The sequence below is a fragment of the Plecotus auritus genome, assembly GCF_963455305.1.
Source record: "Plecotus auritus genome assembly, chromosome: 12".
NCBI lineage: Eukaryota > Metazoa > Chordata > Mammalia > Chiroptera > Vespertilionidae > Plecotus > Plecotus auritus.
Window position 1 is genome coordinate 4215946 of NC_137778.1, and position 141579 is coordinate 4357524.

At 58.6% G+C, this 141579-nt stretch overlaps 1 protein-coding gene across 1 annotated transcript; it reads right to left on the reverse strand.

Annotated features, from left to right (window-relative positions):
• Window positions 1-5597: 5597 nt before the first annotated feature.
• DPT (dermatopontin) lies at window positions 5598-106606 on the reverse strand. The gene is made up of 4 exons (XM_080648425.1): window positions 106290-106606; window positions 20295-20420; window positions 8802-8909; window positions 5598-6791 (listed from the first exon to the last, which is right to left on the reverse strand). The coding sequence occupies exons 1-4, from the start codon at window positions 106592-106594 to the stop codon at window positions 6725-6727; spliced, it is 606 nt and encodes a 201-aa protein (XP_080504551.1). The 5' UTR covers window positions 106595-106606; the 3' UTR covers window positions 5598-6724.
• Window positions 106607-141579: the final 34973 nt, after the last annotated feature.

The following is a 141579-nucleotide window of genomic DNA, read 5'->3' on the forward strand; positions in this document are numbered from 1 at the left end:
ACAGCCACCCCCCTGCCTGGGCATCGCTCGCTGCCCCAGGTCGTAAGCTGTCTTCCTTCATGTATTAAACTTTCTGGATTTTACTTTTTGTCTCCGTATCTGGGACAAAAATCCCGCCCCCCCCCCCCCCCCCCCCCCCCCCCCCCCGGCGAGGAAAAGAGTATGTTGTGTGCTTCTTGGCCTCCTTCAGTTTGTGCAAGAACTAAGTAGGGGGTTAATGACACCTTGTTGGGTGACAGTCAGCATTATGTGCAGAGGCACAGCCATGGAGATTCGGGGTTAGAACAAGCAGAGGTGCATCCCCCCGCCGCCCACCCCCTCCACTTGCCCACCTCTTCTCGGTTTCCTGCCCCATGCGATGCCTGTGGGTTTTTCATCTGTGCACGCGGAGCGCCAAGAGCTGCCTCCCTCTGCGTGTCTGTGGGGAAACCCTCCACCCGCTGTGCTCCTTGATGCTGAGCCCTCAGCCCCTTCCCCCCGGAAGCCCCGGGCAGAGCAACCTGCCCGACATGGCACTGTCCGGGCGAGGGACAGGCAGCGTGACTCAGAGCATGTGTGATTTCCAAGAACATGTTTCTGAGGAGTAATGGCTAATGAGCTCACTTCTGCGTCTGCCAATAAAAGGGGCCCAGGGAGTCAGCCACGTCAGCCGAGTCCACGGTCACAGAGAGTCCATGAGAGTCCGCCAGGCACTGCGTGTCAGGACACACCCAGCTCCGAACAGCGGCCTCGCTGTCCTGCCCGCCAGCACCAGCTGACCCACGAGCAAACTCTCTGTGGGCGTGACAAGGGAAACGGGCATAGAGTCTGCTCAGGAAGCCACATCCGTGCCAGGGCTTGTCTTGGCGCTCTTCATTATTCACCATGAAGTATTTGTTGTGCAGGGGATACAGCCAACAAACCACTGCCCCATACCCACACCCGGGTGGCATGCTGGTAAAACACAACAGCGTCCAAATGCGCACAGGATTACACATGCCCACCCAGTGCCTAGTCCTGGGCTGCTGCTCAGATGTTGGTTTGCTCACAGTCCAGAGGCCATAAAAACACCCAAATTGGCATTCAGGTACCAAGTATGGTGACATACACTTTCTGAGCATGTAAGTGGCAATTGTGACTAGGTGAGTGTGCTTTCCAACTCACCCATCATTAGTGAGTAGCTCTGTTTATTATTATTATTATTATTACTAGAGGCCCGATGCACGAATATTCGTGCAAGAACAGGCCTTCCTTCCCCTGGCTGCCTGCACTTCCTTCGCTCTGGCCGGAGCAGCCTTTCTGCTTTCCCATGCTGCCCAGAGGCCCAGAGCTGCTGGGGTGGAGCGGAACGCCTGTGTTGTTGCCTTGGTGATGATGCAAGCTTCCTGCCCCCGGCCACTCGGCGCCTGTGTATGCAAATCAACCCACCATCTTTATTGGGTTAATTTGCATACTCACTCCTGATTGGCTGGTAGGTGTCGCAAAGGTACGGTCAATTAGCATGTTACTCTTTTATTAGGTAGATTATTATTATTATTATTATTATTATTACTAGAGGCCCAGTGCACGAAAGGTGCACGGGTGGGTTCCCTTGGACTGGCTGGTGATTGGGGCCGATTGGGGCTAGCTGGCTTGGGGGAGGGACTGCAAGAGGTTGGCTGTGGTAGTGCACTGACCACCAGGGGGCAGTTCCTGCTCTGAGCGTCTGCCCCCTGGTGGTCAGTGCACATCATAGCAACTGGTTGACTGGTCGTAATGATTGCTTAGGCTATTATATATATATAGATTATTATTATTATTGTTATTATTATTGAGCAGCCCTTTATAGGATGAAGTAAACGATGCCCTACCTAATGGTGCTGGAAAAGGAGAGAGAAAATGGCAATAACTCACAAAAGCCACTGCCTCGTTATGACACAGGCCTCTTAACACAACTTCGCAATTTTCAAAGCACTCTTACACATTTTTTACATTAATTGTTTAGAGTTTTGATGGGTCTTTCCAATATAAATTGAAAACCAATGAAAATTCCCGATTAATTTTTTAAAATTTATTGATTTGAGAGAGAGAGAGAGATATCGATTTGCTGTTCCACTATTCGTGCATCCATTGGTTGATTCCTGTATGTGCCCTGCCCGGAGAGCAAACCCGCAGCCTTGGTGTATCAGGATGACCTCTAACCCCCGCACGGAGCTACCCTGCTTGGGCCCAGATCAACTTGTCAACAAGCCTTGGGTGCCCACTGACTCCCTGCAAGGCACAGGAATCTACCATGAGCCAGAGGCAGGACCCTCCCTCGGGAGAGTGGGACGCAGGCAGAGTCCTGAGGGGGTGCGGGAAGGGCCCGGAGCCAGCTTAGAGATGTAGTTCCCCAGGGAAGCTGGTCCCTGCTTGGCCTGAAGGACAAGTAAGCGGGGGGTGAGTGGAGGAGGAGGCTGGGAGGCTCATTGGCCTCTGGCGGAGCGAACATCTGTCCCACCATCTCTGGGGATGGAGAGGGTGGGAAAGGGTGGGCAGGGCTGCATGTTAAATTATAGCCACCAGGTGGCCGGGGAGAGGAAGGGACTGGGGATAGCACCTCCTTCTCCCCACGAGGCCGCCACATGCTCACCTCTCAGCTGGAGTGAGGGTCCGGGTGGAACTGCTCGCTTGGAGCTGGTGACCGTATAAGCTCGAAATCACTTTTCTGTTTCGATTATAAACACTGTCAAGGGCAATTGTCTTTAAACGATAAGGAAGGAAGCCCTAGCCGGGTTTGCTTAGTGGATAGAGCTTCAGCCTGTGGACTGAAGAGTCCTGGGTTTGATTCCAGTCAAGGCCACCCACGTACCTGGTTGCAAGCTCCTCACTGGCCCGGGCCCTGGTCTGGGCTCGTGCTGGAGGCAACCAATTGATGTTTCCCCGTCTCTTGCCACTCTCTCTAAAAATCAGTGGAAAATATCCTGAGGTGAGGATTTAAAAAAAATAAAATATGAAAGGTAGGGGAGGGTGAAAAGTATAAAAAAGAACAAAATAATTAACAGGAATGCCACAATCCAGAGAACGTCATAATTAGCACTCCAGGCATCGGAGGAGGAGAAAGTCATGATGAGAGAGTTCCAGGCTCAGCAAGCTCAGCAGCATTAATAAATAGTCTTAGAATTAATAGGGTTCCAGCTTTTAGGAGAAAATGGATATCCCAGTCTGTGAAAAGTGGAAAGTCCCGTGCAAATCTGAGCTATGTGTAAATGTTTTATGATTATTCTTCCTTAAGAGGACGTTTGCAGTGGTTGTGTGCGCTTATCTTGCTGTATAAAGGAATGGATTACAAGTTAATGGAGGTCCTGGAACTGTTCTGCAAGGGGTTTTCCTTGCCTCTGGGTCCCCGAATGGTAACCAGGCTCAGGTACCACCCCTGAGCAGAGCGGCAGAATTTAACAGAATGAAAGAGAAGTGGCTAAATTAATCTGGTCCCGGGAGAGCGGTGCCGTTGACACCATGGCCTCGGAGTGCTGGTCACCTTCACGCACACACCTGCTCGGGCACGGCTGCCTGGCCCTCAGGAAGAGGGGCGCAGATCTGGGAGGGTGAGAAGGGGGTCAGAGACAGGCAGCCCCTGCTGCATGGCGACAGGAAAGACTGTGGAAGGAGGAAATGTCTGCACGGAAGGTTCTCTTTCTGAGTTAATACAGTCACTGAGGCTTTTGTGAGAACATATTCTTCTAAGGAAACTAAAAGAAGTTGGCTTTCATGTCTGGGCCAAAGCCATTGGCCATAAAGACGATATGTGTTGAAGAGCCCGGATGGAGAAGGGACTTCCCGGGCCCTGGTGTTGGGGTGAGGGCAGGGGTGGGGGGAGTCCTATTGTCCCTCAGGGCCGAGCATCGCCTGGGCTTCTGCAGGGCCCTCGTCTTCATTGTCTACCTTCTCACGTCTCCCTGTGAGACTGTGAGCCCCGGGAGGGGGGACTCACGTCTCTTCTTCCCATTCCATGTGGCGGCCACCGTGGGAGTTGTTGGGAAGCGGATTCCTGTCCCTCCCAGGCAGGTGAGGAGACAGTGGCCGGGGATCTGGCCGGTGACACAGCCGCCCTCGGTCAGAGCAGGGGTGGGCCCAGGCTCTCGACTCTCCCCGGTGCGTCCTCTGGAAGACACCTCAGCAAAGCCCCGTGTAAGTAATTAGGTGGATGGCAGCGCTCACAGGGTCCTAGGGCAGCTAGGAACCAACGACAACCGAGGCCAAGGTCCCGGAAAATGCGGAGGTGGCTAGTCCCAGGCGGGAGCGCGTTGGCGGAAGGATTGGAGCGATGGAAGCACAGGGAGGGAGTGTGCGGTCCGACGGCCTGGGCCGGCGCCCTGGGCCGACTTAGCTCTCCCCGTCTGAGTGACATACGACAGAAAGCCCGAGTTCCTCGGGTGTGAACCAAGCGCATCCTGTCTGCACTGCCGCTGTCCTGGGTCCACGTGCACAGGAACGTTCTCCGAGTGGAAACCTCCCCATTCGCTCTGCTTGGCACAGGCTCTGACTGGGTCGCTCTACTGTTCCCTCTGGAGCTGGGCTGCGGGCGGGCTCCGGGGCTGCTGGTCCCAGCTCCCCCCACCCCCACGCCCCCCTTCACATCACAGCTGCAGGTCAGCCAGCTGCCTTGCTGTCCCCTTCCATCTGAGCTCGCCCCACACCCAGCGCAGTCCCCGACCCAGGGCTGCAATCACTCAAATATTAATGGCTCCCCTTGTGAGAAATAACACGGCGAGGCTTGTTGTCAAGTAAGACTGTGGTGGTGGGTGGCGGGGCGGGGGAACAATGGGGTGGAGACCACACAGCAGCACCGTCGGCTGAGAAAGGACCTCGAGTTAAGGCCGAGGAGGCCATCCTAGTCCTGCCTTCCCCTTCCCATGCCGGGACCTCCCGGCCAGGCAGCCCCCGGGCCAGACCCACCTTCTTGGCTGTTTGGTGGGTGCCTAGCTCGCGGGCTGGCCTCACCTGCTCTCCTGGCTCCGCCTGGCTGCCTGCTCTCCTGGTCCACAGGGCAGCTCAGATCTGAAAACAAAAGGCAAACTGTGTCTAAAGGAAAGAGGGGCTTCTGTGGTTAAAAACGCATGTGATACAGTCTTTTTTAAAATCCTCACTGGGGGCTTTTTTTTTTTTTTTTTTTTGAGAGAGAGAGATAAAGAGAGAGAGAGAGAGAGAGAGAGAGAGAGAGAGAGAGAGAGAGAGAAAGAGAAAGGGAAAGAGAGAAAGGGAGAGAGAAACATTGATTGGCTGCCTCCTGGACCCACCCTGACCAGGGACTGAACCCGCCACCTGTTGCTGTGTGGGACAGCACTCCAAACGACTAACTTGCTGGCCAGGGCTGCCTGTGGCACACTGAGGGGAGGGGCTGAGGGGGCTGAGGACAAGACAGGCTCGAGGCAGAGGCAGAGGCAGAGGCAGAGAACTGCGGTTCCACCCTGTGTCCCATCGTCGATGGACGCGCTCAGCACGTTTCCAGACAGGCCCCAGCCACTGCTGTCACTGACCTCGTGGTCTCCCCATGCCCGCCCAGTGCGCGGCACAGTCCCCGACGCAGAGCTGTACTCTCTGAAAGGATGGCTGGGTAGCTGGAGAGGGAGGGGGAGCAAACGCTGGCCCTTCCCATTGCAAAGGAACACTCGTATTTTTATTCCTTTTATCATGAAGAGAGTACAAAGGCTGGGGACAGACACATCACGGGAGGGGGAGATGGTGCCGCCTCTGCCAAGGACACCCCTAAACCAACACTGGAGGGGACTGGGCCCTCAGGGCAGCCTCTCCCATCCAGAAAATCGGGGCCAGTCCGGTGAGCTGGTCAGGAGCCTCCCAGGAGTCCTGGCCGTGCCTCCAGGTGCCAGCGACTCAAAGCCGGTCCCATTTCCCAAAGCAACCTGCGCCCTCTCCACGCCCCCCTGCCCCCCACCCCCCCATCCTAACCGGAGTCCAGCCTCGGGCCTTCCTCTTCTTCCCCTTTTTGTCTGACGAAAGACTGATTCCCAGGCTCCTGGCACTTCTGGGTGTGCTGACAGCCTCCTTCCACTCCAGGAAATCTCCAGTCCTGTCTTTCAGCTCCAACCCAACCCTCCTGTTCCCAATTCCCTTCCCAGTCCTCTCACCCTGAGCACAGAGTGATGCCCTGAACTTCCAGGTGAGCGTGTCCCTCAAGGGGAGGTCTGTCTTCCCAGAGGACCTGGCTTCCCACCTGCAGAGACCCCTCCCTGCCACCTTCCTCCGCCTGCCCTGCGCTCAGCTCCCAGGGACTCTCAGCCCGGGGGCTCCAGGGACCAGGCTCCTGCTCAGGCTGTGCACGCACACTGTAGGTGCTCAGGCTGTGAGCACACACACAGCAGGTGCTCGGGTTGTGCGTGCACACAGTAGGTACTCAGGCCATGAGCATGCACACAGTAGGTGGTCAGGCCATGAGCATGCACACAGTAGGTGCTCGGGTTGTGCGTGCACACAGTAGGTGCTCCGGCTGTGAGCATGCATACCATACATGTGGCCTTCAGGAAAGCCATCGTCAGTCCTATAAAACAGTCGCATGTTGAGAGTGAGAAACGTGGCTTCATTGTGGGTGTGGTTATAAGTGTGATAGTTGTCAGAAAGGCTTAGCAAGCTGGCATCGCAGCCGCTGACCAGCTCAGGGGGGAGGAAGAGTGGCAGGAACCTCCTGGGATCCAACTGGAGTTAACACAGGTGGACACCCTCGGGCCTCCGGCCTCTCCCCTTCAGCCCGATCTGGTTCGTGGCAAATCTAAACATTTGCGAATTCACAGTCATAGTCGGTCATGCGGCACATTATGAACTTCCACTGGCGGTCCCTGTGGAGAGAGAGAGGACGGCGGTGAGAAAGGACTCCGTGGGAAGGGCCCCTGTGAGGGGAAGCCGTGAGCCCCACGGAGCAGTTAGGACCGAAGGGACCTCCCTGCTCCCTCAGAGGACAGGTCTGGAAGTCTCCAGAAGACTGGAGAGGGGGCGCGGCCTGTGAGGTCAGGAGTCCTGGGCACTTCCTCACCCAGCCCCGGTGGCTCCTGGAGGACTGACTAGGGGGCTGGCTATGTGGAGGCCTGGTCAGCTCCCACTGCTCCATCCCTAACAGCTTGGAGCACAGCATGTAGTAACACTGCCCGCATTTCACCTTAAAGAATCGTCTCCTAATGGGTGATCCACCTGCTCGTTTGTTCTTTCTTTGACTGAGTTCTGACCCTGTTGCACGCTCCTTCGGGAAACACGACTGCCGGGAGTGACGGCGAAGAACCCACTCTAACCCCAGAAAGGGAAAGGCAGAGGCTGCCCTTCTGGCCAGCAGGAATCGATCCCCTGTTTGCTTAGAGGGCGGGCTTGGGTGTGAGAGCTCAGAGCCTTGCTCAGCCTTGACCAGCGCGGAGTGGAGGAAGTGGGCATTTCAGTTGCCCAATCCATTTCTGTTGTAGCAATGTTAGATGGTACTCCTCCTTCACTGTGATTCTCCCGAATTCTTACCCAGGGATGCAGAACTAATCCTCTTGTGGACGTGGAGACGTCATTAAAAACATTGAGCACCCAGCTCTCCTGTTACCCAGTTGCCTTTTGAGGCTACACAGCCGGTTGAACGTCACCAGCTTCTGGGGTCTTTGAGTTCTGAGATCTTTCCTTCTCTTAGGCGAGCGCATTCGAGAGTGTGTGCATGTGCATGCGTGTGTGTGCCTGTGCCTGTGCGTGCGTGTGCGTGTGCGTGCCTGTGTGTGTGTGTGAGGTGTGACATCATTTAGCTGTTTCTCCTCCCTGCTGAAGCAACTTTTGTTCTAAGTACTATCTTCCCTGTTCATTTTTTAATTTGCTGGTTCTAGAAAATAGGTAACTTAACTAGTTAAAATGTATCTAAAATAAAAATGATCCCGATTGAGAACTGAGGGTTCTCTTATGAGTAACATGAACGTCTTTGTTCAGGAAGCCTCCCTCTTTAGAGCTAATTAACATTTGTGTTTTACACTGTGGACCTTATTAAATAAATGAACTTCAGTTAGGTGGGATGTCATTTCATTTACAAACATAGATATACACCAAGGTAAGGCACACCCAAATCCGTCACCGTCCACAATTTACTGAGTTGACATAAGTTCTGATCTCTTTGCAAAGCGTGCATTGGTAACGTTTCAGGAGCTCATTTGCGGGGCGAACTGATTCTCACCTGCCTACCAGTAGGTCACATCTACCTCTTAATACCTGCATTTACCCACACACCCCTCTCTCCACATTAGTAGGGAGGAGAATTCTTATTTTCTGCTTTTGTGTTGCCTTGATGTGTTTAGGTGGGACTGAAGAACTGACTGAGAGAAAGAGGATGAAAAAGTTAGTGACTTTGGGTTATTAAAACTTCCCTCTTTCATTTCTAAATACGGCTGCTAGGTTGGTGTGCTTCTCTCCAGCCCCTCCCCTCTGTCTCCCCACAGCCCCAAGGGGTCCTGTGGAGAACGGGCGCTAAGAGGGCCCAGCCTGGCAGCGGGTATCCCTTCAACCATGGCTGCCCTCTCCTGCTGACATTTGGCAAGGAGAAGTGCTTTTTGAAATGGAGTGAAGGGAAGAGCTTAGAGCATCATGGGCTACTAAGGAGAGGACGTCCCGCCCCGGAGCAGGCTGGACCCCTTGTGGCCGGGTGAGCGGCTCTGCTCAAAACGCATTTGTGAGAATAGGTCAGTGCCCAGCGCCTCCCATCGTCCAGCCAGTCTCTCCTGGACCCGGACCAAGTGGGAGACCACAACACTGAGAGCCCCAGCGCGGACGTCCTGCAGCCAGGGCCCTGGCACGGGGCTCGTGCTGCCCCTCGAACCCCTGGCCCGGGGGAAGCTCACCTTTCCACGGCGGAGAAGGTGGTGGTCGCTCCGCGCATGTAGTAATCGTAGCTGTAGGACACCATGTCCATGTCCTCGCCGTAGTGGCCGGGGTACTCTGTCGTCATCCTGTGCGGGAGGAGCGGGAGGTGAGAGGGGAAGTAAGACTCGTCTTACTGCGGGGCGATGGGGCAGGCTGTGCGAAGGGAGGCCTTTGCCCTGGAGCCCAGCCGGAGGTGGATGGGTGGCTGAGCAAACCGGCCCAGGCTGTGAGCAAGGAGGAACCACCTCCACTCTCACCCTCCTTCTTCCTGCCATGACAGACGCTGAGAAAGATGTCGATACCGCCCCAGGCCTTACAGAAATATTAATATCAATATTAGTTCATCCCATTCAAGTCAACCAGAACCATGTTTTCAAACCGGATAGTGACTCATTAGGGATCATGAAATCAATGTAACTGGTTATTGCCAAATTTCCTTTACAAAAGGAGAAATAGAATAGGAAACATCAGTGAATTCATTGCACACACGAAGGGTAAGTTCTTGGGTATATGTGTAAAAACTTTGTTTCACATGTATGTATGTTATGATGTATGTGTTGTGTGGTAGTTTAAATGTGTGCATGTGTGTGTTTTATGATGTATGTGTTGTGTGGTAGTTTAAACGTGTGCGTGTGTGTGTTTATGATGTATGTATGGTGTGGTAGTTTAAACGTGTGTGTGTGTGTGTGTTTTATGATGTATGTGTTGTGTGGTAGTTTAAACATATGCATGTGTGTGTTTTATGATGTATGTGTTGTATGGTAGTTTAAATGTGTGCATGTGTGTGTTTTATGATGTATGTGTTGTGTAGTAGTTTAAATGTATGTGTGTGTGTTTTATGATGTATGTGTTGTGTGGTAGTTTAAACGTGTGCATGTGTGTGTTTTATGATGTATGTGTTGTGTGGTAGTTTAAACGTGTGCATGTGTGTGTTTTATGATGTATGTATGGTGTGGTAGTTTAAACGTGTGCGTGTGTGTTTATGATGTATGTGTTGTGTGGTAGTTTAAACGTGTGCGTGTGTGTTTATGATGTATGTGTGGTGTGGCAGTTTATCTGTATCTTTTACTGTGAGTCACAGTGAAAAGGTGCTTGAAAGAATGAAGGGAAGGGAAGCTCCGGGTGGCGGTTGCCGTGGCCACGGCTGCTCTGGTGCACGGAGTAGCCGCTGAGCCGATGCACGGCTTTGGGAGGTCACTTCACCTCTGCTTCCTGGTCTGTGGGAGCGTGACAGCTCCCTGACAGGTCCGTCGGTGGGAGGAAGACAAGTGTGTGTGGGAGGTGGTGCGTGGGAGGGGCTGATGCCAGCAGTTCTGTGTCTTCTCCTTCCTCCTCCAAGATTAAGTCAACCCCGGCCTCTCGGTGACCTGGGTTCGCTGGGTCCACCCTGGGATGACTCTCGGATCTAGCTCCCGTAAGGGCTTCGCCACTGGGGATCCGCAGGACCCTAATATTCTTCCAGTAGGAAATGGCCCCCAAAGTCTCGTCTGCACCCCCACGGTCAGTGCTCATCGGGTCTGGGTTCACCAGGTCTTGTATGTTGACGATAGAAAGTTCTTCTGCTACGTAGACTTCATATTGCAAGGACTGTCACCACATCTTGGAAAGATGGATTGACAAGCTGAAGGTCTGGTAGGAGGCTCTCAGGGCTTAGAGGCAGCGAGACCCATGGTTAGTCAGGGTGAGCCGGAGTGAGCCCACAGCCCGCTCCCGGGCCCATGTCCTTCCTTTCCCGCACTGAGCCGCCGTCCTTGGGCACGGATTCTCCTCTCAGGGAATCACTGTGCTCTGTCAGGATGCCAGGCCCAGCTCAGTGTGGGTTACATGTGCTTCCGCTTATGTGTGCTTGCGGGGAGCAAGGCTCTGCCAAGTCAGAAATCTGCTCTGTGCCTCCACAGAGCCCCAGGGCAAGGACTTCCCCTTCCTAATGAAACGTTCAACGACCTGTCAGTGGACCTAACAGGGCCTCGCTTGGGCCCCATTGGTTTGTGACCCCCGAAGGTTTGGACAAATGCTAACCTTGGCCCAACGAAACGGGATTTTGTTGCGAATGTGAATAATGCACATTCGGGTGGAGAGAGGTGGGGTAGGAGGCGTTTTCCTCACTTCCTGGGACATGATGACATCTTTTCCAGAGCTCTGAAGCACTCCTTGGACACAATGTGTAAAGGCTAATTGCTAGGTATTTATTTCTTCATGTGCTGAGGCAGACTCTATTGTGGCTCAATCCAATTGCCAAAACTACCTATTTAGCTAATAGTCAGGATAGGATTTTTCTTTTTTTAATTTTTTACTGATCTGCCTTCAGATTAGTCAGAGAGTTAAATACATTTGGAATAAAGTGGGAGAGAGAGGCTTGCATTTAAAAAAATGATGACTTTTTAAGCTTCCAAGGAGAAAGTTACCCAATTCTCTCTCTCTCTCTCTCCCCCCTCCCTCCCTTCCTTTCTTCCTTCTTCCCCTCCCTCCCTCCCTCCCTCCCTCCCTCCCTCCCTCCCTTCCTTCCTTCCTTCCTTCCTTCCTTTTCATTAATCCTTACCTGAGGATATTTTCCCATTGATTTTTTAGACAGAGTGGAGGGGATGGGAGAGACAGAGGAAGAGGAACATCGATGTGAAAGTGACACATTGATTGTGTCTCCCATATGCCACCCAACTAGGGCTGGGGATCGAGCCTGCAGCTGAGGTACATGCCCTTGAGAGGAATCGAACCTGGGACCCTTCAGTCCACAGGCCGGCTCAAACTGGCTAGGGCTAACCAATGCTCTCTTTAACAAGCATCTCTATTGCTTTGTTTTTGGTAGTGACCATACACAGGGCCCTTTGTAACTGGACAGTTTGTCTGGGAGGCCTCCCGGGGTGGGGGTTGGGGGGGGTGGGAGGGCTGCTATCTGGTGAGGCTCTAGAACAACCTGGAGAAGCTGTGCTGTGTGCTCATTGGTCCATCTCCATCTCGGTCCCAGCCAGGTTTTCATTTTACTTGATTTTTCGTTTGTTGTTTTGTTTTATTTTTGTTATAAAACTGTGAGATTTCCCTAGCCGGTTTAGCTCAGTGGATAGAGCGTCAGCCTGCAGACTGAAGGGTCCCGGGTTTGATTCTGGTCCAGGGCATGTACCTCGGTTGCAGGCTGATCCCTGGCCCTGGTTGAGGTGTGTGTGGGAGGCAACCAATTGATGTCTCTCTCTCTCACATCAATGTTTCTCTCTCTCTCGCCCTCCCTTCTCTCTCTAAAAATCAATGGGAAAAAAATATATCCATGGGTGAGGATTCACAAAAAATACACACAGGAAAACCCTGTGAGATCAGGTTTAGTCTATTTACAGAGACTTAAGGGGCAGGGGAAGGAGTGTGGACAGTGATGGAAATTACCCCTAGGTGATCACGTGTTCCTACAATTTCTCACCTCCCAACGCTGTTTGCCGTCTGCAGGCAAGACGGGAACAGCTCCTCAGAGAGAAGGAGAGTTGGTTGATTCTTGCATGTGCCCTGACGGGGTTGAACCCACAACCTTGGCGTATGGGAACGACATTCTAACCCACTGCGCTGCCCGCCAGGGCCTCTCAGCCCCGACCCTTACAGCCCTGGGATGAGCCACAGCCACAGCCGGAGTCGTGCCTGATGTGGACCAGTGCGGCCCGCACGCTGAGCTGTGGGACAGGACGTATCGCAGAGCCAAGAGTGTGGCCACGCTCGTGTCAAAGGGCGCGTGGAGATGCGATTCACTGAGATAAGTACGCCGGGCTTATGTGCCACAGGTTTGGCTGAGGACTGATGAGAGTTTTAACAAAGGGGAGGGTTGGAGCCTGTTTCTCAACAGAAAGCGACTCAGTGTAAGGTTTCATCAAACTCCACCTCGGCTCTTGGTGGCTGAGCGGCCGAACCTTGAGGGAGGCTCCGCAGCAGCGCGTCTGTGTGCCCCACGCCTGCCCGCGGCACTCAGGACGACGGGCGCATTTGGACCCCCGGCCACGCGGCCCACGGTCACCGTGGGCTCACCCAGGCCCCGCGCCAGCCATGGCCACACCCTCCGCTGACCCCGTGGCGGGAAACTGGAGCACATACATCACCGACCCCACGGACCCCGCTGCTCACACGTTAACAAGCCAGAACGGGGTGCCCGGGGAGCCGCCCTGCAGCTCCTACAGAACTAGAGTGAGCCGAGAGCTCCCAGCCTGCGTCAGGCTCGGCCTGCTCAGCAGCGGAGCGGGGCTGCCTCGGGGGCACCCCGTTCCCCCCACTTCCCAGTCGGCACCGTATATCAGACGTCCCATTCTGAAGTCGATGACTTGCCGGCACCATCTCGTTCGCTTTGGGCTAAAAACCCAGCATCCTGTGTGGCACCTGGCTTCGTGCTGCTGACCAATAAGAGAGCTCCGGGCGGGGCATCTGGGTGCACGGGCTGGCCATGGGGGGGGCGGGGCGGGCAGCTCTGTGGAATCGAGGTGTTGAGGGTGGCCTGCATTCTCCACCCAGCCACAGAGAGGATGTCCCTTTCTGAGAGGCAGATCGCCGAGAAGCTTCTGCACAAACCACGCCGTTTGTGATCCTTACGCACCTGCTCTCCCAGGTAAGCTACAGGGCATGTGCATGCTTCCGGTTAGACTGCAGGCACTGCATCGCAGCTGTTGGAGTTATCCTTGCAACGATGAGACACTAACCCCCAGATGCAGTGACACACAGAGGAGAGCCCCCTCAAAGGGACAGCCAGCTTGGCTTCCCCCCAGAGAGCTGGGGGAAGCTGCCAAATGGGACTGAATGGCCAGCATTTGCCGCCACCGAAGTGCCCTTCCCTGGGGAGAGGCCCTGCTCCCGGGGCGTGAGAAAGCACGTCTGTGTTCACGTCTTCCTGGTGCGGCCTTCTGGAGATTTAAATTTCAGGAAGCTCAGCTCTGTATCCCAACGCAGGGAGCACAGCTCCAGAGACATCGTGGCTCACGTTGGCAGAGGAAAGTCCCTGAGTCTTTTCCAAATTGCAGTCTTGGCACGGAGCGCCTTGCTCACCGCCCACGCCCACGCCGTCAGCAAGCACAGTTGTTTGGACTCAGCGTGGCTTTCATCAGTCACATCCATCTTGGTCTCCCTGGTTTTGACCTTGGCGGGGACAACGCCCCTCCATCTCCCCTCCAGCTAATATAACTGCTCTCCTCCCTGTTTTCACACGAGATGCTGGCTGTGTTGTCACCCACCACTTCCTCTAGGTTGGTCTTATTTCCCCATCGAGATTGGGAGGGCTCAGTGCTGTGCAAAGAGCGTAGGGTTTGGAGGCAGCTGGGCCTGTTTGAACTGAGTTGGGAACCTCGAACAAGTCATAGCTTCTGCACGCACCTCCCTCTGTATCCTGCATCATTCTATACGATGCTCGTAACAGTGTCAGCATTTCTGCGTGTGAGAAGTGAATGAGCTAACATGAGCATGGGGTAGATGCTCAATAAATAGAAGTTATTATCATCTTTATTGGGAACTGACTCAAAGTCTATGAATTGTAGTTATTTTGTATCCATTCACTGGCTGACACGGTGAATTAAGGAATGGTAGAATGCGTGATCGCCTCTAGAATCCAGTCAAGGGGATACGAGAGGACCAAGGTTGGTGTGAAGCAACGGATTTGGTCTGTAACTGCGGTTTGCTTTGTTCTCAGAGGCTGGGAGGGCCTGGCCTCGCGTTAGACAATACCTACTAGACAACCGGCCACATTTCTGAAATGTCTGCTCTGCAGAGCTGAGTGTAGGGAGGGAGGCATCACTGATACGCAGCCAATTGCTTCGTAAATAACAAATATGGCACAATTAACGGGACAGCCACTCAGATCAATGAAAGGGTCGACTGGTTCCGCTCAAGCTCAGGGGTGCTGTTGCCATTCCCCACCCCCCCCCAAAAAAAATGAGTATCTACACTCAATGCAAACTGCTGGCAAATGTAGCATCCAATCCTGTTTTCTCAAAGCGTGGGCCTCTCATCTCCAAACTAACAGCCTCCAGCTCGTTCAGAGGACCCAGCGTGGCAGCAGGCTTCCCAGCAGCCTCTGGGAGAGTGCCGCAGCAGGCACCTGAGCGGGGAGAAACAGCAGCCACCAGGTGCCGGCAGGTGGCTCTCCTCCCTGCCAGGGTTCCCCGGGGAAAGGCTGTGCAAACACCGCCCGTCTGTGTTAAAGCCTGAGTGATGGACGGGCAGTTAGACATCAGCTTTGATCCGGGGCTTTGGGGTGGAGAGAGAAGAAGGATGTTCTGGTTTTGCTGTTGTGCCGGGGAGCTGAGCGATCCGGGAACCACGCAAATCCACTCTCTGGCTCGTGATTCAGCGCAAGGGAGAGAGGAGCTGGGCGTGGAGAAAGCGGCATTCGAGAGTCTGAGAATCTCAGGTGGAGGGAGAAACGGAAGTCCGCTGTGTTGATTCTGAGGACGGGCATTACTTTTTGGGTCACAACATGTTATCTAATGAACCATATGAAAGGCCTTGGATCTGAAAAAGCCTTTAGGATAGAAAATGGATGCTCAGCCCCAGCCAGTTTGGCTCAGTGGCTAGAGCATCGGCCTGTGGACTGAAGGGTCCCAGGTTCGATTCCGGTCAAGAGTGCATGCCAGGGTTGCGGCTCAATCCTCAGTGTAGGGAGTGCAGGAGGCAGCTGATTCTCCCTCATCATTGCTGTTTCTCTCTCTCTCCCTCTCCCTTCCTCTTTGAAATCAATAAAAATATATTAAAAAAGAAAAAAAAAAAACAACGCTCAGTGTGAAACAGTGAGTTCCTGGCCCCCGAGGGCTCTGCCTGGACAACCTTGGCGTGCTGGTGGGGGTGGGGGTGAGGGTGGGGGTGGGGGTGAGGGTGTCCGGCGCGCGCACATGGTGGCTGGTGCTGCATGGAGATTGGAAGTGGTTACACGTGATCTCCGAAGGTTGCGGCTTCCTCAGCTGCAACATGTGTTTGTGGTTTGCAGATGACTGGCTGGGCTAAGAATTCGAATTCTCATGCATAAACACTACGTGTAAAATTGACACGTGTCCAACCCGGTGGGGCTGCTGGTGATGGCGTGTCCGCATCTATCAGGAATTCGCCTTCTTGCCAGAGTGCAGCAAGGCTGCCACATCTGGAGAAACGGCACCCACCGAAGTGAGAACAGCACCCGGTCCCACCAAGCCAATGAACGCGCTCCTGTGGGAGCTGGCGGCTGGCTCATCTGCAGAGGGGAGCTGTTGCTGACCCCCGAATGCCCCCAGTGCAGACACAGGCTCACCCAGCCGGCTCCCAGCACTGTGGGCTCCGCGCTGTGAGGAGCTTTTCAGGGGGAAGAGAAAAGCGTCCCAGCTCCCTGGGAGGTCATCACAGCCAGTGAACAGGGCGAAGGGGGACTTTCACACGGAGGCTCATGGCAGCTACCACCCTGGGAATGTGGGAAAACAGTTTGCACTCAGGAGGGTCGTCAGGGAGGTCAAAGAAAATAGAGCTTGTGAAAGAAATCCTTTTCAGTACAAAGCAACCGCATCAGTGTCAGGGTCACCATGGTTACTGTTCCTAGGAAACTGCCACCGCGCTTACTCACTGCCAACATTTATGAGGGGGCTACCGTGTGCCAGGCAGCACGCCGAGGTGCTGAAGAAACAAGGCCTAACTGACGCCCTGGGGGCCTCGTTCGTTAGGAAGACGCGTAACGCCAGGACTCAGGCCGTCTGAAGAGGCCGATGAGATGTCTAGACACCCAGGGGGGCGGTGGGTCAGGCGCTGTGCACGGGGTGCTGCTGCAACCCGTTCCGCTGCTCCTCCAAGCTGCCCTTCGACAAAGCACCATTCTCTTCGGTAACCATGGTAGCGTCCATCTAACACCGCACACCCAGGAAAAGAGGCAGCGGGTGGAGCCGTCCTGGGGGGCACGCGCTGCAAAGGGGCTTTCATGCCTTTCTAAGTAGTTCTGCCCGCCCTCCCCGCGCCCCCTCCCCCCCACCCCGCCCCGGCACCAGCCCATCCTTTGATTCTTGACCATTTTGGGCCTGCCTGGGCGGTGGGGCAGGGTGACCAAGGTTGGGTGGGGGTGAGGATGGGGGTGGGCAGACCATGGCAGACCAAAGGCCAGTATTGTCACCTGAGCCCCGAGGGTCTCAGGAACTTCAGAAAAGTTGCCTGTGAGCGCAGGGCTGTTTCCGCACACAGAGCTCCATGTTCATTCCGTCCTTAGTCCTTAGCATCTTGCTTGGTGGGCTGCCCGTGGGGGAACCTGACAAGTGGTTTCTAAAGGATGGTTGGGGACCAGCCCAGGGATGCTGAAGCCTGGGGCATCATGAGAAAGTCGTGGAATGTGGAGCCAAAGACCTGGGAGTCTTTTAGGCTCAGATCCAAACCAACAGGAGAAGCTCGAGGCAGCGGTGCCGGGGGTGGGGGTGGGGGTGGGGACACGGAGCAGAAGCCACAGAATACAGCGCTCTGGGGGCGTGACAGCTCCCCTTCTCCCTCCCTCGCCTCCATTCACCCCCACACCAGTGCTTGACAACTGTCCTAACACCATGAGCCTCAGTGCCCTGCCCGCCCCATCACCGAAGCCTTGGCCTGAATCCACGCCGTGAATCCACCTGGCCAGGAGCCGGCGGCCAGCCAGTGACAGTGCGACGCCCAGGGGGCCGCTCTCCCCTGGGTCTGGGCAGAGGCCTCAGGCCTCGCAGGCATGACCCTGCAGCTGCCCCAGCCCCCTCCTCTACCTGCGAGCGGTGTCAGGACACCCCACCACACTGTCCAGTGGACGGTTCCTCATTCCTCTGTATAACCAGCTCGTCACCGGCTCTGCTTCCTGCAAGGTCATCTGACTCCTCAAAGGCCTGTTAGTAGGTGAGGAGCAGGGTCTCGCAGCAGCTGGGAGGGAGGGGCCTCGGCCGTCAGACAGGCCAGCGCTGTGCCCCTTAGCCAGGGGCCTCAGCCATCAGACAGGCCAGCGCTGTGCCCCTTAGCCAGGGGCCTCGGCCGTCAGACAGGTCAGTGCTGTGCCCCCTTAGCCAGGGGCCTCGGCCGTCAGACAGGTCAGTGCTGCGCCCCCTTAGCCAGGGGCCTCAGCCGTCAGACAGGCCAGTGCTGTGCCCCCTTAGCCAGGGGCCTCGGCCGTCAGACAGGTCAGTGCTGTGCCCCTTAGCCAGGGGCCTCGGCCGTCAGACAGGCCAGTGCTGTGCCCCCTTAGCCAGGGGCCTCGGCCGTCAGACAGGCCAGCGCTGTGCCCCCTTAGCCAGGGGCAGCACCAGGCAGATGGGCTCTCATTTCATCCCCACAACAAAACTGGGAGCAGGCTGAAGTCACTCATCCATTCACTCACAGATGCTGCGTGCCTACTATGTGCCTGCACCACTTGGGGACTCTGCTTGTGCGACTAGGGCTAAGAGGGGAGGGGGAGGCAGACTTGGTAAGTAAATGATGCATTTCGGGGCCTCTTCACCTTATTCTGCACCCCCTCCCCTCCGCCTCCCCCAAAGCACCGGCTCCAACATCCATCCAATGCTTACCAAGCAGACACTGCGTTCTGGGCGCTGATTAGGCACTGCGGACGTGATCAAGTCCTGTGCCCTCCCAACACACCCAGTGCAGGTGGGCAGGGCCTGCACACGCCCATCTGAGGGAGTGGACTCAGCGTGGAGGCCCAGGCACCCACCAGGGGCAGCGGGCAGGCCCCACCCCAGCCCTCCCGCCGCCCCGGGGTGTCCCCGCCTTGCTCCAGGCTGACTTCTCTTTCACCCCTGTCCTCCCAGAACGGGGGCGGCCCAGGGTGCCCAACCCCGTGGATCCGTTTGGAGCCACGAAGGGGGCGTCTTCCTAAGGTGGAAATGGATGCACTGACTGGGTGCTCCTCTGTCTTACTCTTCCAGACAACTTGTTTACATGCGAACTGTGTTTGGTGCCTGGTAACAAAGGGAGGCTGGCCTCACTGTGGGAGGCCGGCTGCTAGCCTAGCCCTGGGACAGGGCAGGGAAGAGAAGGTTCCGGAAGGCCTAGCCACTGAGGTCACAGGCTCCTCCTCCTCCTCCTCCTTAGGACCTTCATCCTGACTTACAGACAGACTGGGCGTCTGGCTTGCCCTGGCAAAGGTGCCTTTGGGGTTGCGACATTTTAGGGCGCAATACAACCTCCAGGGTCTCTAGTCCCGGGGTGTCAGCGTGGGCCCGAGCGTGCCCTGAAACTCTGTGAGTGAGTGTGAGCGTGCTGCGGTGCATTCCCTTTCTCCTGAAGGCAGGGTCTGTGGCGCTCTTCAGATTCTTTCCGCCAGAGAGGGGGCCGCCACTTTAAGTGATGGACTTGAGGCCCCTTAGAAAGGAAAGTGACTTCCTGGAGACGAGCTAGGTACGAGGGGAGAGGAGGAGGAAGGGGAAGGAGGGGAGGGAGAGGGGGGGTCCAGGCTCGGTGGCGCCCCTGCCACTGTACCCACCTCGGGAAATCCCTGTCTCGGATGCAGGACATCTGTCTTTGATTGGCAGTTCCAGCTACACCCCAGCCTCGCCTGCTCTGTGGGCCCATGGAAGCACCTGGGAGAGCTGGAGGCGGCCCCTCCATCATCCAGCCACTCCATCACCCAGCACTGACTCAGCGGCCATGGGCTCTGAACTTACCAGAAACATGCTCAGCTTTGGGGACTGCCTGTGTCCAGGACAGTGTGCCCCTGGGACCCTGGAGCGAGGCAGTCTGGTCTCAGAGAACACGCACAGCTCACGAGGCCGCCCTTGGAGGCATCACCGCAGAGAGATAGAGCATGGTGAGAGCCACCTGCCACGCTGACCCGCGACTCCCCTGGTCCCAGGCCGACAGCACACTGGAGACCTTGGGGCAAGTGTGCTGTCAACACCCAGGGTCGCTTATCAGGGAAATTACATGCATACTCCTTCTCCCTGGCAGCGTGGCGCTGGCATGGGACATTGGCCTCAGCCCAGGGAGCGAGGAAGGAACAAAGCCTCAGACTGGAATTGCAGATTGATCTAGAAAACAAAGCCTCTTTTCTGGTGTCTGTAATTATGTATGATGCTTGCAGATCGGACCTGTGATCGGCGGGGAAAGCTCGACTCTCGGTCCGGTCCACAGCCTCTGAGTGATGGGAAGTCGGTGTGATGGAAGGAGAGGCACTGGGGCAGAGGTCATGCCCCTCCCACCCCCCTCCAGAGGCCCCAGGCAGCAGCCAGGTGACTTCCTTGCTCTATTGTTCTGTTCGTTTCTTTTTCTACCAAAAGAGGGTTGTAGGAGCATGGGGTGGATGACCTGTGAGGCCCCTCCCAGTGTGAATGTTCTTCCAGCCTTTTCATTGGTTGGTTGGCTGATTGGTTCACTCATTCACTCACCCATCCATCCATCCATCCATCCATCCATCCATCCATCCATCCATCCATCCTATATGCTAGCTGCTGCATTTGCAGTCTGTTGTGAGGGCTTATCTGAAGGCAGAGACCTGGAGCAGAGCACCGCCCCACCCCACGCTCCCCCAGCCCAGGAGTCAGGAGGGGCTGTGTTGGGACCCAGCTCACCAGCAGGAATAGGGGCACCTCTTGCTATAGCGACAGCAGTAGAACTGCCACTCCCGATCCAGCACCGACTCGAAGTAACGGCTCTGGAAGCCGGCCACCAGCCCATTGTTGGAGCAAGTCTGGTACCTGGAGAGAAGGAAAAACCCAGTGAACCAGCGACAGTGACACGCCAGCGGCCCCTTCCAGGCCCGGCTCCCACCGAGGCCGAGCCAGCCGCTCTCTCACTGACCTGGATCCCTAACAATTTATTCCATTTTTATGCAAATAATAAAGACTTTGCTGTATTCATAGAAATGACATATGCTCACCATTAAGATTCAAATGATTCAGATTCTTTCAGCTGAAGGAAATTGGGGGAACTCTGCTCCTGAGAGCCCTCAATGAATACACTGTTAGGTGGAAGAATGCCTAGATGGGTGGATGTAGAGGCATCTATAATCTATAAATGCAAGATTGTCTTATTATTCGTGCCATTTAAAGTAAAAGATCATAAACTTCATTTTGCTTGAATGTAAAATAAAAAGAAGACAGAGAAAGGCAGTGAATGGTGACCTTCACATGACCTTTTCTTCTGCTCAAGAGCAGAGCCTGGAGCACAGGGTGCCCCTTCCCTGGCCCCGAGCAGCAGGCTAAGCCGGCAGGGCAGACAGCACTGGGCAGGGGCGGCCCATGGGGAGCTGGGAACACACTCCAGGGCTCTCACTTACCCAGGAGTCTCCTCGCTACCGACTGAAGCCTGAGTCCTCACAGAAGGTCACCCTGCTCCCTGTCCACAGCCTCCCTGCGGCCCATGCATTCTCACCTCGCTGCCCGGGCGGGGCGCTGCAGGTCTAGGACTCGGCCCCAGGGTTCTTCACAGCCCCTTCCTGACTCAGCGCAGGCTCACTTCTTCCTTCCTTCCGTCTCCCAAGCTGCCTCTCCTCTCCTGCCCAAGTCCCACTGCCACCTGGATGCTGGCCGCTCTTTCCATGGGAAGAGGGTGCTGCTCTCAGAGCCTCGGGGACCGCCCCCCCCCCCCCCCCCCCCCCCCCGCGCCTGAGGTCTCAGCCCTTCCAGGTGAACAGGACTTCAGCGCCTCTGAGCCCAGCGCTTCCTGCCCACCTGGCCACCGGTGTGTCGTGGCCTGGCTGACCACTGCTGGAATGCAACCCTGTTTCCCAAGTAAAGTTCAGTTTCCAGAAAATACTGCACTTAAAGAAGTAAGAGGTGCCTGTGCTGATGGGTGGGAGGCGCCTTGCGGACACACAAATGTGTGTAAAACCACCGACAAAACTAGACATTGAATATATTTCCTGTCTCTGGCCAGAAAGCATCTGTCCTTTTCCTTTACTTATTGTTCATCTATTCATTCATACACCTATACCTTCAAATATGCACTTAATCCTTCTGCCTTCACTCTTCAGCACACTCATCCCGCTGCTCTCTAGCGATCGCTGTGCTTTCGTGCTGAGAGAAGAAGTGAAGGATGGGCCTGGTCCTCAGTCACCCGTGCACATGAGCCTGAGACATCAGGGGAGCTCAGCTCTAGATCAATATCGCAAATCAGGGTGTGCATCGAGGCCCCTGCCCTCCGATGGTCTAGTCTCATTTGTGCTACCATCGCTCACATCCCCTCAGGAGTATATCCACCTGCTCAGAAAGGGCTGTGAGGGTCTGGACAGTGGGGCAGTGGTCTGTTCTGCCCCCGTTCCAGCAGCGAGTGAGCGGGAGGCCAGTACACAGCTCTCAGAATGTCTGACCAGAGAAGGTGCACAAACTGGTGCTCTCCGCGACCTCCTTCCCCGTCCTTGCAGTCCCCCCATCCCTGCAGTCCCCCCATCCCTGCAGTCCCCATCCCTGCAGTCCCCCCATCCCCTCAGTCCCCATCCCTGCAGTCCCCATCCCAGCAGTCCCCATCCCCGCAGTCCCCATCCCGGCAGTCCCCATCTCCTCAGTCCCCATCCCCGCAGTCCCCATCCCCTCAGTCCCCATCCCTGCAGTCCCCATCTCCTCAGTCCCCATCCCTGCAGTCCCCATCCCCTCAGTCCCCATCCCCTCAGTCCCCATCCCCTCAGTCCCCATCCCCTCAGTCCCCATCCCCGCAGTCCCCCCATCCCCGCAGTCCCCCCATCCCCGCAGTCCCCATCCCTGCAGTCCCCATCCCCGCAGACCCCATCCCCTTAGTCGCCATCCTATCTGTCCCCATCCCCTCAGTCCCCATCCCTGCAGTCCCCATCCCTGCAGTCCCCATCCCTTCAGTCCCCATCCCTGCAGTCCCCATCCACGCAGACCCAATCCCCTCAGTCCCCATCCCCTCAGTCCCCATCCCTGCAGTCCCCATCCCTGCAGTCCCCATCCCCGCAGACCCCATACCCTCAGTCCCCATCCCTGCAGTCCCCATCCCCTAAGTCCCCATCCCTGCAGTCCCCATCCCCTCAGTCTCCATCCCTGCAGTCCCCTTCCCTGCAGTCTCCATCCTTGCAGTCCCCATCCCCTCAGTCCCCATCCCCACAGTCCCCATCCCCTCAGTCCCCATCCCCTCAGTCCCTATCCCTGCAGTCCCCATCCCCTCAGTCCCCATCCCCGCAGTCCCCATCCACGCAGACCCATCCCTGCAGTCCCCATCCCCTCAGTCCCCATCCCTGCAGTCCCCATCCCCTCAGTCCCCATCCCTGCAGTCCCCATCCCTGCAGTCCCCATCCCCGCAGACCCCATCCCCTCAGTCCCCATTCCTGCAGTCCCCATCCCCTCATTCCCCATCCCTGCAGCCCCCATCCCCTCAGTCTCCATCCCTGCAGTCCCTATCCCTGCAGTCTCCATCCCTGCAGTCCCCATCCCCTCAGTCCCCATCCCTGCAGTCCCCATCCCTGCAGTCCCCATCCCCGCAGACCCCATCCCCTTAGTCGCCATCCTATCTGTCCCCATCCCCTCAGTCCCCATCCCTGCAGTCCCCATCCCTGCAGTCCCCATCCCTTCAGTCCCCATCCCTGCAGTCCCCATCCCCGCAGACCCAATCCCCTCAGTCCCCATCCCCTCAGTCCCCATCCCCTCAGTCCCCATCCCTGCAGTCCCCATCCCTGCAGTCCCCATCCCCGCAGACCCCATCCCCTCAGTCCCCATCCCTGCAGTCCCCATCCCCTCAGTTCCCATCCCTGCAGTCCCCATCCCCTCAGTCTCCATCCCTGCAGTCCCCTTCCCTGCAGTCTCCATCCCTGCAGTCCCCATCCCCTCAGTCCCCATCCCCGCAGTCCCCATCCCCTCAGTACCCATCCCCTCAGTCCAAATCCCTGCAGTCCCCATCCCCTCAGTCCCCATCCCTGAGGTCCCCATCCCCTCAGTCCCCATCCCTGAGGTCCCCATCCCCTCAGTTCCCATCCCCTCAGTCCCCATCCCCGCAGTCCCCATCCCCGCAGTCCCCATCTCCTCAGTCCCCATCCCCGCAATCCCCATCCCCGCAGTCCCCATCCCCTCAGTCCCCATCCCTGCAGTCCCCATCCCCTCATTCCCCATCCCTGAGGTCCCCATCCCCTCAGTTCCCATCCCCTCAGTCCCCATCCCCTCAGTCCACATCCCCGCAGTCTCCATCCCCTCAGTCCCCATCCCCTCAGTCCACATCCCCGCAGTCTCCATCCCCTCAGTCCCCATCCCCGCAGTCCCCATCCCTGCAGTCCCCATCCCGTCAGTCCCCATCCCTGCAGTCCCCATCCCTGAATTCCCCCATCCCTCAGTCCCCATTCGCTCAGTCAATAACCTCAGTCCCCATCCCCTCAATCCCCATACCTGCAGTACCCATCGCCTCAGTCCCTATCCCTGCAGTCCCCATCCCTGCAGTCCCCATCCCGTCAGTCCCCATCCCTGCAGTCCCCATCCCTGAATTCCCCCATCCCTCAGTCCCCATCCGCTCAGTCAATAACCTCAGTCCCCATCCCCTCAATCCCCATACCTGCAGTATCCATCGCCTCAGTCCCTATCCCTGCAGTCCCCATCCACGCAGTCCCCATAACTGCAGTCCCCATCCCCTCAGTCCCCATCCTCACAGTCCCCATCCCTGCAGTCCCCCCATCCCCGCAGTCCCCATCCCCTCAGTCCCCTTCCCTGCAGTCTCCATCCCTGCAGTCCCCATCCCCTCAGTCCCCATCCCCTCAGTACCCATCCCTGCAGTCCCCCCATCCCCACAGTCCCCATCCCCGCAGTTCCCATCCCCTAAGTCCCATCCCTGCAGTCCCCATCCCTGCAGTCCCCATCTCCGCAGTCCCCATCCCCTCAGTCCCCATCCCCTCAGTCCCCATCCCCTCAGTCCCCATACCTGCAGTCCCCATCCCCTCTGTCCCCATCCCTGCAGTCCCCATTCCTGCAGTACCCATCCCTGAAGTCCCCCATCCCCTCAGTCCCCATCCCCTCAGTCCCCATCACCTCAGTCCCCATCCCCTAAATCCCCATACCTGCAGTCCCCATCGCCTCAGTCCCTATCCCTCAGTCCCCATCCCTGCAGTCCCCATCCCTGCAGTCTCAATCCCTGCAGTCCCCATCCCCTCAGTCCCCATCCCTGCAGTCCCCATCCCCTCAGTCCCCATCCCTGCAGTCCCTATCCCCTCAGTCTCCATCCCTGCAGTCCCCTTCCCTGCAGTCTCCATCCCTGCAGTCCCCATCCCCTCAGTCCCCATCCCCGCAGTCCCCATCCCCTCAGTCCCCATCCCCTCAGTCCATATCCCTGCAGTCCCCATCCCCTCAATCCCCATCCCCGCAGTCCCCATCCACACAGTCCCCATCCCTGCAGTCCCCATCCCCTCAGTCCCCATCCCTGCAGTCCCCATCCCCTCAGTCCCCATCCCTGCAGTCCCCATCCCTGCAGTCCCCATCCCCGCAGACCCCATCTCCTCAGTCCCCATTCCTGCAGTCCCCATCCCCTAATTCCCCATCCCTGCAGCCCCCATCCCCTCAGTCTCCATCCCTGCAGTCCCCATCCCTGCAGTCTCCATCCCTGCAGTCCCCATCCCCTCAGACCCCATCCCTGCAGTCTCCATCCCCTCAGTCCCCATCCCCTCAGTCCCCATCCCTGCAGTCCCCATCTCCTCAGTCTCCATCCCCTCAAACTCCATCCCTGCAGTCCCCATCCCCTCAGTCCCCACCCCTGCAGTCCCCATCCCCTCAGTCCCCATCCCTGAGGTCCCCATCCCCTCAGTTCCCATCCCCTCAGTCCCCATCCCCGCAGTCCCCACCCCCTCAGTCCCCATCCCTGCAGTCCCCATCCCTGCAGTCCCCATCCCCGCAGACCCCATCCCCTTAGTCGCCATCCTCTCAGTCCCCATCCCCTCAGTCCCCATCCCCTCAGTACCCATCCCTGTAGTCCCCATCCCACAGTCCAACCCCTCAGTCCCCATCCCATCAGTCCCCATCCCCTCAGTCCCCATCCCATCAGTCCCCATCCCCTCAGTCCCCATCCCATCAGTCCCCATCCCTGCAGTCCCCATCCCCTCAGTCCCCATCCCCTCAGTCCCCATCCCTGCAGTCCCCATCCCTGCAGTCCCCATTCCCGCAGACCCCATCCCCTTAGTCGCCATCCTCTCAGTCCCCATCCCCTCAGTCCCCATCCCCTCAGTCCCCATCCCCTCAGTACCCATCGCCTCAGTCCTCATCCCTGTAGTCCCCATCCCACAGTCCATCCCCTCAGTCCCCATCCCTGCAGTCCCCATCCCCTCAGTCCCCATCCCATCAGTCCCCATCCCCTCAGTCCCCATCCCATCAGTCACCATCCCCTCAGTCCCCATCCCCTTAGTCCCCATCCCCTCAGTCCCCATCCCTGCAGTCCCCATCCCTTCAGTCCCCATCCTGGCAGACCCCATCCGCTCAGGCCCCATCCCTGCAGTCCCCATCCCCTCAGTCCCCATCCCCTCAGTCCCCATCCCTGCAGTCCCCATCCCTGCAGTCCCCATCCCCGCAGACTCCATCCCCTTAGTCGCCATCCTCTCAGTCCCCATCCCCTCAGTCCCCATCCCCTTAGTCCCTATCCCTGCAGTCCCCATCACCTCAGTCCCCATCCCCACAGTCCCCATCTACGCAGTCCCCATCCCTGCAGTCCCCATCCCCTCAGTCCCAATCCCCACAGTCCCCATACCTGCAGTCCCCCCAACCCGCAGTCCCCATCCCCCCAGTCCCCATCCCTACAGTCCCCATCCCCACAGTCCCCATCCCCTCAGCCCATCCCTGCAGTCCCCATCCCCGCAGTCCCCATCCCCTCAGTCCCCATCCCTGCAGTCCCCATCCCTGCAGTCCCCATCCCCTCAGTCCCCATCCCTGCAGTCCCCATCCCTGCAGTCCCCATCCCCGCAGAGCCCATCCCCTCAGTCCCCATCCCCTCAGTCCCCATCCCCTCAGTCCCCATCCCCTCAGTCCCCATCCCTGCAGTCCCCATCCCCGCAGTCCCCACCCCCTCAGTCCCCATCCCTGCAGTCCCCATCCCTGCAGTCCCCATCCCCGCAGACCCCATCCCTTTAGTCGCCATCCTCTCAGTCCCCATCCCCTCAGTCCCCATCCCCTCAGTACCCATCCCTGTAGTCCCCATCCCTGCAGTCTCCATCCCCTCAGTCCCCATCCCATCAGTCCCCATCCCCTCAGTCCCCATCCCATCAGTCCCCATCCCCTCAGTCCCCATCCCATCAGTCCCCATCCCCTCAGTCCCCATCCCTGCAGTCCCCATCCCTGCAGTCCCCCCATCCCTTCAGTCCCCATCCCTGCAGTCACCATCCCCTCATTCCCCATCCCCTCAGTCCCCATACCCGCAGACCCCATCCCCGCAGTCCCCATCCCTGCAGTCCCCATCCCCTCATCCCCATCCCCTCAGTCCCCATCCCTGCAGTCCCCATCCCCTCAGTCCCCATCCCCTCAGTCCCCATCCCTTCAGTCCCTATCCCTGCAGTCCCCATCCCCGCAGTCCCCATCCCCTCAGTCCTCATCCCCTCAGTCCCCATCCCTGCAGTCCCCATCCCCTCAGTACCCATCCCTGCAGTCCCCATCCCCTCAGTCCCCATCCCCTCAGTCCCCATCCCTGCAGTCCCCATCCCCTCAGTCCCCATCCCTGCAGTCCCCATCACCGCAGTCCCCATCCCTGCAGTCCCCATCACCTCAGTCCCCATCCCTGCACTCCAAATTCCCGCAGTCCCCATCCCCTCAGTCCCATCCCCTCAGTCCCCATCCCTGCAGTCCCCATCCCCTCAGTCCCCATCCCCGCAGTCCCCATCCCCTCAGTCCCCATCTCCTCAGTCCCCATCCCTGCAGTCCCCATCCCCTCAGTCCCCATCCCTGCAGTCCCCATCCCCTCAGTCCCCATCCCTGCAGTCCCCATCCCCTCAGTCCCCATCCCCTCAGTCCCCATCCCCTCAGTCCCCATTCCTGCAGTCCCTATCCCTGCAGTCCCCCATCCCCTCAGGCCCCATCCCCTCAGTCCCCACCTTCAGTCCCCATCCCCTCAGTCCCCATCCCTGCAGTCCCCATCCCTGCAGTCCCCCATCCCCTCAGTCCCCATCCCCTCAGTCTTCATCCCTGCAGTCCCCATCCCCTCAATCCCCTTCCCCGCAGTCCCCATCCCCTCAGTCCCCATCTCCTCAGTCCCCATCCCTGCAGTCCCCATCCCTGCAGTCCCCAATCCCCTCAGTCCCCATCCCCTCAGTCCCCATCCCCTCAATCCCCATCCATGCAGTCCCCATCCCCTCAGTCCCCATCCCCTCAATCCCCATCCCTGCAGTCCCCATCCCCTCAGTCCCCATCCCTGAAGTCTCCCATCCCCTCAGTCCCCATCCCCTCAGTCCCCATCCCCTCAGTCCCCATCCCCTCAAACCCCATCCCTGTAGTCCCCATCCTCTCAGTCCCCATCCCTGCAGTCCCCATCCCCTCAGTCCCCATTCCCTCAGTCCCCATCCCCTCAGTCCCCATCCCTGCAGTCTCCATCCCTGCAGTCCCCATCCCCTCATTCCCCATCCCTGCAGTCCCCATCCCCTCAGTCCCCATCCCTCCAGTCCCCATCCCTGCAGTCCCCATCCCTGCAGTCCCCATCCCTGAAGTCTTCCATCCCCTCAGTCACCATCCCCTCAGTCCCCATCCCCTCAGTCCCCATCCACTCAATCCCCATCCCTGCAGTCCCCATCCCCTCAGTCCCCATCCGTGCAGTCCCAATCCCCTCAGTCCCCATCCCCTCAGTCACCATCCCCTCAGTCCCCATCCCCTCAGTCCCCATCCCCTCAATCCCCATCCCTGCAGTCCCAATCCCCTCAGTCCCCATCCCTGCAGTCCCAATCCCCTCAGTCCCCATCCTTGAGGTCCCCATCCCCTCAGTTCCCATCCCCTCAGTCCCCATCCCAGCAGTCCCCATCCCCGCAGTCCCCATCCCCTCAGTCCCCATCCCCGCAGTCCCCATCCCCGCAGTCCCCATCCCCTCAGTCCCCATCCCCGCAGTCCCCATCCCCGCAGTCCCCATCCCTGCAGTCCCCATCCCCTCAGTCTCCTTCCCTGCAGTCCCCATCCCCTCAGTCCCCATCCCCTCAGTCCCCATCCCCTCAAACCCCATCCCTGTAGTCCCCATCCTCTCAGTCCCCATCCCTGCAGTCCCCATCCCCTCAGTCCCCATTCCCTCAGTCCCCATCCCCTCAGTCCCTATCCCTGCAGTCCCCATCCCCTCAGTCCCCATCCCTGCAGTCCCCATCCCCTCAGTCCCCATCCCTGCAGTCCCCATCCCCTCATTCCCCATCACTGCAGTCCCCATCCCCTCAGTCCCCATCCCTCCAGTCCCCATCCCTGCAGTCCCCATCCCTGCAGTCCCCATCCCTGAAGTCTTCCATCCCCTCAGTCACCATCCCCTCAGTCCCCATCCCCTCAGTCCCCATCCACTCAATCCCCATCCCTGCAGTCCCCATCCCCTCAGTCCCCATCCGTGCAGTCCCAATCCCCTCAGTCCCCATCCCCTCAGTCACCATCCCCTCAGTCCCCATCCCCTCAGTCCCCATCCCCTCAATCCCCATCCCTGCAGTCCCAATCCCCTCAGTCCCCATCCCTGCAGTCCCAATCCCCTCAGTCCCCATCCTTGAGGTCCCCATCCCCTCAGTTCCCATCCCCTCAGTCCCCATCCCCGCAGTCCCCATCCCCGCAGTCCCCATCCCCTCAGTCCCCATCCCTGCAGTCCCCATCCAGCAGTCCCCATCCCGTCAGTCCCCATCCACGCAGTCCCCATCCCCGCAGTCCCCATCCCTGCAGTCCCCATCCCTGCAGTGTCCAACCCTGCAGTCCCCATCCCTTCAGTCCCCATCCCCACAGTCCCCATCCCCTCCGTCCCCATACGCTCAGTCCCTATCCCTGCAGACCCCATCCCTGCAGTCCCCATCCCCTCAGTCCCCATCCCTGCAGTCCCCATCCCCTCAGTCCCCATCCCTGCAGTCCCCATCCCCTCAGTCCCCATCCCTGCAGTCCCCATCCCTGCAGTCCCCATCCCCGCAGACCCCATCCCCTCAGTCCCCATCCCTGCAGTCCCCAACCCCTCATTCCCCATCCCTGCAACCCCCATCCCCTCAGTCTCCATCCCTGCAGTCTCCATCCCTGCAGTCCCCATCCCCAAAGTCCCCATCCTTGCAGTCCCCATCCCTGCAGTCCCCATCCCCTCAGTCCCCATCCCTCAGTCCCCATCCCTGCAGTCTCCATCCCCTCAGTCCCCATCCCCTCAGTCCCCATCCCTGCAGTCTCCATCTACTCAGTCTCCATCCCTGCAGTCCCCATCCCCTCAGTCCCCATCCCCTCAGTCCCCATCCCTGCAGTCCCCATCCCCGCAGTCCCCATCCCCTCAATCCCCATCCCTGCAGTCCCCATCCCCTCAGTCCCCATCCCTGCAGTCCCCATCCCCTCAGTCCCCATCCCTTCAGTCCCTATCCCTGTAGTCCCCATTACGCAGTCCATCCCCTCATTCCCCATCCCTGCAGTCCCCATCCCCTCAGTCCCCATTCCCTTAGTCCCCATCCCCTCAGTCCCCATCCCTGCAGTCCCCATCCCTGCAGTCCCCATCCCCGCAGACCCCATCCCCTCAGGCCCCATCCCTGCAGTCCCCATCCCCTCAGTTCCCATACCCTCAGTCGCCATCCCTGTAGTCCCCATCCCTGCAGTCCCCATCCCCGCAGATCCCATCCCCTTAGTCGCCATCCTCTCAGTCCCCATCTCCTCAGTCCCCATCCCTGCAGTCCCCATCCCTGCAGTCCCCATCACTTCAGTCCCCATCCCCTCAGTCCCCATCCCCTCAGTCCCCATCCCCTCAGTCCCCATCCCTGTAGTCCCCATCCCGCAGTCCCCATCCCCTCAGTCCCCATCCCTGTAGTCTCTATCCCCTCAGTCCCCATCCACTGAGTCCCCATCCCCGCAGACCCCATCCCTGCAGTCCCCATCCCCTCAGTCCCCATCCCTGCAGTCCCCATCCCCTCAGTCCCCATCCCTGCAGTCCCCATCCCCTCATTCCCCATCCCTACAGCCCCCATCCCCTCAGTCTCCATCCCTGCAGTCCCCATTCCTGCAGTCCCCATCCCCTCAGTCCCCATCCCTGCAGTCTCCATCCCCTCAGTCCCCATCCCCTCAGTCCCCATCCCTGCAGTCCCCATCTCCTCAGTCTCCATCCCCTCAATCCCCATCCCTGCAGTCCCCATCCCCTCAGTCCCCATCCCTGCAGTCCCCATCCCTGAGGTCCCCATCCCCTCAGTTCCCATCCCCTCAGTACCCATCCCCGCAGTCCCCATCCCCGCAGTCCCCATCCCCTCATTCCCCATCCCCGCAGTCCCCATCAACGCAGTCCCCATCCCCTCAGTCCCCATCCCCGCAGTCCCCATCCCCGTAGTCCCCATCCCTGCAGTCCCCATTCCCTCAGTCTCCTTCTTTGCAATCCCCATCCCTGCAGTCTCCATCCCTGCAGTCCCCATCTCCTCAGTCCCCATCCCCACAGTCCCCATCCCCGCAGTCCCCATCCCTGCAGTCCCCATCCCCTCAGTCCCCATCACCTCAGTCCCCATCCCCTAAATCCCCATACCTGCAGTCCCCATCGCCTCAGTCCCTATCCCTCAGTCCCCATCCCTGCAGTCCCCATCCCTGCAGTCTCAATCCCTGCAGTCCCCATCCCCTCAGTCACAATCCCTGCAGTCCCCATCCCCTCAGTCCCCATCCCTGTAGTCCCTATCCCCTCAGTCTCCATCCCTGCAGTCCCCTTCCCTGCAGTCTCCATCCCTGCAGTCCCCATCCCCTCAGTCACAATCCCTGCAGTCCCCATCCCCTCAATCCCCATCCCCGCAGTCCCCATCCACGCAATCCCCATCCCTGCAATCCCCATCCCCTCAGTCCCCATCCCTGCAGTCCCCATCCCTGCAGTCCCCATCCCCGCAGACCCCATCTCCTCAGTCCCCATTCCTGCAGTCCCCATCCCCTCATTCCCCATCCCTGCATCCCCCATCCCCTCAGTCTCCATCCCTGCAGTCCCCATCCCTGCAGTCTCCATCCCTGCAGTCCCCATCCCCTCAGACCCCATCCCTGCAGTCTCCATCCCCTCAGTCCCCATCCCCTCAGTCCCCAACCCTGCAGTCCCCATCTCCTCAGTCTCCATCCCCTCAAACCCCATCCCTGCAGTCCCCATCCCACAGTCCATCCCCTCAGTCCCCATCCCTGCAGTCCCCATCCCCTCAGTCCCCATCCCACCAGTCCCCATCCCCTAAGTCCCCATCCCATCAGTCACCATCCCCTCAGTCCCCATCCCCTTAGTCCCCATCCCCTCAGTCCCCATCCCTGCAGTCCCCATCCCTTCAGTCCCCATCCTGGCAGACCCCATCCGCTCAGGCCCCATCCCTGCAGTCCCCATTCCTGCAGTCCCCATCCCCTCATTCCCCATCCCTGCAGCCCCCATCCCCTCAGTCTCCATCCCTGCAGTCCCCATCCCCTCAGACCCCATCCCTGCAGTCTCCATCCCCTCATTCCCCATCCCCTCAGTTCCCAACCCTGCAGTCCCCATCTCCTCAGTCTCCATCCCCTCAAACCACATCCCTGCAGTCCCCATCCCCTCAGTCCCCATCCCTGCAGTCCCCATCCCCTCAGTCCCCATCCCTGAGGTCCCCATCCCCTCAGTTCCCATCCACTCAGTCCCCATCCCCGCAGTCCCGATCCCCTCAGTCCCCATACCTGCAGTCCCCATCCCTGCAGTCCCCATCCCCGCAGACCCCATCCCCTTAGTCGCCATCCTCTCAGTCCCCATCCCCTCAGTCCCCATCCCCTCAGTCCCCATCCCCTCAGTACCCATCCCCTCAGTCCCCATCCCTGTAGTCCCCATCCCCTCAGTCCCCATCCCTGCAGTCCCCATCCCCTCAGTCCCCATCCCATCAGTCCCCATCCCCTCAGTCCCCATCCCATCAGTCCCCATCCCCTCAGTCCCCATCCCTGCAGTCCCCATCCCTGCAGTCCCCATTCCCGCAGACCCCATCCCCTTAGTCGCCATCCTCTCAGTCCCCATCCCCTCAGTCCCCATCCCCTCAGTCCCCATCCCCTCAGTACCCATCCCTGTCGTCCCCATCCCCTCAGTCCCCATCCCTGCAGTCCCCATCCCCTCAGTCCCCATCCCATCAATCCCCATCCCCTCAGTCCCCATCCCATCAGTCACCATCCCCTCAGTCCCCATCCCCTTAGTCCCCATCCCCTCAGTCCCCATCCCTGCAGTCCCCATCCCTTCAGTCCCCATCCTGGCAGACCCCATCCGCTCAGGCCCCATCCCTGCAGTCCCCATCCCCTCAGTCCCCATCCCCTCAGTCCCCATCCCTGCAGTCCCCATCACTGCAGTCCCCATCCCCGCAGACCCCATCCCCTTAGTCGCCATCCTCTCAGTCCCCATCCCCTCAGTCCCCATCCCCTCAGTCCCTATCCCTGCAGTCCCCATCACCTCAGTCCCCATCCCCACAGTCCCCATCCACGCAGTCCCCATCCCTGCAGTCCCCATCCCCTCAGTCCCCATCCCCACAGTCCCCATCCCTGCAGTCCCCCCAACCCGCAGACCCCATCCCCTCAGTCCCCATCCTTACAGTCCCCATCCCCACAGTCCCCATCCCCTCAGCCCATCCCTGCAGTCCCCATCCCCGCAGTCCCCATCCCCTCAGTCCCCATCCCTGCAGTCCCCATCCCTGCAGTCCCCATCCCCGCAGTCCCCATCCCCTCAGTCTCCATCCCTGCAGTCCCCATCCCTGCAGTCTCCATCCCTGCAGTCCCCATCCCCTCAGACCCCATCCCTGCAGTCTCCATCCCCTCAGTCCCCATCCCCTCAGTCCCCAACCCTGCAGTCCCCATCTCCTCAGTCTCCATCCCCTCAAACCCCATCCCTGCAGTCCCCATCCCACAGTCCATCCCCTCAGTCCCCATCCCTGCAGTCCCCATCCCCTCAGTCCCCATCCCACCAGTCCCCATCCCCTAAGTCCCCATCCCATCAGTCACCATCCCCTCAGTCCCCATCCCCTTAGTCCCCATCCCCTCAGTCCCCATCCCTGCAGTCCCCATCCCTTCAGTCCCCATCCTGGCAGACCCCATCCGCTCAGGCCCCATCCCTGCAGTCCCCATTCCTGCAGTCCCCATCCCCTCATTCCCCATCCCTGCAGCCCCCATCCCCTCAGTCTCCATCCCTGCAGTCCCCATCCCCTCAGACCCCATCCCTGCAGTCTCCATCCCCTCATTCCCCATCCCCTCAGTTCCCAACCCTGCAGTCCCCATCTCCTCAGTCTCCATCCCCTCAAACCACATCCCTGCAGTCCCCATCCCCTCAGTCCCCATCCCTGCAGTCCCCATCCCCTCAGTCCCCATCCCTGAGGTCCCCATCCCCTCAGTTCCCATCCACTCAGTCCCCATCCCCGCAGTCCCGATCCCCTCAGTCCCCATACCTGCAGTCCCCATCCCTGCAGTCCCCATCCCCGCAGACCCCATCCCCTTAGTCGCCATCCTCTCAGTCCCCATCCCCTCAGTCCCCATCCCCTCAGTCCCCATCCCCTCAGTACCCATCCCCTCAGTCCCCATCCCTGTAGTCCCCATCCCCTCAGTCCCCATCCCTGCAGTCCCCATCCCCTCAGTCCCCATCCCATCAGTCCCCATCCCCTCAGTCCCCATCCCATCAGTCCCCATCCCCTCAGTCCCCATCCCTGCAGTCCCCATCCCTGCAGTCCCCATTCCCGCAGACCCCATCCCCTTAGTCGCCATCCTCTCAGTCCCCATCCCCTCAGTCCCCATCCCCTCAGTCCCCATCCCCTCAGTACCCATCCCTGTCGTCCCCATCCCCTCAGTCCCCATCCCTGCAGTCCCCATCCCCTCAGTCCCCATCCCATCAATCCCCATCCCCTCAGTCCCCATCCCATCAGTCACCATCCCCTCAGTCCCCATCCCCTTAGTCCCCATCCCCTCAGTCCCCATCCCTGCAGTCCCCATCCCTTCAGTCCCCATCCTGGCAGACCCCATCCGCTCAGGCCCCATCCCTGCAGTCCCCATCCCCTCAGTCCCCATCCCCTCAGTCCCCATCCCTGCAGTCCCCATCACTGCAGTCCCCATCCCCGCAGACCCCATCCCCTTAGTCGCCATCCTCTCAGTCCCCATCCCCTCAGTCCCCATCCCCTCAGTCCCTATCCCTGCAGTCCCCATCACCTCAGTCCCCATCCCCACAGTCCCCATCCACGCAGTCCCCATCCCTGCAGTCCCCATCCCCTCAGTCCCCATCCCCACAGTCCCCATCCCTGCAGTCCCCCCAACCCGCAGACCCCATCCCCTCAGTCCCCATCCTTACAGTCCCCATCCCCACAGTCCCCATCCCCTCAGCCCATCCCTGCAGTCCCCATCCCCGCAGTCCCCATCCCCTCAGTCCCCATCCCTGCAGTCCCGCTCCCTGCAGTCCCCATCCCCTCAGTCCCCATCCCTGCAGTCCCCATCCCCTCAGTCCCCATCCCGGCAGTCCCCATCCCTGCAGTCCCCATCCCCGCAGAGCCCATCCCCTCAGTCCCCATCCCCTCAGTCCCCATCCCCTCAGTCCCCATCCCGGCAGTCCCCATCCCTGCAGTCCCCATCCCCGCAGAGCCCATCCCCTCAGTCCCCATCCCCTCAGACCCCATCCCTGCAGTCTCCATCCCCTCAGTCCCCATCCCCTCAGTCCCCAACCCTGCAGTCCCCATCTCCTCAGTCTCCATCCCCTCAAACCCCATCCCTGCAGTCCCCATCCCACAGTCCATCCCCTCAGTCCCCATCCCTGCAGTCCCCATCCCCTCAGTCCCCATCCCACCAGTCCCCATCCCCTAAGTCCCCATCCCATCAGTCACCATCCCCTCAGTCCCCATCCCCTTAGTCCCCATCCCCTCAGTCCCCATCCCTGCAGTCCCCATCCCTTCAGTCCCCATCCTGGCAGACCCCATCCGCTCAGGCCCCATCCCTGCAGTCCCCATTCCTGCAGTCCCCATCCCCTCATTCCCCATCCCTGCAGCCCCCATCCCCTCAGTCTCCATCCCTGCAGTCCCCATCCCTGCAGTCTCCATCCCTGCAGTCCCCATCCCCTCAGACCCCATCCCTGCAGTCTCCATCCCCTCATTCCCCATCCCCTCAGTTCCCAACCCTGCAGTCCCCATCTCCTCAGTCTCCATCCCCTCAAACCACATCCCTGCAGTCCCCATCCCCTCAGTCCCCATCCCTGCAGTCCCCATCCCCTCAGTCCCCATCCCTGAGGTCCCCATCCCCTCAGTTCCCATCCACTCAGTCCCCATCCCCGCAGTCCCGATCCCCTCAGTCCCCATACCTGCAGTCCCCATCCCTGCAGTCCCCATCCCCGCAGACCCCATCCCCTTAGTCGCCATCCTCTCAGTCCCCATCCCCTCAGTCCCCATCCCCTCAGTCCCCATCCCCTCAGTACCCATCCCCTCAGTCCCCATCCCTGTAGTCCCCATCCCCTCAGTCCCCATCCCTGCAGTCCCCATCCCCTCAGTCCCCATCCCATCAGTCCCCATCCCCTCAGTCCCCATCCCATCAGTCCCCATCCCCTCAGTCCCCATCCCTGCAGTCCCCATCCCTGCAGTCCCCATTCCCGCAGACCCCATCCCCTTAGTCGCCATCCTCTCAGTCCCCATCCCCTCAGTCCCCATCCCCTCAGTCCCCATCCCCTCAGTACCCATCCCTGTCGTCCCCATCCCCTCAGTCCCCATCCCTGCAGTCCCCATCCCCTCAGTCCCCATCCCATCAATCCCCATCCCCTCAGTCCCCATCCCATCAGTCACCATCCCCTCAGTCCCCATCCCCTTAGTCCCCATCCCCTCAGTCCCCATCCCTGCAGTCCCCATCCCTTCAGTCCCCATCCTGGCAGACCCCATCCGCTCAGGCCCCATCCCTGCAGTCCCCATCCCCTCAGTCCCCATCCCCTCAGTCCCCATCCCTGCAGTCCCCATCACTGCAGTCCCCATCCCCGCAGACCCCATCCCCTTAGTCGCCATCCTCTCAGTCCCCATCCCCTCAGTCCCCATCCCCTCAGTCCCTATCCCTGCAGTCCCCATCACCTCAGTCCCCATCCCCACAGTCCCCATCCACGCAGTCCCCATCCCTGCAGTCCCCATCCCCTCAGTCCCCATCCCCACAGTCCCCATCCCTGCAGTCCCCCCAACCCGCAGACCCCATCCCCTCAGTCCCCATCCTTACAGTCCCCATCCCCACAGTCCCCATCCCCTCAGCCCATCCCTGCAGTCCCCATCCCCGCAGTCCCCATCCCCTCAGTCCCCATCCCTGCAGTCCCGCTCCCTGCAGTCCCCATCCCCTCAGTCCCCATCCCTGCAGTCCCCATCCCCTCAGTCCCCATCCCGGCAGTCCCCATCCCTGCAGTCCCCATCCCCGCAGAGCCCATCCCCTCAGTCCCCATCCCCTCAGTCCCCATCCCCTCAGTCCCCATCCCCTCAGTCCCATTCCCTGCAGTCCCCATTCCTGCAGTCCCCATCCCCGCAGAACCCATCCCCTCAGTCCACATCCCAGCAGTCCCCATCCCCGCAGACCCCATCCCCTCAGTCCCCATCCCCGCATACCCCATCCCCTCTGTCCCCATCCCCTTAGTCCATCACCTCAGTCCCCATCCCCTCAATCTCCATACCTGCAGTCCCCATCGCCTCAGTCCCTATCCCCTCAGTCCCCATCCCCTCAGTCCCCATTCCTGCAGTCCCCATCCCCGCAGTCCCCATCCCTGCTATCCCCATCCCCTCATTTCCCATCCCTGCAGTCCCCATCCCCTCAGTCCCCATCCCCTCAGTCCCCATCCCCTCAGTCCCCATTCCTGCAGGCCCTATCCCCACAGTCCCCATCCCTGCTATCCCCATCCCCTCAGTCCCCATCCCTGCAGTCCCCATCCCCTCAGTCCCCATCCCTGCAGTCCCCATCACTGCAGTCCCCATCCCCGCAGACCCCATCCCCTTAGTCGCCATCCTCTCAGTCCCCATCCCCTCAGTCCCCATCCCCTCATTCCATATCCCTGCAGTCCCCATCACCTAAGTCCCCATCCCCACAGTCCCCATCCACGCAGTCCCCATCCCTGCAGTCCCCATCCCCTCAGTCCCCATCCCCACAGTCCCCATCCCTGCAGTCCCCCCAACCCGCAGTCCCCATCCCCTCAGTCCCCATTCCTGCAGTCCCCATCCCCGCAGAACCCATCCCCTCAGTCCACATCCCTGCAGTCCCCATCCCCGCAGACCCCATCCCCTCAGTCCCCATCCCCGCATACCCCATCCCCTCTGTCCCCATCCCCTTAGTCCATCACCTCAGTCCCCATCCCCTCAATCTCCATACCTGCAGTCCCCATCGCCTCAGTCCCTATCCCCTCAGTCCCCATCCCCTAAGTCCCCATCCCTGCAGTCCCCATCCCTGCAGTCTCAATCCCTGCAGTCCCCATCCCCTCAGTCACAATCCCTGCAGTCCCCATCCCCTCAGTCCCCATCCCTGTAGTCCCTATCCCCTCAGTCTCCATCCCTGCAGTCCCCTTCCCTGCAGTCTCCATCCCTGCAGTCCCCATCCCCTCAGTCACAATCCCTGCAGTCCCCATCCCCTCAATCCCCATCCCCGCAGTCCCCATCCACGCAATCCCCATCCCTGCAATCCCCATCCCCTCAGTCCCCATCCCTGCAGTCCCCATCCCTGCAGTCTCCATCCCTGCAGTCCCCATCCCCTCAGACCCCATCCCTGCAGTCTCCATCCCCTCATTCCCCATCCCCTCAGTTCCCAACCCTGCAGTCCCCATCTCCTCAGTCTCCATCCCCTCAAACCCCATCCCTGCAGTCCCCATCCCCTCAGTCCCCATCCCTGCAGTCCCCATCCCCTCAGTCCCCATCCCTGAGGTCCCCATCCCCTCAGTTCCCATCCACTCAGTCCCCATCCCCGCAGTCCCGATCCCCTCAGTCCCCATACCTGCAGTCCCCATCCCTGCAGTCCCCATCCCCGCAGACCCCATCCCCTTAGTCGCCATCCTCTCAGTCCCCATCCCCTCAGTCCCCATCCCCTCAGTCCCCATCCCCTCAGTACCCATCCCCTCAGTCCCCATCCCTGTAGTTCCCATCCCCTCAGTCCCCATCCCTGCAGTCCCCATCCCCTCAGTCCCCATCCCATCAGTCCCCATCCCCTCAGTCCCCATCCCATCAGTCCCCATCCCCTCAGTCCCCATCCCTGCAGTCCCCATCCCTGCAGTCCCCATTCCCGCAGACCCCATCCCCTTAGTCGCCATCCTCTCAGTCCCCATCCCCTCAGTCCCCATCCCCTCAGTCCCCATCCCCTCAGTACCCATCCCTGTCGTCCCCATCCCCTCAGTCCCCATCCCTGCAGTCCCCATCCCCTCAGTCCCCATCCCATCAATCCCCATCCCCTCAGTCCCCATCCCATCAGTCACCATCCCCTCAGTCCCCATCCCCTTAGTCCCCATCCCCTCAGTCCCCATCCCTGCAGTCCCCATCCCTTCAGTCCCCATCCTGGCAGACCCCATCCGCTCAGGCCCCATCCCTGCAGTCCCCATCCCCTCAGTCCCCATCCCCTCAGTCCCCATCCCTGCAGTCCCCATCACTGCAGTCCCCATCCCCGCAGACCCCATCCCCTTAGTCGCCATCCTCTCAGTCCCCATCCCCTCAGTCCCCATCCCCTCAGTCCCTATCCCTGCAGTCCCCATCACCTCAGTCCCCATCCCCACAGTCCCCATCCACGCAGTCCCCATCCCTGCAGTCCCCATCCCCTCAGTCCCCATCCCCACAGTCCCCATCCCTGCAGTCCCCCCAACCCGCAGACCCCATCCCCTCAGTCCCCATCCTTACAGTCCCCATCCCCACAGTCCCCATCCCCTCAGCCCATCCCTGCAGTCCCCATCCCCGCAGTCCCCATCCCCTCAGTCCCCATCCCTGCAGTCCCGCTCCCTGCAGTCCCCATCCCCTCAGTCCCCATCCCTGCAGTCCCCATCCCCTCAGTCCCCATCCCGGCAGTCCCCATCCCTGCAGTCCCCATCCCCGCAGAGCCCATCCCCTCAGTCCCCATCCCCTCAGTCCCCATCCCCTCAGTCCCCATCCCCTCAGTCCCATTCCCTGCAGTCCCCATTCCTGCAGTCCCCATCCCCGCAGAACCCATCCCCTCAGTCCACATCCCTGCAGTCCCCATCCCCGCAGACCCCATCCCCTCAGTCCCCATCCCCGCATACCCCATCCCCTCTGTCCCCATCCCCTTAGTCCATCACCTCAGTCCCCATCCCCTCAATCTCCATACCTGCAGTCCCCATCGCCTCAGTCCCTATCCCCTCAGTCCCCATCCCCTCAGTCCCCATTCCTGCAGTCCCCATCCCCGCAGTCCCCATCCCTGCTATCCCCATCCCCTCATTTCCCATCCCTGCAGTCCCCATCCCCTCAGTCCCCATCCCCTCAGTCCCCATCCCCTCAGTCCCCATTCCTGCAGGCCCTATCCCCACAGTCCCCATCCCTGCTATCCCCATCCCCTCAGTCCCCATCCCTGCAGTCCCCATCCCCTCAGTCCCCATCCCTGCAGTCCCCATCACTGCAGTCCCCATCCCCGCAGACCCCATCCCCTTAGTCGCCATCCTCTCAGTCCCCATCCCCTCAGTCCCCATCCCCTCATTCCATATCCCTGCAGTCCCCATCACCTAAGTCCCCATCCCCACAGTCCCCATCCACGCAGTCCCCATCCCTGCAGTCCCCATCCCCTCAGTCCCCATCCCCACAGTCCCCATCCCTGCAGTCCCCCCAACCCGCAGTCCCCATCCCCTCAGTCCCCATTCCTGCAGTCCCCATCCCCGCAGAACCCATCCCCTCAGTCCACATCCCTGCAGTCCCCATCCCCGCAGACCCCATCCCCTCAGTCCCCATCCCCGCATACCCCATCCCCTCTGTCCCCATCCCCTTAGTCCATCACCTCAGTCCCCATCCCCTCAATCTCCATACCTGCAGTCCCCATCGCCTCAGTCCCTATCCCCTCAGTCCCCATCCCCTCAGTCCCCATCCCTGCAGTCCCCATCCCTGCAGTCTCAATCCCTGCAGTCCCCATCCCCTCAGTCACAATCCCTGCAGTCCCCATCCCCTCAGTCCCCATCCCTGTAGTCCCTATCCCCTCAGTCTCCATCCCTGCAGTCCCCTTCCCTGCAGTCTCCATCCCTGCAGTCCCCATCCCCTCAGTCACAATCCCTGCAGTCCCCATCCCCTCAATCCCCATCCCCGCAGTCCCCATCCACGCAATCCCCATCCCTGCAATCCCCATCCCCTCAGTCCCCATCCCTGCAGTCCCCATCCCTGCAGTCCCCATCCCCGCAGACCCCATCTCCTCAGTCCCCATTCCTGCAGTCCCCATCCCCTCATTCCCCATCCCTGCATCCCCCATCCCCTCAGTCTCCATCCCTGCAGTCCCCATCCCTGCAGTCTCCATCCCTGCAGTCCCCATCCCCTCAGACCCCATCCCTGCAGTCTCCATCCCCTCAGTCCCCATCCCCTCAGTCCCCAACCCTGCAGTCCCCATCTCCTCAGTCTCCATCCCCTCAAACCCCATCCCTGCAGTCCCCATCCCACAGTCCATCCCCTCAGTCCCCATCCCTGCAGTCCCCATCCCCTCAGTCCCCATCCCACCAGTCCCCATCCCCTCAGTCCCCATCCCATCAGTCACCATCCCCTCAGTCCCCATCCCCTTAGTCCCCATCCCCTCAGTCCCCATCCCTGCAGTCCCCATCCCTTCAGTCCCCATCCTGGCAGACCCCATCCGCTCAGGCCCCATCCCTGCAGTCCCCATTCCTGCAGTCCCCATCCCCTCATTCCCCATCCCTGCAGCCCCCATCCCCTCAGTCTCCATCCCTGCAGTCCCCATCCCTGCAGTCTCCATCCCTGCAGTCCCCATCCCCTCAGACCCCATCCCTGCAGTCTCCATCCCCTCATTCCCCATCCCCTCAGTTCCCAACCCTGCAGTCCCCATCTCCTCAGTCTCCATCCCCTCAAACCCCATCCCTGCAGTCCCCATCCCCTCAGTCCCCATCCCTGCAGTCCCCATCCCCTCAGTCCCCATCCCTGAGGTCCCCATCCCCTCAGTTCCCATCCACTCAGTCCCCATCCCCGCAGTCCCGATCCCCTCAGTCCCCATACCTGCAGTCCCCATCCCTGCAGTCCCCATCCCCGCAGACCCCATCCCCTTAGTCGCCATCCTCTCAGTCCCCATCCCCTCAGTCCCCATCCCCTCAGTCCCCATCCCCTCAGTACCCATCCCCTCAGTCCCCATCCCTGTAGTCCCCATCCCCTCAGTCCCCATCCCTGCAGTCCCCATCCCCTCAGTCCCCATCCCATCAGTCCCCATCCCCTCAGTCCCCATCCCATCAGTCCCCATCCCCTCAGTCCCCATCCCTGCAGTCCCCATCCCTGCAGTCCCCATTCCCGCAGACCCCATCCCCTTAGTCGCCATCCTCTCAGTCCCCATCCCCTCAGTCCCCATCCCCTCAGTCCCCATCCCCTCAGTACCCATCCCTGTCGTCCCCATCCCCTCAGTCCCCATCCCTGCAGTCCCCATCCCCTCAGTCCCCATCCCATCAATCCCCATCCCCTCAGTCCCCATCCCATCAGTCACCATCCCCTCAGTCCCCATCCCCTTAGTCCCCATCCCCTCAGTCCCCATCCCTGCAGTCCCCATCCCTTCAGTCCCCATCCTGGCAGACCCCATCCGCTCAGGCCCCATCCCTGCAGTCCCCATCCCCTCAGTCCCCATCCCCTCAGTCCCCATCCCTGCAGTCCCCATCACTGCAGTCCCCATCCCCGCAGACCCCATCCCCTTAGTCGCCATCCTCTCAGTCCCCATCCCCTCAGTCCCCATCCCCTCAGTCCCTATCCCTGCAGTCCCCATCACCTCAGTCCCCATCCCCACAGTCCCCATCCACGCAGTCCCCATCCCTGCAGTCCCCATCCCCTCAGTCCCCATCCCCACAGTCCCCATCCCTGCAGTCCCCCCAACCCGCAGACCCCATCCCCTCAGTCCCCATCCTTACAGTCCCCATCCCCACAGTCCCCATCCCCTCAGCCCATCCCTGCAGTCCCCATCCCCGCAGTCCCCATCCCCTCAGTCCCCATCCCTGCAGTCCCGCTCCCTGCAGTCCCCATCCCCTCAGTCCCCATCCCTGCAGTCCCCATCCCCTCAGTCCCCATCCCGGCAGTCCCCATCCCTGCAGTCCCCATCCCCGCAGAGCCCATCCCCTCAGTCCCCATCCCCTCAGTCCCCATCCCCTCAGTCCCCATCCCCTCAGTCCCATTCCCTGCAGTCCCCATTCCTGCAGTCCCCATCCCCGCAGAACCCATCCCCTCAGTCCACATCCCTGCAGTCCCCATCCCCGCAGACCCCATCCCCTCAGTCCCCATCCCCGCATACCCCATCCCCTCTGTCCCCATCCCCTTAGTCCATCACCTCAGTCCCCATCCCCTCAATCTCCATACCTGCAGTCCCCATCGCCTCAGTCCCTATCCCCTCAGTCCCCATCCCCTCAGTCCCCATTCCTGCAGTCCCCATCCCCGCAGTCCCCATCCCTGCTATCCCCATCCCCTCATTTCCCATCCCTGCAGTCCCCATCCCCTCAGTCCCCATCCCCTCAGTCCCCATTCCTGCAGGCCCTATCCCCACAGTCCCCATCCCTGCTATCCCCATCCCCTCAGTCCCCATCCCTGCAGTCCCCATCCCCTCAGTCCCCATCCCTGCAGTCCCCATCACTGCAGTCCCCATCCCCGCAGACCCCATCCCCTTAGTCGCCATCCTCTCAGTCCCCATCCCCTCAGTCCCCATCCCCTCATTCCATATCCCTGCAGTCCCCATCACCTAAGTCCCCATCCCCACAGTCCCCATCCACGCAGTCCCCATCCCTGCAGTCCCCATCCCCTCAGTCCCCATCCCCACAGTCCCCATCCCTGCAGTCCCCCCAACCCGCAGTCCCCATCCCCTCAGTCCCCATTCCTGCAGTCCCCATCCCCGCAGAACCCATCCCCTCAGTCCACATCCCTGCAGTCCCCATCCCCGCAGACCCCATCCCCTCAGTCCCCATCCCCGCATACCCCATCCCCTCTGTCCCCATCCCCTTAGTCCATCACCTCAGTCCCCATCCCCTCAATCTCCATACCTGCAGTCCCCATCGCCTCAGTCCCTATCCCCTCAGTCCCCATCCCCTCAGTCCCCATTCCTGCAGTCCCCATCCCCGCAGTCCCCATCCCTGCTATCCCCATCCCCTCATTTCCCATCCCTGCAGTCCCCATCCCCTCAGTCCCCATCCCCTCAGTCCCCATCCCCTCAGTCCCCATTCCTGCAGGCCCTATCCCCACAGTCCCCATCCCTGCTATCCCCATCCCCTCAGTCCCCATCCCTGCAGTCCCCATCCCCTCAGTCCCCATCCCTGCAGTCCCCATCACTGCAGTCCCCATCCCCGCAGACCCCATCCCCTTAGTCGCCATCCTCTCAGTCCCCATCCCCTCAGTCCCCATCCCCTCATTCCCTATCCCTGCAGTCCCCATCACCTAAGTCCCCATCCCCACAGTCCCCATCCACGCAGTCCCCATCCCTGCAGTCCCCATCCCCTCAGTCCCCATCCCCACAGTCCCCATCCCTGCAGTCCCCCCAACCCGCAGTCCCCATCCCCTCAGTCCCCATCCCTACAGTCCCCATCCCCACAGTCCCCATCCCCTCAGCCCATCCCTGCAGTCCCCATCCCCGCAGTCCCCATCCCCTCAGTCCCCATCCCTGCAGTCCCGATCCCTGCAGTCCCCATCCCCTCAGTCCCCATCCCTGCAGTCCCCATCCCCTCAGTCCCCATCCCGGCAATCCCCATCCCTGCAGTCCCCATTCCCGCAGAGCCCATCCCCTCAGTCCCCATCCCCTCAGTCCCCATCCCCTCAGTCCCCATCCCCTCAGTCCCCATCCCTGCAGTCCCCATTCCTGCAGTACCCATCCCCGCAGACCCCATCCCCTCAGTCCTCATCCCCTCAGTCCCCATCCCCGCATACCCCATCCCCTCAGTCCCCATCCCTGCAGTCCCCATCCCCTCAGTCCCCATCCCTGCAGTCCCCATCCACTCAGTCTCCATCCCTGCAGTCCCCATCCCTGCAGTCTCCATCCCTGCAGTCCCCATCCCCTCAGTCCCCATCCCCGCAGTCCCCATCCCTGCAGTCCCCCCTTCCCCGCAGTCCTCAACCCACAGTCCCCATCCCCTCAGTCCCCATCACTGCAGTCCCCATCCCCGCAGACCCCATCCCCGCAGTCCCCATCCCTGCAGTCCCCATCCCCTCAGTCCCCATCCCTGCAGTCCCCCCATCCCCTCAGTCCCCATCCCTGCAGTCACCATCCCCTCATTCCCCATCCCCTCAGTCCCAATACCCGCAGACCCCATCCCCGCAGTCCCCATCCCTGCAGTCCCCATCCCCTCATGCCCATCCCCGCAGTCCCCATCCCCTCAGTCCCCATCCCCTCAGTCCCTATCCCTGCAGTCCGCATCCCCGCAGTCCCCATCCCCTCAGTCCTCATCCCCTCAGTCCCCATCCCTGCAGTCCCCATCCCCTCAGTACCCATCCCTGCAGTCCCCATCCCCTCAGTCCCCATCCCCTCAGTCCCCATCCCTGCAGTCCCCATCCCCTCATTCCCCATCCCTGCAGTCCCCATAACCGCAGTCCCCATCCCTGCAGTCCCCATCACCTCAGTCCCCATCCCTGCAGTCCAAATTCCCGCAGTCCCCATCCCCTCAGTCCCATCCCTTCAGTCCCCATCCCTGCAGTCCCCATCCCCTCAGTCCCCATCCCCGCAGTCACCATCCCCTCAGTCCCCATCCCTGCAGTCCCCATCCCCTCAGTCCCCATCTCCTCAGTCCCCATCCCCTCAGTCCCCATTCCTGCAGTCCCCATCCCTGCAGTCCCCCATCCCCTCAGGCCCCATCCCCTCAGTCCCCACCTTCAGTCCCCATCCCCTCAGTCCCCATCCCTGCAGTCCCCATCCCTGCAGTCCCCCATCCCCTCAGTCCCCATCCCCTCAGTCTTCATCCCTGCAGTCCCCATCCCCTCAATCCCCTTCCCCGCAGTCCCCATCCCCTCAGTCCCCATCTCCTCAGTACCCATCCCTGCAGTCCCCATCCCTGTAGTCCCCAATCCCCTCAGTCCCCATCCCCTCAGTCCCCATCCCCTCAATCCCCATCCCTGCAGTCCCCATCCCCTCTGTCCCCATCCCCTCAATCCCCATCTCTGCAGTCCCCATCCCCTCAGTCCCCATCTCTGCAGTCCCCATCCTCTCAGTCCCCATCCCCTCAGTCCCCATCCCCTCAGTCCCCATCCCTGCAGTCCCCCCATCCCCACAGTCCCCATCCCCGCAGTTCCCATCCCCTCAGTCGCATCCCTGCAGTCCCCATCCCTGCAGTCCCCATCTCCGCAGTCCCCATCCCCTCAGTCCCCATCCCCTCAGTCCCCATCCCCTCAGTCCCCATCCCCTCAGTCCCCATACCTGCAGTCCCCATCCCCTCTGTCCCCATCCCTGCTGTCCCCATTCCTGCAGTACCCATCCCTGAAGTCCCCCATCCCCTCAGTCCCCATCCCCTCAGTCCCCATCACCTCAGTCCCCATCCCCTAAATCCCCATACCTGCAGTCCCCATCGCCTCAGTCCCTATCCCTGCAGTCCCCATCCCCTTAGTCCCCATCCTCGCAGTCCCCATCCCCTCAGTCCCCATCCCCTCATTCCCTATCCCTGCAGTCCCCATCCCCTCAGTCCCCATCCCCTCAGTCCCCATCCCCTCAGTCCCCATTCCTGCAGTCCCCATCCCTGCAGTCCCCATCCCTGAAGTCCCCGATCCCCTCAGTCCCCATCCCCTCAGTCCCCATCCCTGCAGTCCCCATTCCTGAAGTCCCCAACCCTGAAGTCCCCCATCCTCTCAGTCCCCATCCCCTTAGTCCATCACCTCAGTCCCCATCCCCTCAATCTCCATACCTGCAGTCCCCATCGCCTCAGTCCCTATCCACTCAGTCCCCATCCCCTCAGTCCCCATTCCTGCAGTCCCCATCCCCGCAGTCCCCATCCCTGCTATCCCCATCCCCTCATTTCCCATCCCTGCAGTCCCCATCCCCTCAGTCCCCATACCCTCAGTCCCCATCCCCTCAGTCCCCATTCCTGCAGGCCCTATCCCCACAGTCCCCATCCCTGCTATCCCCATCCCCTCAGTCCCCATCCCTGCATTCCCCATCTCCTCAGTCTCCATCGGCTCAGTCCCCATCCCCTCAGTCGCCATTCCTGCAGTCCCCATCCCTGCAGTCCCCATTCCTGCAGTCCCCCATCCCCTCAGTCCCCATCCTCTCAGTCCCCATACCTGCAGTCCCCATCCCCTCAGTCCCCATCCCTGCAGTCCCCATCCCTGCAGTCCCCATCCCTGAAGTCCCCCATCCCCTCAATCCCCATCCCCTCAGTCCCCATCCCCTCAGTCCCCATCCCCTCAAACCCCATCCCTGTAGTCCCCATCCTCTCAGTCCCCATCCCTGCAGTCCCCATCCCCTCAGTCCCCATTCCCTCAGTCCCCATCCCCTCAGTCCCCATCCCTGCAGTCCCCATCCCCTCAGTCCCCATCCCTGCAGTCCCCATCCCCTCAGTACCCATCCCTGCAGTCCCCATCCCCTCATTCCCCATCCCTGCAGTCCCCATCCCCTCAGTCCCCATCCCTCCAGTCCCCATCCCTGCAGTCCCCATCCCTGCAGTCCCCATCCCTGAAGTCTTCCATCCCCTCAGTCACCATCCCCTCAGTCCCCATCCCCTCAGTCCCCATCCACTCAATCCCCATCCCTGCAGTCCCCATCCCCTCAGTCCCCATCCGTGCAGTCCCAATCCCCTCAGTCCCCATCCCCTCAGACACCATCCCCTCAGTCCCCATCCCCTCAGGCCCCATCCCCTCAATCCCCATCCCTGCAGTCCCAATCCCCTCAGTCCCCATCCCTGCAGTCCCAATCCCCTCAGTCCCCATCCTTGAGGTCCCCATCCCCTCAGTTCCCATCCCCTCAGTCCCCATCCCAGCAGTCCCCATCCCCGCGGTCCCCATCCCCTCAGTCCCCATCCCCGCAGTCCCCATCCCCGCAGTCCCCATCCCCTCAGTCCCCATCCCCGCAGTCCCCATCCCCGCAGTCCCCATCCCTGCAGTCCCCATCCCCTCAGTCTCCTTCCCTGCAGTCCCCATCCCTGCAGTGTCCAACCCTGCAGTCCCCATCCCCTCAGTCCCCATCCCCACAGTCCCCATCCCCTCCGTCCCCATACCCTCAGTCCCTATCCCTGCAGACCCCATCCCTGCAGTCCCCATCCCCTCAGTCCCCATCCCTGCAGTCCCCATCCCTGCAGTCCCCATCCCCGCAGTCCCCATCCTCTCAGTCCCCATCCCCTCAGTCCCCATCCCCTCAAACCCCATCCCTGTAGTCCCCATCCTCTCAGTCCCCATCCCGGCAGTCCCCATCCCCTCAGTCCCCATTCCCTCAGTCCCCATCCCCTCAGTCCCCATCCCTGAAGTCCCCATCCCCTCAGTCCCCATCCCTGCAGTCCCCATCCCCTCAGTCCCCATCCCTGCAGTCCCCATCCCCTCATTCCCCATCCCTGCAGTCCCCATCCCCTCAGTCCCCATCCCTCCAGTCCCCATCCCTGCAGTCCCCATCCCTGCAGTCCCCATCCCTGAAGTCTTCCATCCCCTCAGTCACCATCCCCTCAGTCCCCATCCCTGCAGTCCCCATCCCCTCAGTCCCCTTCCCCTCAGTCCCCATCCCTGCAGTCCCCATCCCCTCAGTCCCCATCCCTGCAGTCCCCATCACCGCAGTCCCCATCCCTGCAGTCCCCATCACCTCAGTCCCCATCCCTGCAGTCCAAATTCCCGCAGTCCCCATCCCCTTAGTCCCATCCCCTCAGTCCCCATCCCTGCAGTCCCCATCCCCTCAGTCCCCATCCCCGCAGTCCCCATCCCCTCAGTCCCCATCTCCTCAGTCCCCATCCCTGCTGTCCCCATCCCCTCAGTCCCCATCCCTGCAGTCCCCATCCCCTCAGTCCCCATCTCCTCAGTCCCCATCCCTGCTGTCCCCATCCCCTCAGTCCCCATCTCCTCAGTCCCCATCCCTGCTGTCCCCATCCCCTCAGTCCCCATCCCTGCAGTCCCCATCCCCTCAGTCCCCATCTCCTCAGTCCCCATCCCTGCTGTCCCCATCCCCGCAGTCCCCATCAACGCAGTCCCCATCCCCTCAGTCCCCATCCCCGCAGTCCCCATCCCCGTAGTCCCCATCCCTGCAGTCCCCATTCCCTCAGTCTCCTTCTTTGCAAACCCCATCCCTGCAGTCTCCATCCCTGCAGTCCCCATCTCCTCAGTCCCCATCCCCGCAGTCCCCATCCCCGCAGTCCCCATCCCTGCAGTCCCCATCCCCTCAGTCCCCATCACCTCAGTCCCCATCCCCTAAATCCCCATACCTGCAGTCCCCATCGCCTCAGTCCCTATCCCTCAGTCCCCATCCCTGCAGTCCACATCCCTGCAGTCTCAATCCCTGCAGTCCCCATCCCCTCAGTTCCCATCCCTGCAGTCCCCATCCCCTCAGTCCCCATCCCTGTAGTCCCTATCCCCTCAGTCTCCATCCCTGCAGTCCCCTTCCCTGCAGTCTCCATCCCTGCAGTCCCCATCCCCTCAGTCACAATCCCTGCAGTCCCCATCCCCTCAATCCCCATCCCCGCAGTCCCCATCCACGCAGTCCCCATCCCTGCAATCCCCATCCCCTCAGTCCCCATCCCTGCAGTCCCCATCCCTGCAGTCCCCATCCCCGCAGACCCCATCTCCTCAGTCCCCATTTCTGCAGTCCCCATCCCCTCAGTCCCCATCCCTGCAGCCCCCATCCCCTCAGTCTCCATCCCTGCAGTCCCCATCCCTGCAGTCTCCATCCCTGCAGTCCCCATCCCCTCAGACCCCATCCCTGCAGTCTCCATCCCCTCAGTCCCCATCCCCTCAGTCCCCAACCCTGCAGTCCCCATCTCCTCAGTCTCCATCCCCTCAAACCCCATCCCTGCAGTCCCCATCCCACAGTCCATCCCCTCAGTCCCCATCCCTGTAGTCCCCATCCCCTCAGTCCCCATCCCACCAGTCCCCATCCCCTCAGTCCCCATCCCATCAGTCACCATCCCCTCAGTCCCCATCCCCTTAGTCCCCATCCCCTCAGTCCCCATCCCTGCAGTCCCCATCCCTTCAGTCCCCATCCTGGCAGACCCCATCCGCTCAGGCCCCATCCCTGCAGTCCCCATTCCTGCAGTCCCCATCCCCTCATTCCCCATCCCTGCAGCCCCCATCCCCTCAGTCTCCATCCCTGCAGTCCCCATCCCTGCAGTCTCCATCCCTGCAGTCCCCATCCCCTCAGACCCCATCCCTGCAGTCTCCATCCCCTCATTCCCCATCCCCTCAGTTCCCAACCCTGCAGTCCCCATCTCCTCAGTCTCCATCCCCTCAAACCCCATTCCTGCAGTCCCCATCCCCTCAGTCCCCACCCCTGCAGTCCCCATCCCCTCAGTCCCCATCCCTGAGGTCCCCATCCCCTCAGTTCCCATCCACTCAGTCCCCATCCCCGCAGTCCCGATCCCCTCAGTCCCCATACCTGCAGTCCCCATCCCCGCAGACCCCATCCCCTTAGTCGCCATCCTCTCAGTCCCCATCCCCTCAGTCCCCATCCCCTCAGTCCCCATCCCCTCAGTACCCATCCCCTCAGTCCCCATCCCTGTAGTCCCCATCCCCTCAGTCCCCATCCCTGCAGTCCCCATCCCCTCAGTCCCCATCCCATCAGTCCCCATCCCCTCAGTCCCCATCCCATCAGTCCCCATCCCCTCAGTCCCCATCCCTGCAGTCCCCATCCCTGCAGTCCCCATTCCCGCAGACCCCATCCCCTTAGTCGCCATCCTCTCAGTCCCCATCCCCTCAGTCCCCATCCCCTCAGTCCCCATCCCCTCAGAACCCATCCCTGTCGTCCCCATCCCCTCAGTCCCCATCCCTGCAGTCCCCATCCCCTCAGTCCCCATCCCATCAATCCCCATCCCCTCAGTCCCCATCCCATCAGTCACCATCCCCTCAGTCCCCATCCCCTTAGTCCCCATCCCCTCAGTCCCCATCCCTGCAGTCCCCATCCCTTCAGTCCCCATCCTGGCAGACCCCATCCGCTCAGGCCCCATCCCTGCAGTCCCCATCCCCTCAGTCCCCATCCCCTCATTCCCCATCCCTGCAGTCCCCATCACTGCAGTCCCCATCCCCGCAGACCCCATGCCCTTAGTCGCCATCCTCTCAGTCCCCATCCCCTCAGTCCCCATCCCCTCAGTCCCTATCCCTGCAGTCCCCATCACCTCAGTCCCCATCCCCACAGTCCCCATCCACGCAGTCCCCATCCCTGCAGTCCCCATCCCCTCAGTCCCCATCCCCACAGTCCCCATCCCTGCAGTCCCCCCAACCCGCAGACCCCATCCCCTCAGTCCCCATCCTTACAGTCCCCATCCCCACAGTCCCCATCCCCTCAGCCCATCCCTGCAGTCCCCATCCCCGCAGTCCCCATCCCCTCAGTCCCCATCCCTGCAGTCCCGCTCCCTGCAGTCCCCATCCCCTCAGTCCCCATCCCTGCAGTCCCCATCCCCTCAGTCCCCATCCCGGCAGTCCCCATCCCTGCAGTCCCCATCCCCGCAGAGCCCATCCCCTCAGTCCCCATCCCCTCAGTCCCCATCCCCTCAGTCCCCATCCCCTCAGTCCCATTCCCTGCAGTCCCCATTCCTGCAGTCCCCATCCCCGCAGAACCCATCCCCTCAGTCCACATCCCTGCAGTCCCCATCCCCGCAGACCCCATCCCCTCAGTCCCCATCCCCGCATACCCCATCCCCTCTGTCCCCATCCCCTTAGTCCATCACCTCAGTCCCCATCCCCTCAATCTCCATACCTGCAGTCCCCATCGCCTCAGTCCCTATCCCCTCAGTCCCCATCCCCTCAGTCCCCATTCCTGCAGTCCCCATCCCCGCAGTCCCCATCCCTGCTATCCCCATCCCCTCATTTCCCATCCCTGCAGTCCCCATCCCCTCAGTCCCCATCCCCTCAGTCCCCATCCCCTCAGTCCCCATTCCTGCAGGCCCTATCCCCACAGTCCCCATCCCTGCTATCCCCATCCCCTCAGTCCCCATCCCTGCAGTCCCCATCCCCTCAGTCCCCATCCCTGCAGTCCCCATCACTGCAGTCCCCATCCCCGCAGACCCCATCCCCTTAGTCGCCATCCTCTCAGTCCCCATTCCCTCAGTCCCCATCCCCTCATTCCCTATCCCTGCAGTCCCCATCACCTAAGTCCCCATCCCCACAGTCCCCATCCACGCAGTCCCCATCCCTGCAGTCCCCATCCCCTCAGTCCCCATCCCCACAGTCCCCATCCCTGCAGTCCCCCCAACCCGCAGTCCCCATCCCCTCAGTCCCCATCCCTACAGTCCCCATCCCCGCAGTCCCCATCCCCTCAGTCCCCATCCCTGCAGTCCCGATCCCTGCAGTCCCCATCCCCTCAGTCCCCATCCCTGCAGTCCCCATCCCCTCAGTCCCCATCCCGGCAATCCCCATCCCTGCAGTCCCCATTCCCGCAGAGCCCATCCCCTCAGTCCCCATCCCCTCAGTCCCCATCCCCTCAGTCCCCATCCCCTCAGTCCCCATCCCTGCAGTCCCCATTCCTGCAGTACCCATCCCCGCAGACCCCATCCCCTCAGTCCTCATCCCCTCAGTCCCCATCCCCGCATACCCCATCCCCTCAGTCCCCATCCCTGCAGTCCCCATCCCCTCAGTCCCCATCCCTGCAGTCCCCATCCACTCAGTCTCCATCCCTGCAGTCACCATCCCTGCAGTCTCCATCCCTGCAGTCCCCATCCCCTCAGTCCCCATCCCCGCAGTCCCCATCCCTGCAGTCCCCCCTTCCCCGCAGTCCTCAACCCACAGTCCCCATCCCCTCAGTCCCCATCACTGCAGTCCCCATCCCCGCAGACCCCATCCCCGCAGTCCCCATCCCTGCAGTCCCCATCCCCTCAGTCCCCATCCCTGCAGTCCCCCCATCCCCTCAGTCCCCATCCCAGCAGTCACCATCCCCTCATTCCCCATCCCCTCAGTCCCAATACCCGCAGACCCCATCCCCGCAGTCCCCATCCCTGCAGTCCCCATCCCCTCATGCCCATCCCCGCAGTCCCCATCCCCTCAGTCCCCATCCCCTCAGTCCCTATCCCTGCAGTCCGCATCCCCGCAGTACCCATCCCCTCAGTCCTCATCCCCTCAGTCCCCATCCCTGCAGTCCCCATCCCCTCAGTACCCATCCCTGCAGTCCCCATCCCCTCAGTCCCCATCCCCTCAGTCCCCATCCCTGCAGTCCCCATCCCCTCATTCCCCATCCCTGCAGTCCCCATCACCGCAGTCCCCATCCCTGCAGTCCCCATCACCTCAGTCCCCATCCCTGCAGTCCAAATTCCCGCAGTCCCCATTCCCTCAGTCCCATCCCTTCAGTCCCCATCCCTGCAGTCCCCATCCCCTCAGTCCCCATCCCCGCAGTCCCCATCCCCTCAGTCCCCATCCCTGCAGTCCCCATCCCCTCAGTCCCCATCTCCTCAGTCCCCATCCCCTCAGTCCCCATTCCTGCAGTCCCCATCCCTGCAGTCCCCCATCCCCTCAGGCCCCATCCCCTCAGTCCCCACCTTCAGTCCCCATCCCCTCAGTCCCCATCCCTGCAGTCCCCATCCCTGCAGTCCCCCATCCCCTCAGTCCCCATCCCCTCAGTCTTCATCCCTGCAGTCCCCATCCCCTCAATCCCCTTCCCCGCAGTCCCCATCCCCTCAGTCCCCATCTCCTCAGTACCCATCCCTGCAGTCCCCATCCCTGCAGTCCCCAATCCCCTCAGTCCCCATCCCCTCAGTCCCCATCCCCTCAATCCCCATCCCTGCAGTCCCCATCCCCTCTGTCCCCATCCCCTCAATCCCCATCCCTGCAGTCCCCATCCCCTCAGTCCCCATCTCTGCAGTCCCCATCCTCTCAGTCCCCATCCCCTCAGTCCCCATCCCCTCAGTCCCCATCCCTGCAGTCCCCCCATCCCCACAGTCCCCATCCCCGCAGTTCCCATCCCCTCAGTCGCATCCCTGCAGTCCCCATCCCTGCAGTCCCCATCTCCGCAGTCCCCATCCCCTCAGTCCCCATCCCCTCAGTCCCCATCCCCTCAGTCCCCATCCCCTCAGTCCCCATACCTGCAGTCCCCATCCCCTCTGTCCCCATCCCTGCTGTCCCCATTCCTGCAGTACCCATCCCTGAAGTCCCCCATCCCCTCAGTCCCCATCCCCTCAGTCCCCATCACCTCAGTCCCCATCCCCTAAATCCCCATACCTGCAGTCCCCATCGCCTCAGTCCCTATCCCTGCAGTCCCCATCCCCTTAGTCCCCATCCTCGCAGTCCCCATCCCCTCAGTCCCCATCCCCTCATTCCCTATCCCTGCAGTCCCCATCCCCGCAGTCCCCATCCCTGCTATCCCTATCCCCTCATTTCCCATCCCTGCAGTCCCCATCCCCTCAGTCCCCATCCCCTCAGTCCCCATCCCCTCAGTCCCCATTCCTGCAGTCCCCATCCCTGCAGTCCCTATCCCTGAAGTCCCCGATCCCCTCAGTCCCCATCCCCTCAGTCCCCATCCCTGCAGTCCCCATTCCTGAAGTCCCCAACCCTGAAGTCCCCCATCCTCTCAGTCCCCATCCCCTTAGTCCATCACCTCAGTCCCCATCCCCTCAATCTCCATACCTGCAGTCCCCATCGCCTCAGTCCCTATCCACTCAGTCCCCATCCCCTCAGTCCCCATTCCTGCAGTCCCCATCCCCGCAGTCCCCATCCCTGCTATCCCCATCCCCTCATTTCCCATCCCTGCAGTCCCCATCCCCTCAGTCCCCATCCCCTCAGTCCCCATCCCCTCAGTCCCCATTCCTGCAGGCCCTATCCCCACAGTCCCCATCCCTGCTATCCCCATCCCCTCAGTCCCCATCCCTGCATTCCCCATCTCCTCAGTCTCCATCGGCTCAGTCCCCATCCCCTCAGTCGCCATTCCTGCAGTCCCCATCCCTGCAGTCCCCATTCCTGCAGTCCCCCATCCCCTCAGTCCCCATCCTCTCAGTCCCCATACCTGCAGTCCCCATCCCCTCAGTCCCCATCCCTGCAGTCCCCATCCCTGAAGTCCCCCATTCCCTCAGTCCCCATCCCCTCAGTCCCCATCCCCTCAGTCCCCATCCCCTCAAACCCCATCCCTGTAGTCCCCATCCTCTCAGTCCCCATCCCTGCAGTCCCCATCCCCTCAGTCCCCATTCCCTCAGTCCCCATCCCCTCAGTCCCCATCCCTGCAGTCCCCATCCCCTCAGTCCCCATCCCTGCAGTCCCCATCCCCTCAGTCCCCATCCCTCCAGTCCCCATCCCTGCAGTCCCCATCCCTGCAGTCCCCATCCCTGAAGTCTTCCATCCCCTCAGTCACCATCCCCTCAGTCCCCATCCCCTCAGTCCCCATCCACTCAATCCCCATCCCTGCAGTCCCCATCCCCTCAGTCCCCATCCGTGCAGTCCCAATCCCCTCAGTCCCCATCCCCTCAGACACCATCCCCTCAGTCCCCATCCCCTCAGGCCCCATCCCCTCAATCCCCATCCCTGCAGTCCCAATCCCCTCAGTCCCCATCCCTGCAGTCCCAATCCCCTCAGTCCCCATCCTTGAGGTCCCCATCCCCTCAGTTCCCATCCCCTCAGTCCCCATCCCAGCAGTCCCCATCCCCGCGGTCCCCATCCCCTCAGTCCCCATCCCCGCAGTCCCCATCCCCGCAGTCCCCATCCCCTCAGTCCCCATCCCCGCAGTCCCCATCCCCGCAGTCCCCATCCCTGCAGTCCCCATCCCTGCAGTCCCCATCCCCGCAGTCCCCATCCCCTCAGTCCCCATCCCTGCAGTCCCGCTCCCTGCAGTCCCCATCCCCTCAGTCCCCATCCCTGCAGTCCCCATCCCCTCAGTCCCCATCCCGGCAGTCCCCATCCCTGCAGTCCCCATCCCCGCAGAGCCCATCCCCTCAGTCCCCATCCCCTCAGTCCCCATCCCCTCAGTCCCCATCCCCTCAGTCCCATTCCCTGCAGTCCCCATTCCTGCAGTCCCCATCCCCGCAGAACCCATCCCCTCAGTCCACATCCCTGCAGTCCCCATCCCCGCAGACCCCATCCCCTCAGTCCCCATCCCCGCATACCCCATCCCCTCTGTCCCCATCCCCTTAGTCCATCACCTCAGTCCCCATCCCCTCAATCTCCATACCTGCAGTCCCCATCGCCTCAGTCCCTATCCCCTCAGTCCCCATCCCCTCAGTCCCCATTCCTGCAGTCCCCATCCCCGCAGTCCCCATCCCTGCTATCCCCATCCCCTCATTTCCCATCCCTGCAGTCCCCATCCCCTCAGTCCCCATCCCCTCAGTCCCCATCCCCTCAGTCCCCATTCCTGCAGGCCCTATCCCCACAGTCCCCATCCCTGCTATCCCCATCCCCTCAGTCCCCATCCCTGCAGTCCCCATCCCCTCAGTCCCCATCCCTGCAGTCCCCATCACTGCAGTCCCCATCCCCGCAGACCCCATCCCCTTAGTCGCCATCCTCTCAGTCCCCATCCCCTCAGTCCCCATCCCCTCATTCCATATCCCTGCAGTCCCCATCACCTAAGTCCCCATCCCCACAGTCCCCATCCACGCAGTCCCCATCCCTGCAGTCCCCATCCCCTCAGTCCCCATCCCCACAGTCCCCATCCCTGCAGTCCCCCCAACCCGCAGTCCCCATCCCCTCAGTCCCCATTCCTGCAGTCCCCATCCCCGCAGAACCCATCCCCTCAGTCCACATCCCTGCAGTCCCCATCCCCGCAGACCCCATCCCCTCAGTCCCCATCCCCGCATACCCCATCCCCTCTGTCCCCATCCCCTTAGTCCATCACCTCAGTCCCCATCCCCTCAATCTCCATACCTGCAGTCCCCATCGCCTCAGTCCCTATCCCCTCAGTCCCCATCCCCTCAGTCCCCATCCCTGCAGTCCCCATCCCTGCAGTCTCAATCCCTGCAGTCCCCATCCCCTCAGTCACAATCCCTGCAGTCCCCATCCCCTCAGTCCCCATCCCTGTAGTCCCTATCCCCTCAGTCTCCATCCCTGCAGTCCCCTTCCCTGCAGTCTCCATCCCTGCAGTCCCCATCCCCTCAGTCACAATCCCTGCAGTCCCCATCCCCTCAATCCCCATCCCCGCAGTCCCCATCCACGCAATCCCCATCCCTGCAATCCCCATCCCCTCAGTCCCCATCCCTGCAGTCCCCATCCCTGCAGTCCCCATCCCCGCAGACCCCATCTCCTCAGTCCCCATTCCTGCAGTCCCCATCCCCTCATTCCCCATCCCTGCATCCCCCATCCCCTCAGTCTCCATCCCTGCAGTCCCCATCCCTGCAGTCTCCATCCCTGCAGTCCCCATCCCCTCAGACCCCATCCCTGCAGTCTCCATCCCCTCAGTCCCCATCCCCTCAGTCCCCAACCCTGCAGTCCCCATCTCCTCAGTCTCCATCCCCTCAAACCCCATCCCTGCAGTCCCCATCCCACAGTCCATCCCCTCAGTCCCCATCCCTGCAGTCCCCATCCCCTCAGTCCCCATCCCACCAGTCCCCATCCCCTCAGTCCCCATCCCATCAGTCACCATCCCCTCAGTCCCCATCCCCTTAGTCCCCATCCCCTCAGTCCCCATCCCTGCAGTCCCCATCCCTTCAGTCCCCATCCTGGCAGACCCCATCCGCTCAGGCCCCATCCCTGCAGTCCCCATTCCTGCAGTCCCCATCCCCTCATTCCCCATCCCTGCAGCCCCCATCCCCTCAGTCTCCATCCCTGCAGTCCCCATCCCTGCAGTCTCCATCCCTGCAGTCCCCATCCCCTCAGACCCCATCCCTGCAGTCTCCATCCCCTCATTCCCCATCCCCTCAGTTCCCAACCCTGCAGTCCCCATCTCCTCAGTCTCCATCCCCTCAAACCCCATCCCTGCAGTCCCCATCCCCTCAGTCCCCATCCCTGCAGTCCCCATCCCCTCAGTCCCCATCCCTGAGGTCCCCATCCCCTCAGTTCCCATCCACTCAGTCCCCATCCCCGCAGTCCCGATCCCCTCAGTCCCCATACCTGCAGTCCCCATCCCTGCAGTCCCCATCCCCGCAGACCCCATCCCCTTAGTCGCCATCCTCTCAGTCCCCATCCCCTCAGTCCCCATCCCCTCAGTCCCCATCCCCTCAGTACCCATCCCCTCAGTCCCCATCCCTGTAGTCCCCATCCCCTCAGTCCCCATCCCTGCAGTCCCCATCCCCTCAGTCCCCATCCCATCAGTCCCCATCCCCTCAGTCCCCATCCCATCAGTCCCCATCCCCTCAGTCCCCATCCCTGCAGTCCCCATCCCTGCAGTCCCCATTCCCGCAGACCCCATCCCCTTAGTCGCCATCCTCTCAGTCCCCATCCCCTCAGTCCCCATCCCCTCAGTCCCCATCCCCTCAGTACCCATCCCTGTCGTCCCCATCCCCTCAGTCCCCATCCCTGCAGTCCCCATCCCCTCAGTCCCCATCCCATCAATCCCCATCCCCTCAGTCCCCATCCCATCAGTCACCATCCCCTCAGTCCCCATCCCCTTAGTCCCCATCCCCTCAGTCCCCATCCCTGCAGTCCCCATCCCTTCAGTCCCCATCCTGGCAGACCCCATCCGCTCAGGCCCCATCCCTGCAGTCCCCATCCCCTCAGTCCCCATCCCCTCAGTCCCCATCCCTGCAGTCCCCATCACTGCAGTCCCCATCCCCGCAGACCCCATCCCCTTAGTCGCCATCCTCTCAGTCCCCATCCCCTCAGTCCCCATCCCCTCAGTCCCTATCCCTGCAGTCCCCATCACCTCAGTCCCCATCCCCACAGTCCCCATCCACGCAGTCCCCATCCCTGCAGTCCCCATCCCCTCAGTCCCCATCCCCACAGTCCCCATCCCTGCAGTCCCCCCAACCCGCAGACCCCATCCCCTCAGTCCCCATCCTTACAGTCCCCATCCCCACAGTCCCCATCCCCTCAGCCCATCCCTGCAGTCCCCATCCCCGCAGTCCCCATCCCCTCAGTCCCCATCCCTGCAGTCCCGCTCCCTGCAGTCCCCATCCCCTCAGTCCCCATCCCTGCAGTCCCCATCCCCTCAGTCCCCATCCCGGCAGTCCCCATCCCTGCAGTCCCCATCCCCGCAGAGCCCATCCCCTCAGTCCCCATCCCCTCAGTCCCCATCCCCTCAGTCCCCATCCCCTCAGTCCCATTCCCTGCAGTCCCCATTCCTGCAGTCCCCATCCCCGCAGAACCCATCCCCTCAGTCCACATCCCTGCAGTCCCCATCCCCGCAGACCCCATCCCCTCAGTCCCCATCCCCGCATACCCCATCCCCTCTGTCCCCATCCCCTTAGTCCATCACCTCAGTCCCCATCCCCTCAATCTCCATACCTGCAGTCCCCATCGCCTCAGTCCCTATCCCCTCAGTCCCCATCCCCTCAGTCCCCATTCCTGCAGTCCCCATCCCCGCAGTCCCCATCCCTGCTATCCCCATCCCCTCATTTCCCATCCCTGCAGTCCCCATCCCCTCAGTCCCCATCCCCTCAGTCCCCATTCCTGCAGGCCCTATCCCCACAGTCCCCATCCCTGCTATCCCCATCCCCTCAGTCCCCATCCCTGCAGTCCCCATCCCCTCAGTCCCCATCCCTGCAGTCCCCATCACTGCAGTCCCCATCCCCGCAGACCCCATCCCCTTAGTCGCCATCCTCTCAGTCCCCATCCCCTCAGTCCCCATCCCCTCATTCCATATCCCTGCAGTCCCCATCACCTAAGTCCCCATCCCCACAGTCCCCATCCACGCAGTCCCCATCCCTGCAGTCCCCATCCCCTCAGTCCCCATCCCCACAGTCCCCATCCCTGCAGTCCCCCCAACCCGCAGTCCCCATCCCCTCAGTCCCCATTCCTGCAGTCCCCATCCCCGCAGAACCCATCCCCTCAGTCCACATCCCTGCAGTCCCCATCCCCGCAGACCCCATCCCCTCAGTCCCCATCCCCGCATACCCCATCCCCTCTGTCCCCATCCCCTTAGTCCATCACCTCAGTCCCCATCCCCTCAATCTCCATACCTGCAGTCCCCATCGCCTCAGTCCCTATCCCCTCAGTCCCCATCCCCTCAGTCCCCATTCCTGCAGTCCCCATCCCCGCAGTCCCCATCCCTGCTATCCCCATCCCCTCATTTCCCATCCCTGCAGTCCCCATCCCCTCAGTCCCCATCCCCTCAGTCCCCATCCCCTCAGTCCCCATTCCTGCAGGCCCTATCCCCACAGTCCCCATCCCTGCTATCCCCATCCCCTCAGTCCCCATCCCTGCAGTCCCCATCCCCTCAGTCCCCATCCCTGCAGTCCCCATCACTGCAGTCCCCATCCCCGCAGACCCCATCCCCTTAGTCGCCATCCTCTCAGTCCCCATCCCCTCAGTCCCCATCCCCTCATTCCCTATCCCTGCAGTCCCCATCACCTAAGTCCCCATCCCCACAGTCCCCATCCACGCAGTCCCCATCCCTGCAGTCCCCATCCCCTCAGTCCCCATCCCCACAGTCCCCATCCCTGCAGTCCCCCCAACCCGCAGTCCCCATCCCCTCAGTCCCCATCCCTACAGTCCCCATCCCCACAGTCCCCATCCCCTCAGCCCATCCCTGCAGTCCCCATCCCCGCAGTCCCCATCCCCTCAGTCCCCATCCCTGCAGTCCCGATCCCTGCAGTCCCCATCCCCTCAGTCCCCATCCCTGCAGTCCCCATCCCCTCAGTCCCCATCCCGGCAATCCCCATCCCTGCAGTCCCCATTCCCGCAGAGCCCATCCCCTCAGTCCCCATCCCCTCAGTCCCCATCCCCTCAGTCCCCATCCCCTCAGTCCCCATCCCTGCAGTCCCCATTCCTGCAGTACCCATCCCCGCAGACCCCATCCCCTCAGTCCTCATCCCCTCAGTCCCCATCCCCGCATACCCCATCCCCTCAGTCCCCATCCCTGCAGTCCCCATCCCCTCAGTCCCCATCCCTGCAGTCCCCATCCACTCAGTCTCCATCCCTGCAGTCCCCATCCCTGCAGTCTCCATCCCTGCAGTCCCCATCCCCTCAGTCCCCATCCCCGCAGTCCCCATCCCTGCAGTCCCCCCTTCCCCGCAGTCCTCAACCCACAGTCCCCATCCCCTCAGTCCCCATCACTGCAGTCCCCATCCCCGCAGACCCCATCCCCGCAGTCCCCATCCCTGCAGTCCCCATCCCCTCAGTCCCCATCCCTGCAGTCCCCCCATCCCCTCAGTCCCCATCCCTGCAGTCACCATCCCCTCATTCCCCATCCCCTCAGTCCCAATACCCGCAGACCCCATCCCCGCAGTCCCCATCCCTGCAGTCCCCATCCCCTCATGCCCATCCCCGCAGTCCCCATCCCCTCAGTCCCCATCCCCTCAGTCCCTATCCCTGCAGTCCGCATCCCCGCAGTCCCCATCCCCTCAGTCCTCATCCCCTCAGTCCCCATCCCTGCAGTCCCCATCCCCTCAGTACCCATCCCTGCAGTCCCCATCCCCTCAGTCCCCATCCCCTCAGTCCCCATCCCTGCAGTCCCCATCCCCTCATTCCCCATCCCTGCAGTCCCCATAACCGCAGTCCCCATCCCTGCAGTCCCCATCACCTCAGTCCCCATCCCTGCAGTCCAAATTCCCGCAGTCCCCATCCCCTCAGTCCCATCCCTTCAGTCCCCATCCCTGCAGTCCCCATCCCCTCAGTCCCCATCCCCGCAGTCACCATCCCCTCAGTCCCCATCCCTGCAGTCCCCATCCCCTCAGTCCCCATCTCCTCAGTCCCCATCCCCTCAGTCCCCATTCCTGCAGTCCCCATCCCTGCAGTCCCCCATCCCCTCAGGCCCCATCCCCTCAGTCCCCACCTTCAGTCCCCATCCCCTCAGTCCCCATCCCTGCAGTCCCCATCCCTGCAGTCCCCCATCCCCTCAGTCCCCATCCCCTCAGTCTTCATCCCTGCAGTCCCCATCCCCTCAATCCCCTTCCCCGCAGTCCCCATCCCCTCAGTCCCCATCTCCTCAGTACCCATCCCTGCAGTCCCCATCCCTGTAGTCCCCAATCCCCTCAGTCCCCATCCCCTCAGTCCCCATCCCCTCAATCCCCATCCCTGCAGTCCCCATCCCCTCTGTCCCCATCCCCTCAATCCCCATCTCTGCAGTCCCCATCCCCTCAGTCCCCATCTCTGCAGTCCCCATCCTCTCAGTCCCCATCCCCTCAGTCCCCATCCCCTCAGTCCCCATCCCTGCAGTCCCCCCATCCCCACAGTCCCCATCCCCGCAGTTCCCATCCCCTCAGTCGCATCCCTGCAGTCCCCATCCCTGCAGTCCCCATCTCCGCAGTCCCCATCCCCTCAGTCCCCATCCCCTCAGTCCCCATCCCCTCAGTCCCCATCCCCTCAGTCCCCATACCTGCAGTCCCCATCCCCTCTGTCCCCATCCCTGCTGTCCCCATTCCTGCAGTACCCATCCCTGAAGTCCCCCATCCCCTCAGTCCCCATCCCCTCAGTCCCCATCACCTCAGTCCCCATCCCCTAAATCCCCATACCTGCAGTCCCCATCGCCTCAGTCCCTATCCCTGCAGTCCCCATCCCCTTAGTCCCCATCCTCGCAGTCCCCATCCCCTCAGTCCCCATCCCCTCATTCCCTATCCCTGCAGTCCCCATCCCCTCAGTCCCCATCCCCTCAGTCCCCATCCCCTCAGTCCCCATTCCTGCAGTCCCCATCCCTGCAGTCCCCATCCCTGAAGTCCCCGATCCCCTCAGTCCCCATCCCCTCAGTCCCCATCCCTGCAGTCCCCATTCCTGAAGTCCCCAACCCTGAAGTCCCCCATCCTCTCAGTCCCCATCCCCTTAGTCCATCACCTCAGTCCCCATCCCCTCAATCTCCATACCTGCAGTCCCCATCGCCTCAGTCCCTATCCACTCAGTCCCCATCCCCTCAGTCCCCATTCCTGCAGTCCCCATCCCCGCAGTCCCCATCCCTGCTATCCCCATCCCCTCATTTCCCATCCCTGCAGTCCCCATCCCCTCAGTCCCCATACCCTCAGTCCCCATCCCCTCAGTCCCCATTCCTGCAGGCCCTATCCCCACAGTCCCCATCCCTGCTATCCCCATCCCCTCAGTCCCCATCCCTGCATTCCCCATCTCCTCAGTCTCCATCGGCTCAGTCCCCATCCCCTCAGTCGCCATTCCTGCAGTCCCCATCCCTGCAGTCCCCATTCCTGCAGTCCCCCATCCCCTCAGTCCCCATCCTCTCAGTCCCCATACCTGCAGTCCCCATCCCCTCAGTCCCCATCCCTGCAGTCCCCATCCCTGCAGTCCCCATCCCTGAAGTCCCCCATCCCCTCAATCCCCATCCCCTCAGTCCCCATCCCCTCAGTCCCCATCCCCTCAAACCCCATCCCTGTAGTCCCCATCCTCTCAGTCCCCATCCCTGCAGTCCCCATCCCCTCAGTCCCCATTCCCTCAGTCCCCATCCCCTCAGTCCCCATCCCTGCAGTCCCCATCCCCTCAGTCCCCATCCCTGCAGTCCCCATCCCCTCAGTACCCATCCCTGCAGTCCCCATCCCCTCATTCCCCATCCCTGCAGTCCCCATCCCCTCAGTCCCCATCCCTCCAGTCCCCATCCCTGCAGTCCCCATCCCTGCAGTCCCCATCCCTGAAGTCTTCCATCCCCTCAGTCACCATCCCCTCAGTCCCCATCCCCTCAGTCCCCATCCACTCAATCCCCATCCCTGCAGTCCCCATCCCCTCAGTCCCCATCCGTGCAGTCCCAATCCCCTCAGTCCCCATCCCCTCAGACACCATCCCCTCAGTCCCCATCCCCTCAGGCCCCATCCCCTCAATCCCCATCCCTGCAGTCCCAATCCCCTCAGTCCCCATCCCTGCAGTCCCAATCCCCTCAGTCCCCATCCTTGAGGTCCCCATCCCCTCAGTTCCCATCCCCTCAGTCCCCATCCCAGCAGTCCCCATCCCCGCGGTCCCCATCCCCTCAGTCCCCATCCCCGCAGTCCCCATCCCCGCAGTCCCCATCCCCTCAGTCCCCATCCCCGCAGTCCCCATCCCCGCAGTCCCCATCCCTGCAGTCCCCATCCCCTCAGTCTCCTTCCCTGCAGTCCCCATCCCTGCAGTGTCCAACCCTGCAGTCCCCATCCCCTCAGTCCCCATCCCCACAGTCCCCATCCCCTCCGTCCCCATACCCTCAGTCCCTATCCCTGCAGACCCCATCCCTGCAGTCCCCATCCCCTCAGTCCCCATCCCTGCAGTCCCCATCCCTGCAGTCCCCATCCCCGCAGTCCCCATCCTCTCAGTCCCCATCCCCTCAGTCCCCATCCCCTCAAACCCCATCCCTGTAGTCCCCATCCTCTCAGTCCCCATCCCGGCAGTCCCCATCCCCTCAGTCCCCATTCCCTCAGTCCCCATCCCCTCAGTCCCCATCCCTGAAGTCCCCATCCCCTCAGTCCCCATCCCTGCAGTCCCCATCCCCTCAGTCCCCATCCCTGCAGTCCCCATCCCCTCATTCCCCATCCCTGCAGTCCCCATCCCCTCAGTCCCCATCCCTCCAGTCCCCATCCCTGCAGTCCCCATCCCTGCAGTCCCCATCCCTGAAGTCTTCCATCCCCTCAGTCACCATCCCCTCAGTCCCCATCCCTGCAGTCCCCATCCCCTCAGTCCCCTTCCCCTCAGTCCCCATCCCTGCAGTCCCCATCCCCTCAGTCCCCATCCCTGCAGTCCCCATCACCGCAGTCCCCATCCCTGCAGTCCCCATCACCTCAGTCCCCATCCCTGCAGTCCAAATTCCCGCAGTCCCCATCCCCTTAGTCCCATCCCCTCAGTCCCCATCCCTGCAGTCCCCATCCCCTCAGTCCCCATCCCCGCAGTCCCCATCCCCTCAGTCCCCATCTCCTCAGTCCCCATCCCTGCTGTCCCCATCCCCTCAGTCCCCATCCCTGCAGTCCCCATCCCCTCAGTCCCCATCTCCTCAGTCCCCATCCCTGCTGTCCCCATCCCCTCAGTCCCCATCTCCTCAGTCCCCATCCCTGCTGTCCCCATCCCCTCAGTCCCCATCCCTGCAGTCCCCATCCCCTCAGTCCCCATCTCCTCAGTCCCCATCCCTGCTGTCCCCATCCCCGCAGTCCCCATCAACGCAGTCCCCATCCCCTCAGTCCCCATCCCCGCAGTCCCCATCCCCGTAGTCCCCATCCCTGCAGTCCCCATTCCCTCAGTCTCCTTCTTTGCAAACCCCATCCCTGCAGTCTCCATCCCTGCAGTCCCCATCTCCTCAGTCCCCATCCCCGCAGTCCCCATCCCCGCAGTCCCCATCCCTGCAGTCCCCATCCCCTCAGTCCCCATCACCTCAGTCCCCATCCCCTAAATCCCCATACCTGCAGTCCCCATCGCCTCAGTCCCTATCCCTCAGTCCCCATCCCTGCAGTCCACATCCCTGCAGTCTCAATCCCTGCAGTCCCCATCCCCTCAGTTCCCATCCCTGCAGTCCCCATCCCCTCAGTCCCCATCCCTGTAGTCCCTATCCCCTCAGTCTCCATCCCTGCAGTCCCCTTCCCTGCAGTCTCCATCCCTGCAGTCCCCATCCCCTCAGTCACAATCCCTGCAGTCCCCATCCCCTCAATCCCCATCCCCGCAGTCCCCATCCACGCAGTCCCCATCCCTGCAATCCCCATCCCCTCAGTCCCCATCCCTGCAGTCCCCATCCCTGCAGTCCCCATCCCCGCAGACCCCATCTCCTCAGTCCCCATTTCTGCAGTCCCCATCCCCTCAGTCCCCATCCCTGCAGCCCCCATCCCCTCAGTCTCCATCCCTGCAGTCCCCATCCCTGCAGTCTCCATCCCTGCAGTCCCCATCCCCTCAGACCCCATCCCTGCAGTCTCCATCCCCTCAGTCCCCATCCCCTCAGTCCCCAACCCTGCAGTCCCCATCTCCTCAGTCTCCATCCCCTCAAACCCCATCCCTGCAGTCCCCATCCCACAGTCCATCCCCTCAGTCCCCATCCCTGTAGTCCCCATCCCCTCAGTCCCCATCCCACCAGTCCCCATCCCCTCAGTCCCCATCCCATCAGTCACCATCCCCTCAGTCCCCATCCCCTTAGTCCCCATCCCCTCAGTCCCCATCCCTGCAGTCCCCATCCCTTCAGTCCCCATCCTGGCAGACCCCATCCGCTCAGGCCCCATCCCTGCAGTCCCCATTCCTGCAGTCCCCATCCCCTCATTCCCCATCCCTGCAGCCCCCATCCCCTCAGTCTCCATCCCTGCAGTCCCCATCCCTGCAGTCTCCATCCCTGCAGTCCCCATCCCCTCAGACCCCATCCCTGCAGTCTCCATCCCCTCATTCCCCATCCCCTCAGTTCCCAACCCTGCAGTCCCCATCTCCTCAGTCTCCATCCCCTCAAACCCCATTCCTGCAGTCCCCATCCCCTCAGTCCCCACCCCTGCAGTCCCCATCCCCTCAGTCCCCATCCCTGAGGTCCCCATCCCCTCAGTTCCCATCCACTCAGTCCCCATCCCCGCAGTCCCGATCCCCTCAGTCCCCATACCTGCAGTCCCCATCCCCGCAGACCCCATCCCCTTAGTCGCCATCCTCTCAGTCCCCATCCCCTCAGTCCCCATCCCCTCAGTCCCCATCCCCTCAGTACCCATCCCCTCAGTCCCCATCCCTGTAGTCCCCATCCCCTCAGTCCCCATCCCTGCAGTCCCCATCCCCTCAGTCCCCATCCCATCAGTCCCCATCCCCTCAGTCCCCATCCCATCAGTCCCCATCCCCTCAGTCCCCATCCCTGCAGTCCCCATCCCTGCAGTCCCCATTCCCGCAGACCCCATCCCCTTAGTCGCCATCCTCTCAGTCCCCATCCCCTCAGTCCCCATCCCCTCAGTCCCCATCCCCTCAGAACCCATCCCTGTCGTCCCCATCCCCTCAGTCCCCATCCCTGCAGTCCCCATCCCCTCAGTCCCCATCCCATCAATCCCCATCCCCTCAGTCCCCATCCCATCAGTCACCATCCCCTCAGTCCCCATCCCCTTAGTCCCCATCCCCTCAGTCCCCATCCCTGCAGTCCCCATCCCTTCAGTCCCCATCCTGGCAGACCCCATCCGCTCAGGCCCCATCCCTGCAGTCCCCATCCCCTCAGTCCCCATCCCCTCATTCCCCATCCCTGCAGTCCCCATCACTGCAGTCCCCATCCCCGCAGACCCCATGCCCTTAGTCGCCATCCTCTCAGTCCCCATCCCCTCAGTCCCCATCCCCTCAGTCCCTATCCCTGCAGTCCCCATCACCTCAGTCCCCATCCCCACAGTCCCCATCCACGCAGTCCCCATCCCTGCAGTCCCCATCCCCTCAGTCCCCATCCCCACAGTCCCCATCCCTGCAGTCCCCCCAACCCGCAGACCCCATCCCCTCAGTCCCCATCCTTACAGTCCCCATCCCCACAGTCCCCATCCCCTCAGCCCATCCCTGCAGTCCCCATCCCCGCAGTCCCCATCCCCTCAGTCCCCATCCCTGCAGTCCCGCTCCCTGCAGTCCCCATCCCCTCAGTCCCCATCCCTGCAGTCCCCATCCCCTCAGTCCCCATCCCGGCAGTCCCCATCCCTGCAGTCCCCATCCCCGCAGAGCCCATCCCCTCAGTCCCCATCCCCTCAGTCCCCATCCCCTCAGTCCCCATCCCCTCAGTCCCATTCCCTGCAGTCCCCATTCCTGCAGTCCCCATCCCCGCAGAACCCATCCCCTCAGTCCACATCCCTGCAGTCCCCATCCCCGCAGACCCCATCCCCTCAGTCCCCATCCCCGCATACCCCATCCCCTCTGTCCCCATCCCCTTAGTCCATCACCTCAGTCCCCATCCCCTCAATCTCCATACCTGCAGTCCCCATCGCCTCAGTCCCTATCCCCTCAGTCCCCATCCCCTCAGTCCCCATTCCTGCAGTCCCCATCCCCGCAGTCCCCATCCCTGCTATCCCCATCCCCTCATTTCCCATCCCTGCAGTCCCCATCCCCTCAGTCCCCATCCCCTCAGTCCCCATCCCCTCAGTCCCCATTCCTGCAGGCCCTATCCCCACAGTCCCCATCCCTGCTATCCCCATCCCCTCAGTCCCCATCCCTGCAGTCCCCATCCCCTCAGTCCCCATCCCTGCAGTCCCCATCACTGCAGTCCCCATCCCCGCAGACCCCATCCCCTTAGTCGCCATCCTCTCAGTCCCCATTCCCTCAGTCCCCATCCCCTCATTCCCTATCCCTGCAGTCCCCATCACCTAAGTCCCCATCCCCACAGTCCCCATCCACGCAGTCCCCATCCCTGCAGTCCCCATCCCCTCAGTCCCCATCCCCACAGTCCCCATCCCTGCAGTCCCCCCAACCCGCAGTCCCCATCCCCTCAGTCCCCATCCCTACAGTCCCCATCCCCGCAGTCCCCATCCCCTCAGTCCCCATCCCTGCAGTCCCGATCCCTGCAGTCCCCATCCCCTCAGTCCCCATCCCTGCAGTCCCCATCCCCTCAGTCCCCATCCCGGCAATCCCCATCCCTGCAGTCCCCATTCCCGCAGAGCCCATCCCCTCAGTCCCCATCCCCTCAGTCCCCATCCCCTCAGTCCCCATCCCCTCAGTCCCCATCCCTGCAGTCCCCATTCCTGCAGTACCCATCCCCGCAGACCCCATCCCCTCAGTCCTCATCCCCTCAGTCCCCATCCCCGCATACCCCATCCCCTCAGTCCCCATCCCTGCAGTCCCCATCCCCTCAGTCCCCATCCCTGCAGTCCCCATCCACTCAGTCTCCATCCCTGCAGTCACCATCCCTGCAGTCTCCATCCCTGCAGTCCCCATCCCCTCAGTCCCCATCCCCGCAGTCCCCATCCCTGCAGTCCCCCCTTCCCCGCAGTCCTCAACCCACAGTCCCCATCCCCTCAGTCCCCATCACTGCAGTCCCCATCCCCGCAGACCCCATCCCCGCAGTCCCCATCCCTGCAGTCCCCATCCCCTCAGTCCCCATCCCTGCAGTCCCCCCATCCCCTCAGTCCCCATCCCAGCAGTCACCATCCCCTCATTCCCCATCCCCTCAGTCCCAATACCCGCAGACCCCATCCCCGCAGTCCCCATCCCTGCAGTCCCCATCCCCTCATGCCCATCCCCGCAGTCCCCATCCCCTCAGTCCCCATCCCCTCAGTCCCTATCCCTGCAGTCCGCATCCCCGCAGTACCCATCCCCTCAGTCCTCATCCCCTCAGTCCCCATCCCTGCAGTCCCCATCCCCTCAGTACCCATCCCTGCAGTCCCCATCCCCTCAGTCCCCATCCCCTCAGTCCCCATCCCTGCAGTCCCCATCCCCTCATTCCCCATCCCTGCAGTCCCCATCACCGCAGTCCCCATCCCTGCAGTCCCCATCACCTCAGTCCCCATCCCTGCAGTCCAAATTCCCGCAGTCCCCATTCCCTCAGTCCCATCCCTTCAGTCCCCATCCCTGCAGTCCCCATCCCCTCAGTCCCCATCCCCGCAGTCCCCATCCCCTCAGTCCCCATCCCTGCAGTCCCCATCCCCTCAGTCCCCATCTCCTCAGTCCCCATCCCCTCAGTCCCCATTCCTGCAGTCCCCATCCCTGCAGTCCCCCATCCCCTCAGGCCCCATCCCCTCAGTCCCCACCTTCAGTCCCCATCCCCTCAGTCCCCATCCCTGCAGTCCCCATCCCTGCAGTCCCCCATCCCCTCAGTCCCCATCCCCTCAGTCTTCATCCCTGCAGTCCCCATCCCCTCAATCCCCTTCCCCGCAGTCCCCATCCCCTCAGTCCCCATCTCCTCAGTACCCATCCCTGCAGTCCCCATCCCTGCAGTCCCCAATCCCCTCAGTCCCCATCCCCTCAGTCCCCATCCCCTCAATCCCCATCCCTGCAGTCCCCATCCCCTCTGTCCCCATCCCCTCAATCCCCATCCCTGCAGTCCCCATCCCCTCAGTCCCCATCTCTGCAGTCCCCATCCTCTCAGTCCCCATCCCCTCAGTCCCCATCCCCTCAGTCCCCATCCCTGCAGTCCCCCCATCCCCACAGTCCCCATCCCCGCAGTTCCCATCCCCTCAGTCGCATCCCTGCAGTCCCCATCCCTGCAGTCCCCATCTCCGCAGTCCCCATCCCCTCAGTCCCCATCCCCTCAGTCCCCATCCCCTCAGTCCCCATCCCCTCAGTCCCCATACCTGCAGTCCCCATCCCCTCTGTCCCCATCCCTGCTGTCCCCATTCCTGCAGTACCCATCCCTGAAGTCCCCCATCCCCTCAGTCCCCATCCCCTCAGTCCCCATCACCTCAGTCCCCATCCCCTAAATCCCCATACCTGCAGTCCCCATCGCCTCAGTCCCTATCCCTGCAGTCCCCATCCCCTTAGTCCCCATCCTCGCAGTCCCCATCCCCTCAGTCCCCATCCCCTCATTCCCTATCCCTGCAGTCCCCATCCCCGCAGTCCCCATCCCTGCTATCCCTATCCCCTCATTTCCCATCCCTGCAGTCCCCATCCCCTCAGTCCCCATCCCCTCAGTCCCCATCCCCTCAGTCCCCATTCCTGCAGTCCCCATCCCTGCAGTCCCTATCCCTGAAGTCCCCGATCCCCTCAGTCCCCATCCCCTCAGTCCCCATCCCTGCAGTCCCCATTCCTGAAGTCCCCAACCCTGAAGTCCCCCATCCTCTCAGTCCCCATCCCCTTAGTCCATCACCTCAGTCCCCATCCCCTCAATCTCCATACCTGCAGTCCCCATCGCCTCAGTCCCTATCCACTCAGTCCCCATCCCCTCAGTCCCCATTCCTGCAGTCCCCATCCCCGCAGTCCCCATCCCTGCTATCCCCATCCCCTCATTTCCCATCCCTGCAGTCCCCATCCCCTCAGTCCCCATCCCCTCAGTCCCCATCCCCTCAGTCCCCATTCCTGCAGGCCCTATCCCCACAGTCCCCATCCCTGCTATCCCCATCCCCTCAGTCCCCATCCCTGCATTCCCCATCTCCTCAGTCTCCATCGGCTCAGTCCCCATCCCCTCAGTCGCCATTCCTGCAGTCCCCATCCCTGCAGTCCCCATTCCTGCAGTCCCCCATCCCCTCAGTCCCCATCCTCTCAGTCCCCATACCTGCAGTCCCCATCCCCTCAGTCCCCATCCCTGCAGTCCCCATCCCTGAAGTCCCCCATTCCCTCAGTCCCCATCCCCTCAGTCCCCATCCCCTCAGTCCCCATCCCCTCAAACCCCATCCCTGTAGTCCCCATCCTCTCAGTCCCCATCCCTGCAGTCCCCATCCCCTCAGTCCCCATTCCCTCAGTCCCCATCCCCTCAGTCCCCATCCCTGCAGTCCCCATCCCCTCAGTCCCCATCCCTGCAGTCCCCATCCCCTCAGTCCCCATCCCTCCAGTCCCCATCCCTGCAGTCCCCATCCCTGCAGTCCCCATCCCTGAAGTCTTCCATCCCCTCAGTCACCATCCCCTCAGTCCCCATCCCCTCAGTCCCCATCCACTCAATCCCCATCCCTGCAGTCCCCATCCCCTCAGTCCCCATCCGTGCAGTCCCAATCCCCTCAGTCCCCATCCCCTCAGACACCATCCCCTCAGTCCCCATCCCCTCAGGCCCCATCCCCTCAATCCCCATCCCTGCAGTCCCAATCCCCTCAGTCCCCATCCCTGCAGTCCCAATCCCCTCAGTCCCCATCCTTGAGGTCCCCATCCCCTCAGTTCCCATCCCCTCAGTCCCCATCCCAGCAGTCCCCATCCCCGCGGTCCCCATCCCCTCAGTCCCCATCCCCGCAGTCCCCATCCCCGCAGTCCCCATCCCCTCAGTCCCCATCCCCGCAGTCCCCATCCCCGCAGTCCCCATCCCTGCAGTCCCCATCCCCTCAGTCTCCTTCCCTGCAGTCCCCATCCCTGCAGTGTCCAACCCTGCAGTCCCCATCCCCTCAGTCCCCATCCCCACAGTCCCCATCCCCGCAGTCCCCATCCCCTCAGTCCCCATCCCTGCAGTCCCCATCCCTGCAGTCCCCATCCCCTCAGTCCCCATCCCTGCAGTCCCCATCCCTGCAGTCCCCATCCCCGCAGTCCCCATCCCCTCAGTCCCCATCCCCTCAGTCCCCATCCCCTCAAACCCCATCCCTGTAGTCCCCATCCTCTCAGTCCCCATCCCGGCAGTCCCCATCCCCTCAGTCCCCATTCCCTCAGTCCCCATCCCCTCAGTCCCCATCCCTGCAGTCCCCATCCCCTCAGTCCCCATCCCTGCAGTCCCCATCCCCTCAGTCCCCATCCCTGCAGTCCCCATCCCCTCATTCCCCATCCCTGCAGTCCCCATCCCCTCAGTCCCCATCCCTCCAGTCCCCATCCCTGCAGTCCCCATCCCTGCAGTCCCCATCCCTGAAGTCTTCCATCCCCTCAGTCACCATCCCCTCAGTCCCCATCCCTGCAGTCCCCATCCCCTCAGTCCCCATCCCCTCAGTCCCCATCCCTGCAGTCCCCATCCCCTCAGTCCCCATCCCTGCAGTCCCCATCACCGCAGTCCCCATCCCTGCAGTCCCCATCACCTCAGTCCCCATCCCTGCAGTCCAAATTCCCGCAGTCCCCATCCCCTTAGTCCCATCCCCTCAATCCCCATCCCTGCAGTCCCCATCCCCTCAGTCCCCATCCCCGCAGTCCCCATCCCCTCAGTCCCCATCTCCTCAGTCCCCAACCCTGCTGTCCACATCCCCTCAGTCCCCATCCCTGCAGTCCCCATCCCCTCAGTCCCTATCCCTGCAGTCCCCATCCCCTCAGTCCCCATCCCCTCAGTCCCCATCCCCTCAGTCCCCATTCCTGCAGTCCCCATCCCTGCAGTCCCCCATCCCCTCAGGCCCCATCCCCTCAGTCCCCACCTTCAGTCCCCACCCCTTCAGTCCCCATCCCTGCAGTCCCCATCCCTGCAGTCCCCCATCCCCTCAGTCCCCATCCCCTCAGTCTTCATCCCTGCAGTCCTCATCCCCTCAATCCCCTTTCCCGCAGTCCCCATCCCCTCAGTCCCCATCTCCTCAGTCCCCATCCCTGCAGTCCCCATCCCTGCAGTCCCCAATCCCCTCAGTCCCCATCCCCTCAGTCCCCATCCCCTCAATCCCCATCCCTGCAGTCCCCATCCCCTCAGTCCCCATCCCCTCAATCCCCATCCCTGCAGTCCCCATCCCCTCAGTCCCCATCTCTGCAGTCCCCATCCCCTCAGTCCCCATCCCCTCAGTCCCCATCCCTCAGTCCCCATCCCCTCAATCCCCATCCCTGCAGTCCCAATCCCCTCAGTCCCCATCCCTGCAGTCCCAATCCCCTCAGTCCCCATCCTTGAGGTCCCCATTTCTGTAGTCCCCATCCCGCAGTCCCCATCCCCGCAGTCCCCATCACCGCAGTCCCCATCCCCTCAGTCCCCATACCCGCAGTCCCCATCCCAACAGTCCCCATCCCCTCAGTCCCCATCCCCGCAGTCCCCATCCCCGCAGTCCCCATCCCTGCAGTCCCCATCCCCTCAGTCTCCTTCCCTGCAGTCCCCATCCCTGCAGTGTCCAACCCTGCAGTCCCCATCCCTGCAGTCCCCATCCCCGCAGACCCCATCCCCTCAGTCCCCATCCCTGCAGTCCCCAACCCCTCATTCCCCATCCCTGCAACCCCCATCCCCTCAGTCTCCATCCCTGCAGTCCCCATCCCTGCAGTCTCCATCCCTGCAGTCCCCATCCCCAAAGTCCCCATCCTTGCAGTCCCCATCCCTGCAGTCCCCATCCCCTAAGTCCCCATCCCTCAGTCCCCATCCCTGCAGTCTCCATCCCCTCAGTCCCCATCCCCTCAGTCCCCATCCCTGCAGTCTCCATCTACTCAGTCTAAATCCCTGCAGTCCCCATCCCCTCAGTCCCCATCCCCTCAGTCCCCATCCCTGCAGTCCCCATCCCCGCAGTCCCCATCCCCTCAATCCCCATCCCTGCAGTCCCCATCCCCTCAGTCCCCATCCCTGCAGTCCCCATTCCCTCAGTCCCCATCCCTTCAGTCCCTATCCCTGTAGTCCCCATTACGCAGTCCATCCCCTCATTCCCCATCCCTGCAGTCCCCATCCCCTCAGTCCCCATTCCCTTAGTCCCCATCCCCTCAGTCCCCATCCCTGCAGTCCCCATCCCTGCAGTCCCCATCCCCGCAGACCCCATCCCCTCATGCCCCATCCCTGCAGTCCCCATCCCCTCAGTTCCCATCCCCTCAGTCGCCATCCCTGTAGTCCCCATCCCTGCAGTCCCCATCCCCGCAGATCCCATCCCCTTAGTCGCCATCCTCTCAGTCCCCATCCCCTCAGTCCCCATCCCTGCAGTCCCCATCCCTGCAGTCCCCATCCCTTCAGTCCCCATCCCCTCAGTCCCCATCCCCTCAGTCCCCATCCCCTCAGTCCCCATTTCTGTAGTCCCCATCCCGCAGTCCCCATCCCCTCAGTCCCCATCCCTGTAGTCTCTATCCCCTCAGTCCCCATCCACTCAGTCCCCATCCCCGCAGACCCCATCCCTGCAGTCCCCATCCCTGCAGTCCCCATCCCCGCAAACCCCATTCCCTCGGTCCCCATCCCTGCAGTCCCCTTCCCCGCAGTCCCCATCCCCTCAGTCCCCATCTCCTCAGTCCCCATCCCTGCAGTCCCCATCCCTGCAGTCCCCAATCCCCTCAGTCCCCATCCCCTCAGTCCCCATCCCCTCAATCCCCATCCCTGCAGTCCCCATCCCCTCAGTCCCCATCCCCTCAATCCCCATCCCTGCAGTCCCCATCCCCTCAGTCCCCATCTCTGCAGTCCCCATCCCCTCAGTCCCCATCCCCTCAGTCCCCATCCCCTCAGTCCCCATCCCTGCAGTCCCCGATCCCCACAGTCCCCATCCCCGCAGTTCCCATCCCCTCAGTCGCATCCCTGCAGTCCCCATCCCTGCAGACCCCATCTCCGCAGTCCCCATCCCCTCAGTCCCCATCCCCTCAGTCCCCATCCCCTCAGTCCCCATCCCCTCAGTCCCCATCCCCTCAGTCCCCATACCTGCAGTCCCTAACCCCTCTGTCCCCATCCCTGCTGTCCCCATTCCTGCAGTACCCATCCCTGAAGTCCCCCATCCCCTCAGTCCCCATCCCCTCAGACCCCATCACCTCAGTCCCCATCCCCTAAATCCCCATACCTGCAGTCCCCATCGCCTCAGTCCCTATCCCTGCAGTCCCCATCCCTGCAGACCCATCCCTGCAGTCTCAATCCCTGCAGTCTCCATCCCCTTAGGCCCATCCTCGCAGTCCCCATCCCCTCAGTCCCCATCCCCTCATTCCCTATCCCTGCAGTCCCCATCCCCGCAGTCCCCATCCCTGCTATCCCTATCCCCTCATTTCCCATCCCTGCAGTCCCCATCCCCTCAGTCCCCATCCCCTCAGTCCCCATCCCCTCAGTCCCCATTCCTGCAGTCCCCATCCCTGCAGTCCCCATCCCTGAATTCCCCGATCCCCTCAGTCCCCATCCCCTCAGTCCCCATCCCTGCAGTCCCCATTCCTGAAGTCCCCATCCCTGAAGTCCCCCATCCTCTCAGTCCCCATCCCCTTAGTCCATCACCTCAGTCCCCATCCCCTCAATCTCCATACCTGCAGTCCCCATCGCCTCAGTCCCTATCCCCTCAGTCCCCATCCCCTCAGTCCCCATTACTGCAGTCCCCATCCCCGCAGTCCCCATCCCTGCTATCCCCATCCACTCATTTCCCATCCCTGCAGTCCCCATCCCCTCAGTCCCCATCCCCTCAGTCCCCATCCCCTCAGTCCCCATTCCTGCAGGCCCTATCCCCACAGTCCCCATCCCTGCTATCCCCAGCCCCTCAGTCCCCATCCCTGCAGTCCCCATCTCCTCAGTCCCCATCGGCTCAGTCCCCATCCCCTCAGTCTCCATTCCTGCAGTCCCCCATCCCCTCAGTCCCCATCCCCTCAGTCCCCATACCTGCAGTCCCCATCCCCTCAGTCCCCATCCCTGCAGTCCCCATCCCTGCAGTCCCCATCCCTGAAGTCCCCCATCCCCTCAGTCCCCATCCCCTCAGTCCCCATCCCCTCAGTCCCCATCCCCTCAAACCCCATCCCTGTAGTCCCCATCCTCTCAGTCCCCATCCCTGCAGTCCCCATCCCCTCATTCCCCATTCCCTCAGTCCCCATCCCCTCAGTCCCCATCCCTGCAGTCCCCATCCCCTCAGTCCCCATCCCTGCAGTCCCCATCCCCTCAGTCCCCATCCCTGCAGTCCCCATACCCTCATTCCCCATCCCTGCAGTCCCCATCCCCTCAGTCCCCATCCCTCCAGTCCCCATCTCTGCAGTCCCCATCCCTGCAGTCCCCATCCCTGAAGTCTTCCATCCCCTCAGTCACCATCCCCTCAGTCCCCATCCCCTCAGTCCCCATCCACTCAATCCCCATCCCTGCAGTCCCCATCCCCTCAGTCCCCATCCGTGCAGTCCCAATCCCCTCAGTCCCCATCCCCTCAGTCACCATCCCCTCAGTCCCCATCCCCTCAGTCCCCATCCCCTCAATCCCCATCCCTGCAGTCCCAATCCCCTCAGTCCCCATCCCTGCAGTCCCAATCCCCTCAGTCCCCATCTTTGAGGTCCCCATCCCCTCATTTCCCATCCCCTCAGTCCCCATCCCAGCAGTCCTTATCCCCGCAGTCCCCATCCCCTCAGTCCCCATCCCCGCAGTCCCCATCCCCGCAGTCCCCATCCCCTCAGTCCCCATCCCCGCAGTCTCCATCCCCTCAGTCCCCATCCCTCCAGTCCCCATCCCTGCAGTCCCCATCCCTGCAGTCCCCATCCCTGAAGTCTTCCATCCCCTCAGTCACCATCCCCTCAGTCCCCATCCCCTCAGTCCCCATCCACTCAATCCCCATCCCTGCAGTCCCCATCCCCTCAGTCCCCATCCGTGCAGTCCCAATCCCCTCAGTCCCCATCCCCTCAGTCACCATCCCCTCAGTCCCCATCCCCTCAGTCCCCATCCCCTCAATCCCCATCCCTGCAGTCCCAATCCCCTCAGTCCCCATCCCTGCAGTCCCAATCCCCTCAGTCCCCATCCTTGAGGTCCCCATCCCCTCATTTCCCATCCCCTCAGTCCCCATCCCAGCAGTCCTTATCCCCGCAGTCCCCATCCCCTCAGTCCCCATCCCCTCCGTCCCCATTTCCTCAGTCCCTATCCCTGCAGACCCCATTCCTGCAGTCCCCATCCCCTCAGTCCCCATCCCTGCAGTCCCCATTCCCTCAGTCCCCATCCCTGCAGTCCCAATCCCCTCATTCCCCATCCCTGCAGTCCCCATCCCCTCAGTCCCCATCCCTCCAGTCCCCATCCCTGCAGTCCCCATCCCTGCAGTCCCCATCCCTGAAGTCTTCCATCCCCTCAGTCACCATCCCCTCAGTCCCCATCCCCTCAGTCCCCATCCACTCAATCCCCATCCCTGCTGTCCCCATCCCCTCAGTCCCCATCCGTGCAGTCCCAATCCCCTCAGTCCCCATCCCCTCAGTCACCATCCCCTCAGTCCCCATCCCCTCAGTCCCCATCCCCTCAATCCCCATCCCTGCAGTCCCAATCCCCTCAGTCCCCATCCCTGCAGTCCCAATCCCCTCAGTCCCCATCCTTGAGGTCCCCATCCCCTCAGTTCCCATCCCCTCAGTCCCCATCCCCGCAGTCCCCATCACCGCAGTCCCCATCCCCTCAGTCCCCATCCCCGCAGTCCCCATCCCAACAGTCCCCATCCCCTCAGTCCCCATCCCCGCAGTCCCCATCCCCGCAGTCCCCATCCCTGCAGTCCCCATCCCCTCAGTCTCCTTCCCTGCAGTCCCCATCCCTGCAGTCCCCATCCCTGCAGTCCCCATCCCCGCAGACCCCATCCCCTCAGTCCCCATCCCTGCAGTCCCCAACCCCTCATTCCCCATCCCTGCAACCCCCATCCCCTCAGTCTCCATCCCTGCAGTCCCCATCCCTGCAGTCTCCATCCCTGTAGTCCCCATCCCCAAAGTCACCATCCTTGCAGTCCCCATCCCTGCAGTCCCCATCCCCTTAGTCCCCATCCCTCAGTCCCCATCCCTGCAGTCTCCATCCCCTCAGTCCCCATCCCCTCAGTCCCCATCCCTGCAGTCTCCATCTACTCAGTCTAAATCCCTGCAGTCCCCATCCCCTCAGTTCCCATCCCCTCAGTCCCCATCCCTGCAGTCCCCATCCCCGCAGTCCCCATCCCCTCAATCCCCATCCCTGCAGTCCCCATCCCCTCAGTCCCCATCCCTGCAGTCCCCATTCCCTCAGTCCCCATCCCTTCAGTCCCTATCCCTGTAGTCCCCATTACGCAGTCCATCCCCTCAGTCCCCATCCCCTCAGTCCCCATCCCCTCAGTCCCCATACCTGCAGTCCCCATCCCCTCTGTCCCCATCCCTGCTGTCCCCATTCCTGCAGTACCCATCCCTGAAGTCCCCCATCCCCTCAGTCCCCATCCCCTCAGTCCCCATCACCTCAGTCCCCATCCCCTAAATCCCCATACCTGCAGTCCCCATCGCCTCAGTCCCTATCCCTGCAGTCCCCATCCCCTTAGTCCCCATCCTCGCAGTCCCCATCCCCTCAGTCCCCATCCCCTCATTCCCTATCCCTGCAGTCCCCATCCCCGCAGTCCCCATCCCTGCTATCCCTATCCCCTCATTTCCCATCCCTGCAGTCCCCATCCCCTCAGTCCCCATCCCCTCAGTCCCCATCCCCTCAGTCCCCATTCCTGCAGTCCCCATCCCTGCAGTCCCCATCCCTGAAGTCCCCGATCCCCTCAGTCCCCATCCCCTCAGTCCCCATCCCTGCAGTCCCCATTCCTGAAGTCCCCAACCCTGAAGTCCCCCATCCTCTCAGTCCCCATCCCCTTAGTCCATCACCTCAGTCCCCATCCCCTCAATCTCCATACCTGCAGTCCCCATCGCCTCAGTCCCTATCCACTCAGTCCCCATCCCCTCAGTCCCCATTCCTGCAGTCCCCATCCCCGCAGTCCCCATCCCTGCTATCCCCATCCCCTCATTACCCATCCCTGCAGTCCCCATCCCCTCAGTCCCCATCCCCTCAGTCCCCATCCCCTCAGTCCCCATTCCTGCAGGCCCTATCCCCACAGTCCCCATCCCTGCTATCCCCATCCCCTCAGTCCCCATCCCTGCATTCCCCATCTCCTCAGTCTCCATCGGCTCAGTCCCCATCCCCTCAGTCGCCATTCCTGCAGTCCCCATCCCTGCAGTCCCCATTCCTGCAGTCCCCCATCCCCTCAGTCCCCATCCTCTCAGTCCCCATACCTGCAGTCCCCATCCCCTCAGTCCCCATCCCTGCAGTCCCCATCCCTGCAGTCCCCATCCCTGAAGTCCCCCATCCCCTCAGTCCCCATCCCCTCAGTCCCCATCCCCTCAGTCCCCATCCCCTCAAACCCCATCCCTGTAGTCCCCATCCTCTCAGTCCCCATCCCTGCAGTCCCCATCCCCTCAGTCCCCATTCCCTCAGTCCCCATCCCCTCAGTCCCCATCCCTGCAGTCCCCATCCCCTCAGTCCCCATCCCTGCAGTCCCCATCCCCTCAGTCCCCATCCCTCCAGTCCCCATCCCTGCAGTCCCCATCCCTGCAGTCCCCATCCCTGAAGTCTTCCATCCCCTCAGTCACCATCCCCTCAGTCCCCATCCCCTCAGTCCCCATCCACTCAATCCCCATCCCTGCAGTCCCCATCCCCTCAGTCCCCATCCGTGCAGTCCCAATCCCCTCAGTCCCCATCCCCTCAGACACCATCCCCTCAGTCCCCATCCCCTCAGGCCCCATCCCCTCAATCCCCATCCCTGCAGTCCCAATCCCCTCAGTCCCCATCCCTGCAGTCCCAATCCCCTCAGTCCCCATCCTTGAGGTCCCCATCCCCTCAGTTCCCATCCCCTCAGTCCCCATCCCAGCAGTCCCCATCTCCGCGGTCCCCATCCCCTCAGTCCCCATCCCCGCAGTCCCCATCCCCGCAGTCCCCATCCCCTCAGTCCCCATCCCCGCAGTCCCCATCCCCGAAGTCCCCATCCCCACAGTCCCCATCCCCGCAGTCCCCATACCCTCAGTCCCTATCCCTGCAGACCCCATCCCTGCAGTCCCCATCCCCTCAGTCCCCATCCCTGCAGTCCCCATCCCTGCAGTCCCCATCCCCGCAGTCCCCATCCCCTCAGTCCCCATCCCCTCAGTCCCCATCCCCTCAAACCCCATCCCTGTAGTCCCCATCCTCTCAGTCCCCATCCCGGCAGTCCCCATCCCCTCAGTCCCCATTCCCTCAGTCCCCATCCCCTCAGTCCCCATCCCTGCAGTCCCCATCCCCTCAGTCCCCATCCCTGCAGTCCCCATCCCCTCAGTCCCCATCCCTGCAGTCCCCATCCCCTCATTCCCCATCCCTGCAGTCCCCATCCCCTCAGTCCCCATCCCTCCAGTCCCCATCCCTGCAGTCCCCATCCCTGCAGTCCCCATCCCTGAAGTCTTTCATCCCCTCAGTCACCATCCCCTCAGTCCCCATCCCTGCAGTCCCCATCCCCTCAGTCCCCATCCCCTCAGTCCCCATCCCTGCAGTCCCCATCCCCTCAGTCCCCATCCCTGCAGTCCCCATCACCGCAGTCCCCATCCCTGCAGTCCCCATCACCTCAGTCCCCATCCCTGCAGTCCAAATTCCCGCAGTCCCCATCCCCTTAGTCCCATCCCCTCAATCCCCATCCCTGCAGTCCCCATCCCCTCAGTCCCCATCCCCGCAGTCCCCATCCCCTCAGTCCCCATCTCCTCAGTCCCCATCCCTGCTGTCCCCATCCCCTCAGTCCCCATCCCTGCAATCCCCATCCCCTCAGTCCCTATCCCTGCAGTCCCCATCCCCTCAGTCCCCATCCCCTCAGTCCCCATCCCCTCAGTCCCCATTCCTGCAGTCCCCATCCCTGCAGTCCCCCATCCCCTCAGGCCCCATCCCCTCAGTCCCCACCTTCAGTCCCCACCCCTTCAGTCCCCATCCCTGCAGTCCCCATCCCTGCAGTCCCCCATCCCCTCAGTCCCCATCCCCTCAGTCTTCATCCCTGCAGTCCTCATCCCCTCAATCCCCTTTCCCGCAGTCCCCATCCCCTCAGTCCCCATCTCCTCAGTCCCCATCCCTGCAGTCCCCATCCCTGCAGTCCCCAATCCCCTCAGTCCCCATCCCCTCAGTCCCCATCCCCTCAATCCCCATCCCTGCAGTCCCCATCCCCTCAGTCCCCATCCCCTCAATCCCCATCCCTGCAGTCCCCATCCCCTCAGTCCCCATCTCTGCAGTCCCCATCCCCTCAGTCCCCATCCCCTCAGTCCCCATCCCCTCAGTCCCCATCCCTGCAGTCCCCCCATCCCCACAGTCCCCATCCCCGCAGTTCCCATCCCCTCAGTCGCATCCCTGCAGTCCCCATCCCTGCAGACCCCATCTCCGCAGTCCCCATCCCCTCAGTCCCCATCCCCTCAGTCCCCATCCCCTCAGTCCCCATCCCCTCAGTCCCCATACCTGCAGTCCCTATCCCCTCTGTCCCCATCCCTGCTGTCCCCATTCCTGCAGTACCCATCCCTGAAGTCCCCCATCCCCTCAGTCCCCATCCCCTCAGACCCCATCACCTCAGTCCCCATCCCCTAAATCCCCATTCCTGCAGTCCCCATCGCCTCAGTCCCTATCCCTGCAGTCCCCATCCCTGCAGTCTCAATCCCTGCAGTCTCCATCCCCTTAGTCCCCATCCTCGCAGTCCCCATCCCCTCAGTCCCCATCCCCTCATTCCCTATCCCTGCAGTCCCCATCCCCGCAGTCCCCATCCCTGCTATCCCTATCCCCTCATTTCCCATCCCTGCAGTCCCCATCCCCTCAGTCCCCATCCCCTCAGTCCCCATCCCCTCAGTCCCCATTCCTGCAGTCCCCATCCCTGCAGTCCCCATCCCTGAAGTCCCCGATCCCCTCAGTCCCCATCCCCTCAGTCCCCATCCCTGCAGTCCCCATTCCTGAAGTCCCCATCCCTGAAGTCCCCCATCCTCTCAGTCCCCATCCCCTTAGTCCATCACCTCAGTCCCCATCCCCTCAATCTCCATACCTGCAGTCCCCATCGCCTCAGTCCCTATCCCCTCAGTCCCCATCCCCTCAGTCCCCATTACTGCAGTCCCCATCCCCGCAGTCCCCATCCCTGCTATCCCCATCCACTCATTTCCCATCCCTGCAGTCCCCATCCCCTCAGTCCCCATCCCCTCAGTCCCCATCCCCTCAGTCCCCATTCCTGCAGGCCCTATCCCCACAGTCCCCATCCCTGCTATCCCCAGCCCCTCAGTCCCCATCCCTGCAGTCCCCATCTCCTCAGTCCCCATCGGCTCAGTCCCCATCCCCTCAGTCCCCATCCCCTCAGTCCCCATACCTGCAGTCCCCATCCTCTCAGTCCCCATCCCTGCAGTCCCCATCCCTGCAGTCCCCATCCCTGAAGTCCCCCATCCCCTAAGTCCCCATCCCCTCAGTCCCCATCCCCTCAGTCCCCATCCCCTCAAACCCCATCCCTGTAGTCCCCATCCTCTCAGTCCCCATCCCTGCAGTCCCCATCCCCTCATTCCCCATTCCCTCAGTCCCCATCCCCTCAGTCCCCATCACTGCAGTCCCCATCCCCTCAGTCCCCATCCCTGCAGTCCCCATCCCCTCAGTCCCCATCCCTGCAGTCCCCATACCCTCATTCCCCATCCCTGCAGTCCCCATCCCCTCAGTCCCCATCCCTCCAGTCCCCATCCCTGCAGTCCCCATCCCTGCAGTCCCCATCCCTGAAGTCTTCCATCCCCTCAGTCACCATCCCCTCAGTCCCCATCCCCTCAGTCCCCATCCACTCAATCCCCATCCCTGCAGTCCTCATCCCCTCAGTCCCCATCCGTGCAGTCCCAATCCCCTCAGTCCCCATCCCCTCAGTCACCATCCCCTCAGTCCCCATCCCCTCAGTCACCATCCCCTCAATCCCCATCCCTGCAGTCCCAATCCCCTCAGTCCCCATCCCTGCAGTCCCAATCCCCTCAGTCCCCATCCTTGAGGTCCCCATTTCTATAGTCCCCATCCCGCAGTCCCCATCCCCGCAGTCCCCATCACCGCAGTCCCCATCCCCTCAGTCCCCATCCCCGCAGTCCCCATCCCAACAGTCCCCATCCCCTCAGTCCCCATCCCCGCAGTCCCCATCCCTGCAGTGTCCAACCCTGCAGTCCCCATCCCCTCAGTCCCCATCCCCACAGTCCCTATCCCCTCCGTCCCCATACCCTCAGTCCCTATCCCTGCAGACCCCATCCCTGCAGTCCCCATCCCCGCAGTCCCCATCCCTGCAGTCCCCATCCCCTCAGTCCCCATCCCTGCAGTCCCCATCCCTGCAGTCCCCATCCCCGCAGACCCCATCCCCTCAGTCCCCATCCCTGCAGTCCCCATCCCTGCAGTCCCCATCCCCGCAGACCCCAACCCCTCATTCCCCATCCCTGCAACCCCCATGCCCTCAGTCTCCATCCCTGCAGTCCTCATCCCTGCAGTCTCCATCCCTGCAGTCCCCATCCCCAAAGTCCCCATCCCTCAGTCCCCATCCCTGCAGTCTCCATCCCCTCAGTCCCCATCCCCTCAGTCCCCATCCCTGCAGTCTCCATCTACTCAGTCTAAATCCCTGCAGTCCCCATCCCCTCAGTCCCCATCCCCTCAGTCCCCATCCCTGCAGTCCCCATCCCCGCAGTCCCCATCCCCTCAATCCCCATCCCTGCAGTCCCCATCCCCTCAGTCCCCATCCCTGCAGTCCCCATTCCCTCAGTCCCCATCCCTTCAGTCCCTATCCCTGTAGTCCCCATTACGCAGTCCATCCCCTCATTCCCCATCCCTGCAGTCCCCATCCCCTCAGTCCCCATTCCCTTAGTCCCCATCCCCTCAGTCCCCATCCCTGCAGTCCCCATCCCTGCAGTCCCCATCCCCGCAGACCCCATCCCCTCATGCCCCATCCCTGCAGTCCCCATCCCCTCAGTTCCCATCCCCTCAGTCGCCATCCCTGTAGTCCCCATCCCTGCAGTCCCCATCCCCGCAGATCCCATCCCCTTAGTCGCCATCCTCTCAGTCCCCATCCCCTCAGTCCCCATCCCTGCAGTCCCCATCCCTGCAGTCCCCATCCCTTCAGTCCCCATCCCCTCAGTCCCCATCCCCTCAGTCCCCATCCCCTCAGTCCCCATTTCTGTAGTCCCCATCCCGCAGTCCCCATCCCCTCAGTCCCCATCCCTGTAGTCTCTATCCCCTCAGTCCCCATCCACTCAGTCCCCATCCCCGCAGACCCCATCCCTGCAGTCCCCATCCCTGCAGTCCCCATCCCCGCAAACCCCATTCCCTCGGTCCCCATCCCTGCAGTCCCCTTCCCCGCAGTCCCCATCCCCTCAGTCCCCATCTCCTCAGTCCCCATCCCTGCAGTCCCCATCCCTGCAGTCCCCAATCCCCTCAGTCCCCATCCCCTCAGTCCCCATCCCCTCAATCCCCATCCCTGCAGTCCCCATCCCCTCAGTCCCCATCCCCTCAATCCCCATCCCTGCAGTCCCCATCCCCTCAGTCCCCATCTCTGCAGTCCCCATCCCCTCAGTCCCCATCCCCTCAGTCCCCATCCCCTCAGTCCCCATCCCTGCATCCCCGATCCCCACAGTCCCCATCCCCGCAGTTCCCATCCCCTCAGTCGCATCCCTGCAGTCCCCATCCCTGCAGACCCCATCTCCGCAGTCCCCATCCCCTCAGTCCCCATCCCCTCAGTCCCCATCCCCTCAGTCCCCATCCCCTCAGTCCCCATCCCCTCAGTCCCCATACCTGCAGTCCCTATCCCCTCTGTCCCCATCCCTGCTGTCCCCATTCCTGCAGTACCCATCCCTGAAGTCCCCCATCCCCTCAGTCCCCATCCCCTCAGACCCCATCACCTCAGTCCCCATCCCCTAAATCCCCATACCTGCAGTCCCCATCGCCTCAGTCCCTATCCCTGCAGTCCCCATCCCTGCAGACCCATCCCTGCAGTCTCAATCCCTGCAGTCTCCATCCCCTTAGTCCCCATCCTCGCAGTCCCCATCCCCTCAGTCCCCATCCCCTCATTCCCTATCCCTGCAGTCCCCATCCCCGCAGTCCCCATCCCTGCTATCCCTATCCCCTCATTTCCCATCCCTGCAGTCCCCATCCCCTCAGTCCCCATCCCCTCAGTCCCCATCCCCTCAGTCCCCATTCCTGCAGTCCCCATCCCTGCAGTCCCCATCCCTGAAGTCCCCGATCCCCTCAGTCCCCATCCCCTCAGTCCCCATCCCTGCAGTCCCCATTCCTGAAGTCCCCATCCCTGAAGTCCCCCATCCTCTCAGTCCCCATCCCCTTAGTCCATCACCTCAGTCCCCATCCCCTCAATCTCCATACCTGCAGTCCCCATCGCCTCAGTCCCTATCCCCTCAGTCCCCATCCCCTCAGTCCCCATTACTGCAGTCCCCATCCCCGCAGTCCCCATCCCTGCTATCCCCATCCACTCATTTCCCATCCCTGCAGTCCCCATCCCCTCAGTCCCCATCCCCTCAGTCCCCATCCCCTCAGTCCCCATTCCTGCAGGCCCTATCCCCACAGTCCCCATCCCTGCTATCCCCAGCCCCTCAGTCCCCATCCCTGCAGTCCCCATCTCCTCAGTCCCCATCGGCTCAGTCCCCATCCCCTCAGTCTCCATTCCTGCAGTCCCCCATCCCCTCAGTCCCCATCCCCTCAGTCCCCATACCTGCAGTCCCCATCCCCTCAGTCCCCATCCCTGCAGTCCCCATCCCTGCAGTCCCCATCCCTGAAGTCCCCCATCCCCTCAGTCCCCATCCCCTCAGTCCCCATCCCCTCAGTCCCCATCCCCTCAAACCCCATCCCTGTAGTCCCCATCCTCTCAGTCCCCATCCCTGCAGTCCCCATCCCCTCATTCCCCATTCCCTCAGTCCCCATCCCCTCAGTCCCCATCCCTGCAGTCCCCATCCCCTCAGTCCCCATCCCTGCAGTCCCCATCCCCTCAGTCCCCATCCCTGCAGTCCCCATACCCTCATTCCCCATCCCTGCAGTCCCCATCCCCTCAGTCCCCATCCCTCCAGTCCCCATCCCTGCAGTCCCCATCCCTGCAGTCCCCATCCCTGAAGTCTTCCATCCCCTCAGTCACCATCCCCTCAGTCCCCATCCCCTCAGTCCCCATCCACTCAATCCCCATCCCTGCAGTCCCCATCCCCTCAGTCCCCATCCGTGCAGTCCCAATCCCCTCAGTCCCCATCCCCTCAGTCACCATCCCCTCAGTCCCCATCCCCTCAGTCCCCATCCCCTCAATCCCCATCCCTGCAGTCCCAATCCCCTCAGTCCCCATCCCTGCAGTCCCAATCCCCTCAGTCCCCATCCTTGAGGTCCCCATCCCCTCATTTCCCATCCCCTCAGTCCCCATCCCAGCAGTCCTTATCCCCGCAGTCCCCATCCCCTCAGTCCCCATCCCCTCCGTCCCCATTTCCTCAGTCCCTATCCCTGCAGACCCCATTCCTGCAGTCCCCATCCCCTCAGTCCCCATCCCTGCAGTCCCCATTCCCTCAGTCCCCATCCCTGCAGTCCCAATCCCCTCATTCCCCATCCCTGCAGTCCCCATCCCCTCAGTCCCCATCCCTCCAGTCCCCATCCCTGCAGTCCCCATCCCTGCAGTCCCCATCCCTGAAGTCTTCCATCCCCTCAGTCACCATCCCCTCAGTCCCCATCCCCTCAGTCCCCATCCACTCAATCCCCATCCCTGCTGTCCCCATCCCCTCAGTCCCCATCCGTGCAGTCCCAATCCCCTCAGTCCCCATCCCCTCAGTCACCATCCCCTCAGTCCCCATCCCCTCAGTCCCCATCCCCTCAATCCCCATCCCTGCAGTCCCAATCCCCTCAGTCCCCATCCCTGCAGTCCCAATCCCCTCAGTCCCCATCCTTGAGGTCCCCATCCCCTCAGTTCCCATCCCCTCAGTCCCCATCCCCGCAGTCCCCATCACCGCAGTCCCCATCCCCTCAGTCCCCATCCCCGCAGTCCCCATCCCAACAGTCCCCATCCCCTCAGTCCCCATCCCCGCAGTCCCCATCCCCGCAGTCCCCATCCCTGCAGTCCCCATCCCCTCAGTCTCCTTCCCTGCAGTCCCCATCCCTGCAGTGTCCAACCCTGCAGTCCCCATCCCCTCAGTCCCCATCCCCACAGTCCCTATCCCCTCCGTCCCCATACCCTCAGTCCCTATCCCTGCAACCCCCATCCCCTCAGTCTCCATCCCTGCAGTCCCCATCACTGCAGTCTCCATCCCTGCAGTCCCCATCCCCAAAGTCACCATCCTTGCAGTCCCCATCCCTGCAGTCCCCATCCCCTTAGTCCCCATCCCTCAGTCCCCATCCCTGCAGTCTCCATCCCCTCAGTCCCCATCCCCTCAGTCCCCATCCCTGCAGTCCCCATCCCCGCAGTCCCCATCCCCTCAATCCCCATCCCTGCAGTCCCCATCCCCTCAGTCCCCATCCCTGCAGTCCCCATTCCCTCAGTCCCCATCCCTTCAGTCCCTATCCCTGTAGTCCCCATTACGCAGTCCATCCCCTCATTCCCCATCCCTGCAGTCCCCATCCCCTCAGTCCCCATCCCTTCATTCCCCATCACTGCAGTCCCCATCCCCGCAGACCCCATCCCCTTCGTCGCCATCCTCTCAGTCCCCATCTCCTCAGTCCCCATCCCTGCAGTCCCCATCCCTGCAGTCCCCATCCCTTCATTCCCCATCACTGCAGTCCCCATCCCCGCAGACCCCATCCCCTCAGTCCCCATCCCCTCAGTCCCCATCCCCTCAGTCCCCATCCCTGCAGTCCCCATCCCTGCAGTCCCCATCCCCGCAGACCCCATCCCCTCAGTCCCCATCCCTGCAGTCCCCATCCCCTCAGTCACCATCCCTGCAGTCCCCATCCCCTCAGTCTCCATCCCTGCAGTCCCCTTCCCTGCATTCCCCATCCCTGCAGACCCCATTCCCTCAGTCCCCATCCCCGCAGTCCCCATCCCCTCAGTCCCAATCCCCTCAGTCCCCATCCCTGCAGTCCCCATTCCCTCAGTCCCCATCCCCTCAGTCCCCATCCCCTCAGTCCCCATCCCCGCAGTCCCCATTCCTGCAGCCCCCATCCCCTCAATCTCCATCCCTGCACTCCCCATCCCTGCAGTCTCCATCCCTGCAGTCCCCATCCCCTCAGTCCCCATCCCTGCAGTCTCCATCCCCTCAGTCCCCATCCCCTCAATCCCCATCCATGCAGTCCCCATCCCCTCAGTCCCATCCCTGCAGATTCCATCCCCTCAGTCCCCATCCCTGCAGTCCCCATCCCTGCAGTCCCCATCCCCTCAGTCTCCATCCCTGATTTCCCCATCCCCTCAGTTTCCATCCCCTCATTCCCCTCCCCGCAGTCCCCATCCCCGCAGACCCCATCCCCTCATTCCCCATCCCCGCAGTCCCCATCACCGCAGTCCCCATCCCCTCAGTCCCCATCCCGCAGTCACCATCCCCGCAGCCCCCATCCCTGCAGTCCCCATCCCCTCAGTCTCCTTCCCTGCAGTCCCCATCCCTGCAGTGTCCATCCCAGCAGTCCCCATCCCCTCAGTCCCCATCCCCGCAGTCCCCATCCCCTCCGTCCCCATACCCTCAGTCCCTACCCCAGCAGACCCCATTTCTGCAGACCCATCCCTGCAGTTCCCATCCCCTCAGTCCCCATCCCTGCAGTCCCCATCCCTGCAGTCCCCATCCCCGCAGTCCCCATCCCCTCAGTCCCCATCCCGCAGTCACCATCCCCGCAGCCCCCATCCCTGCAGTCCCCATCCCCTCAGTCTCCTTCCCTGCAGTCCCCATCCCTGCAGTGTCCATCCCAGCAGTCCCCATCCCCTCAGTCCCCATCCCCGCAGTCCCCATCCCCGCAGTCCCCATCACTGCAGTCCCCATCCCCTCAGTCCCATCTCCACAGTCCCCATCACTGCAGTCCCCATTTCTGCAGTCCCAATCCCCTCAGTCCCATCCCCACAGTCCCCATCCCTGCAGTCCCCATTTCTGCAGTCCCCATCCCCTCAGTCCCCATCCCCTCAGTCCCCATCCCCTCAGTCCCCATCCCCTCAGTCCCCATCCCTGCAGTCCCCATCCCTGCAGTCCCCATCCCCGCAGACCCCATCCCCTCTGTCCCCATCCCTGGAGTCCCCATCCCCTCAGTCCCCATCCCTGCAGTCCCCATCCCCTCAGTCTCCTTCCCTGCAGTCCCCATCCCTGCAGTCCCCATCCCTGCAGTTTCCATCCCCTCAGTCCCCATCCCCTGTGTCCCCATCCCCGCAGTCCCCATCCCCACAGTCCCCATCCCTGCAGTCCCCATTCCTGCAGTCCCCATACCCTCATTCCCCATCCCTGCCACCCCCATCCCCTCAGTCCCCATCCTTGCAGTCCCCATCCCCGCAGTCCCCATCCCCTCAATCCCCATCCCTGCCGTCCCCATCCCCTCAGTCCCCATCCCTGCAGTCCCCATCCCCTCAGTCCCCATCCCTTCAGTCCCTATCCCTGTAGTCCCCATTACGCAGTCCATCCCCTCATTCCCCATCCCTGCAGTCCCCATCCCCTCAGTCCCCATTCCCTTAGTCCCCATCCCCTCAGTCCCCATCCCTGTATTCCCATCCCGCAGTCGCCATCCCCTCAGTCCCCATCCCTGTAGTCTCTATCCCCTCAGTCCCCATCCCCTCAGTCCCCATCCCTGCAGTCCCCATCCCTGCAGTCCCCATCCCTTCAGTCCCCATCCCCTCAGTCCCCATCCCCTCAGTCCCCATCCCCTCAGTCTCCATCCCTGTAGTCCCCATCCCGCAGTCCCCATCCCCTCAGTCCCCATCCCTGTAGTCTCTATCCCCTCAGTCCCCATCCCTGCAGTCCCCATCCCTGCAGTCCCCATCCCCACAGACCCCATTCCCTCAGTCCCCATCCCTGCAGTCCCCATCCCCTCAGTCCCCATCCCCTCAGTCCCCATCCCTGCAGTCCCCATCCCCTCAGTCCCCATCCTTCCAGTCCCCATCCCTGCAGTCCCCATCCCTGCAGTCCCCATCCCCTCAGTCCCCATCCCTGCAGTCCCCATCCCCTCAGTCCCCATCCCTGCAGTCCCCATCCCCTCATTCCCCATCCCTGCAGCCCCCATCCCCTCAGTCTCCATCCCTGCAGTCCCCATCCCTGCAGTCCCCATCCCCTCAGTCCCCATCCCTGCAGTCTCCATCCCCTCAGTCCCCATCCCCTCAGTCCCCATCCCTGCAGTCCCCATCTCCTCAGTCTCCATCCCCTCAATCCTCATCCCTGCAGTCCCCATCCCCTCAGTCCCCATCCCTGCAGTTCCCATCCCTTATTTCCCCATCCCCTCAGTTCCCATCCCCTCAGTCCCCATCCCCGCAGTCCCCATCCCCGCAGTCCCCATCCCCTCAGTCCCCATCCCCGCAGTCCCCATCCCCGCAGTCCCCATCCCTGCAGTCCCCATCCCGTCAGTCTCCTTCCCTGTAATCCCCATCCCTGCAGTCCCCATCCCCTCATTCCCCATCCCTGCAGCCCCCATCCCCTCAGTCTCCATCCCTGCAGTCCCCATCCCTGCAGTCCCCATCCCCTCAGTCCCCATCCCCTCAGTCCCCATCCCCTCAGTCCCCATCCCTGCAGTCCCCATCCCTGCAGTCCCCATCCCCGCAGACCCCATCCCCTCAGGCCCCATTCCTGCAGTCCCCATCTCCTCATTCCCCATCCCCTCAGTCCCCATCCCTGCAGTCCCCATCCCTGCAGTCCCCATCCCTGCAGACCCCATCCCCTTAGTCACCATCCTCTCAGTCCCCATCCCTGCAGTCCCCATCCCCGCAGACCCCATCCCCTTAGTCGCCATCCTCTCAGTCCCCATCTCCTCAGTCCCCATCCCTGCAGTCCCCATCCCTGCAGTCCCCATCCCTTCATTCCCCATCACTGCAGTCCCCATCCCCGCAGACCCCATCCCCTCAGTCCCCATCCCCTCAGTCCCCATCCCTGCAGTCCCCATCCCTGCAGTCCCCATCCCCGCAGACCCCATCCCCTCAGTCCCCATCCCTGCAGTCCCCATCCCCTCAGTCACCATCCCTGCAGTCCCCATCCCCTCAGTCTCCATCCCTGCAGTCCCCTTCCCTGCAGTCTCCATCCCTGAAGTCCCCATCCCCTCAGTCCCCATCCCTGCAGTCCCCATCCCCTCAGTCCCCATCCCCTCAGTCCCTATCCCTGCAGTCCTCATCCCCTCAGTCCCCATCCCCGCAGTCCCCATCCACGCAGTCCCCATCCTTGCAGTCCCCATCCCCTCAGTCCCCATACCTGCAGCCCCCATCCCCTCAGTCTCCATCCCTGCAGTCCCCATCCCTGCAGTCTCCATCCCTGCAGTCCCCATCCCCTCAGTCCCCATCCCCTCAGTCCCCATCCTTGCAGTCCCCATCCCTGCCGTCCACATCCCTCAGTCCCACCATCTCCGCAGTCCCCATCCCTGCAGTCCCCATTCCCTCAGTCCTACCATCTCCGCAGTCCCCATCCCCGCAGTCCCCATCCCCTCAGTCCCACCATCTCCGCAGTCCCCATCGCTTCAGTCCCCATCCCCTCAGTCCCCATCCCTGCAGTCCCCATCCCTGCAGTCCCCATCCCCTCAGTCCCCATCCCCTCAGTCCCCATTCCTGCATTCCCCATCCCTGCAGTCCCCATCCCTGCAGTCCCCATCACCTCAGTCCCCATCCCCTCAGTCCCACCATCTCCGCAGTCCCCATCCCCTCAGTCCCCATCCCCTCAGTCTCCATCCCTGCAGTCCCCATCCCCTCAGTCCCACCATCTCCGCAGTTCCCATCCCCGCAGTCCCCCCATCCCCGCAGTCCCCCCATCCCCGCAGTCCCCATCCCCGCAGTCCTCATCCCTGCAGTCCCCATCCCCGCAGTCCCACCATCCCTGCAGTCCCACCATCCCTGCAGTCCCACCATCCCTCAGTCCCACTCTCCTCTAAGACAGCCCTTCCAGAAGGAGCCGCCTCGGTTTTTCTGAGCTGGGGTCCCATTGTTTTGGTTTGTCCTCTGCCCCCATCGCCACAGGGAACAGTGCTCCCAGGGCAGAAGTTCCTACAAGTACAAATGATCTGGGGAGATAGGCTGGCCTGCTTCCTGGGCCCCCAGGGAACCTCAGCAGGCAGCTGGCCCACAGTCCTGTGTGGAAAGTGTGTGTGTCACCCTCTTGCACAGCATCTCAGATAACGCTTCCCGTGAAGAATGGGTACAGGCCCGGGCCTGAGAACATGTGGGGAGTTAGATAAGCGAACAGAACTCCCCCCCTACTCTGGCCCCTTGCCTTCACATGTGGTACTGAGTCTGCCCTGGAGTTTGGTAGTGGCCAACTTAATGAAATTACTCCTTCTAGAGTGGATCTTTGCGGGGGTCTGTTCCACACCCCACTATGTGGGCGTGTAGCACAGCAGAGCAGGTGAGAGTATGGACTTTGCTGCTGGGCTGGAGCGCCAACCACTCCAGCTGCGTCACTTTGGCAGGCTTCGTGCCCTCTAAAATCCTCAGTTTCTCATCTGTAAAATGGGGACAATGATAGCACATCTATATATATAAAAGACTAAGTGACCGACCATCCATCCGTGCAACCGTCCGACCAACCGGACGGCCAGTACGTATGACATGCACTGGCAATTTAAAAATTAACATTGACTCGTGCATGCGCGATACATATAAAGGTGCCAATTGCACACCTGGCTTTGTTGGTGAGGTCCTCCGGGAATTATAGTCTCCCCTCCAGTTTCTGCTGGTCTCCATCTACACATATCTAAAGCCCAAACTCTTAGCAAGTTCGGGGTGTTGAGGGGGCGTTATAGGACGGGGTGGAGGAATCAGAGCCGTCTTGGCCTAGAGCTTTCCGAACCCCACTGGTGGGTTGGCTGCTCTTTGTCTCCCAGCTCCACACACGGATGTGCCTGTGCCCAGGGCTGCTGGCCCATCCCCAACCCCCTGCAGAGGTGGTGCAAGAGCAGCTTTGTCCATCGTCCAGCCCAGCGAGGAACCCCTGTGTGGGGGAGACCATGTTGCGTAGCCTCCGTCACCCCCAAGGTTCCTCTCCGACCCCGGCCTGATGAGAGTTTGAGTTCCACCCAGAGATTCATTCTTTTAAGGAAATCATTGGCTGCTGCTAATTCTGTTCCCCCCGAATAATAACCTGGGTTTCTTCCAGGCATGAATAACTTGGTCCATGGTCAGCTCTTTCGACAAATGGTCATCGGAACCTCCTCTGCCTGGTGCTGTGCTTGGTCTGGAAGCCTTTCCTGAGGCCTGTACGGTGAGCAACACCACGGCAACGCGGGTGTTGGAGAGAAGTTGACTGGCACTAAAGACAGAGGCCAGAGTAAGAGGCTGGGGGAGGGTGAGGAGGGGTGTGTCAGGGGAGTGACAACTCATAGAGAAACCCAGCCTGGGGCAAGTCTGCCCAGTCTTGGGGCTCTGAAAGTTCTGGATTCTGGTCTTGAGATGAACAAAATGACTCCATGCCCATCTCATCCTTTCTGCTGACATGGATGCCACTTCTGCAAAATAAGGGTGCCAATTCTGAGCCTGAGAGTCCCAAGAGAAGGTTAAAGACAGGCATCCTCAAACTACGGCCCGTGGGCCACATGCAGCCCACCGAGGACATTTATCCGGCCCGCTGGGTGCCGCTGCCTGTCCTGCTTAGCAGCCGACTCGTCCCGGGCCCGCAGTGCGCATAGGAATTTGTTCATAGTTTTTTTTTAAAACTATAGTCCGGCCCCCCAACGGTCTGAGGGACAGTGAACTGGCCCCCTGTTTAAAAAGTTTGAGGACCCCTGGTTAAAGAGATGCTACATGTCAAGTGTCAACCGCAGAGCCCAGCACTAAACATGTTACTCCAAGGTGGGCAGAATCGTGGTTCTTTTTATATTATCGTAAATAGTTATCCTATCTAATAAAAGAGTAATGTGCAAATTAACCATCACTTGGCTACACCCACAAGCCACGCCCACAAGCCAATCAGGAGCGAATGAGCAAATAAACCCAACCAAGATGGCTACAGCCACAGAGAGCAGGAGGGAGGCTTGGGTTTCCCCGGCAATGGAGGAAGCCAAGCTTTCCACCTGCCCTTGCCGCCCAGGCCTCCACTCAAGGCTACAAAGTTTCAATTATAGAAGATACATAAATCCAAACAGAAATGGCGGCAGCCACGGAGCTGGAAAGAGCAGGGTTGCCCCCGGCGATGGAGGAAGCCAAGCTTTCCGCACACTCTGGCTGGCCCAGGCCTCCGCTTAAGGCTACAAAGTTTCAATTATAGAAGATACATAAATCCCAAAAGAAACGGCTGCCGCCACGGAGCAAGCAGAAGGCTTGGCTCCACTCCAGGCTACAAAGTTTCAATTGTAGAAGATAAATAAACCCCAGATACCAGGGCCTCCACTTGGGTCACCAGGGGGCGTGGCTGGCCTGCAAACCATCACAGGCCCCTCACCCAGGTTGCCCCATGCCCCAAGGGAACCCCCACCCTGATCCGGGACACCCTTCAGGGCAAACCAGCTGGCCCCCACCTGTGTACCAGGCCTCTATCCTATCTAATAAAAGAGTAATATGCAGATTGACCATCACTCCAAAACACAAGATGGCTGCCCCCATGTGGTCAAAGATCCTGCCCCCATGTGGACACAAGATGGCCACCACAAGATGGCCAGCAGGGGAGGGCAGTTGTGGGTGATCAGGCTAGCAGGGGAGGGCAGTTGGGAGGGACCAAGCCTGCAGGGGAGGGCAGTTAGGGGTGACCAGGCCTGCAGGGGAGGGCAGTCAGGCATGACCAGGCCTGCAGGGGAGGGCAGTTAGGGGAAAACAGGCTGGCAGGGGAGCAGTTAGGGATCAATCAGGCTGGCAGGGAAGTGGTTAGGGGGTGATCAGGCTGGCAAGCAGAAGTGGTTAGGGGCAATCAGGAAGGCAGGCAGGTGAGCAGGTGGGAGCCAGCAGTCCTGGATTGTGAGAGGGATGTCCGACTGCCTGGGTGGGATCGGGCCTAAACAGGCAGTCAGACATACCTCAAGGGGTCCCAGATTGGAGAGGGTGCAGGCTGGGCTGAGGGACCCCCCGCCTCCCGTGCACGAATTTTGTGCACTGAGCCTCTAGTAATTAAATAGAAAGAGAAGCCACATCCTCGTCTCCAAAAGCCACTTTCTGCTGGGGCCTGCACAGGAATGTCAAGGTCGAACCCTCCCAGTGGGAAAACGGGCTGAGCCTCAGAAAGTAGCAGCAGAGGATAAAACACCCGGAGGCCTCGCTTCTCGGGAGGTCTTTCTGTCCTGACCATTCCAACTCACCTGGTTTTCTTCCTCATGTCATGTCGCCCTCACGCATGGCTGCTAACCTGCACTGTCACTGAGCTTTCTAACCATGTGACGTGCAGGGGGTTGTCCTCCTGCCTGTGGTGGGAGCTGAGCATCCCTGTGATAATGCTGCCTGGCGGGCTGTCTGCTCGCCCCCTCCCGTGTCTGGGTAAGAGCTCTGCTCCCTTCGCCATGTCCAGGCTTTCAGTCTGCTGTCTGTCTACCGGTTTTCTAGAGGGGGAAGCAGGAATGACCTGGATGGAAGGACATAGAACAGGGCGGAGAGAAATACAGATTCTCCCTGACACCAGCTCCTGCCCCGTGACGTGGTGGAGACCCCCGAAGACCCAGACAATCTTGGGAGATGCACTTAGGTCCCAAGAGCATCTCGGGCCGTGCAGGGCCACAGGCTCAGTCGCTGGAGCTCCTGGGCATCGATTAGTCCAATCTTTGTTGAAACCAAGAGGTGTAACCCACCTTGGTGTCTCCCTGAAAATATGAGAGCTGCTCAAGACACTCCTACTGTACATGTAATATTTCTAGATCGTAACTGAACTGTATGTTCCCCAAAGAAAATACTGCACATCGGGGCCTATAATCTAGCAATTTGTATTTCCATTCCAGCTTTATAATTTTCCAGTGCTGCCTTAGGTATCTCTTCGAATTTCAGTTCCCACAGCGTAGTCAGACTAGAAGGGTAAGCAACTTTACCGAGAACTCAACATGTGCCAGGCCCTGTAAGTACATTAATTATTTTCATCAACAAACAGTCCTACAGAACGGGCTCAGATAGTCTGCTCTCCAGGCCCAGCACCATTTGGTACTCAGGACACTCGGGTTCGGCGAGGTCAGGTAAGTCCCTGGAGGACACGGAGCAGTGATGCATATCTATCACCTCACCTAACCTCACAGCCCCGGCACTGGTCTTTGCAGAGCTAGCAGCTGAGAGAGCTGACATGCCTTGCCTACAGGGAGCAGTCGGGCTGCCTTTTGGGAACTGCTGTTTGACTCCAAAATTCATAATCTTTCCATTATTTCAGTAAACCTCAAAGAAACACACACACACACACACACACACACACACACACACACACACACGCACATAGAGGTATCGTGGCTCTGGCAGTCCCTTACTGATTGGGAAGACTGTGTCTGACGAGTACCCAGACAGGAACAAATCCCGTTCCGGAGCCGTGAACCTCAGCTGTCCTTGCAGACACAGCCAGGACCCATGTTTGTGGAGCTCCCCCAGGCAACTGATTCCCATCCTCAGGGGAAGGATGTCGAGGGGAAGCTGGCTGCTCTCTGGCACTCAGCCTCCTGGTCCTCAGGGGTCACCCCAAGCGCACGTGATGCCTTCTTTAGCATGGCACCCACTATGGGATTCAAGGATAATAACCTCTGCCCGCAGCGCAGTGGCCCAGCCGCCAGCCTGGGCTCCACCACGGTCGTGCTGTGAGCAGGCGAGCCCCAACACTTCTGAGCCACGGCCCCTGAACCCTCGTACCAAACACACAGAAAACAGCAGTGCCTGCCCCCCAGGACTGCTGCGAAGATCAAATGCAATTTGACTGTGAGTGACTCTGCAGAGACTGTATGTCTGTCCCTCATGGTCACTGTCCTGGGGTCTGGCAGTTTGAGATAATAAGCATCTGGACGTGAACGAAGGAGCAGAGGAAGGTGTGCAGGAGGAATATTTAATGACTCTGAAGCACCACGGAAATGAGGGCTGCGGTAATAGCACCTCTAGTTAACGTGGCATTCTGCTGGTTTTCCCATGGCTGTGCTCTCTTGGCCTTACATCCTAGTCTATGGGTAAAGGGCCTTGTTCTGGGGTGAATTGGAGCCCCCCTGACACCCCTCCCCCCAGTGCGGAGCCTGATTCTGTGACGCTCTGTTTGCATTAACTCCCAATATGCACTCCACCGCCGGCATCCTGTTTGCTTTTAATCCTTTCATTTTGGAAAAGTTAAGGTTCCCAGAAAATGCGTGAAGGTCATACAGGACCTGCGAACCCTCCCCCCTGGCTTCCTGCAGCATCGGCCTTCACAGCTTGGGCGCCTGCACGCACACTCAGGAGTTAACGTGGACACCACTCAGCTCCAGGCTGGAATTAGATCCACCGGTTTTTCCACCAATGCCCCTTCTGCTCCAGGATATGCACCAGGACACCACATGGCACTTAGCTCTTATGATCCTATCTAATAAAAAGGGAATATGCTAATTGGCTGCCCCGCCCTCAAAGATGGTGGCGCCCACAGCCAATAAAGAAGGAATATGCTAATTGGCTGCCACGCCCTCAAAGATGGTGGCGCCCACAGCCACAAGATGGCGATGCCCAGTTATCTTAATGACACCAGGGGCAGCCTTGCCGTGCGCCTGCCTCCGGAGTCCCCAGTCCCTTCAGCCCCCCAGCTGCCCAGAGCCAGCCTGAGGCACAGGCAAGCCTCAGATGTCAGCCGCCCAGCCACCCAGGGCCGCCTGAGGCTCAGGCAACCAGGGCCGGCTGAGGCTTGCACTGCCGGCAGTGGCAGCAGCAGAGGTGTGATGGGGCGTCGCCTTCCCCTGATCGCCAGGTCACCTCCCGCCCCTAAGGGCTCCCAGACTGTGAGAGGGGGCAGGCCGGGCTGAGGGACCCCCCCTCCAGTGCATGAATTTTCATGCACCAGGCCTTTAGTTTTGAAATAAGAGGTTTACTAGTGGATTTTAAGCTCGTTGGGACAATGAGATTTCAAGGACCAGGTACAAGCCATGCTCTGTGCACAGTTCAGAGGCTCTGGGGGGTCTAACAAGCCCACCCCACCCAGTGGCAAACGCAACAAGCACGAGTGAGGTGTGAGATGTGAGCATGAAGCTGAGCCCACGTTATAGACACTGGAACCCCGAGAGCAAAGGCACGGCAAAGTGGTGTTCCCGCAGGAGGATGGCAGGACGGGACCCCCTGAAGTTCCCACTGGCCTGGCCTGGTCTTCACTGTGCATTTGGGGGACCCGCCATGAGCCAGCATTATCCTAGGCACTGGGGAGTATCCATACAACGGCGAAGGAGACAGAGTTCCTAACTTCACGAGGCTTCTGTGTGGAAGGAGACAAACAGTATACAAAACCAAGCAGGAGATGACAGGGGCGCCCCAGGAAACATGGAGCAGGTTGGGGTGCTGAGAGGAGGTGGCCTGGATGGAGGGCACCTGTGTGCAGAGCCCTGAGTCAGGACTGTCTCCTGACCTCGCCTACACCTCGCCTTGGTCTCAGAGCTGCCATCGAATTGCCTCTGGAGATTCTCAGAAGCCCCGGGGAAAGGCGATGCCTTCAGACAGGACAGGGTCCCTCTGATCCGATTGCTGAGTCCATGGATGCCGCTGGGCCCAGTCAGCCTCCTCCAGTCCCGGGTTCCCTAAGCCTGCCTTCCCGCCTGTGAGGGCCAGGTATCTGATTCATTCATTCATTCCTTTATTTTTATTCAATATTTACCAATTTCTCTGGAGCAGATACCTGTTAGGGCGGATACCTGTTAGTGGCTTCTACAGCATTCACGGTGCTTGGCTTCAGCCTTGGAAACATACGGAAATTGAACTATCTCTTTTTAAATTGAATTTATTGGGGTGACATCTATATATATAAAAGGCTAAGTGACTGACCATACGTACGTCCAACCAACCCACAGGCCAGTACATATGACGCGCACTGGCAATTTAAAAATAAATGTTGACCCGCGCATGCATGATATATATAGAGCTCTCGCTGGTGCCAATTGCATGTGTGTTTAAATTTCATAATTCTATATTATATACTAGAGGCCCGGTGCACGAAATTTGTGCACGGAGGGATGTGTGTCCCTCAGCCCAGCCTGCACCCTCTCCAATCTGGGATCCCTCTCTCAATCCAGGACTGCTGGCTCACAACTGCTCACCTGCCTGCCTTCCTGATTGCCCCTAACCACTTCTGCCTGCCAGCCTGATCACCCCCTAACCACTCCCTGACAGCCTGATTGATGCCTAACTGCTCCCCTGCCAGCCTGTTTTCCCCTAACTGCCCTCCCCTGCAGGCCTGGTCCCCCCAACTGCTCTCCTCTGCAGGCCTGGGTCCCCCCCAACTGCCCTCCCCTGCAGGCCAGGTCACCCCTAACTGCCCTCCCTTGCTGGCCTAATCACCCACAACTGCCCTCCCTTGGAGACCTGGTCCCTCCCAACTGCCCTCCCCTGCTGGCCATCTTGTGGTGGCCATCTTGTGTCCAAAAGGGGGCAGAAGTGATGGTCAATCTGCATATTACTCTTTTATTAGGCAGGATAGAGGCTTGGTGCATGGGTGGGGGCCAGCTGGTTTGCCCTGAAGGGTGTCCCGGATCAGGGTGGGGGTTCCCTTGGGGCATGGGGCAACCTGGGTGAGGGGCCTGTGATGGTTTGCAGGCCAGCCACGCCCCCTGGTGACCCAAGTGGAGGCCCTGGTATCTGGGGTTTATTTATCTTCTACAATTGAAACTTTGTAGCCTGAAGCAGAGCCAAGCCTTCTGCTTGCTCCGTGGTGGCAGCCATTTTTTGGGGGATTTATGTATCTTCTATAATTGAAACTTTGTAGCCTTAAGCGGAGGCCTGGGCCAGCCAGGGTGTGCGGAAAGCTTGGCTTCCTCCATTGCCGTGGGCAACCCTAGCCTCCTGCTCTTTCCAGCTCCATGGCTGCCGCCATTTCTGTTTGGGTTTATGTATCTTCTATCATTGAAACTTTGTAGCCTTGAGTGGAGGCCTAGGCCGGCAAGGGCAGGCAGAAAGCTTGGCTTCCTCCATTGCCGGGGAAACCCAAGCCTCCCTCCTGCTCTCTGTGGTGGTAGCCATCTTGGTTGGGTTTATTTGCATATTCACTCCTGATTGGCTGGTGGGCATGGCTTGTGGGTGTAGCAGAGTGATGGTTAATTTGCATATTACTGTTTTATTAGATAGGATACTATGTGACATGTAATTTTTTGCAGTAAAGTAATTACTGCACGAATCTTTCTTCTAATTAATTTCCTTTCAATGTGCATGAATCCATGCACTGAGCCACTAATTGGTTAATAAAATCATATAATTTCAGGGGTGCTATTCGATAACACATCACCTGCATGTTATATTGTATGTCTACCACCTTAAGTTAAGTCTCCTTGCATCACCGTTTATCGCCCCTGCACCCTCTTCTACCTTCCCCACCCTCATTCCCTCTGGCAATCACCACAGTGCTGTCTGTGTCTATGAGGGTTTTGGGTTTTGTTTGGATGGATCCTTCATGGGCATTTAGTTTAGATCTGGGTTGATTTAGGGCTCCGCTCTTTCTCCTGGGAGCGTCCCAGCAGCAGCCTAACAGCTTCTGAAGTGGTGCCACACCTTTCTTGTTTTCCTGGAAGGAGGAACCAAATGCCCACGGCCACAGAGCCACTAGGTGCTGGAAACAGGGGCTGTGAAGCCAGGTTTCCTGATTCTAAGACCAGAGTTTAACCTCCTAGAAAATTCCAGCCCCATCTTGTTCCACACGGGTCCACATGTCCCACAGCCTGTGCCTCCCGAGTTAGAGAAGATTCCAGACAACTGCTGAGGCACGTCTGGGACCTAGGAAAGCCTCCTGGCCACGTCAGAGCTGAGCAGCCTGCACACTTCAGGATCCTGTCTCAGCCGAGCAGCCGAGGCAAGCAGCCGCGTGGACCCTCAGCCACGTGGTTCCCTCAGCCTCGTGGGCCCCTCAGCCGCGTGGGCCCCTCAGCCGTGTGACCTCCTCAGTCTCATGGGCCCCTCAGCCGTGTGACCTCCTCAGTCTCATGGGCCCCTGAGCCACGTGGGCCCTCAGCCGCCTGCACCCTCAGCAGCGGTGGAAGCACTGTCAGGAGCCCTGCCCACTCAGCCAGTGTCCTCAGCAAACCCTGTGCACTGTCGTCCAGCTGAGAAAAGAGCGGTCAGACTGCCGATCCCAGAAGGCTCCCCGCCTCCAGGGCCCTGAGCTTTGCTTGGCCCTGGAAACGCACTTGGATTTTTCTTGCTGGAGTTCGAGACTCCTCTCCCCACTTAACATAAGCCCCGCAGGCTAATTTAGTTATACGAGGCAGCCAAATTGCACAGGACCGTCCGCTCTCCCCCCAGAACAGATTACGAGCCTGGACAGGAGGGGCAATTCCTTCCCAGCCACTGAGCAATTGCTTCCCGCCAGACTTTATACTGAGACTGGAGTCTGAACTCAAAGCAATGATTATCTAAAGACAGGAAGCCTGTGGGTGAGGGGTGTCCGTCCTGAGCGGCTGTTTCATATTTGTGCATTCTGTGCTCTGTGATTACTGAGGGGGACTCCCCAGGGAAGAAGGGGGACCTTCTAACTCTGCAAACTCAACGTGAGGAGGAAGCGGAGGGGGAGAGCCTGCCCGTCAGCGTCTTGCTTGGCCAAATGGAATGATGTTATCCCCACTCCCCTTTCTGTTGCTTTTCTGCAAGGCCTTTGGGAGTTAATGACAAACCAGTCACAAGTTGCCAAGTTGAAAAGCAATCACATTTGCCTTCTCTAAACAGAAAGACAAACAAGAAGAACAGCAGAGGCAAGAAAATCCAAGTGCATGTCAGGGCCCAGCAGAGCCAGAGCGGGGGCGTGCCCGCTGAAGCCTGTGTCTGGCCCAAGTGAGCCAGCAGCTGAGGGAGCTGAACCCCAGGCCCAAAGCCCCCAGCAAATGGTCTTCAGAACCAGGATCCAGACCCAGGCCTTCTGACTCAGCGCCCCGGGCACCTCCTTCAGGGGTGAGGACCCATCTCTGAGCGCTGCTCTGCTGTGGCTCTAAGAGGGCCCCTCTCATAGGACACCCCTGGATGGGCGACTAGAGGGACAGTTTAACTGGGCCTTCCCCGGGCTCCACGCCAGTGACAGGCCCTGCTTCCAGGAGTTCCTGGAGATACCAGTCTCTGAGGCAGGCAGCAGTCAGAAGGGGTTTCAGATAATTATGTCTGCTCACCACAGGCAGTGGGGTGGACGAAGGCCCAGGAAAGGGTCCCCCACCTGCCACTGCCTATGTGACCCTCTCCCCACCCTTCCACCAGCTGGCTGAGCCCCTCCTCAGTCATGGTCACCAAGCCGGTCCCCAACCTTCCAGAGCTGCGCTTGGCTGTGACCTTGAGATCCCAGCCTCCCCAGGATGAAGACTGAGGCCCTGAGTCCAGCCCTGAGGCCCTGACCTTGTCCTGTGGCCCTGACCTTGTCCTGAGGCCCTGACCTTGTCCTGAGGCCCTGACCTTGTCCTGTGGCCCTAAGTCCAGTCCTACAGTCCTAACCTTGTCCCGGGGCTCTGACCTTGGCCTGCGGCCCTGACCTTGTCCTGTGGCCCTGAGTCCAGCCCTGTGGCCCTGACCTTGTCCCCCGGCCCTGACCTTGGCCTGCGGCCCTGACCTTGTCCTGCGGCTCTGGCGCTGGGGCAGGCAGCAGGCCCTCAGTGACCCAGCACTGTGGTTAAGCACCAACGCTTTGGAGTTAAGACTCGTGGAACCCAAATCCTGGCTCTCCCACTTTCCAGCTGAGGAAACCCCTGATCTCTAGACCTCAGTCCATCCACCAAAATCACCTACAGGTTTGCTCTGAGCATTAAGTAGGAGAATCCATGGTACTGCTCGGGGTAAGCGCTCAGTAAATGGCCGCTGTTTGTATGACTCAGAGGTCCTCTCTCTTGCCTGGTTCCTCCACCCATCAGCATCTTCCCCCTGATGGCCCACCTTGCAAGGGTATTAATGCTTGACTTCCCCCAAACCCACTGCACCACATGACATGTCAGCCAGGCTTCCTCCTCCCTGGGCAGGGTCCCCCACCCTCCATCCATCCGCACACCTGCCTCCACCCAGGTTGTGTGGGTAACGAGCCTCACAGCTAGTAGCTACTGGGATAGGCTCCTGACCGAGCATGGGGCTGGGCCAGTCACACCCACAGCGAGTGAAGCACAGGCTGGGACCATGCCGTTGACTGGGGCAGAGCCCAGTCAGGTGGGAGCAGTAGCTCCCCTAGAAGCCTTTGGTGATCTGCTCTCCAGTCATGGACGGGGCAGGCCCTCCACCCCAGTAACTGAGAGCACGTGTAACGGGGCAGCAGGGAGCCACGATCTCACTTCTCTTTGCCTGGTTCTTGTCCCCTTCCCCACCCATTGCTCTAAATCAGTGTTTCTCAAACTGTCTGTGGAGAGGGTCCAGTTGTCTGTTCCCCCAGCTGCAGTGGACCTCAGCCTGGCAAACCACCCAGAGCTCCAGCGGCCAGGTTCCTGTAGGACGTGCCCAGCTTCAGAGGGTGCTGTCACCGAGGGTCAGGCAGCCCCCAGGGGGAGGGACATGCTGGATAGTCCCAGGCCCAGGGCAGGGGGTGTCCCTTACCCAAGTGCAGGGGATCCCTTACCCAAGTCAGGGGGATCCCTTACCCAAGTCAGGGGGATCCCTTACCAAGTGCAGGGGGATCCCTTACCCAAGTCAGGGGGATCCCTTACCAAGTGCAGGGGGATCCCTTACCCAAGTGCAGGGGGGATCCCTTACCCAAGTGCAGGGGTTGTCCCTTACCCAAGTGCAGGGGGGATCCCTTACCAAGTGCAGGGGGATCCCTTACCCAAGTGCAGGGGGGATCCCTTACCAAGTGCAGGGGGATCCCTTACCCAAGTCAGGGGGATCCCTTACCCAAGTGCAGGGGGGATCCCTTACCAAGTGCAGGGGGATCCCTTACCCAAGTGCAGGGGGGATCCCTTACCAAGTGCAGGGGGATCCCTTACCCAAGTGCAGGGGGGATCCCTTACCAAGTGCAGGGGTGTCCATTACCCAAGTGCAGGGGGATCCCTTACCAAGTGCAGGGGGATCCCTTACCCAAGTGCAGGGGGATCCCTTACCCAAGTCAGGGGGATCCCTTACCAAGTGCAGGGGGATCCCTTACCCAAGTGCAGGGGGATCCCTTACCCAAGTCAGGGGGATCCCTTACCAAGTGCAGGGGGATCCCTTACCCAAGTGCAGGGGGGATCCCTTACCCAAGTGCAGGGGGGATCCCTTACCAAGTGCAGGGGGATCCCTTACCCAAGTCAGGGGGATCCCTTACCCAAGTGCAGGGGGGATCCCTTACCAAGTGCAGGGGGATCCCTTACCCAAGTGCAGGGGTTGTCCATTACCCAAGTGCAGGGGGGATCCCTTACCAAGTGCAGGGGGATCCCTTACCAAGTGCAGGGGGATCCCTTACCCAAGTGCAGCTGGAGTTCCCTTACCCAAGTGCAGGGGGGATCCCTTACCAAGTGCAGGGGGATCCCTTACCCAAGTGCAGGGGGGATCCCTTACCAAGTGCAGGGGGATCCCTTACCCAAGTGCAGGGGGGATCCCTTACCAAGTGCAGGGGTGTCCATTACCCAAGTGCAGGGGGATCCCTTACCAAGTGCAGGGGGATCCCTTACCTAAGTGCAGGGGGATCCCTTACCCAAGTCAGGGGGATCCCTTACCAAGTGCAGGGGGATCCCTTACCCAAGTGCAGGGGGATCCCTTACCCAAGTCAGGGGGATCCCTTACCAAGTGCAGGGGGATCCCTTACCCAAGTGCAGGGGTTGTCCATTACCCAAGTGCAGGGGGGATCCCTTACCAAGTGCAGGGGGATCCCTTACCAAGTGCAGGGGGATCCCTTACCCAAGTGCAGCTGGAGTTCCCTTACCCAAGTGCAGGGGGGATCCCTTACCAAGTGCAGGGGGATCCCTTACCCAAGTGCAGGGGGGATCCCTTACCAAGTGCAGGGGGATCCCTTACCCAAGTGCAGGGGGGATCCCTTACCAAGTGCAGGGGTGTCCATTACCCAAGTGCAGGGGGATCCCTTACCAAGTGCAGGGGGATCCCTTACCTAAGTGCAGGGGGATCCCTTACCCAAGTCAGGGGGATCCCTTACCAAGTGCAGGGGGATCCCTTACCCAAGTGCAGGGGGATCCCTTACCCAAGTCAGGGGGATCCCTTACCAAGTGCAGGGGGATCCCTTACCCAAGTGCAGGGGGGATCCCTTACCCAAGTGCAGGGGGGATCCCTTACCAAGTGCAGGGGGATCCCTTACCCAAGTCAGGGGGATCCCTTACCCAAGTGCAGGGGGGATCCCTTACCAAGTGCAGGGGGATCCCTTACCCAAGTGCAGGGGTTGTCCATTACCCAAGTGCAGGGGGGATCCCTTACCAAGTGCAGGGGGATCCCTTACCAAGTGCAGGGGGATCCCTTACCCAAGTGCAGCTGGAGTTCCCTTACCCAAGTGCAGGGGGGATCCCTTACCAAGTGCAGGGGGGATCCCTTACCCAAGTGCAGGGGGATCCCTTACCAAGTGCAGGGGGATCCCTTACCCAAGTGCAGGGGGATCCCTTACCCAAGTGCAGGGGGATCCCTTACCAAGTGCAGGGGGATCCCTTACCCAAGTGCAGGGGGATCCCTTACCCAAGTCAGGGGGATCCCTTACCCAAGTGCAGGGGGATCCCTTACCCAAGTCAGGGGGATCCCTTACCAAGTGCAGGGGGGATCCCTTACCAAGTGCAGGGGGATCCCTTAACAAGTGCAGGGGGATTCCTTACCCAAGTGCAGGGGGGATCCCTTACCCAAGTAAAGGGGGGATCCCTTACCAAGTGCAGGGGGATCCCTTACCAAGTGCAGGGGGATCCCTTACCCAAGTGCAGGGGGGATCCCTTACCCAAGTGCAGGGGGGTGTCCATTACCCAAGTGCAGGGGGGATCCCTTACCAAGTGCAGGGGGGATCCCTTACCCAAGTGCAGGGGGGATCCCTTACCAAGTGCAGGGGCCTCCCTTACCCGAGTGCAGGGGGGTGTCCATTACCCAAGTGCAGGGGGGTGTCCATTACCCAAGTGCAGGGGCATCCCTTACCCAAGTGTAGGGGGGATATCCCTTACCCAAGTGCAGCTGGAGATCCCTTACCCAAGTGCAGGGGCATCCCTTACCCGACGTCCCCTCGGTCCCCTGCACCCCCTTACCATTCCATGCCGGCCCTGTTGATCTCCTCCCACCAGCACTCCGTAGGCTCCCCCAGGCTTTGGCTGGTGGGCATGCAGGCATAGTTCCACTGTCTGTCCGAACCTTCCTTCTTGCTGAAGATGCTCCTCACGGCCACCACCACCTGCCCGTGGGGACACTGGAAGCTGAAGCCCTGCCGGTTCAGGTTCACCCACCCGTCGTCGCTGTAGTCGTGGTACTGCTGGTACGGGTACCCGTAGTCGCCATACTGGCCCCAGGCCACGGCGACCAGGGGCAGAAACACCCACAGAAGAGCGACGCTCATGCTGTCTGGGCTCCTGGCAAGAAGTGTCACCCCAGGTCTGCTGGGCCGACTGTTTTATGCAGCTGCCGCCGACATGTGGCTTCCAGATGTGCGGAGCCGGCTCCAAAGGCAATCCGTCATCGTCTAGGCAAAGCTCTGCGCGGCGCTGGCCATAGTGCGTCCAGCGCGTTTTAAGGTGGAATTCTAGGAAAACGTCGGGAACACACAAATGGAAGGAACGCCTTGGAGGAAGAACAGACTTGCAGATGGATCATAAAAGCGAGCGGCTTCACACTCCTTAGAAACACTCACCTGAGAAAGCAGCGTGTGGGGCCCCTTCCCTCACCTCGCCTCCCTCTGCCCCACTGACCTCCACCCCCCACCAGCACACCCTGGTATTTGTTCTTCCAAGTAGCCTCCCGGGACCGCACAAGTGTCCGAAGTAATTTCAAACACCAGGAGGACCCAGGAAGGGACAGAGCCAGGTCTGGGCAAGGCTGGAAGCTGGTCTCTGGTGGGCATGGCGCCCCGGGGCGCAGGGCTGCTCGCTAAGCTCAGGTCACCTTCGGAAGGATGTGGGCCGTGAGAGGCCCATGGACCATCGTCTCTCCACACAAGCCCCTTCCAAGCTGCCACACACACACCCAGCTGCCCAGGAACTGGGCTCGGCTCTCAAACATGGAATGAGTTTAATCTGAGTGAAGCCCCTTTTTATCCTTCCGTGATTTCTTTTCCTTCACGTTAAGCTTCCTCCCCCCGCCCCCCAGGTATGATTCATCTTTTCAAACGTTTAGCATACAGTCATGTAACCAGCACCATATTAACACAGAGAACACTTCCATCAACTCCCCAAGCCCACTTATGCCCCTTGGTGGTCATATTGTCCCCCATACCCATACCCATACCCATACCCATACCCATACCCATACCCTGGTCCCTTCTCATCTACTTCCTGTCACTATGGTCTTGCCTTTTCCAGAATGTCAAATAAATGGAATTAGACAATATGTAGTCTTCTGTGCCTGACTCCTCTCACATAGAAGAATGCTTTAGAGATCCATCCACATTGTTGCAGTCGGTTCTTCGTTCCTTCTGTGTTGAGTGTATTGTAACATGGTGTTACAGGCATTAACCGTTTACCTGTTGAAAGACATTTGGGTTTTCCCAGTGTTTGGTAATTATGGATAAGGCTGCTAAAAATATCCATGTAGCATTTATAATACTTAAACTTCATATATTTTTGTTTAACTAAGAAATAATTGTCATCCATTTCTGTATAAGTTTAGGGCATATCACATGATGGTTCGATTTATGTATATTGTGAAATGGTTACCACAATAGGCTTAGCCAACATCCGGCTTCTCATACCTATATATATACAGACAGTCCTCGGGTTATGTCGGACTCGACGTACGTCATTTTGTGGTTACATTGCCATCTCCCATTTATTTATAATAATAAAAAATTTCCATCATTTTGATGTATGTACACATGTGCTTTATGTTTTTTATTATTTATTTACCACAAGTAAAGGTCAGGAATTGTTATATTTCTTTTAAATTTTTTTTATGTTTCACTTCATTACTGCTGTGTATGTGCTCCATGTGAGTGATGTAGGTGCTTATGTAGGTGGGTTTCGACTTACGGCGAAAATCGCGTTATGTCGCGCCATAGGAACGGATCTCCAACATAACCCGAGGACCTACTGTACTAGTAAAAGGCTAATATGTAATGTGTCCCCTCAGGAATTCAACCAGGAGACCGGGAGTTCGATCGCTCGCTATGATGTGCACTGACCACTAGGGAGTGGTGTGGAATGAAAGAAGGCACCGGCCAGCAGCCAGAAGGCCCAGTTGGCCCTGATTGCCGGCCAGGCCTAGGGAACCTACCCATGCACAAATTTCATGCACCGGGCCTCTAGTAGATACAATAAAAAGAAGAGAAAGAAGAAAAGGGGTGAGGGGATTCCTCCATGTAATAGGAAATGTTAGGATTACTCTCTTAACAACTTTCCTATTCATCATTCAGCACTAAGCTATAGTCACCATGCATACATCAAGCATGTCAAACTTGAGTCCTGTGGGCTGCATGCTTTGTTTATTTGGCCTGTGTTAGCCTTGAGTTTGACATGCTTGCTGTACATTACATCCCTAGTACTTACTTATCTTTTATGTTATAACTGGATGTTTGTAACCCTTTGATCACCAAAATCTAAAAAAAAGAGATGAGATGCATGGTTACCAGAAGCAGAGGGTTGGGGGAGGAGGGTTAGAGGAACATGAACAGGCTTTTGTATGAACAATTTTTTTTTTAAATATATATATTTTATTGATTTTTCACAGAGAGGAAGGGAGAGGAAGAGAGAGTTAGAAACATCGATGAGAGAGAAACATCGATCAGCTGCCTCCTGCACGCCCCCCGCTGGGGACGTGCCCGCAACCAAGGTACATGCCCTTGACCGGAATCGAACCTGGGACCCTTGTGTCCGCAGGCCGACGCTCTATCCACTGAGCCAAACCAGCTAGGGCAGTATGAACAAATTTTTATGTCATGTGGGCAAATACCTGGGAGTGGAATTGCTGGGTGATAAGGTAAGTGTATGTTTAACTTTCTAAGCAACTGTCTGAAATCTATAGTGGCTGAGCCATTGTGTTTCCCTACCAAAATTGCCATAATCTCTTTTTAAATTTTAGTCATTTAATAAGTTAATAGTTTTTTTAGTGGTATTTCAATGAGGTTTTGATTTGCATTTCCATAATGACTAATGATGTTGGGCATCTTTTCATGTGTGTCTGTTGGACAACTATATATCTTCTTTGGTGATTTGGCTGTTCAATCTTTTGAGTTTTTTGGGTGTCTCCTAAGTATGAATCATTTCCATTTTTCATCAGGGTTGTCCTTGAGGAAGTCTACTAATATGGTGGTGGTAGATCAATTACAGTCAAATCTCGTTTCTCAAATGTCTCCCATCTCAAACAATTCAGTTCTTGACTAAATTGTTCATGGAAAAAATGTTGATGTCTCGGTTGTCAAACCAAACTTCGGTTTTCAATCTGACAACCCTTTCTTGCTGATACCTCAGCATGACAAAAAGTGTCTGTCAGGCAACAAACAAAGGAGAGAATGCTTTTGTTGCTGGGGAAATCAATGATTAGCACAATTTAAAAACATAGAGACCATCAAGAGTGCTAATGTTGTTAAGGGTGTGAAAGAAGCAATGATCACAGGCAATTGAAAAGATAGAAAAACTGCTGTTGATTTGGATAAAGACAAAGCTGTGAGCAGGTGACATCATTTCCGAGGCAGTGATATGTAAACAAGCAAAGATACTGCATGCTGACCTGAGAGACACCCCTGGAATGAGTGCTGAAAATGAGTCCTGTGAGGCCAGTAGGGGTGGTTTGATCAATTTAAGAAAGGAAGTGTTTGTTTATAGATTAAACAGTCCATTAGTCATGTACTGTATATAAGGAAGGTTAACAGGGAATCCTTTGGGGGTCTGGAATGGATTAATTCAATTTATATTATTTCTAATGGGGAAAATGGTTTGGCTTTTGAACAAATCGCTTCTCGAACAGCCTTCCTGAACAATTTAAGTTCTAGAACCGAGGTCCACTGTATCTTAAACTTTTAAGAAGCTGGTGAAAGTGCTGACTCTTGGGCTCCCCTCCAGACCTACTAAATCAGACCTCAGAGGGGATGCCCAGAGGTCTGCAATAAAAAAAAAAAAAAAAAAAATATATATATATATATATATATATATATATATACACACACACACACACACACACACACACACACACACACACATATATATATATATGTGTGTATATATATATATCTCCTATCTAATAAAGAGGGAATATGCTAATTAACCATCACTCCATCATAAAGATGGCTGTATGCACAATCAAGTTCCCATAAGGAGCCTTAATGAGCAATCAGCAGGGACCTGAGGCTATGCCCTCCCCCGCCCCCGTGGGGCTTGACAGGGGACCTCAAGCCATGCCCCCACCCAGCCGGGCTTGACGCGGGACCTCAAGGTGCACCCCCAGTGCTGGGTCAGGGGAACTCAGGCCGCGCCCCCGCCCAGCGGGGCTTGACGAGGGACCTGAGGCTGCACCCCCCTCCTGGTGCTGGGCCAGGGGACCTGAGGCTGCGCCCCCCCACCTGGCGGGGCTTGATGGAGGACCTCAAGGCACGCCGCCCGCCCCGGTGTGGGCTGGGGACCTCAGGCCACATCCCCCATCCTGGTGCTGGGCCTGGGGACCTGAGGCTCTGTCCCCTGCCCAGCAGGGCTTGACAAGGGTGGGACTGGCCGGGTCTGGAACTAGCCCAATGGGGGAAGGGCTGGCCGGGTCTGGGTCCCTTGTGATTTTGAGGTGAATGTGGGTGGGCGGGGACTTGACTCTGGGTCCCATGGTGCGCCCCAGACTCTGACAGGAGGAAGGTTTTCATATACATTTTACCAATTTTCTTTCATCTCTGACACTTCTATTATAGAGAAAGGGCAAATAGCAATATTAAATTATTTTCTCTAATTAATCCCCTTTTAATGTGCACGAATTTCGTGCACTTGGTCACTAGTATGTGTGGGAGAGGGTGTTGGGGGGAATTGCCCTATGAATCCCACCCTTTGCCCTTTGCCCAACCTCTCTCTAAAAATCAATTTTTAAAAATCTTGAAAAAAAAAAAAAAGAATTACCTGGGGAGCTTTGGCAAACCCCAGTGTCTGAGGCCCAGCCCAGACCCACCAGAGGAGCAGCTGTGGAGCAGCGTCCAGACAGGGGACCCTAAAACCTGCCTGTGGTCCTCACGTGCAGCCCCCGCGGAGACCCACTGCTCTGGGGCTTAAAATGCATCGCCCCGAGGCTCCCCAGCTAGTTACGTGCTGTGTCCTGGGTCTGGCTTCTGAGTCCTCTTAACCTTAAAGAGTTCCATGAGCCAATGCAAATGATCGTAAACACCATCTCCATTACACATTCGTTTCCCAGCAACTCCCTGGCCCTGTCCGCCCCGTTCCCTGCAGCCCTCTCATCTTACAGCCTAGCGCTCCCGTGGCTGGACGCCCGGTAATGAGCAGAGGAAGCATGTTTGTCGTTGAAGCCGGTTTGGGTGTAGGTTCCCGTGACTTAGAGGTGAAGGCGCACTCGCTCAGGCAGCGTCTCAGGGCCCAGAACGCTGAGGCCTGGGGTGAGCTGCTGAGGCCCCACAGAGCATGGCTCCCCAAGCGGACACAGTCACAATTTACTCTGCATTTTCAGCTGGCTCACCATATTCTCCTTCTCACAACCTTGTGATGTACATCTGGGACGCATTACTGGGATTTGACTTTTTTGGCACAAAATCTTACAATGAGTGACCAGATTATTATGATCTCTGAACGCATAATAATCTGGCCACTCAGTGTATGTGTGTGTGTGTGTGTGTGTGTGTATATATATATATATATATATATATATATATATATATATATATTAGAGGCCTGGTGCATGAATTTGTGCATGGGTGGGGTCCGGCCAGCCTTGCCAGGGGGAGGGGACATGGGCGGTTGGCCGGCCTGCCTGCTGGTCAAACTCCTGATAAAGGGGACAATTGCATATTAGTCTTTTATTATATGGGATATACACTGAGTGGCCAGATTATTATGCATTCAGAGATCATAATAATCTGGCCATTCAGTGTAGAGCTGGAAGGTTATAAGCCCCAGCTCTTCCGATTCCTATTCTGCTAGTTCTTTCATCATGCCATCAAAACTGCTGTCACTAATGATAACTATTTAGAAACAATTGCCCAACAAACTATGTATAAGGGTATCTGTATTAACACTCGCATAACTAATTTGCAGTGTGGATTTCTGCTGTTGTTGGCAGGTTGCTCGAGAGGTCCTGGGGCCTTTAAGAACTAAGGTTTAATCAGTCGTTTTCAAAGTGCTTCTAGGACCCGGAGCATCAGCATCACCTGGAGATGTGTTGCAAATGCTGGGCGTTGAGGAAACCAAAGGCCAGGGCAGGTGAGAGCTGATTATTGTCAGGAAAACGGAGACCAAGGACCCGAGTGCTGAGGTGGGGCGTGGTGGGAGGAGAGGAGGCAGGGAGAACATGGAGAGAACCCCAGAGGACGTCCAGGGCAAACTTCACCCCGAATCATTCCAATCAGTGAGGAAGCCCTGCTGTGCGCCGCTGTCCTCTCAGTGCGGCACTTACTTTATTTTGCACATGGTGGGCAGGGAAAATAGTGTGGAACGAATGAAATTATCCCGAACACCCTGAGCCATCTGATAGCGAAGTTAAAAATCCTTCTCGTTAGAGCAGTTCTAATGCGGATGCCCCAACAGCGGTGCCTTTGCTGCACCACAGAGCGGCCACCTGTCTGAATGCCGATAAGGTCATTCCCCGAACTCCCATCCCGAGGTCATTCCCCGAACTCCCATCCCGAGGTCATTCCCCAAACTCTCATCCCAAGCTTGGTCTCTTCATGCGAGTCCATCTCCTTGGCTTTGCATCGTGACCATGTTGGTAATGTCACTATTCCACCACTCATTGCACTGGGGGCAATTTTTCCATTTTTATTTAATTTATTGGAGTGACACTAGTTAACAAAATTAGCCACCTCCCTCCATCCCACCTTGGCAGTCACTACACTGTTATGCATGTCCGGGAGGTTTTTCTTCTAAAATCAATCCCTCCACCATTCCCCGCCCCCCCACCATGCCCCCGGCTTGGGGGTAAAAAAGAAGGAACTCTTATCCTTTGCCACAGCATGGACGGGCCTGGGGGGCACTACGCTAAGTGAAATGAGCCAGTCAGAGAAAGACAAGTACCATGTGATCTCACTCAGGTGGAATCTAAGGAACAAAATGAACTAACAAGCAAAATAGTGACAGACTCATAGATGAGAACAGGCTGCCAGCGGTCCGGGTGGGTGGGTGGGGGCTGGTGGTGGCATTTGTGGAGCATCTGAGTGCCAGGCAGTAGAGAGAGTGTTTGTTCCTCGGCATCGGGCTACAGGAATGTGATTCCCAATTACAGCCGGGCCGTTGGAGTCAGGGGTCTGGCGAGCTAAGCAGCAGAGCTGGTTCCCGGTCCATGGTGTGCATTTCAAATCAGGGCTCCCAGGCCCTGCGCTGTGCAGAGGGCTCTCAGTCAAGGTCACTGGCAATATTAATTGCAAATTACAGGAGAGCTCCAGGCTCCTGAGGAATAATAAACGCTGGGGCCCTGGTGCCATGTGGGCTGCATTCAGTTTGAAATTGGAAGCTCTCCCTCTTCTGAAGCTGCCCCCGAGGGCCGCTGCTCATGCAGAAACAAGGTGAGCTGTCCGGCAGGGGTGGGCGCCCTGCTCAAAGGTGGGGTGACCTACGGAAAGTCTGAGGCCTGCAGGAGGCCGTGAGAGGCATGCACCTGCTCTCGCACCCTCGCCCTATACCTGGGGCCTGCGAGCCCACCTGCCGGCTGTGGTCTCCAGGCAGAGCAGGGCTGCTGGTGCCGCTCCCGGGGAGGGCCTCCCCTCCAGCAGGTCCTGTACTCTCGGCCTCCTCCTCTTAAGCTGCCTGGTGGAAACCGCCTTGCCCCACCCGGTCAGCCAGAGCCGTGTCCCAGTTCCTTCCCGCAAGGCAATACCGTAACGGCAAGGCCCGGCTGGCGCTGGTGACACCAAACCAGCCTGGGCCGCCCTGGGTCACAGTCAGCCTCCCCGGGAAGCAGCTTGGCTTTCCGCGTCTTGGCCGTTCCAGAACCGCAAGGTCAAAACTCCTACTTCTTGCTCAACACTTTAACCAGACAGGCTCAGTTAACCTCCATCTCGTCGCTGTGACTGATAGAGAATCCTGGTTTCCTGACCGAGAAGCTGTGGCTGGCCAGGGGAAGGGACCTCACCCAGGGCACACCTGGAGAGTGTCAGGCTGAGACTTAGCCTCCTGGTCCGGCTGGGAAGGGGGTGCTCCCAGCCTCCCCGACCTGCTCCCCTCTGCACGATGCTCTCCTGGAAGGTAGCACCACCCACATCCTAAGAGAGCCCCTTAGGATGAACCCTCTCCCGGTTCATTCCCGAGTCAGAGCAGGACCCCTAAGCTCTCCCTCAGCACCCCTTCCCACTGCAGCTTAATCATGTTTCTTAAACTAGCAACACCTGTCTATGTAGCAGCGTTCACCAAGGCCAGAGTCACTTCAGCCCTGTGCTGAGCTCTGCTCTCCGAAGTCTGGAAACTTGACTCATTCTTTCAGAAGCCAGTGTTCTTTCCCCACCCCCGGGCGGTCTTCTGGGCCATGGATCAGAATGTCAGGGCTTGGACTCTGGGATCAGACAGGCTGGTCCCAAATTCTGTCACTTAATCACGGTGTGACCTTAGACAAGTCGCTCAACCTCTCTGAACCTTAGTTGCTAATATTTACCTCCCAGGGTGAATGTGAGAATTAGCGATGTTGATAACAGGCCTGACAGTGGGAGGAAATGGTAGATTCTTGATAATCTGGAGCTATTTTTACTATGTCCACCACATTGGTACGTGGCTTAGGAGGAATTTTATGGCTTTGCCATGCCTCAGTTTCCCCCTCTGTAGAATGAGAGTAATCTGAGTCCCCTGCATGTCTCACCCATTCTTAAAAAAACTTTGTAAAATATTGCGACCGATTACTGTAAAATATTGAGTTCCCTCAATGACTAAGGAGAAAGATTCTGGCCACCCAAGCACCCACAGCCATTATGTTATTATACAACGTTTTATTTATTTATTTATTACCTCCAGAGCCTAGTGTCCTTGGCAAGCATTCACTGATTCGTTTTCTCATCTTCCCTTTTGTACCATACACTGAGGACTTTGCTAAGCTGTCCCATCTCTCATTAAACCCATGGCGAGTGTGGGAGGCTGCCAGTTATCCCAAAATGCATCAGGTCACACCTAAGCCCACTTTTCTGGTCACTTTATGGACCAACTCAACCTCTTGTTGATCTAATAAAAAACTTACCTGTGTATTTTGGGTTGGTTTACTTTAGGGGTTCGTGAATATCTATTGAGCACCTGTGAGCTAGTAGTTGTTTTAAATGTATGGAGATACAGATATAGATGATTTAGATTTGGATTTATATATAGATATAGATACAGAGACATGAGATGTAATAAGGAGAAACATGGGATAATTGTTAAATAATAAGAACACTTTAGTCATGTTAATATGAACAAATTTTTATGCCAAAGGAACAGTAAATTCTGCCACGTGAGTGGGAGGACTGAATATCATAGAAGAAGAATAGATATTTGCCAAGATGCTTCCCAAGTGCCAGCAAAGTACAAGCATATGCTGTGGTCTATCTTCTCAGATCCTCACACCGGTCTTTTGCAGTGGGCATTTTAATTATCATTACTCCAACTTTCCAAAGAAGGATCGAGGCTCAGGGAAATTAAGTGCACTGTCCGAGCTCCCATTTCTGAGACCCTCACTGTCAGCAGTGAGCTCTGCTGCCTCCACAGGGGAAGTGATGACTGCACACCTACAAAGAATTGGAAAAATATTACAGTGGTTGCCATCTCTTTATTACCTCATAGTATTTTAAAAAAACAGTCATCCCTTCAAAAATTATATTTGAGAACCTATTATTTGCAAAGCACTATGCTTAATGTTGTGGAACATAAAATATACAAGAAAAGATACTTCTCCAAAAGGGAAAATAACAATACCACCATCATCACTACCACAATCACCACCTCCACCACCACCACCACCATCAGCACTACCACCATTACCACCACCACTACCACCATTATCACCACCTTCACCCCACCACCACCACCACATTGTCACCACCACTATCACCACCATCACCACCACCGCCACCATCATCACCACCACCATCACCCTACCACCATCACCACCATCATCACCACCACCATCACCCTACCACCATCACCACTACCATCACTACCACCACTACCACCACCGCCACCATCATCACCACCACCATCACCCTACCACCACCACCACCATCATCACCACCTTCACACCATCACCCCACCATCACCACCACCACTTCTACCACTTCCACCACCATCACTATTCCTGACACATAACAATGACAAAGCATAGGCTCCTTCTCAGCAGAATCAATCCTTGGGTGGACTTAGAGGTGATGAGAAGGAATCAGAACCTTTAGGATGCCTCAGGACTGTCAGCCTCGGCTGGAAAATGGCACGGAGAACAGCCCTGTGTGAGCAGAGAGGCTTGACCTTTGTAGCACTTGGAAAAATAGGTCACGTTTCCCTTGGAGACTGCCATGTCACTCCTGTGGAGTGCCTTTGACCCTCTCTCCTAGAATCCTGGTCTCTGGTGTCCAGCCTTCTGTCCCCCACATTCCACTGTGCACCTCATGCAAGACAGGAGGAAAGGAGAGGAGTTTGTACTGACCGGCCTCTCCTGTGTGCTGGGCACTATTCTGTCCTCCTTATGTGCTGAGCGGTCCAAGGGCGGGAGCTTTACAAGGTTCCTGAGCTTTGTTCCTTCATGGTTCTTTTTCTGAGGCCACATCTGCCTAATTTTGGTCAATCAATACTACAAGGTCGTAGGAATGACTTAGTTTCCCACCTGCTGCTTGAAATACATCTGTATCTTAACAGAGGTTTATATACCAACACTGAAATGGTGGAAGGCTGTGCACACGGACCCATGTGGGCCCGGCTTGGTCTGCTGTATTCTAGCTGTCACTTCGGGCAAGGCAGGCACCTCCCTGAAACCATTCTTTACTTGTAAACTAAGAATGCTACTTAGCAGTTTTGTTAAAATTATGAGATTTTATTTATAAACTAGAGGCCCAGTGCATGAAATTTGTGCATGGGTGGGGTCTCTAGGCCTGGTTGGCGATAAGGGCGGGATCAGGAGAGGAGGTGATGGTCGCTGGGCCAGGCACAGAAGGAACAGAAACCAGATGCCAACGCCACCATCGGCACCCTGCCACCCCGTGGTTCCCCTTCTCTCCTCCTCCTTTTGCTGCTGTGCTTCCACCGGGGCCTGCTGGCCAAGGGGAGGGACAGGACCTGCTGGTCAGGGGGAGGGACCACGGGAGGTTGGCCACCTTCTCCCTTACTCCTTCCCTCACTGCCTGCCACGTAACAGGCCAATCAGGGCCTGCCCGCCCGGGGAAGGGGCAGGATAGAGCCCATGGGAGATTGGCCACTGGCCCCAAGGAGGAAGCCGGCCCAAGGCCCCCCTGGGAAAGGGGCTGCATCTACCATCACCCACCCCCGGTTCCCAGTCCCAGCCCGGGGCCCGGCTGCGGGAGGGAACAGGGAAGACCGCAGGAGGTTGGCCGGCTAGGGGGAGTGCACTGACCACCAGGGGGCAGCTCCTGCATTGAGTATCTGCCCTCCGGTGGTCAGTGCATGTCACAGTTACTGGTTGTTCCAGTCGTAGCTTAGGCTTTTATATACATAGATAGCTTACAACACCATAGATATTGAACATGGTAGATTTTACCATCCAGAAGAATGATGGGACTTCTATTAAGTGAGACTAGAAGGCCCCTTACCACCTGATGAAGAAACCCGCTGGCTTTGTCCATGCATGGTGTTTCTCCCACCCTGAAAAGATACACCCGTCAGTTCTTTCATGAACACAGTGGTCATGAGGAAAACGCTGCCCAACTCACCTTCATATCCAGTTTGGGTTTGAAACACACATATATACCGATCCCACAATGCTTCGCCCCTTGCTCCTGAAATCCTTGGAAATGCCTGGCACCCTGTAATAAGAACCAGAGGCAAAGCACAGCCTGGTGGACGGCTGAGGGCGCCCAGCCCCTTGCCCTCTTCCACTTGCAAAGAGTTCAGGATGTGCAGTCTCTGGGTCCTCCTTAAAGTTCGGGCTCTTCGCTGTGGAATCCAAATGAGTCTTCTGGAAGATGGCCCGGAGCAAAGCTCTGCTTCAGATTGCCTGGACGGCGGCCATGGTGGAGACATTTGCTACATGGAAAATGCGGCTCAGGCGAGAACACAAGCGCGTTTCCAGGATACGCTCCAGAGGAAGCTTTGTCATGACTCCCTCCCCAGTTGGCGCATGACTGCGCAGTGCAGAAGGGAAGGAACTTGGGGAGTGGAGCACAGGCTGGGAGAACCACAGTTCATGAATTTAAGAACAGCCTCCATCTGCTTCTCCTGTCCTGCGGGCTCAGGAGTTACCCTGTGCTTGGGAGAAGCATCTCTGGGCCCTGGTGCCTCTGGGGACTCTGTTCCGTATTGTGTATGCTTTTGTGTTTTTTTTAACTTCTTGGAATTTAAGTGCAGAGTTTGGATTGAATCAATCACCTCTCTCAATGTACGACACACTATTATGTTCGCCCCCACAGGCCCCTTTCTTGTTATATTTAGTTTTCCCCTTCGGCCCCCCCTCCCCCATTTTCTTCATTTTTTAAAATTCCCACCCCCCTTCTCCTCCCCTTTGGAAATCCTTTGTTTCTGTTTTGTTTATTCATTTGTTGTATGCTGTTGTTGTTTTTAATTTCACATATGAATGAAATCATATAGTTTTTGTCTTTGTCTGACTTATTTCACATAACATAACACCCTCTAGGTCCATCTATGTTGTTGCAAATGGCAAGATTTCTTTCTTTTTAATTTCTGAGTAATAGTCCGTATATACACCATATTGTCTTCGCCCACTCATCTGCTGATGGATAGCTAAGTTGCTCCCATATCTTGGCTGTTCCTGGTAATGCTGCTGTGACCCTAGGGTGCATGTATCTTTTTAGATGAGTGCATTTGTGTTCTTTGGATAAATCCCCAGAAGTGGAATTGCTAGATTGTATGGCAGCTCTACTTTTAATTTTTTGAGGAAATCCGTACTGTTTTCCATAGTGGCCCCTTTGCTAGGAGCTGAGGTGGGCTCAGGTAATATGTCATGTCCGGAACTCACTGTGGCAGCCTTGCAGCCGGGCCAGGATGCCTGGAGGGAGCCCCGCCGGCCCCATTGAGGTGGAAGGGACAGAAGCTCACTGCCCCTCAGGTGAGAGGGTTCTCGCAGCCCCTTGCGGGTTCCTGCTGCTTCCCAGCCTTCTCTACTCAGTCTCTTCTCTTTCCTGTTGTCCAGAAGCTGCGCATTCAGCCTGTGTGAGAATCCCCAGGCCTATATTCCCTGTATGGTGCGTGGACACGAATTCCCCCTCGCCTGTGCCAGGTCTCACTCCCCCGAGCTGTGCGTGTGGATTCCTGTCTCCCACAGGTTGTTGGAAACGTGGGAGTCCTCTGATTTTGAAGGGCTTTCGTTGCAACTGGTGGATATTACGTGGCATAATGCTGTTGTTCAAATTTTTATGTCTCGTATAGATATGGGTGAAGTTAGAATGTCTAACTTTCATCATTGCGGTTTCTCATTTGGGCATTGACTGTGCATATCCTTGACCCATTTTCCTACTTTTTCAGTGATTTATAGGCATTCATTTTACAATCTAATGTGGACCTGGAGAGTGTTATGCTAAGTGAAATGAGCCAGTCAGAGAAAGACAAATACCATATGATCTCACTCATATGTGGAATCTAAGAAACAGAATGAACCAACAAAATAGTGACAGACTCATAGACAGGGGTGACAACTGTCAGGCAGGGGGGACTTTGGTGGGGGGGAGTGGGTAGAGGGATTGATTCCCCCCGCCCCCCCAAAAAAAACAGAGAAAAAATTCATGGACACAGACAACAGTGTGGTGAGTGCTGTGGGGAGGAGGGCTGAAGAGGGGTGAAGGACGAGGGTGGAGGGGAAAATGGTGATGGACGGAGACTTGACTTGGGGTGGTGAACACACAACACAGTGTACAGATGATGTGCTGTGGAATTGTGTACATGAAACCTGTATAATTTTGTAACCAGTGTCATCCTAATAAACTCAATAAAAAGAAAAAACTCCCATTGGTTTAAACTTTGAAGAAACCTTGTTTTAGCCTTAACCAGTTTGGCTCCGTGGATAGAGCGTTGGCTTGTAGATTGAAGGGTCCTGGGTTTGATTCTGATCAAGGGCACATGCCCCAGTTGCGGGCTCGATCCCCAGTAGGGGGCATGCAGGAGGCAACCAGTCAATGATTCTCTCTCATCATTGATGTTTCTAGCTCTCTCTCCGTCTCCCTTTCTCTCTGAAATCTATCCTATATAATAAAAGCCTAATATGCTAGTGTCCAGTCGTCAGGTTGTCTGTTCAACCAATCAAAGCGTAATATGCTAATGATATGCTAAGGCCATTCAACCGCTCACTATGACATGCACTGACCACCAGGGGGCAGACCTCCAACTGGTAGGCTAGCTTGCTGCTGGGGTCTGGCCAATCCGGAATGAGTGAGATGAGCTGGACATGCCTTGCAGCCCTCCCACAGCCCCTCCCCCAGCTGGCCCTGCCCCCAATGGGCCCCCATCGGGGGCAGGGCCGGCTGGACCGCACCTGTGCACAAATTCGTGCACTAGGCCTCTAGTAAAAATATATTTTAAAAAAAGAAACCTTGTCTTAGTATGGTACATGTCTGTCACCACTGCCTGCTATGCCCATGTCGAAGAGAAATCTTTAATGTTTATGTAGTCAGAACCAACATTTTTCTACCTGTGTTTGTGCTTCTGGAGTCTTGTTTACAAAACTCTTTTTCCACAGTGGACATGGTAATGAAACAGTCTTATTTAGATTACTAAAGTATCTGAATGCAGTTTGAAATGCCTAAGCTGTGGGCACAGGTGAGCTTGTATGGTGATAAGATGCATCATCGAATCTGGGAAGGGACATGTGATGTCTGTAGACAACTACAGACTTCTAAGAAACATTTAAGATCAGATCACATCTCTTAGAAAATGTTGTTTCTGATAGATTATTCAACAGGATGGGCAAATCAATGAATTTGCATTTTGGTTGCTTCAAAAAAATGATCTGGCTGTGTTGTTGTTTTGTTCATCCTCACCCAAGAATATTTTTTCCATTGATTTTTAGAAAGAGAGGAAGAGAGGGAGGGACATAGGGTGGGAGAGACAAAGAGAAACATTAGTGTGAGACATCAAACCTGCAACCCAGGTACATGCCCTTCACTGGGAATTGAACCCGAGATCCTTCCATCCATGGGCCAACGCTCTAACCACTGAGCACACTGGCTAGGGCATGCGACCATTTTTCAAGCCTAATAATTAGTAGAGCCAGCTGGAGTAATGTGGCTTTTATTTACATACTAGAGGCCCGGTGCATGAAATTCGTGCACGGGGCGGGTGGTGTGTCCCTCAGCCCAGGCTGCACCCTCTCCAATCTGGGACCCCTCTCACAATCCAGGACTGCTGGCTCCCAACTGCTCGCCTGCTTGCCTTCCTGATTGCTCCTAACTGCTTCTGCCTGCCAGCCTGATCACCCCCTAACCACATCCCTGCCAGCCTGATTGATGCCTAACTGCTCCCCTGCCAGCCTGTTTGCCCCTAACTGCCTTCCCCTGCAGGCCTGGTCACCCCTAACTGCCCTCCCCTGCAGGCCCGGTCACACCTAACTGCCCTCCCCTGCAGGCCTGGTCTCTCCCAACTGCCCTCCCCTGCTGGCCTGATCTCCCACAACTGCCCTCCCTTGCAGGGCTGGTCCCTCCCAACTGCCCTCCCCTGCTGGCCATCTTGTGGTGGCCATCTTGTGTCCACATGGGGGCAGCCATCTTTGACCACATGGGGTCAGCCATCTTGTGTGTTGGAGTGATGGTCAATTTGCATATTACTCTTTTATTAGATAGGATGAAGTTTCTTGTATGTCACTTGCACAAAGATTTTTATAGCAGCTTAGTTTACCCAGCTCATGGAAACATCCAAATATTGAACAATAGGAGAATTATTTTGCAGGCCAGCTTTATAAGTGTAATGAGATACTTATGGCATGAGCTTTAAAAATAAGTAAGCAGAATAGACCGACATGTCACTACGGTGCTGGAAAAGGGTGCTGGGTGCTACACAGGAAAACTGTAGCACATGAGAACTGTGTGAAATATGCTCACATGTTCAGAGAAGGAGCTGGAATGTAGCCAGAGGGAACTTATTGTGCTTTTCATCTGTAAGGTCATGATTTTAAATTATTGGAAAGTACATGAGTGCAGTTTATGTAAATGTAGAAGCCTTTGTGACTCTCGAATAGTGGTAATAGGGAATGCATGAAAATAGAAGAAAGTGGTGTTTTAATGGGTCGTGTGGATCAGGGTGAGCAGTCCGCCCACCTGCGCCTGCGCCGGAGGGAAAGGCTGTGGGCACAGCCGCTCACGCGTCCGCCCGGCGTGGCTGCTTCCCGCCACAAGGACGGGGTGGAGTCTGGCAACAGAGGCCAGGTGGCTGGAAACCACCTACCTGCTCGTGGCCTTTTACAGAAAAAGTGCAGACTCCACTCCTTATCGGGGGTGCTGCTTCAGAGAGGGATGGGGATCTATTCTCATTCACGGGGTTCCCATTCCAATAGCAGATCCCAAACCACTTGGTGATCCAGTTCTCAGTCTGCAGAAGTGGGACTGACTGACTCAGGCCGAGGAGTCTGGGACACAACCACAGCACTGAGACATTCAGAGACAGACCTTAACTCTAAACCAGAGGCTGCCATGAATGCCCTGGCTGTGACCGGAGTGTGGGGGGAAGTGAGTGAGCAGAGCCTCCAGCTCCGGCCACAGCCCGGGAGGCCAGCTTAGAGCTCAGTGCAAGCCCACTGTGGGCAGAGGGCACACCCTGATTCTAAGGCGCATCAAATAGAGAAAGAGAAACTGGACTGAGAGCTCCTAAGGCACCGGAGGTCGACTGAGGCTGGGAGAAGCCGTGTGCGTGGGCAGGAACACTGCGCAGGCTCCCTCCAGGCCGGCCGGCTCCAGGTCTGAGTTTCTGCCCCATCATCCCGCTCCTTCCTCCCCGCTCCGCACCCACCCCCAGGAGCTGGTTTTCTCCGGGCTGCAGCAAGTGGCTTGTTCCAAACGGATTTCCGTCTTATGCCGTGCTGTGCTTTCTTCCCCTCACACCTCTGGGGAAAGCCAGTCCATGGGGACCGCCGTGGGCACCGAAGCTGGCGGAACCCATAGAGCCTCCTCCCTGGGGCCGTCCCTGAGCAGGCGCAGCTCAAGACCCAAGCAGGAGCCAGGGAGGGCGGGGAGAGGGGCTGGAGGGCCAGGGCGCTGGAGGGAGAGGGTGGGGAGAGTCGGGGCTGGGTCAGGGCCAAACCCCAAGGTGGGGTTTATTTGGGGCCCTCATTTTCCTTAAACTTTACTGAGCCCTCAAACTGCAGTCCCTTCCCAGGGCTCCCTGGCCGCCCACCTTGGCCCAGAACCTCTGACCCCTGCCTCCCAAAGACGCCCGTGCCCATGTGACCTTCACCCGCCCTCTTCTCTTTCTCTAAGAAGAGTCTGTGCTAAGGATGTAGTGAGTAATTCAAATCAATGGGGTGACTTTCTCAAAGAAAATATGTGTATTTTAAAAAGAGCCAAGGAACAGTTAGAGTTTCAAAGGAAGCGCCCCAAATCATCCCCCACTCCCCTCCGCCCCCACGGAACTAACGTAACTCCTGGCCTTAGGCTGATCTTGCTGGGAATGTCCTGATCTTCCTCTCTGGATCTTTTTTTAAAAAATATTTTTATTGATTTCAGAGGAAGGGAGAGGGAGAGAGATAGAAATGTCAGTGATGAGAGAGAATCATGGATCGGCTGCCTCCTGCACGCCTCACACTGGGGATGGAGCCCACCACCCAGGCATGTGGCCTGACCGGGAGTGTAACTGTGACCTCCTGGTTCATAGGTCGATGCTCAACCACGGAGCCACGCCAGCGGGGCTCGGGATCCTTTTAGGGAGCACCATGCTTTAGGGCCACAGAAATGACACATTATCTCCGTGTGCACTGAAGCTGAGGTGTACACGTATCAAGAACACTCGGTTGCCTGTTCGGTTACTCCAAGCTGGAGTTTAGGTTTTGGTCTCTGTCTGGGTCTCTGGTCTGGACTCGCTAACGTACACGGGTGCCTGAGTTAGTGGTGAGGAGGAGCGGGGGGCGGCGGGGGGCGGTGATGAAGGGAAAGAATCTGCGATGGTTGAGTTTTCCTACAAACGTCTCCTGCACTCAAGTTTGAGGGGATCGGTGGTCTCATTTTCTCTTACTTACCGCGGGCGGGCTGCTAGAGGAAGCCCAGGTGCCTGCTGCTCTCTCCCAGCCACCTACTCCCTCCCGACAACGCAGCCACGCCGCCGCTTCCCAGGAAGAGGCGAGCTCCTCGCTGGGGACATGTCCGGTGAACACTCGGATTTGTCTTGCCGCAGTGGGAAGAGCCTTCAAAGGGGCTGGCGTTCAGAGTGAGACTCAGGCCTGCGCCCGATCTCACACTCACACCCAGGGAGGGAGATGGTGTGAGCTCTTTCTGTGTCTGTGGAGGTTAGGAATTTAGGGAATTTGTGTTATAATAATGATCATGGCAGTTACACACATATCCACACATGCAGAGAGGCATGGAGCCCCGAGGGGCTGCGCTGAGCCTGCCCTCAGTGCCCTGGCCTTCCCGGGGCCCTGCTCCCCTCCGGCCTCTGAGCTGGGCCCCGCGGGCCTCCTGGCTGGCAGACAGCCGGTCAGAGAAGTGCTTCCTCGCGCGTAGCACAGCGTGAAGGAGGCTGGTGTTAACAAATGAGACAGCATGCTTAGCATATTTGCAAAGGTTTCACTAGAATGAAACAAACCTTTGTTGATTTTTCCGTAGGACCTGAGATTTCTATTTGTCATTCTGCCCTCCCCTCCCAGTCTCCGCCGAGAGACAGACCTGCCCCATCCTGTGAAACACTCAGGCCTGGTGCCCCGAGGCTCTGTGTGGATAAAGCACAGAGAAGAGGGGTTGTTGTCAATCTACTCTTCAGGATGAGAGACGGGAATAGGACCAGCATGGCTTCCTCCTAGAGAGAGAGAAAAAATACAGTTATTAAACATCAGAAATCTTTGAGTACTTCCTTAACACCCCCAGGGGTCAAACCACCTGCAGAAGGCCAGCCGACGCGCCTCCTTTGAAAGTTGTCTCTGGGCAAAGGGAACCTGCCGCCTGCTGTGGCGTCTTGAGTCTGCCGGGTAGCTTCTTACTCAGAAGCCTGCCAGGAATTACAAAAGCAGAGGGGCACCGGCTCTTTCTCAAGGTCTTCCCTTGATCTGCCCACTTCTCTTCGCTGTAACTTGTCTCAGTGTTAGAGCCTCTGGTCGCTGCCATTTTTGCATAACAGCAAAGGAAATCTGAATTGCCATGTATTTATAGTCAAGCCCTAGCCCACTGATTAATTCATGCATCAGTTTAACAAGTCATTCAGTAAAGAGAGATTTAATCACACTTGTGTGGTATGAATACAAGAATTGAGTAAGACGTTTGGAAGTAGATTCTGGTGATGGTTGTCCAACATGGTGACTGTGATTAATGCCACTGAATTGTGTGTTTGAAGATGGTTAAAAAGATGCTGGTTTGGCTCAGTGCATAGAGAGGCCTGAAGGGTCCCGGCTTCAATTCCGGTCAAGGGCACATGATCAGGTTGCGGACTCCATCCCCAGTGAGGCGTGTGCAGGAGGCAGCCGATCAATGATTCCCTCTCATCATTGATGTTTCTATCTCTCCCTCTCCCTTCCGCCGCTCTGTAATCAATAAAAATATGTATGTTTTTAAAAGCTGGTTAAAAAGGGAAGGTTTATGTGACAGATTTTACTGCAAAAACTGAAGTATTTTACAAAAAAAAAATAACAACAGCACATGAATCAGATGGTCCTGGTCCTCCTGTGGACCAGTAAAGGGTCACCGAGAAGAGAGAGGTTTGTGAAGCGCACGAGGAGGAAGCTGTGCGCTAAATTTAACTTTTATTCGTTGTGTTTGTTTGTTTGTTTCTCTGAGGCGGTGTTGGTCAGGGAAGGAGGCTCTAGAGCCCTGGCTTCCAAGATGAGCGGTTCTTTTGCACAAGCCATCGGCTCAGCTGCCCTCACACACGGACTCCGCCACGCGGGCAGGGCCATGGGAATAGCAGCAGGCTCCTGGGCAGCCTGGTCCTGAACCAGCACTTCTCTCCACGGCCATTACCTTGTCCCATCCCGGGCCCAGATTAAGGTGATGCACGAGAGCATGGAGGCTGTGAGATTGAAGGGGCACTCACTCTGGGGGACGGGGAAGAGCCAGCTCTGCTCTTGCACGTCCTCCTTACATGTCTGCACCTCCACCCAGCACTGAGTCTCTGTCCTGCAGTTGTCTGCTTACCGCCTGCCTCCCTGTATGACTATGCACTGTGTCTGATGTATCTTGGTATTTCCTGGGACGAGTACCAAGTACAGCATGTAGAAAGCACTCAATAAGCATTAGCATGCTTTGGTAAACTCCTTACAAAGAAGTAAATGGATGGCCATCTCCCCTCCACACCCTCGGGACAAGCTCTTCTCCTCGGATTCCATCTCTGTCCTGTCGGGCCCTAGGTTCTAACCCACTCTGAATCCCACCAGTTACGCTTCCATTTTGACACTGCATTTTTCATCTCTAGAAGTTCCATTTGGTTCCTTCTAGTGTCTTCTACTCGTCTCCGCATTGGGTTTGCATTTCCTTTACATCCTTGAGCCCATATTTACAGGAGATGTTTCAATGTCCTCATTTACCAATGTCATCGAATCTAGAGACGGTAGTAGGCCAGCGTCATCTCTGGGTCTCTTTGTAGCAACCGATGTTTCTCCTGGCCATGGGTAGCATTGTCACCCTTCTCGGGGCTGGACATGGACGACAACCCGATTTTCTGTATGTACATTCTTCACCCTTAAAGCACGTCTGACTTCCTCTTGATACAGAACTTCCACCTCTCGTGCCCCAAGCGCACCTTTTTCTCAGTCCCTTCCCCTCCAGGACCAGGACGAGGGCGAGGATTGACTTTGCCCCGTTTCGTTTCTTGGTCCTGGTCCATCTGTGTTGTTTCTCTTCACAAGAGAGGATGCACTTCCAGTTCTCTCTCCCTTTCTCGGACATGTCTCTCTGCCTCCAGGACACAGTATCTTCCCTTAGCATCTGGCTGAGGTTCCTTTCCTGATCCCTGCTCCTCTCCTAGCCCTCTCGCTGCACTCTAAGCTACTTCAGCATCAGGTTTTCAAGGGTCCACTCAGCACTCTGGGCCCCACTCCCTCTCCCCAGTCAGCCCCAGCACCCACACAGCCAGCCCTCCTGCAGCCCAGGAGTCCTCTGACCCATCCACACTTCAGGCTCTGAAGCTTCCTCAACAGCATGTGTAACATGCATTCCTCTCTCCTTAGATCTTAGATACGTCCCGTTACCTTGTCTCTTACTTCACATAGAAAAATCAAAGCCAAGATGTAAATTTCCTCAACTTCATTCTTCTCTAAATTTTATTACTCTGTGCCTTTAGGAATTTTTCATCCTTGCCCACTGCCCTTGGGGACTATGACCACTATCAAAACCTACTGTAATTTCCTCTCTCACTCTGTTCCACCACCTCCTTAAGCAAATGATCACCTTCAGATCCTTTAAAATAAATCCAGACATGTCTTTCTCTAGGGAACATTTCCCAGTCCCGTAGTTTCATCGTTTTTCTTTGATCCTCAGTCAAGGATATGTTTATTGATGTGAGAGAGGAAGGGAGAAAAAGGAAGAGGGGTAAATAGAGAGACAGAGAGTGGGGGGAGAGAACATTAATGTGAGAAACATTGATCGGTTGGGTTGAACCTGCAACCTAGGGATGTGCCCTGACTAGGAATTGAACCCACAACCTTTTGGTGTATGGAATGACATTCCAACCAACTGAGTCACCTGGCCAGGGCTCCCTTAGTCTGATTTTGACATTGTACCTTAGCAACATTTTTTCTCCGATTCATATCTTTATCAAGTTCAACATGATACAGGGTGTCCCCAAAAATGTATACACACTTTGAATGATTGTCAAGTCAGTGTTTATTAACATACAGTTCCTTTTGAAAATGTAAAAGAATCTATAGAAATGAGTAATTTTTTTGGTCAAAGCCTGTTTTCAAACTGATGACCATTCTGGTCCAGGCATTGCTGATAATGCGAAGCAACGGAATCGCAAACATCAAGAATCCTTTTGTTTGGTGTTTGGGTGCCCGCAATTTGTCTACTGTTGCTGGTTTCATACCATAAACTTTATCTTTTATGTATCCCCATAAAAAAAGCCTGGTGGCACTTTAGGATAAGTTTTCTTTATTCCAAGCTTAGTCTGGCTTCACCCATTATGTCAAATCAGTTAAACCTGAAAAGGAGTGAAAAGTAAGTGAGCTGTTAAAGGGTGTATACATTCTGGGGAACACCCTAATTTACATTTCTCTCAAGAGACAGGGTTATGTTTGAGTTTATATTCTCTGTGCATGGCAATTTATGACTCAGCGAATACAATAAATGAATAAACAAATGAAATGAATTTGCATACATATGTGACCTCACATGTATGTCTCTTTATTCACTTAATCTAAAATAGCACAAAATTAGCTACACATCAAGTATGATAAAGTCTGCAAGCTGCAGGCATCCTGAAACTTCTAACTGGGAAGGGACCACATAGTCAATGCAGTCAGGTCGAGGGTCAAAAACAGATGAGCCATCCGTCGGCCTGTCTGGTCACCTGAGCTGATGGCTGTTTGAGGAGCCTCTCCATGTCCTGCAGTGGACCAGCCAGCAGTTACTCCAGGGACTCATGGCAGTGGGGTCGAGGTTCAAACGCTGTTCATGCCTGCATGTTCCATTGGGAACAGATTAATGGGATCCCAGCTGCCACATTCCATCCACCAAGCAATGTTAATTTCAAGTGGAAAAGAAAAGATAATCTATGTACCATTTGGTTCTTAGTAATAAAAGGATTGGAAATAAACAGGATTTCCTACATCAAATTGTCAAACTAAATTAAATAAATCACTAAATCTAGATGAAATTTCACCCAAGAATTTGAAGGAATTTAAGGGCGACATTGTGAAATTATGGCCTTCCCCAAAATCATTACCAACAATTCCAATAGCAGAACCTTGTCTCCCGTTAAGTTCTCCAACAAGGGACTGAACAGTTGACTATTTCCATTTTGAGGAAGGATAGAGGATCTCTGATAAATGAGAAAGACGCCGGAGCATAAAACTTCCTGAGAGGACGCTATACATGTTTTCTGCCAGGGGAACCTTGGCTACAAATTTATTTAAAATATTGTTTGGCCCTGGCCAGTGTTTCTCAGTGGTTAGAGCATCAGCTTAAGCAATGAAGGGTCACGGGTTAGATTCCCGGTCAAGAGCATGTGCCTAGGTTGCAGGTTCGATCCCCAGCCCTGGTTGGGACCTGGGCTGGAGGGAACCAATTGATGTGTCTCTCTGTCCTCCCTCCATCCCTTCCACGCTCTCTAAACATAAATAAAGTAATGAATTAATAGAAAAAAATGTCCCTGGGTGACGATTAACAAAAACAAACAACCAAACAAACTTTTTTTAGATGATAATTTGAAAGGCAGAAAAAAAATAACCAAAAGATATATTCTAATGAAAGTTTCCACCAAAAGCACCCATTTTCACAGTTCTGAAAATTAATAAAATAAGTGGTATTATTGGAGGAGCTCAGGGAAAGTGTCCGCCAACAGAAAATAATCACCCCGAATCCTCATTTACCCCATGAGGGTTTTCTCACTAAAACCTGAGTCTGATCGTGCCTCTCTCCGGGTTAAGCTCCTCAGCAGTTTTCCGTCGTTGGCGAAATCAAGTGCAAGTGTCTTCACATAGAAAGGCCTCCCAAGTGTGAGCTCTGCTCTTCCAGCCGCGGCTCCTGCCAGCATTGGGATAGTTGTGTGTTTTTTTTTTAATTTTAATTTTTATTTTTTGGTTAATCCTCACCTGAGGATATTTTCCCACTGAGTTTTAGGGAGAGTGGAAGAGAGAGGGAAAGACAGAGAGAAACATCAATGTGAGAGAAATGCTTCGATTGGTTGCTTCCTGCACCAGTCCTGACCAGGGCCCAGGCTGGGGAGGAGCCTGCAACCAAGGTACGTGCCCTTGATCGGAATTGAACCTGGGACCCTTCAGTCCGCAGGCCGCAGGCTCTAACCACTGAGCAACACCAGCCTGGGCAGAATAATTGTCTTTTGATAAACTTGCCGTGTTCTCTTCCCTCCAAGGTTTTACACCTGTAGCTTCCTCTGCCCGGAATGTCGCCCTTCCTTCTCCTGGGAACAAACTCCTGGCCATCTCTCAGGGCCAGTTAGAAGGCAGCTCCTCCATCAAGCCTGCTCTGCCTAGGGTTCAGGTCTGATGACACTTGAGCAAAGCCCCTGTGCTCTGGCTGAATTTACCCCCAGAGTGACAGCCCAGACCCTGTCCAAGGACCTTCTAGACACAGAAATCTAACAGGATTGCAAGGGCAAAGTGACAGAGTGGGGTCTCCTGACCTCTGGCTGGGTCACGTTATCCAACCGTCCTCACGCCGATTTCTTTACTAATCGTCTGGCAGCTTTCCTGTGACCCCGGAGAGACCCAGGAGACACAAGTAAAGCATCCAGTCCATGAGCTCCAGAACCAGGCAGACCAGGTTATAAAGACTCAAATATGGAGCAAAAGGAACATGCTAACATTTAGCTACTTCATAGAGTAAATGTGTCCAAAATGGAAAAATCAGCTACATGAAAATTGAATGTATCTTGTGCTGTTTGATCCTCTTCTTTCTACGTTCATTGATGGAGGCTGGGGCGGGCGGGGGGTGGGGAGGGTGAGAAAATGGGAAAGAATGGGAAAGTAAGGAAGGAAGCAATATCCGTGGAATGCTAGCATCTCCACGTGCCCCTCTTCCCGACCTTATTTCATTTGACCTTCGAAAGCATATGGTGGGTCCAGGAAGTCATTTGGTCACTTGAGAGCACCTTCCCTCCATGGTTAGAAAATAAACATCTGACACTCCCTTTAGCCTCCTCTCCAGAGCAGGCCTGTCGGTCCACCCCGGCCCCCAGCTCCGCCCCTCTGCTCCCTCCTGGCGCTGAACCCCGTGGGATAATGGACTGCGAGACCAGAGCCTGAGACAGTGTGTGTCTGGTGTGGGCTGTTGTTTTGGTTTAATTGGGACTTGCTGTCTCCTGACTGTCTGTAATCTCATTTGATGAATGATGTTAGCTCCTTACTCCTCGGCTTTGAACATGTGTCACTTATCAGGGGATACGCCTCCCTCCTTCTCCTTGGAAAAGCGTCTTTGGGTGCATAGAAGAAAAGGCGCGTGTCCTTGGGCTGTTCTGGTGGGGAGCCCTCTGTGGAATTAGCGTGGGATGGACATTGGCTCTCTGTGGACAGAAGGGCCTGGCTCCCCCACACACTCCATCTCACTCATTCTAACGTGTGCCCAGCCCAGGGCGAGTTACAAGACCAGGAGAAGAGCCTTTGCTCTCCCAGGATTTCTCAAACCAGGTCAGGAGAAGGGCCCTCTGACCAGGAGCTACAGTACAAGGCAGACCAGGGGAAGCGCATCCAGAGATAATCATGCCTTTCATGTGTATCCACTCCAGGCTCCAGCTCCAGGGGCTGGGCATCGGTATTCCTGGTTTAGAGCCATAGATAACCAAGCTCAGAGAGATTAAACTCCTTGGCCTGGTTCCCACAGCTGGTCATCGACACACGGGTCTCTTAAGTCCCAGTCCTGCCCCGAGAAGGACAGGAGTGGGTGGATGGCTTACGCGGAAGCAGTAAGAGACAGACGGAGGAGGTCAGGTCGAAGCTGAGCCTCTCCCTTCTGGATAGGGGTGAAAGGAAAGGAATTCCAGACAGAGAAGATGCAATCTGCGGAGGAGGGGGATAGGAAGGACCTGGGTGTCTACCACCTTCCGGTGATCCGATCAGAATTGATGGAATAACCATAACCCAGCCGGCATTGAGAACTTTCCGTAACTCAGAAGAAAACTGATGTGGCCCCGGAGGGAAAAGGAGCACAAAACGTATGAGGTTGGTACCAGAGAACACCTAATACAGGGTGTGTCCCCCAAAATGCGTGCACACAGTGTCTGTAGGCTCTCTTACCTTTTGAAAATGAAATTATGTTAACAAACACCACCTTTATAATCATTCACAGTGTGTATACATTTTTGGGACACCCTGTTATAGCCCTACTGTAAGGTACACGGAAGTGCTATAGAAGTAGAGTTTGCTTTTTATTTATAATTTAACTAGAGGCCTGGTGCATGAAATTCGTGCACTTGGGGGGGGCAGTCCCTCAGCCCGGATTGCGAGAGGGCGCAGGCCAGGCCGAGTGACCTCACCAGTGCATGATCAGGGCTGGGGAGGGACATGGGAAGTTAGCTAGCTGAGGAGGGACCACAGGAGAGCTCCAGAGCGTGTCCAGCCCATCTTGCTCAGTCCCAGACCCTGGCAGCAAGCTAACCTACTGGTTGGAGCATCTGTCCCCTGGTGGTCAGTGCACGTCATAGCAACTGGTTGACTGGTTGATTATCTGCCCCCTGGTGGTCAGTGCACGTCATAGCGAGTGGTTGAGCAGCCTTAGCATATCATTAGCATATTACGCTTTGATTGGTTGAATGGCCAACCAGATGACTGGACACTTAGCATATTAGGCTTTTATTATATAGGATTTACTGATCAATGGACTGCAGGGAGATGATTTTTTTTTTTTTTTTTTTTTTTTTTTAGTGCGTGGAGATTAAATTGCTCTAAAGAAATCAATATTTGGGGGAGATGTTAGACATTGAGTGGGGCCTTGAGAATAAGAAAATATTGCAGAGCTCTGAGTAAGCAGGGCTGCCATGCTCTGTCCAGTGGGTGCTCCCAGGGTGGGTGCTCCCAGGGTAGAGTGGGTGGGCGTGCTGCCTGGCAATGCTCCGAGCCTTGAAGAGCAAGAGGGGTTTAAGGAGGATGAGGGGAGCTCTCCCCCGAGGAGCTGGGCTGTGCTGACTCATCCCACCGGGAACACACTGGTCCCTTGGAAAAGAGCGGGAGGAGGGAAACTGGAGGAAGAAGCGGCTGGAGCCAAGGCCGGCGGCTGGGCACTGACTGAGCCTAATGCGTTCCTGGCAGGTGCTGGCGCCCAGCACCACGCTCACCCCGTCTCACACCTGCCTGGAAGCGGCGAGGCAGGGACACTCAGCAGAGGGAGATGCCTGTGAAAGCCCACGGAGAGGCTGCGGCCGCACGGGACCGAGGCCTTATGTGTGCGTCCGGGTGCTGTGTGAGCGGTGGCCTCACATCCACTCCATCCGGTCAGCAGGTTAATAAGTGTGTGGCCGAGAGTCATGTCTGAGCTCACAAAGTTGGGGAGATTGTAAAGAATGTCCCGATTAGATCTGGGAGACTGCAAATGTGCACGTATGTGTGTGTGTGTCTAAGTATGCATGTATGTGAGTTGATATGATGGTGTGTGTATAGGGAAGTATCTTGAGGAATGTATTTATTATTTTTTTAATTTCTTTTTTTATTTATTTTTTTCATCACCATTTATCCTCTGTATGCCCTCTTCCATCTCCATGCACCCCCTTAGAGGGATATAGTTAAAGAGGCTTTTATTTTGCTTTTAAAATGAAAGATAGCAAGAACACACTTGTGTTTGGTGGAAATAGCCAAGGACAGTAAGACTGGCCACAGGAGGGAGGAAGCTAAGGAGCCCAGTTCTGATGAAGGTCCCATGGGTGGGGCCCAGAGCCCAAGGGGGGGGGGAAGAGAGACACTTCTTCTGTCACAGGGGAGGGAGGAGGGGACCCAGGAGGGAGGAGGGGACCCAGGAGGGAGGGATGAGGGGATACAGGAGGGAGGAGGGGATACAGGAGGGAGGAGGGGACACAGGAGGGAATGAGGGGACACAGGAGGGAGGAGAGGACACAGGAGGGAGGAGGGGACGCAGGAGGGAGGAGGGGACGCAGGAGGGAGGAGGGGACCCAGGAGGGAGGGATGAGGGGATACAGGAGGGAGGAGGGGACACAGGAGGGAGGAGGGGACGCAGGAGGGAGGAGGGGACACAGGAGGGAGGAGGGGACCCAGGAGGGAGGGATGAGGGGATACAGGAGGGAGGAGGGGACGCAGGAGGGAGGAGGGGACGCAGGAGGGAGGAGGGGACACAGGAGGGAGGAGGGGACCCAGGAGGGAGGGATGAGGGGATACAGGAGGGAGGAGGGGACACAGGAGGGAATGAGGGGACACAGGAGGGAGGAGGGGACACAGGAGGGAATGAGGGGACCCAGGAGGGAGGAGGGGACACAGGAGGGAGGAGGGGACCCAGGAGGGAGGGATGAGGGGATACAGGAGGGAGGAGGGGATACAGGAGGGAGGAGGGGACACAGGAGGGAATGAGGGGACACAGGAGGGAGGAGAGGACACAGGAGGGAGGAGGGGACGCAGGAGGGAGGAGGGGACGCAGGAGGGAGGAGGGGACGCAGGAGGGAGGAGGGGACCCAGGAGGGAGGGATGAGGGGATACAGGAGGGAGGAGGGGACACAGGAGGGAGGAGGGGACGCAGGAGGGAGGAGGGGACACAGGAGGGAGGAGGGGACCCAGGAGGGAGGGATGAGGGGATACAGGAGGGAGGAGGGGACGCAGGAGGGAGGAGGGGACGCAGGAGGGAGGAGGGGACACAGGAGGGAGGAGGGGACCCAGGAGGGAGGGATGAGGGGATACAGGAGGGAGGAGGGGACACAGGAGGGAATGAGGGGACACAGGAGGGAGGAGGGGACACAGGAGGGAATGAGGGGACCCAGGAGGGAGGAGGGGACACAGGAGGGAGGAGGGGACGCAGGAGGGAGGAGGGGACGCAGGAGGGAGGAGGGGATGCAGGAGGGAGGAGGGGACACAGGAGGGAATGAGGGGACACAGGAGGGAATGAGGGGACACAGGAGGGAGGAGGGGACACAGGAGGGAATGAGGGGACCCAGGAGGGAGGAGGGGACACAGGAGGGAGGAGGGGACGCAGGAGGGAGGAGGGGACTCAGGAGGGAGGAGGGGACGCAGGAGGGAGGAGGGGATGCAGGAGGGAGGAGGGGACACAGGGCCCAGGCACCCTGGGGCCCTCTCATGTGTCTCTAGTTAGTTTTGTTGCTGTTGTTGTCTTTTTCTCTGTTTGCCACCACTTCGCCTTCTGGAAGTTTTGTTTTTTAGCGGTAGTGAGGTGTACTTGATTCATGATAAACTGTACATATTTAAATGTGCAGCGTGATAGATTTTGACTTGTGCCACATCCCTGAGACCATCCCCTCAAGCAAAGGGTCGTGTTGGGGACCATCACCACGGGTCAATCGCCCGAGTCCCTGCATGCCCCTCCGTCGTTTCGCCCTCCAGGCCCCCACAGCCCTCCTCAGACGAACTCGGACCTGCGCTGTCACTCTGAAGGAGTTTGCGTTTTCCAGACGTTTCTATAAATAGAATCAGACCCCGTGCACTATTTCTGGTGTGGCGTCCCTAACGCAGCATGATCGCTTTGAGACGCACCCGTGGCACCTCTCCATAGTCCAGCCCTTCCTGTTGCTGAATGATGGTCCCACATGTGGCTGCACCGCAGTCTGTTCACCTGTCGGCAGGCCCGTGGCCTGCTCCCAGATCGAGCGATTACAAACGCAGCTGTGCGGGACGTTCGCGTGCAAGCCTTTGGGAATGAAGCGTGTATGTGGTTAGCAGCACGTGTTTAACTTTTTATGAAATTGCCATCCCCCCAAGTGGCTGTAGCCTTTTATATTTCCATCAGCCGTGTTCCCCTCTCCCACTTCCGGGCTTATTTGCCATCGACATGTCTTTTGTGGTGAAATTTTGTTCAATTCTTTCCCCCATGCCATTTATTTTCTTTACTAGAGGCCCGATGCACGAAATTTGTGCATTGGTGGGGGGGGGGGAGGGTCCCTCAACCCAGCCTGCACCCTCTCCCAATTCGGGACCCCTCGGGGGATGTCCGACTTCCAGTTTAGGCCCATCTAAATCAGAAGTCGGACATTCCTCTTCCAATCCAGGACCCCTCGCTCCTAACCACCTGCCTGCTCGCTCCTTACTGCCTACCTGCTCCCTGCTAACCACTTGGCTTGCCACTCCTTAGCGCTGCTGTGGAGGTGGGAGAGGCTCCTACCACTGCCGCTGTGCTCGCCAGCCATGAGCCTGGCTTCTGGCTGAGCAGCGCTCCCCCTGTGGGAGCACACTGACCACTAGGGGGCAGCTCCTGCATTGAGTGTCTGCTCCTTGGTGGTCAGTGCGCATAATAGCAACTGGTCATCCTGGTCATTCTGCCGTAATGGTCGCTGGGCTTTTATTATATAGACTAGAGGCCCAGTGTACGAATTCATGCACAGGTAGGGTTTGTCTGGCCCACCCCAGTGGGGGCCCATTGGGCCAGGCTGTGGGTGGTTGGCCAGCCGGCTCCACCCTGGATCTGGGTGTTGGGGGCTGATCGGGGGCTGGGCCAGCTAAGGGGAGGGGCCATGGGCAGTTGGCCGCCAGCACCGCCCTCGATCAGGGTGTTGGGGGCTGATCGGGGGCCCGGCCAGCCGGTGGCAGGCAGCCAATCGGGGCCCAGATCAGGCTGGTTGGCTGCCACAGTGCACATCATAGCCACAGGTCGTTCTGGTTGTTCTGCCATTCTGGTCACTGGGCTTTTATATATACAGATTACTGGGTTTTGAGGCTTCTTTATATGTTCTGAATGCAAGACCATTATCAGATATTTTATTTGCAAATATTTTCTCTCAGATTGTGGCTTATCTCTTCATTTTCTTATTTTTTAAAAAGTATGTTTTTATTGATTTTAGAAAGAGAGGAAGAGGAGAGAGAGAGACAGAGAGAGAGAGAGAGAGAGAGAGAGAGAGAGAGAGAGAGAGGTGAGAGGGAAACGTGGATCGGTTGCCTCCCACACCCACCCTGAGCAGGGATCGAACCTGCAACCTGGGCAGGTGCCCTGACCAGGAATTGAACCGGCGACCATTCGCTGCATGGAATAGCACTCAATCAATGGAGCCACACCTGCCAGGGCTGTTTTCTTAACAGTGCCTTTCACAGAGTGGAAGTGTTTCTCTTTCATGAAGTCCAAGTAATTGTTTTTCTCTCATGAGTTGTGCATTTGGTGTCTTAGCTAAGCAATCTTTGCCTACCTCAAGTTCACAAATATTTTGTCTTATTTCCTTATAGAAGATTTACAGATTAATTTTATGTTTAGGTCTATAAATGTACTTTGAGTTAAATTTTGTACATGCTCTGAGATGTGGATCTATGTCTGTTTTTTAAAAAACACGGGGTAACCTATTGTTCCAGCACAATTTATAGAAAAGACCACCCTTTTGCAATGTTGCTATAAACCAGTTGACCATCCGTGTGTGGATAGTTTCTGTCTCTGCTTCACTGATCGGTTTGCCGTGATGCTGTAGCTTTACAGTAAGTCTTGACATCAAGTGGTATAAGCCATCTTTCCCGAGGTTGGACTGGCTATTCTAGGCGCTCTGAGCGCTCCGCTAGGTCTTAGAACCAGCTTGACAATTCCGTAGACGTGCCTCTGGGAGTAATAGGACCCTGTGGAATCCATACATCAATCGGAAGAGAATTGGCATCTTTTTTTCAACGTTGTCACCTATAAAAGACCAAAAATATTAACTAGAATTTTCATAAATAATGGATGCTTAAGGGGACAAGAAGCTCCATGAATGCAACGGCATAAACAAAAGTAAAACAGAAAAGAAATTTGGTCAGAACCACCACAGCCAAGTCTGCCTGCTGCGCTCAGGTGGCCGCCGAGACCAGCCATCCACCAAGGACCTGGGCTCCGGGCTGCCAGTGCCAGTCACCGTGCCTGTTGACGTGGAAGCAGGACACAGGGCAGAAAAACGCTCCCTTTAACAGCTTCATTCCTCCCTAGTCCCCACATTAGGGCAGGCAGCTGGCTCACTGTGCAATCCACACGGAGGCCGCAGTTCCACGCCAGCCAAGAAGGAAGGACAGTCCCTCCCTGCACCAGCACAGGGTTGTGGTGAGAGACTCAGGACATGAAAGTTTGACCCCTAGTGGACGGAGCCGGTATGAGCTCGAAGTCATAAACTACGGAGGACATGGACGCCAGAGAGTGAAGGAGAGCGCCTGAAGCAGTCGCCCTGGGTTGTTTTCCTTGTAGCTCAAGACCCAGGGCACCACGTGGCGAGACTGGTTTTTCTCCAGGGCACTCCAGCACTTCCTGCAAGGCCAACGTAAACGCGCCCCCTCTGCAAGGCTCTTCAGAGGAGCTGCCAAATCAGATCCCCCCCAGTTCCTCTGGCAAATTCCAGTGATCACCCACCTGCCCTCAAACTCCCGTGAAGCGCTGTGTTCGCCAGTCGGAACGCAGGATGGGGCGGATCTTCAGGCCCATTTAGTTGCTCGCTGCTTGGCACTCTTCATGTCTGTGTGCCAAGCACTGTGCTGTGCACTCCACACGCATGAACTCATGTGGTGAGTAATCATGGAACCAGCCCTAGAGCACGTGTTGAGCTTATGCTACGCTCTCACGATGCATCAGACCCTCTGCGTGCTGTACGTTGGCCCTTTCCTCCAGGAAGTCACAGTACACGAGGTGAAACTGACACAGAACACAGTGAGCTACAATGATCCGTCTGAAAGCAGTGATTACGTGTGCAGAGAGAAGTCTGGAATTGTAGACGGTACCTAATCTAGGGAGCAGGGAGCAGGGAGCGGGGAGATGCCAGGGAGAGAGAGGCTCTGGGGAGGTGTCACCTGTGCAGTCTGGAGCCTGAGCCAGAGGAGGGGAGAGGCCTGAGGTGGGAGGGTCAGGCCAGGGGCATGGGGGGCAGGGACTAATGCGCAGGAGGTACAAGCCATCTGAGGTGCCTGGAAGCCGAACCACCCCGTGTTGCTGGAGATAAAGATGGACGGACGGTGCATCTCAGAGACGAGTCTGAGTACTCAGCGCAGCAGAGTGAAGGAGCCCTTGACCTGGTAGAAAAGGGAAGTCCACTGAAGAATGTAACCCAGGGACTAGGAGGTCCGATGCATGCTTCCTGTAGCTCCCCATAGGGGTACTGCCTGGGCTGGGCTGCCAGCAAGGACCCCTGTGCTGTTAAAGCATCAGCCCATGGTGACCACAGTCGGCGTAAGAACTGCTCGGTGGTTTTCTGCAGCGCACATGAATAGACACCGGCAGTGAACCAACTGTACCAAGGAAATCTCCCCTCTGTTAGCCTTCATGACACTTGACCATGTTCTCCTTCCTTATTTGCTTAAAGGGAGTCCTGGTTCACTTCTGGTTAAAGACCAAGGAGACCTGCAAACAGCCAGACCTCCGCTCCAGCCCCGGCTTGGCCATGACTAGCTGTGAGCCATGGGAGGAAGCCCGGGTCCTCACCCATAGAGCAGATGGACAGGCATAGCTGGTGCTCAAGTCCTGTTTGAGCTCAAGAGTCTATGAAGCAATTTCTATTCGTTGTCACATCTTCTTAGTCTTCCAGGGAATTGGAGACAGATGTGTGAGTACCTTCCTACATCTCGTCTCTCCGTGTCCCTGAGCAGGGCCAGGAGCGTGACTATGTATGACAATTAAACCTCGCAGATCCGCAGCACGGACACTGTGGACTTAAACACGCAGATGGTGAGCATACTAAACAGTACACAGTACACGTCTGTGTGTGCCAGGATACTCAACTACCCGGAATGTTCTGCGCCAACAAAGGGAGGCAAGTCTAATCTTTTTTAACTTAATACATTTTTTTGGAATTCCTTCTTATCCCTGAAAAATGCTCGGATTGAAGCTGTAATTTGGAAAAAGGTGAAAACTGACTAAAGGCTTTTGTCAAGGAAACAATTTTAAAATATATTTTAAACTAAATTTTTAATATATAATTTGCGAATAATGGTGATTTCTTAAACTGTTCTATTGGAATGGAAAACAAGTGATTGTGACTTTAAAGTAACAGTGGCCCAGCTGTCATGGCTCAGTGGTTGAGCGTTGACCTATGAACGAGGAGGTCATGGTTCGATTCCTCGTCAGGGCACAGGCCCGGGTTGCGGGCTCGATCCCCAGGAGGGGGCGTGCAGGAGGCAGTCGATCCATGATTCCCTCTCATCATTGATGTTTCTGTTTCTCTCTCCCTCTCCCTTCCTCTCTGAAATCAATAAAAATATGTTAAAAATAAAATAAAATAAAATAAAATAAAATAAAATAACAGTGTATCTGATTTTCATCACAGGTAGTGAGTCAGGATGTGCTTGGCTTGGCTGAGCCTGTGAGAGGGCAGGGACGCACCTGAGCCGACGAGCGATTCCCCTCTGCCGTCCACGAGCCTGAAGAGAGGATTGGGCTTCCTCTCTAAGGGGCTCTGCTCACCCACAACAACCCGCCCACAGCAGCTGAGCTCATGCTCTGTGGTCCTGCTAGTGCCGATTTCAGCTCAGCTGATCAGATCTCTCATATCCCCGCCCCCCAGTCACTGAAGTGGACCGACCAAAAGACTAACCACAGCACCGTCCTGGGTCGGGGTGGAATGCCTTGGCAATGACCTGGTGCCTGTGCTCGTCTTAGAAAGGGGGATCCAGTGATCCCATCACCAGTTTTCTGGGCTTTCATCTGTTTAAATAAACCAGCCTTTAAAGCGGTTTTCCTAAACGGTAGGAAGGTATGTGATTATGTGGCACGTATGGATAGAAACACATATGCACTCTCCATGAGACCAGAGAGCGAATTCTACGTGAGGAGCCGCAGTGGAAACGGCGTACCGTGGGCCTGGGCGTGCGCACAGCAGCCCTAGGATTGCCGGGCTGGCAGGAGGCCAGGGAAGTGCCTGCCTGGCAGAGGGAATGCCTTGTGCAAACATCAAAGCGTTGCCTCCAGAGGGGCAGTTTTTGTGCTGTGTTGGCAGGATGGCCACACATTCCCATCACTCCAGGGCCCCACAAAAGGCTTGGCGTGTTGGGAACTTGGCGGGAGCTGCTGGGCCTGTGGCATTTATCCCCTCCAGTCCTTTAAACTGACATGACGCCTCCCTGTCTCCTCCTCAGGCTGGCCGCTTGGGGTGGCCGCTTTCAGGCCCGAGACAGGAGCAGAGTCCAGCGGTTTTGCACTTGGCGGGACAGCAATCTGGAGCCGAAACACAGCCGAGC

Bases quoted from the DNA above. Each gene is read 5' to 3' on its own strand.
- DPT (XM_080648425.1), bottom strand. From the start codon at position 106,594: ATGAGCGTCGCTCTTCTGTGGGTGTTTCTGCCCCTGGTCGCCGTGGCC. The intron at 20,421-106,289 runs GTAAGGGGGTGC...CCTTCTCTCCAG, and splicing joins AACAGGGCCGGCATGGAATG to GTACCAGACTTGCTCCAACA. The intron at 6,792-8,801 runs GTGAGCTTCCCC...CTCTCTCCACAG, and splicing joins ACCTTCTCCGCCGTGGAAAG to GGACCGCCAGTGGAAGTTCA.